The following is a 140,565-nucleotide window of genomic DNA, read 5'->3' on the forward strand; positions in this document are numbered from 1 at the left end:
GGATCAGAGAATAACATACACACACAGAAAGAGAGAGAGTGAGCATGGTAAGACAAACTCAGTAAAATGTTCCCGATTGGGGAATTTGGGTGAAAGCGTTCTTGCATGATTCGTGTACAACTGACACGGTTTCAAAATAAAAAGTTGCAAAATAGAAAAGTCAGTATCTTGAAAGAAAACAAGGTTGAGGAGCAGTTCCCAATTTAAGGAGACCAAGTAGACTGGGGCAGGAATTGCAACCCCCCCCGAATCAGCAGGAAAGCCAGCTCTCGGGGACACGCATGGGACGGTGGGGGGCGCGGGGATTTCGAGAGGGGGTATTGCTTCCGTGTTAATTTCCTAGCTGTGACAGTCCCATGAGGGCTCGTAGGGGAATGCCCTGGCTCTCTGTAGGTGCGCGCTGGGGTCTGGGCAAAGGGTCAGGATGTCTGCATCCCTTGCGGGGTTCGGCAGAAATATGTTTACAGGACAGAGAGAGCCCACGGGCTCTACACCCACCGGTTCCAGCGGCTGTGTTTTCAGTTGTTCTCAAGGACTCAGACCAGCCCGCCCTGAGAAGGGGTGTGGGGTGGAGAGCCGGCAGGAGGTGGTGCGCGGGGGGGGGGGGGCCCCTGCAGCCCCGCTGCTCCTTGTCCCCCCGCTGTTCTCTCTCTGGCCGCAAGAGGTCTCCATGTGGTCCTGCGGGAAGGTGGTTTTGGAAAGTTCCTTAAAGTCTCTAAGATGTGAATTAAAACGTCGCCCTTTCTCTCCGACTCCCCCCTCCCCGTAGCTCTTTCTGCCCTCTGTGTTAAGGTGGTGTCTTCTGGGCTGTCCTCCCCGCGCTGGGTTTCCAGGTCCCCTGCCACGCTGCCCCGCAGCCCCGCACGCCGGAGGTTCTCATAAGGGGGTCTCTGCTGCCCTCCTGTGGCCATCGCCAACAATACAGACGCCCCTCCCGGAGGGCAGAAGCCTGCAGAGCTTTGCAGCTTCTCCTGGTCCTACAAGAGCGGGGCGTCTCCAGAGAAAGGGAACCAGTCCCTCAGAGAGGAGGGCCGTATTCTAAGGAGCTGGCTCGTGGGACTGTCCATCGAGCGGGCTGCAGGCCTGGATGTTGCTGGCAGGGGACACGGCCGAGGAAGGGCACTGGATTTAGTGACAATGAAGAACGACTGCAAAGGCAAGAGGAAGTGAAGGGAACCGTGAGCGAGGAAAGGCCACTCGTCTGCAGAGCTGCACGAAGCGGGGAGGGCTGGGGGAGTCGGTTGGGAAGCAATTTCTCCATCAGGAGGAGAGGCTTGCTCCGGCTGAAGCTGGCAGGAAGGAGCGTGGAGGGACAGGAACACAGAGCGGGGATGCTTGTTGGACCAGGGACCAGATCCAGAACCCAGGGCAGAGGCACCTCCTCCGTGTGGGCGCCTCTCAGCATGGACAAGACTCTCTGCCAGGCTCGCTCAGGAGGGGCTTCATCAACCAAAGGGATCATCAAAAGTATAGGGCGCAGGCGAGAAGTCAGAGGACCCGGAGAAACCAGGCAGGCCACCAGCCCCTGTGAGGAGACAGGTGACCACGTGGGAACACAGCAGTGCTGTGGGGAGGGAGGGGGTGTGCAAGTGTCCTGGGTCCACCATACCAAAATGGGCATTAACACGACAGAGGCTGACGCTACAGTCTGGAGGCCAGAGGTCCAAAATCAAGGTGTGGGCAGGGCTGAGCTCCCTCTGAAGGCTTCGGGGGAAGATCCTTCATGCCTCTCCCTGGGGAAGATCCTCTTCGTGCTCCTGGTGTTGCCGGCCATCCTTGGCCAGTGGCCAGGTCCCTCTAGTCTCAGCCCCTGTGTCAGGCGGCTGTCTCCCTGGGTCTCTGCTTTCTCTTCTTATAAGAACACCAGTCGTTTGACTAGAGCCCATCCTGTTCCAGCATGACTCGTCTCAGCTAGTTTTATCTGCAAAAACCCCCTTTCCAAAAGAGGTCCCTTCCGGAGGTTCTAGGGGGACATTTTGGGGAGACACTTTTCAACTCAGCACAGCCTCCAAGAGTGAAGAGGGCCAAGAACGTGAGGGGGGTGGGAGCGGTGCGCTGCACAAAGTGGGGGCACAGGAGCTCAGGCCCCAGCCCACCCAGCGTCCTGCAGGGCACCGGTCAGGGGAAGTGGCGTGCCCCACACGGAGCTGCCGCACAGGACGACGCTCTTACGTTTACGTGCTGCCCCTGGCCTGCAGGGCACACAGGGCACAGCCAAGTGCAGGGAGCGGGCAGGCAGACGCACAGGGAGAGGGGGCACCCAGGACCCGCCGCGGGGGAGTGGTCACCACCCTGGGCCGATGTGCGGGGAACTGCAGGGCAAGTCTGGCCCTGCCCTGTCCCTTTACCCTCACACCAGAGACGTCTTTCTCCCAACGAGGACAGAGCAAGGAGATACTGTCCCATTTTACAGGGGAGGTGACTTGCCCGAGGTCCCACAGCAGGGCTGGAGTCTGGGATTTAAACCTGTGTTTAGCTGACTCTAAAGTCCTTGCTTTTATCTGTGCTTAAAAAAAAAAAAGGCCCTCCACTCTGAAAACCTGCGGACACACCAAATGAACAGCCGCATGCAGGGAGTCCCAGCCCAGCTGGTTGCCAGCGTTCTGCTATGGGTTCAGGCCGCACCTGCCCCTCCTCCCGCCGCATCTCTTAGTGTTGCCACCTTCATGCTGCTTTAGGTAGAATGTACGTACAGTGAAAGATACACAGCTTCCACTTAGTAAAATGTGTTATACCTTAGTACCGTTTCATCACATGGTCTTGGATTTTCTTTGCGTCCTCTTTACTTTCTTACTTTTCTGACAATGAGCAAGAACTGTTTTTATAAATGAGGGGAAAAATAAGATGATGACTGAAATGTTAGAGAAGTCCCTTTGGGCTGGGGGCCCCGCCCCCTCCACTCAGCTACAAGGCTTCAGGACCCCCCAGATTCACTCTGTGCTTTCCCATACAGCCCCTCCCCAGGAACCAGGTATCCTAGGACCCTGCTTGCTGCTCCCAGAATTTGGGGGAAGGCTGGGCGGCAGCCCCTCATGGCTGAGCCCCAAGTAAGCTCCCCTAAATCTGGCCTTTGTCCAGTCCTAGGGAACCCCCACACTGCCTGGTTCTGCAGAGCCTCCACCCCCAAACGAAGGGCATGGGAGGGACCCTTCCCCCCAGCCAATGCGAGGCTGGGCAAGGCTGGCCTGGGGAGAAGTTGCCAGGCAACCAGCTGGCGCTCCTCCCAGGGTGCCTGTGGGTGGCCATGTTGCCTGGCAACCAGGTGGCAGCGTCCCTTGAGCCCAGCCCACACAGCTGCGCCCAGCCCTGCGGGACCCCTGGGGCCCTGGCCGTACTCCCCTAGCCTAGGACAGCTGGTGCCTCCCATCACAATGAGCATTGTTCTCTCCAGGTGAGTGGCCCTGTGCTGGCCTTGGCTGGGAGGAAAGGGGAAGCAGGTTTTGGGGGCCTGATGCACCAAGAGCGATGGGTAAAGGGTGCTCTCCCTCCCACACCACCCCCACCTCAAGGTCAAGGGAAGCCCAGGGAAGCTTCCAGTGTCTGACCTCTGCTTCTCCAGCATTATTGTCCACAGCTCTGGGGTAGCCAAATTCAAAGGATCCATCCCCTCTTTCCCTCATCGGCTCACCTGGCAAACCTCTCTTCGTTCCTCCAAGCCCACCAGACACCGCGCCCCTGTGGCATCGTCCCTGACCGCACCCTCCCTGATCCTATCAATGCGGTCTTACAGCTTTGCCTGCCCCTTACCCATTTGTTTTGGCGCCTGGTTCCTCTGAGCTTTGCAGACTCGAGGGTGCCTCTGAACCACTGGATGTGCTTCTGTAAAAATGCAGCCCCTGTTGATAGTAACAGGGAAACCGTGTTTGCCCCGAGGGGAGGGCCTATGGGAACTCTCTGTACTTTCCTCTTAGTTTTTCTGTAAACCTAAAACTGGCCCCCCAAAAAAGTTTATTAATTTTTTAAAAACCTTCAGTGTTCAGAGAAGGGAGAGAATTTCAACAGCTCGGGGCAGGGGGCGGTGTGGAGGAGAATGGGCGGATTTTGGAGGGAGGGGGCCATTGCAGCTAGGGATGGTTGGAAAACAGACTAACTCCCCCAGGAAGAGTCCCAGGGAGGGTAAGGCTGGATTTGGAGCCAAAGCACCCTTTGCATTCCTGCCAGCCATTTGATCAGCCTTGAGGTCCAGCTGGTCTCCCAAATCTGCCTTGATAGAACCGTGAGCATTACTGGGGGAGCGGGGAGCAGGCACCTGGCTCGACAGCTAGGTGGGGGGTGATGTGTAGGTGACCCCTGTGTCGCTGTCCTGACCTACCTGGATGTCCTGGCCCAGAACAGCCTCTCAGGCCCCCTCCTCCCCAGGGACAGCCGGGTGAGGGTAATGGAGAACACCGTGACCAATGCCGAGAAGTACTTTGGCCAGCTCTGCTCGCTGCTGGCTGCCTACACCCGCAGGACGGCTCGGCTGCGGGACAAGGCTGACCAGCTTGTCAAGCAGCTCACTGACTTCGCCAACACCGAGAACCCAGAGCTGTGGGCCACCATGAGGAACTTTGCCGAGGACCTGGCCAAGGTGCAGGATTACCGGCACGCCGAGGTAGGCAGGGTCGCCCAGGAGGACCAGGGTGGGGGTCTGAGGGTGGGAGCCGCCCTGCGGGGGCCACAGCTAAAGAACACCTCTTCCAAAGGCGTCCCTGAAGGGTGGACACTCACACCATTCCCTCCCTGGGGTCGCGCTGCCCTTTATGGGACTGAGAGCCTGGAGGCTCTGCGGTGTTAGACACAGGCCAGACAAGGCAGGGGCCCCGGGAAGCCAGGCCTGAGGGCTGCAGCTGTGGGCTCTGCGAGTCCCAGGCAGGAGGCACAATCCGGGGCCCAGGATCCCCAGAAATCCTGGCGGGGGAGGGCGAGGAGGCAGCAGAGTGTTAGGGAGATGACTGAAAATACACACCTGCCAACCTAGGAAAGCCCTCTGTGTGACGGCAGACCAAGATCCAACCAGCTTTTCTTTTGAATAAGCACAAAATGAGACACACTGTGGGTGATACATAGGTGCCTGCGCTCAGAAACCTCACTCCCCGACAGTCGTGCAGAAACCACCCCACGCCCACCATCTCAGGACAGGTGACCAGATGGTACCGTTGGTCCCACGGGTCTCCTGAAATCCACCTGTCAGCTGGGCGGCAGCCTGTGTCAGCAAATCGCCTCTCCCCCAAGGAAAAGTAAAACTTCTCCTATCTCTGAAACCAGCAGGTCGGAGCCAGGCCCCAGAGCAAACTCCCTGGAGACCTGCCGTCCTCCATGTTTACGTTTCAAAGAGATGCCTGCCATGCCTGGCTTGTAAACCATCAAGAATCTTATTAAAAAGGTTTACATAAGTTCCAAAGGGACAGAGAAAGGGATTTACAATTGCAGGTTTTCTAAAAGAAAATGCTGTAAGGAAAGCAAGGGGAAAAGTCCCTCTTCCTTTTGACTCCTGGGAAAATTGTTATTAAGATTTGTGTTTACCCCAGCAGGGTCATAAGCCTTGACAAGGAGAAGGAAGGGGCCTGGTGGGGATTCCAGATCCCCTGGCCCATCTGGCAAGCCAAGATTTGAAGGGATCCCCCTGCCACTGGTCCTCAAGGCATCAGCCTCACCTGAGAACTTGTTAGAAATGCAGAATCTTGGGTCACGCCGAGGACGTGCTGATTCAGAACCCCTGGGGGTGGTGGCCGGCAATCAGGGTCTTAAGGGGCCCAGGGGAAAGGAATGGGGGGGCTCCTAGGTCTGGCTCAGTTAGGCACCAACTCAGGGGTGTGAGGCATCCCCCTCACAGATCCTGCTGTGCCCTTGGGGGGCTGCACAGCACGCTCAGCTCAGGCAGCTCTGAATCCCGGGCTGTATTGTGTTCCAAGTGAGTCTGTCTAGTCCCTGCAGCAAGGTCGTAAGGCAGTCTGGAGAACCGGAATTGCAGTGACTCCCAGTGAACTGTCATGACACCCTCGGTGGGCACAGTTGTTATACCCATTTGATGGGAGAGTAACAAGGCTCGTGAGATGAAATGTATCGCCCCAGCCTTTGGGAGGCAGAGCCCTGAGCAGAGGCGGGGGCTCACAACCCTCTACGGGGCAAGGGAGGGAGCCTTGTGTTTGCGCAACCCCCACGGGCTCCTGTCATGCAGCACGTGGCACTCTCTAAATGTAGGCCGGAGGCCCCACAGGCTCCACACACCTCCCTGGTCCTGTCTGCTCTGACTCTCTGTGTGTCCATGCTCCCCCAGGTCGAGAGGCTGGAGACCAAGGTTGTCAGCCCCCTGAAACTGTACGGGGTACACATCAAGCAGACACGGGTGAGCAGGGGGCACTGCCCGACAGGGTCTGGCCCACCCGGACATCCAGGAAACAGCCCTCCTCTGTCCTCTAGGCCGAGATCAAGAAATTCAAACAAGTCCAGAAGAACGAGATCAAACAACTGGAAAAGCTGGAGAAACTGAGGCAGAAGTCCCCTTTAAACAGGCAAATGATCGTATCCTTCGGTCGGGCCTGAGGCTGCTGGGCCGGGGCAGCCATTTCTCACAGCAGTCCTCTGGGTCGGGGCTGCTGGTTAACCTGGCTCCTTAACAGCACCTTTCTCAGTCCCAGGTGAGTGCCCCAGGGCTGTGTGGGAAGGCGGAATCTCATGCAGGTGACGAACGACCTCACAAAACAGCCAGGTGAGCTTTTACCTGGGCAGCTGTGTGCAGAGCCTGGCGCTCAGGATGCAGGTCAAAGGTGCAGGGCAAGCAGTGGGCTGGGGGCTCTAGAGACCTGGGTTCTGTCCCCTCGTTCACACTGTTCAGTAAGCCAGCAAGTCACCTCGCTCCGTGCCCCCACCTCCTTATCAGGGCTACTTACGAATGCTCACTAGATGTGGGCACCTCTAGCCTCATGCCCATTGTCTAGATGGGGAAACCAAGACCAAGAAAGGGGAGCTGCCCAAGGGCACACAAGGGAGGCCAGGGGCGAACCTGGAACTCCACTCTGAGGGTGTCTGACTCTAAAATCCAGGTTCTTCATGTGCCTGGCGAGGAGTCGGGTCAGATGAATTACTTAATTACCTACAAACGTTCCACATGCAGGAATTAATTATTATTGAAAGTGGAGCACCTATTATAATAGCTCAGCAGGTGCCCACAGTTTAATTCCTACAACAACCCTGCAAAGCAGGTGTTATTACTACCCCCTGCTTATAGGCAAAAGGAACTGAGGCTCAGAGAGGTTTAGTGATTTGCCCAGGGTCACACAGCTAGGAAGCAGGTCCATCCAAGCAGTGCCTGGCCCTTTCACCATGGTCCTACTTGGTCTTTCCTTCGATGACCAAATTGGCAAGAGATGTCCATGAAGCAGGAGAGAGGACCCAAAAGAAGAACGGAAAAGGACCCAGAATAGTGTCTAAAGGCCAGAACCACCCCATGACACTTCTACCCCTGGAGCCAGGCAGAGACCAGTGTGCAGAGGGCCTCAGCGGATGCCAGCCGCACCACCCACCAGCTGGAGGAGGTGATCGACACCTTCCAGAAGCAGAAGCTGAAGGACCTACAGGTAGGTGGGGTTGGCCCTGTGTTAGAAGTACTCTGGCCTCACGTATGAGTGTTTTCATACGTGTGTGTGTGTGTGCGCATCTGTGTGAGTGTGCACGCATGTGTGTGCATGGTATATGTGTGAGCACATATGTGTGTACATGAGCAGGTGTGTCCTGGGCTCCCAGGACAGTTCATCTTGGCCTAATCCTGGCTGCAGGGGGAAGGCCCTGCCTCCAAGCACCCAGGTCCCGCTCCCCACCAGGAGAATTTGGCAGACTTTGTCCCCCACCAAGTCCCCCGCTTTCCGCACAAGGACCCACAGCATTTGTTCTAACCTCCTCCTCTCTTTGCCCTTCACTGAGCAAGCCATGTTTAGGTCAGCAGGGGGTTACAGGTGCTGCCTCCCTCCACACCCCTGCCCCCTTCTTCAGGGAAACTCACCCAGACCCCCAGGCCAGTCCAGCCCTGATGGTAATTCACTACTCTGCTCCCTCTTGGTGCAGTTATCCCAAGGGGATGAGTTAATCGTATCTTTAATTCACTCATTAATCCAACAAATATAGAACACATACCTACGATGTGCCAGGCGCTGTGCCTGGAGCTGGGACATCACAGCCAGAAAGAAGAGCAAGGCCCCTGTCCTCATGGAGTTGACACCTTGGGGAAAGACCCATGACGCATGCAAATCATGACGGAGTGAAGAGGGTTGGTGGGGGGCACCTTGCTGTTCCATGCCTTCCCCCCACACTGCATGTCCGTGCCACAGGGCATGAACACACGGGGCACGATGTGGCACCTGCCTGCCGTGTCCCTGCTGGGTCCCTGCACTGGGTCCACGGCCTGGCACTTTGCAGTACTCAGTCAATATTTGGGAAATGAATGCACAAGGAGAGAACCCGTGGTGATGAGTGCTCAAGCATCTATGTTGCAGGCAGGACCTAAAACTACCAGCAGGCCATTATTAAGCACCTGATGTTTATGAGGCCTGAAAGCAGGGCTCTATGGAGTGCCAGCAAGAGTTTGGGATGAGATTCTTGGCTTCCAGTTAGGGAGCAACAGATGAATGCAGTTTAAAATAGGCATCCTTTAAACTTTGGGGATTTAGTTTGTAAGAGGCACTTATCCAAGCCATCCCCGAGAGAGCCCTCCCAGTTCTGAAAGAGCGGAAACTCAGAACTGGAGGTAATGTTTATCACTGTATCAGGTCTAGGGCCCATGTCTAATAAAGTGATCATATATACAAAAGAGCTCTCTGGCTTCTGTGAAAGCATGTAAGTGATGCTTTCATACAGGGGTTCGCAGAGCTGAGCGTGCAGCAGGAATCTCCTGGGGGGCTGCTTAAAACGCAGATCCCCCAGCGATGAGTCCACCCACGAGTCCCATTCCGTGGAGCTGGGTGGGACTGGAGAACGTGCATTTCTGACAAACTCCCAGGTAGGGCTGGGGCTGATTTGCGGAGCCCAGACAGAACTGCTGTGCTAATAGATTCTTGTAGGGCTTTGTAAACTCGGGCCACCCTTTGTCCCTGCTGTGCAGATGAAGACGCTGGGGCTCAGAGAGGATTGGTCATGTCCTCGGGCCATATGCCAGCGAGTGGCAGGAGAAGGCCTGGGCCCTGCCGCTTGATCTGCAGAGGTGACCATGAGGCCAGCCTCCCAGAGGTGGCCAGGGAGGAGCCAGGAGGCAGGTGTTGCCATCCGTCTTGGCCCCTCTCTCCTCTCCTCTCCTACGCTGGCTTGGGGACTTCCTCTGAGCCCGCCTCCTTCACCAGGGACTTCCAGTGTTTGTGTGAAGTGGGGTGTTTCCAAACTGCAAGCTCCCCCCACCCCAGCACTAAGCCTGTGTCCTGCCGGGGCCCAAAGCAAAGTGGGAGCCTCAGTGAAGGCCTGGCACGCAGCGGGGGCCCTCCCTGGGGCCGGGCGTGCAGGAGGAGCTCTGTAAGAGCTCATTGAGCTGAGCAGAGCCATCTGATCAAGAGAAGCCAATACTACGTTTTGACAAACTGGCTCGTCAGGTTGTGAGATCCACTCACAGCCCACGGGGGACAGAGGCTGCAGGTTTTGTAGCAATCCCCCTGAAACACCTGCCCTCAGAGGGAGAGAAGCAAATGTGCCGATGAGCCCAGGTGACAGAGCAAAGCAAAGGACGTCCCCAGAAAGCCTTCACCAAGAAACAAGCCCTCTGCGTTTCCAGAACAATTGCCGCGCAAGGCAGCTTTTGAATGGGAGTGTATTGTCCGTTTAAACAAGATAAAAGTAACACGGGCCTAGGACCTGTCCCCATAAGAACAGCTAACACCCTCCAGCCCTCCAGCCCCCTTTGTCCATATTCACAATGACCCCAGGACTCCCCTTGTGACAGTGTTGCTTATGTAATTCGGGCTTCTCTCCCCATAGAAAATTTTTTCAGACTTTGTCACCATCGAGATGGTCTTCCATGCCAAAGCGGTGGAGGTATATTCCAGCGCCTTCCAGATCCTGGAGAGCTATGACCTGGAGAGAGATCTGGAGGTATACCCCTCAAGTGCCCCATTTTCTACTTGATGGTGTGGGGCTCAATTTGAGTTTAGGTATCTTGATGGAAGCCATTTTTATTGGCAACATTTTGCAATTGTTAGAATTTTGAAGACTCGTTCTGATGAATTCTTTTAAAGATCTGCCCCTGGCTACCAAAACTAGAGGTGGGGGATTTTCCCAAGTCTATCATTCTGGAATATCAACCTGTTCAGCATCACTCAGGTGTTTAAAAACAAACAGATGCGTCAACATTGACAAAAGGCATTCCAGGCCGATGCTTGCCACAGATTAGATACAGACCAAGTGGTTATATCATATCCCCACCTCATCTGATGAATATCAAGCACGAGCTGATGTATCTGTAACACGCTGCGCCAGTGCCCTCAAACAGCTACCACTCGCTGTGATTATCTTCTGTGGTTCTGGGGTGGGTGGGCTCAGCTGGATGCTCTTATGTGGGTCTTTCCTGGGTTTTCAGTCAGTTGGTAGCTGGGGCTGGGGTCACGTTAAAGGCTCCCTCCCCCATATCTGATAGATGATGGCTGTTATCTGGATACAGGACAGGCTTCTTGGTTTGCAGTGTTCGGTGCAAAGTGAAAATGTGGGCCCTTCGTTCAATGATTATAAAGAATTTCAAGAGAGTGACAGCAGAGTATTAGACCAAACACAGGGCGCTTCTGAGCTCGCGAGGTCCTCGGTCACTTACTGCAGGAGCTGCACACCCACACAGGCCCGCCTGCCTGGCTCCGCAGGGGTCTGTAGCCCGAATGCCTGCCTCCCCGAGGCCTCTCCAGCTGGTGTGGGCTTCCTCATAGCATGACAGCTGGTCTGCAGCAAGCATCCTGGGGCGCCTGGGTGGCTCAGTGGGTTAAGTGTCTGACTTGATTTCAGCTCAGGGCATGATCTCAGGGTCGTGAGATCGAGCCCCGCGTCCGGCTCTGTACTGGGCGTGGAGCCTGCTTCAGATTCTCTCTCTCCCTCTGCCCCTCCCCGACCTCTAAAAAAATTTTAAAAAATAAAAAAATAAAGCATGCATCCCATGACAGAGACAGGTAGAAAATGTACCATCTTTTATGACCTAGCCTTAGAGGTAACTTTTGCTTCTGCCACAGTCTTCTATGCTTTAGAAGTGAGTCAGTCACTAAGGACATATTCAAGGGGAGGAGAATTATATTCCAGCTTCTGATGGGCAAAGTGTCAAGGAATTTGTGGGTAAGCTTTCAAACCACCACATGAGGTTAAATGCAGACCAAACAGGCTCTGGTGTGTTCACTCATCTCTACAATATTATTATTTTTTTAAAATATTTTTATTTATTTGAGAGCGAGTGAGAGAGAAAGAGAGAGAGATTGAGAGAATGAGTGGGGAGAGAGGCAGAGGGAGACGGAGACTCCCTGCTGAGCAGGGAGCCCGATGTGGGGCTCAACCCCAGGACCCCGGGAGCATGACCTGAGCTGAAGGCAGATGCTTCACCGACTGAGCCACCCAGGCGCCCCACTCATCTCCACAATATTCTTTTAGGGGCAAGAGCAATCTCTAATTTTTCTGTGTGACTATGGATGTGTTCCCTAGACTCTCTGGGCCTGTTTCCCCATCTATAACATGGGATGATGACGCCCACTTACCGGGCTACCATAGATTAGCTGGAGGAACACATAGGAAGCTCCCAGACAGGACCCAGTCCAGGTGGGGGTTCCGGTAGTACCAGCTGTGCATTACCTTCTTCCCCTTCCCCCGCCCCCCTCCCCCTGCCCCTTCCTTCGTCTCCTGATTGGAAACAATCCATCCTGGTCTCTCCTGGGCAGGATTTTAGAGCCAAGATGCACGGGGTTTATGGACATTACAATGCTCGGCCACTCAAGGATACCATGCCTTCCCCAGCTGTCTCGTGGGCTCTTACTGGCCAGGTGAGCACTGGGGGTGGGAAGGTGAATCCTGTGATGAGGGAGAGGCCATCTGAGGACAGGGATTTGCATGAGGTCCCGAGGAGGAGGCACTGCTTAGAGAGTGTGTAGACCTGCCCTAGGGTCTGACCTGGACTGGCCCGGAAGGGAAACGAGTAACAGGCTCATCACCAGGCAGGTGCAGCCACCGTGTGTCCTGAGCGCCCCCTAGAGGCATCCTGAAGTGTGTCCACTTGAGAAGCAAGGGCTCTCTGGACAGGTCACTCCTGTTTCCCAGCCCTTGGGCCCATGGGTTTCAGAAGTCCAAATTTCTCAGACTTTTGAAAAGTCAGATGGTACACAGACTCCATGTTCTCCTACAAGCTCAGCAAAGCACATTTCTATTTCTGCAGGAAGACCTCTGATGGCTCAACCCAGTAAAGACAAAGACTCTAAGCAGCCTCGTGCCAATCAGGGGAGGTTTAGTCACTCAGCGAGTCGGGGTCCAGGGGGAGCCTCGCCCCATAGTGGAGGGGGCAGGCTTCCTGAATAATTCTCTCTACAGGCAGTGAAGCAAGTACGGCCCCCACCCAGCCCACCTGGGTCCAAACTCACTGCTCCCAAGCTGTGTGACCTCAGGAAAGTGCCTTAACCTTTCTGTGCCTCAGACTCCTCCCCTGCAAAGTAGGGCTAATAACAGGGCCCCCCTCATAGGGTTGTGGTGAGTACCAGGTGAACAAATTTACAGGAAGCTCTTAGAAAGTGCTCGATACTTGTCGCTGCCCTTAATATTACTGATATTGTGCTGATGACCGTGACCATTCAGAGCACTCAGGCCACCATACGGAGCCAGAGGAGAGACGAGGAGGAGGACAGCACGGAGCACTCTGCCGAGGAGGACCCCGTGCAGGACCTCAGGGGACAGGGGCAGGCACCCCAGCAATAGGACCAGAGCTCCCCAGCTGGAAAGATGGGGGCTGACCGCAGATGCTCTGGGCTGGGGGCACAGCCCCCCGGGCGAGTCTCGTGTCCTCTGAGCCTCTGTTTCTTCATCTGTGCAACACGGGCAATCTCGCTCACCTGACAGGTCACTCTGAGGATCCACAGGCTTAGCATGGTGCCTGGTACACCACAGGTGCTCAATAAATGCAGGGTGCATCTTAACCTGAATCGTGCTGGGTCTCACTTCCCACCTTATGACCTGCGGACTCGGCTGTTTACACCCTCGCTGGTGTTGAGAACAGGGTGGCTTCGTCTCCCAGGGCTGCTGTAACAAAGCACCGCGAACTGGAGTTCACTCTCTCACAGCTCTGGGGGCCTGACGTCTGAGATCAAGATGTGGGCAGGGTGGGCTGCTGCTGAGGCCGTGGGGGAGAATGTGCTCCAGGCCTCCCCCCACAGCCTTCGGAGCCTGCCGGCCATCTTTGGCATCCTTTGGCTTAGAGACACGGCACCCTGATCTGCGTCTTCACCCTCCCATGGCATTCTCCCCGTGTGTCTGTGTCCAAATTCCCTCTTTTTATAAAGACACCAGTCCTATGGCAGTAGTAGGCCCCGTGTGACCTCATCCTAACTAATTATACCCACAAAGACTCTATTTCCAAATAAGGCCACATTGTGAGGCACTGGGAGTTATGATTTCAACATAGAAGTTTTGGGGGGACCTGAGTCACCCCTAACAAGAAGGTGAGGGAAGGAGGTGAGAACCATGATTTTCTTATCAACAAAGTTAGGGAACTCAAAGCCTTCATAGGATCATTGCAGGATTAACATCCTTACCACAATGACGTTTATTATCCCAAATCCAGCTCTATGGCACCTCCTCAGGGAAGCCCACCCTGATTCTACCAGGAAGAACACTCATTCCAAAAATAACTAAAACATTCTATATTTTCTATATAGTAATTTGTCAAACAACAAATAGATTACATCTTACATGTAGTCACGCTTTATACTATATATTGGATCTCATACCTTTATGTGCATATGTATGTGCACACACGCACATACACACAAATGTACATCTTCTTCAATCTCAGCTGTGTCCCAACCCCACTAACAGTTTCTACAGAAAAATGGCCTTGCTTATTCACCTGGTGGGCATGGAGCCCGGTGGTGCCTGGCACACAGTAGGTGCTTGTCCCTTCCTGCTCTGACCCCAGTGCCCCCAACGGACCAATGGCTCCGAATTCCAGGGCTGGACTCAGGCAGAGCCTTCCTCGACACCATCTCTGTGGATGGCCCCTTGGGAAGCGGCAGAAAAATTCAGAGCTTCTCTCTTTTGGGGGAGCAGGAGCATTTCCGGCACTGGGGTGGCAGGGCCCTGAGGTCCACTGCAGACAGCGCTCAGACGGTTCAAGGGGAAACCCTACTCAGGGCCGTCCAGGAGCCCTAAGGCACGTGCTTCGTAATTTAGCCACGGAGGGGAAAAGCTGCCCTCTGCAAACTGCCAGACCCTGCCAAGGATGCAGCAGTCGGTGCTCCTGGACTGGAGGAATCCGTTCCGTCAGCGTCTACACTGCCCACTCTCACTCCGTGTGGCCCCGATCAAAGTCCAAGGCGGCTTCAAGAAACACAACACACAACCCAAACGCGGGTGCAGCCCGAGGAGCCCGAACAGCCAAAGCAGAGAGGAAAGACCAGCAAGCTGGAGGCCTCACGCTCCCAGCGCCAAACCAGAGCAGCGCAGCTCCGCGGGGCAGGACGAGGCCCCCCGGGGACCAGCCAAGCACCCACCAAGCACGGCGCCACGCCTGTCAGCCCATCGCCAAAGCCACGCGGGACACGAGCTCCGGCCACCGACCAACGAGCCCCCCAGGTGCCGCATCCAGCCCTGCCCACCGCGTCCTCCCGATACTCGCCTCTCAGCCGACGGCGGCTCCCCTCCTCCCCTCCTCTCGCGTCCTCCCCTCCTTCTCCCGTGTCCTTCCCTGCTCCTCCCGCGCCCTCCCCTCCTCACCTCCTCCTTCCGCATCCCTTCCTCCTCGGCGTCCTCATCGCCTCCTGTCAGCGGGCACGTGGAGACGGAGCGAGGCGGGAAGACGCATGCGCGGTGCAGGGCGGGGTGGGGGAGCTCCGCTGCCCCCCGCCGGCCCTCGGGGGCAGTGCAGGACGCCCAGCCCCAGTTCGGTGGCCGCGTTGGGGCCCGCTGAATCCCCCAGGTGTTGAAATTCAAACCGAATGGAGCCAAATATCCCATGCCTTACCCAAAGATAGTTAAGGGACAATTAACTGGAAACCGTATAGAGTGAAATGAATGCAGTTACATACTTTGCAACGTACACCAAAATTCACTCAAAACTGTCCACTGATAAATTCCAAATGCAAAACTGTAACAATTCCAGAATAAATACAAAAGACAATCTACATAACCTTGGGTTTGGTGATGAGTTTTAACCGAAAACACCAAAAGACGATCCACACACAGACACAAATCGGTAACGTGCACTTTATAAAATTAAGCCTTCTACTTCCGTGGACGACCTTGTTCCAGGAACCAGAAGACGAGCCACAGACTGGGAGAAAATATTTGCAAAACCCCTATTGACAAAGGATTTGTATTCAAAATATACAAAGAATTCTCATAACTCCACAATAAGAAGACAACCCACCCCAACAAAAACGGGTACCGGTCTGAACAGACACCTGAGCAGAGAAGATAGAGGGTCAGGCATGATCCCGACACAGGCTCTAGATTACGTATTACGGAGTCACACATTAGAACAAGGATGAGCTAGCATGCATCCCTTTCAGAACTGCTGAACGCCGAAACAATGACATTGACAGGACCCGTCGCTGAAGGGTGAAGCACAGGGACGCTTCTGTTAAAATACAAAATTCAGCCAAATAGAGGATCTAGTTGGCTTTATTAAGAGACTCATAGATTTGGCAGCAACATCCCCTCCAGAAAACGGAGGGGTGTCCCCTCAACGCTTCCATAAAGTCAGAGGGAGAAAAGTTACAACCCACAGAGAAACACCATCTGAAGACCTCACTGTTTAAATTTTATATTTAGTTTTGTGAATCTTGACTAAGACACTTTAGATTTATCCCTATAAGATTTGGACAGAAAAGTCTGGTCTTCTCTCTCACAGGTGGGATCCCTCCTGCAGGCACAGCCCCCAGGTTTATTTCGTGGGGATAATTACAGCAAGAGCAGCGGTGAGCAGCACAAGCTGAGGTCTGTGTATACCACCTTTGGTTCTCACAGGACCACCTAGGATAGGTGCTATGTTCTTCCCATTTTACAGATGTAGACACCAAGGCTCAAAGGACGATTTGGCAATTGGTAGCGCGGTGGGACCAGACCTGGCCTCTTTCCCGGGGCTATCCCGCCCTGCCCCATGGTCTTCTGGGTCTCTGTTGCCCTAAGGGGATCCTTCCTCTTCAACGTGGTTGCCTCTGAATCCCACCATTGGCCCGCTGCTGCTGGCAGACTCCCCCGAGCACCAGAGGAGGAGTCAGAGGTGACAGCCTGGGGATGGGAGCGCCCACCACCCAGGCCATCCCTCTACGTTCGGCTAAGAGGGGGTGGCGTTCTCCAGACTGGGTGGGAGAACTGCAGACATGGAGGTCAGGCCCTCACCCCATCCTGCCCCTGGGCACCCCTCGGGCTAAGGACCCTTCTCCCAGGCCCTTCGCTGTTCCCCAGATTCACCTCCCTCATCTGTTTAGGCCAGAGATTTAAACGTGGCTACTGACTTCTTAGAATCCGAAAAAGAGAAAGCCCAACATTTCACAAAACATGTCTGTCAAACCACACTGGAAAGGCACCCCACCCCTGCCAGGTAGGAGATGCAATTGGGTTCCACCTATAACCCCCACCCCAAGCCTCAAAAACACAGGAGGGAGGCAGCTGGGCTTGAGGAAGAGCAAGATCGGGGTTCCAGCTAGAAGGGGCGGCAGGCGTCCTGGAGGCCTGGGCTGAGGTCCTGACCCCAGGCGCCGCTCCACCAGCACAGACCCCCGTACAGACCAGGCGCGCGGCTGGCCCTCCAAGGGGCGCTCCTCCTCCTCCTCACACTCCCACGAGACGCACACGCATCTGCACAAGACCCTCACACTCAGCCTAAGTGGGGAAAGCATCTATTTGACCCCAGAAAAAAAAAAAAAAAGCTTTCTTCTGAAAAGCTCATGTCACTGAGAAGATTGCCGGTTCTGTAAGAAGTCCTCACCGATACGTGAAAACAAAAATTAAACAGACCAGTTTTTTTTTTTTAAGATAATTTATTTAAGTTTCCACCTTCTGACAATCTGAGGTGCAATATAGAGACATAGGTTTTTTTTTTTTTTCTTCACAGGAAAGTTTTGGTTTTAGCACTGTTCTGAGATCTCCCACCTTGAACCTTCCTCAGCCTTAAAATACTGTTTGTAGGATGTCACCTGGTGGGACACAGGATTGCATAATGGTCACACCAAGAACAACTGCTTCACGGAACTCTACTTTGGGGCTACTAAAGGCAAGCTCTGGGTGTGGCAACGGCAGGGTCAGGGTCCAAGACCAGCTGGCTGAAAGAGAAAACGCATTACTGCACACGTGTAAACCATCTCCGAGAGCCCTAGCAGAGGCCACGGTTTATAACAAAGGTGACAGACGGGCCTTGTTCTAACACATTTACATATTTGAAGGGGCTCTATGTCTAATGTCTGAATTTCTAGCATTTCCTAATGTTCAAAGTTTGGGCTCGTCTTCTTCAAGGCGCCTTACAGAAGTGACAGCCCCAGGCTCGCTCGCAACCACAGGGACGGAGGAAGCTAACCTACGCTGTCTCTGGCACAGAAGAAAATAGGACCCCACCCCTGTCAGAGCTGACGTGCGGGGACAGCGCCCGCAGTGCCTTCTTCCCATTTTCACGAGCACATGTCCAAGCAGGGAACAGGTACTAGCCCCCCATTCTAGGACTGACCTGTGGGTCAAGGGGGATTTACCAATAAGTGGTCCGTTTTAGCTAAAGTGCAGACCCCTTGAGGGGCAGCTCAGGAGGGCTCCAGGTGGCGGTGCGCTCTGCTCTGACTCTACCTTGTCAAAGCCTTGGAATCTGGGGGTTAGGCGATGATCCGAGTTCTCCCCCAACTTCGGACACCCTGTGGCAGGTGTGTGTGGAAGTGACAGGAAGATGGGCAAACCCAGACCATCCTGACGCTCTTCTGGAAATCACAAGTTTATCCCTTTCTGTTAGTAACCAAGAGGCTGCACTGGTTGACTCCCGGGCCCTGGTTGACTAGGGGAGCACAAGACAGCGCCCAAGGAACAGAGCATGCCGGCCCCCACGAGACCCTTCCGTCCCTCCCTGAGGAGTATGAGACTCTCGGGCCCAGGGACAGCAAGGGACACCGATGAAGCCCACCGGAGGCTGCCATGGAGGATGGTCTTAGCATCGAGTGTATTTGCTGAAGGTGAACAATCTGAAAAGGACTCCTCCATTTGTTATCTGGTGAACCAACACACCCCCTATTCCCGGCCCCACGACGACAAAGGACGTATGCGACATGTGGCCTGTGTGGTTTTGCCCGAGGTCTGAACATTGCACATTACTCAATTAGGGGTGCTTCTAGCTGATGCAATTCCCTTTTTGGTGAAACTCATCCCCGAGAGTCATAAGGAATAAATGATTTATAGGGAAGCTAGGGGGAGGCAGCAGAGACATGAGAGTAAGGGTTCAGAACTACAAGGCTGGGGGACTAGGAGGCAGAAGGGACTCCCACCCGGCAGCTGGTCCTTGACTGAAGATGGGGAGAGAAGAGAGCTGCCTGAGCTGATCTGAGCGCTGGCACCCCCCTCTCCCGAGGCTGGGGCTGGACCTCGCTCCCCTGCACCCGGCCTCCCCGCTCTGGATGACAAACTCTTCTTCCAAAGGTTCCTCACTGTTCCGGGGAAAGGACTCCGGCCCACTCCCCACCCCGGCTGCCAAGTGTCTCCAGTTTTAGGTAATCTGATAACAAAACTGATCAAACCTCACGGGCTCACCTGGATCCTCCCTAAATAAAAGCCAGCCCTTAGGCTGCTGTAACGAGCAGGAAGGTCAGGCCTGCAGCTTTCAGCCCCGATTGGTGGTCACGGTCACCGGGGTTAGACAGAACCTCGCACAAACTCCTTCGTGGTGTGCCTCACATCCGGGGACTGGAATGCCAGGCGCTCTATGGCACAAGCTAGTCGCATAAAACATTCTGTCGGGGAGCAAACTTCAAGGCTGGGTCTCCTCTCCAGGGCAATGAACTCTGCGGTCTAGCTGGGCTTGGAGAAGTAACGCACACACTGGTTTCAACTCCGAAGAGGAGCACAGAGAAAGGGGAGGCATGCCTGACTCTCTTGCCCTGGGCCACTGTCCACGTTTGCTTGCGGGTTTCACCGGCTGACCTGTCCCTAGGTGGGCTCCCGGGCTAACCTGAACATCCTAGATTTTAATTTGGGTTCAGAACTCAGGAAATGGGACTCTTTTCTGGTCCTCCTTTTGGTAACTTAAGAAATTCTTAGCAAACCCTCCCCCGTTTTTTGGCAACAGGAAAATCATAGTTCACTCCATTTTACTGTACAAATAACTTCGGATATCAGAATCTGGTTCTCCTACCTTTGGTTAAACACACATGCACACACAGCAGATGCAATCTGAATATCAACGTGCCCCCCTTACACATCTACCAATATTGCTAAAATTAAAACAAAGGCTAAACACAGAGCTGCGTCTTGGGGCATCCGGGTGGCCCAGTCAGTTCAGTATCTGACTCCTGGTTTCAGTTCAGGTTATGATCTCAGGGTCGTGAGACTGAGCCCCACCTTGGGCTCCCCACTGGGCGTGGAGCCTGCTTTGGATTCTCTCTCTCCCTCAGCACCAGCCTCACCTCCAAAAGCTGCATCTGAACATCATCCTGTTTTCCAAGCAGGGAACTTTTTATTTGAGAGGATTAGCTGTCCTGGCTCACTGTGATTTGCACAGCCCTGGAGGACAGCCAGCAGAAAGTCTGAAAACACCAGTGCTGAAGGGCGGGCGAGCCTTCAGAGCTCCTGGCTTCGGACAACTCTCCCTGCCGGGATGGGAAGCTCTCTTCTAGGATATGATCTGACCCTTCCTGCACTGAGTCTACTGTTCCTGAGTTTATAGGAAGGGTTCGCACGGCTCTCACACCAACGTGTCCCTGTGTGTGCACCAGAGGGAGACCTCTCTGCACGCTGGGACCTCTGAGATGTCCCGTGTTGGTCTGCTCTGGCTGGGCCCCCAAGGGAAGAGACCGTGTCCCAGGGATAGAGGCACTCTCAGCAAGGCAGGCTGCCAGCCTTCTTTCTAGGGAAGGGACTCCTCCAAGTGACACCGGCCAGAGCCACTGCGAGGTAAATGCCTCTGAGGAGGGCCCAGGTCTCTGGCACCGTCTGAGCAAGCCCGGCAGCCCAACCCCACCCTGCCCAGCCAAAAGAACAAGCAATGGGATGGGAGAAAACCCTAAGCAGGCCTTGCTTCCACCTCCAACTGCTACTTCAAGAGGCCTACAGGGGGGAATCAATGTCTCAATATCATTTTTGAAACTAAAGTGCTTGGAAAAGCCCAAGAAGTCAAAGGGGCGTTTCCTTCCAAAGGCCAAGGGAGGGGTCCTACGGGCCCCTCCCCAGGGGAAAGGGCCACGCCCACTCTCTGGCACTCTGGAAAGAGCCTCAGAACCCACTTCACTCCCTCCAGAAATCAGAATCAGGCTTCTATACAAAAATCTGATATACACAAGGATAAGTCTCGGGGGCACCGTACGATAAAGTTGTAATGCATTTCAACTAACTACTGAGAAATGACTAATAAAGCCAATGATAATGCAGTTGAAAGGAGAGCCTTGCAGGAGCCTCAGATGGCCCCCCTCCCCATGCGGCCCTGATTCTACAGAGGGTGAGGGGAGCACAACGGATTCAGGGGTCACGGTTGAGCGTTTTAGGAGGGGATGCCTCATCTGAAATAGGCATTGGAGGAGGGTCCACATACTCATTAATTTGACCTCTGAAATGCATGAGACATGCACTGTCCCTGGGGCCCAACGCTGGCCAGGGGGTGGGGGGGACCTCCAGTCTGTGGGACCTGCCCCAGCAACACAGCTGTGCTCTGTTTGGTGACATCGCCAGAGAGGCTGACCTCTCTCTCTCTCTCTCTCTCACACGATGCCATCATAAAAACAAGCTGAGTTTCGGGATCCAGCCTTTGGACACCAGCCCACTCCCATCACACCATGCTTCATGTCACCTCTCCTGTCCTCACCAAGACGTGCGGCTACGGCTCCGTCGGGGCATGCTCGTCTCTGGAACATTCCAGGGAGGCATCCCATGAGGGAAAGCATTCCAGCACTGGCCGGGTGAGTGACTACCAGGCATGTTTTTGCTGTGCTCAAGAGGAGACTGTAACGTAATGACCGAGAGGAGAGGCGGTAGAGAGGGAAACAGGAGGGGAGGATGCAGGGAAAGGAGAGCGCCCCGGGCCTACTTTCAAGGTCAGTGCCCAAGTGCGAGGGGCTGAGGCAGAGGGAAGCGGACGAACGGGGAAATATTCAGGCCGGAGGAGCCGCATGCTGGCTGCTTGCTGTCACACGTCAGTCCTCTCGGGCCGGGATAAACCCCGAGAGAAAAGCCAGGGTTCCCAGGCACTGGATGCACGACGAGGGGTATCTGCAGAGTGTGCAGGACAGCGGTCAGCTGGCGAGGGCCGAGGGGGGCAGAGGTGCCTTCCCAAGGCTGCCGGGGGGCGGAGGGCCCCATGCCGCGTGGCCACTCCACCCATGAGCCTCATGCAACTGCCCCCAGAAGCCGCCTCTGCCCGGCTGTCTAACACCAACGCAGATTTTTCTGTCTTCCTTGAAATACAGAACAGCAGTGTCTGCTTTTAGAAAGGGTGGTTGTCTTGCAGCTACTGAAGAGACTTCTCTGTTTGGTGCCTCTTCACGGGGCAGACAGCCCGTGCTACTCCCAGGGAGGGAGTGCAGGACTCTCTCTGCTTCAGAAGGAAGCCGTCAGCTGACCAGGAGCATTTCAGATGGCCTGACACTGACAGCTCGGTGCTGGTGTGAGTCCCAAGCAGCCATGCAGATCCCACGAGGCCTCTGGGGCACTCACACCCCTCGCTGGGCCTTCTGCACCGGGCTCTCTCCCTCCCTAAAACAGGAAGTGTCTCTTTCCTCCTAGCGGTTCCTGTGACTCCAGTTCCTGTCACACGGTGGGGAGCTGGCAGAGCCAGCAGCAGCCACGGACTGACCCGGCCTGCCCGGGGAGGCCCACTGCCCCCTGTGTGGGGCTGTGGCTCAGCAGGAGCCCCGACTGGCGGAGTACCCCTACTCCATCCCGCTGCCGAAGAAGAGGGTCCCAGACTGTCACCCGTGTCATTGGCATGTGCCAGCTCATGATGCCCCCATCTGCATTCCCACGGGCACCCCACCCCCTCCCTCTCCTGCAGGCGGCTGCAGCAGGTGCTGCCCTGGGCCCACCTTGGCCCTGGTGTCCTTCCTCCACCTCCTGCTCGGTCCTATGTCACGGGCCTGACACCCAGGAGTAGGGGCAGTCATCTTGGTTTTATCGTGTAATCCCAGGGACCCTATGGCACGCGGATGGGGGGAGCAGACAAGGCAGAAGGGAGGTGGGGAGACGGGCAACCAGATTGTTCTAACTGCTAGTTCTAGGGCAGTGTGGAGCGGCTCTGGGTGCTGCCGAGGTCATGCAGGGTCTTCAGGTGGGGTGACAGCCAGTCGCTGGCCCAGGAGAGGGGTGTGCACCTTCAGTCCTCCTGGAGGGTGCTCCGGGCGACCTCCCATGGCCTGCCTACTCAACGGCCATCTGTTCAATGTGGTCGCTCAGCAGCTTGTATTGCTCTGGAAAAGAAAACAACATTAATTCTTGGAAGAAAGATGTCGACATCGGCAGGTAGGCCCTGCTCTTTTCATCCGGGCAATAACAAAGCAGGACCTCACCAGGAATGGTCGTGTCACCAGTAACACCGAGCCCTCAGCCACTAGCATGCTGCACACCTGGCACCAGAAGTGGGCTCCTTGGAAATGGGATGCATCTTCTTATGGAAAGGACGTGAAGCCCAGGGAAGGCACAGTGCCGGCGGATGAACCGTGCCACGGGAGCCAGGCCTGAGTCCTATGAGCTGCACAGGGCCACATGGCAGGCAAGAGGACAGTGTTCTTGCCCGGTACTGTGGGGCTGCTGACAGCATTCTGCGATTTTCCAGGGAAGCACTGAGCATTCTCCTGCCTCCCGAGGCCACTCCTCTGTGGCCCCTTTTGACTTGGTGCAGGATGGAGGGTTTTAAAAAAAGATTGATTTATTCATTTGAGAGAGAAAAAGTGCTAGCAGTGGTGGTTGTGGGGCGGAAGGGACAGAGGTAGAGAAGGAATCCCAAGCAGACTCCCCACTGAGCACAGAGCCAGACACGGGGCTCGATCCCCGACCCCGAGATCACGACCTGAGCCGAAACCAAGAGTCAGACGCTTAACCGACGGAGCCACCCAGGCTCTCCACGTGGAGGATTTTTTTTTTTTTTTTTTGAAAGAATACCGTGTCAATCCAAACGTATGTTTAAGTGGAAGATTTTTTACGCCACGAGGGAAAGCTGTTTTGTAGCAGGTGAGATGACACATAAAGGCTGGCTCCAGTAGTAGATTAGGGGGGCGGATATGTAACGTACCTGCTCTTACTAAATAAGTCAGAGACTCTAGAAAAACCTCACGGCCCCCATAGCTCTCACGGCAGTGTGGTTCAAGAAACAAAGCAGTCCATTTAGAAGCAGGGGCAACTCATGGTCAGAGCTTGGCCATTTTCAAGTTCAGAGTCTAAGCGCCCAGTCCCATCTTTACCTTTGGCCCCATTTGGAAACACTGGAGAGGGGAAGCTCCCTGACCCCTGGCAAATGCCACCTAGCAGAAAGGGCCTTCCAAATACACTGAGAAGTGTCCCGTGCATGTAGGGAGATTGGAATAGAGCAGGGTTGAACCTGCCCGATAGTTCAGCATCACGTTTCTAATTAAAACCGCGGCAATCCTGTGAGCGGGGTGGGGCAGACCACTGGTTCCTCAGCCCCGAGCCCCAGCCACCTCTGGCCACTGCTCACCTTCGTCCAGATTGCCGATCACGGCCTGCTTCTTCAGGAAATCATTACACAGCTTCTTGTTGAGCCCAAACGCCAGCATGTTGTGAGTGAATGTGCTGGAGGAAAAGACACCCGTGAGCTGGCACCCTTCCTCCTCCCTGGGGAGAGGGAGCCAGAGGAGGGGGGCCCACCTGGAACTGTAAGAAGTGGAAATGAAGGGCAGCTGCCTTGGCCTGCCACCGGGTGTGGGGACAGGAGGTGCGTCCGTGGGGAACTAGAAGCCATGAGGACTGGCCTTCTGGCAGGAGAGAACCCCAGGCTGGCCCTCACCCCCAATGCCCCACCCGGTCAGGACCCCCAGGGTGGGGTCATCGTGGTGCCCTCACCCCAGCTGCCCGAAGGTGATGTTCTCATTGAACCGCAGACTGTCGTTGCGTTCCTCCTGGGTCATGTGGCACCACTTCTCCCTGCAAGCACAGGTGACAGGAGAGCGTTCCAGAATGCTGTCGCGTCCCCCACCTCTCACCCCCCTGCTCTGATCTACAGGGGGCACCCCAGTGTTGCCTCCCTGACACGGAGTGAGGAGCACCTCCCCTGAAGAGCTGTTTGATCTGCTTTTCCATAAAGCCTGCCCAGGGTTCTGACACTCTGCCTGATGGGCCCCAAATACAAACTTCATCACTTCATCCTTCCTGAGATGAGGAGATCCAAAAGCTCATACGCTTCCTACTGACCCAGAGATGACGTGTGCTTAGTGGCTGCCCAGAGCATTCTCTAGGAGACAAGAACACCATCCCCCGCGTCCTTTTCTGTGGCTCAAGGATGGGAGGTCCCAGGGCCACTGGGGAGGCAGGATGACCTGCAGAGAGGACAGGGCCCTGCCAGCGTCCCTGGGGGGTGGGAGCAGAGAACCCGTCCGGGAGGCCCTCAGGCCGGTGCTTCATCTGCAGGCCTCCCAGGCTCTTTGGAGGGGGCAGTGTGCACAGCCTCTCATGGCCGGGAGGCCCAGGGAGGAGGGGAGGCTGCAGAGGGCCACACTGTCCTGTCAGGCGGGGTCTTGGCTCTGCTGCATTTCCCAGCCCTGACTTCCTCAGAGGCCAGGTTCATGTTCCACGCCCCTCCCCGGAGCACAAAGATGAGACCCCGATCTTCCCAAAGGCCCCCCGGAACTTTCCTCTCCTGCCCCCTCCCCGCCCCCCCCCCCCCCCCGCCGCCGCCGTGACCACCGTGAAGACGGCACAAGGTGCAGAAACCCCAAGAGAAAGAAACGCAGTCTGTGTGCAGCTGCCCGGGTGGGACTCTGAAGCCTGGCTCTGTCCGCTCCCCATGGAGGGACACGAGCGGGCGCAGGCTCTGGGGCGGGGAGGGCGTTCTCAGAGCCCCATGAACTCTGCGTCCTGATGGAAAGCCACCTCCATCAGCTTGCTGCAGGTGCGCTCGCTCCCTCCCCTGGTGGAGCACCCCTGTCTCGAGCAGATGGGGGACTCATCCCTGGCCCCTCTGTCTACCTGAGAAGCGGGCTCCTTGCAGGGGCAGATGCAGATGCGGAGGAGATGCTCACTTAAGCCCCCTGCCCCTTAAAGATTAAGCTCTGGGTGAAGAGTCTGACTCAAACAAGGTTAGGAGAGAGAGAAGAGACGAGGGAGAGGAGAGGCAGAGTGAGGGAGTGAGGGGTGGGGGCAATGGAGAAGCCAAAGGAAGAGAAAAAGAACCGACATCAAACCTTAACTGCTTTCCACCTGCCGGGCCCAGGGCCACGTGTGCTGCTGTGGCTTAGCAGGAGGCCACAGGACGCCAGGGGCAGATGTCACTCCCAGCCTCCTCGTGCCGAGGACAGGACGCCCACGAAGACAGCCAGAACGTGCTTCCGGGCGTGACGCTAATCCCATCCCATTTTGCTTCCCGCCCTCTTTCCCCCAGTCGGTTACCCTTAGGGTGGTCCAGGCACATAAATCCCCACACCACCACCAGGCCTGCTGTGTACAGTTCTGCAGGTTGTGCGATGCACAACCCCACACCACGTGGGAGTGACCCAGCGGGCCTAACCCTCCTGACCTGGATGAGAAGGAGATGCTCTTTGCCGTGGCTAGGCCGGGAGGTGGGGCATTTAATCTGACCTCTCAAGAAAGAGGTGGAAGGTTGTTAGCACTCAGCGGGTCAGGTGCTGCCTGCAAGCCAATCAATTCCTTAAAACTGAGATCAATATCCAATACCAGTCGAGGTCTAATCCCATACAGAGGGCAGGGCATGTGTCTAGACTGCCACAGTGGGAATTTGGATGTGAGCAATAGACGCCTTTGGAAATGGAGGCCTTTCTGCCTGAGTATCATCAGCCGAGTTTCCCGAAGAGGAGATATGATGCTGGAGGCACGAGGTTGCCCAGGGACCCAGAGCCCACCCTCCCACCCCAATCTCGGAGGAACATTTGCCCCTCTTCCGGCTGAGGCCCAGGGCACGTGTGAGTGTCCCAGTGGGGCAGGTCCGAGACGTGTGGGGTCAGACCACGTCTGCTCTGGGGAACAGGGCCTGTGAGGCCCAGAGGCCGGCACTCCCTCATGGGCTTGGAGGCGGCCGCGGTGCTCCAGCTCTCCTGGGCCTCAGCCGCGGTGCTAAGCAACCGGGCCCCTGAAAGGCCGCGGTGAGTCATGCTCCCACCCAGAGAGACTGTGGAGACGCAGGGGCTTTGTACTAAAGGGGGTGTCCATTATGCCCAAATGCTCCTTTTATAGCCATAATAAGGCTGCGTAAGAAACAAGATTTCTCATAAACAATAAGCACTAAAAATATATTACTGATTAAAGGAAGTGTGCTCTGGGAAATGTCCTGTGAAGAAACAATCATTGTATCAGAAACTATTTTGAATCGGCAGGCCTTTTGCTCCAAAAATATATTACAAAAGACATCTAATGAATACAAAGGTCAAACGATGAGAGACCCCACTCGGGGCTCGAGGAAAAGAGCGCTGTTCTAGGCCCTTCTCTTCAGGGGACCCCCTCACACACACACACAGGCTCCTCACCACGGCACAGCTGGCAAGGAGGGGGCAGCCATCCTTCCTCCCTGACCCCCCGAGCCTGTCCCAGGGGCGGGGGACGGTCTGCCAGACCCCGGCACACCTCTGAGCCTGGCTGCAGAGAGGAAGAGCCTCTGGGCCCCTCCCCGCCACGGCTTTGTGTCACGACCAGATTACCAAGCATGAAGTCAAGGGGGTGGGTTCGAGGCCTGCTCAGGAGGGGCTGGAGTGGCCAGTAGAAGGCTGGAGCCGCTCAAAATCGGACTTGGCTGCTCACTCTCTGAACTCACACTGGGCCTTGCAGGGTCTCGAGTGCCCTCTCTGTCTCCTGTTCCTGATGCTCTGTCCTTGGCGAGCCCCCACCCGCCACCGGCCTGTCCTGGCAGTGGTACCGGGCTGCCCCTGCGTCTGGGCTCTGCCCGCTGCAGCAGCTAGCACGCGGCTCCCGCCTTGAGGTGGCTCTGGCGGGGACCCCCGGCCCTGTAACATGAACAAAGTCACGTGGACACACACCTCTTCTTCTCCTCCTCTCCAGCATCCCCTCTGGAGCGGCAGCAGAAACAGGTAAACAGAGGAACATGTCAAAGTCATGCAAGATATGTGGATGGAAAAAAGAGAACAGCGAGAGAGGAGCGTTATTACAGGCAGAAACAGAGAGACGGAGAGAGACGGGGTACTCGAGACCCTTGATCCGCTAGGAGCCTGACAGCTACATAAGCAGCAGGAAACCCCGTTCACCTACAAGCATCTAAGCGCTTCCTGCAGTCTGGTTTCCTGGCAGAGCATGGGATTCTCTCTCTAGAACCCCCGGGATGGCTTCAGCAGCTTCCCCTCCGCGTGCTCCCTCTGCCTCCCTCAGGAGATGCAGCTGCAGCGGCCTGCAGGCCGTCCTGCCCCGCTAGGGTGTAGCTGCCCCCCCCCCCCCGCCCAGACAGAAAGACTGCACCTCAGACCCCCCAGCGCTAGTGCACCGGCCATACACAGCAGGCCCCGGCTGTCTCCTGCCAGGGAGGAAGTCCGAGGGGGTCTCCCCATTAGAGAAGGAGAGGTTCATGACTGGGGGGAGGTTGCCAGTAAGGGGACCCAGGACTGGGAGGGCTGCTGCCCTCTCCTGCCCAGCCGCTAGACACAGCGGGCACAGAGTGGGAAGGGCCACCAGCCCTCGCTGCCACCCTGTGCGCTGTGTGATGGTTTACAAAGGGGGTCTTCTGACGTGGCGAGACTAGCGTCAGGGAGCCTGGGAGGGTCTCAGGCTGCAGACCAGAGCACTAAGCTGAAGGCAGCAGTTGCATCTCCCCAGACCTTAGCTCTCTCGAGCTGAGTCTGTGGGGGGCGGCCGGCCCCGCGCCCCAGAGTCTTGTGGTGGTTCCTATAGTGATAGGCAGAGGGGTGGATCCTTGGGGGTCCTGATGGTTGCATTCTGGGGGAGTGTGCGTTTTGAGGAGGGTCAGGCCAAGTCATGCCAGAGCCCAGGACAGAAAGCGCTCATGCAAGCTGAGGAGACCAACCCCCTCCGCCGCCCCAGCCAACCACAAAGCTGTGCGTGCCCAGGACCCTCCAGGCAGCTCGCCGGGCACTGGGGCCAGAAGGAGCTGAAGAAGAGACCGATGCACCGACTCAGCCATCCTTCCGTTCTCCTCTGCAGAAACCGGACAAAAAAGCCAGTCCCCGGTCCTCTGCCCCAAGGCAAGGCGGGCCCAGACGCTGCTCCTACCTGGTGGTAGGAGACCGCTTTCTTCTCTCATAGTGGACGGCGTCAAAGAAAGCCGCGTTCCAAAACCTCAGCGTGTGCCTGTAAGACAGAGGCGTGTGTCAGTCCTCTCCAGGGAGGCAGGTCTCGGCACAGGAGGGATAAAGGCACACCGTTTCCCACCACATCTGCAGGACCTTCTGACAAGTCAGAGAGAGGCAGAGCAGGGAACAGAAAAATGACCATGTGCCTTTGTCCCAAACCAAGGCGGCTCCCTGGGCTCCCGGCCAAGGGTCACATCTCTCCCAGGATGAAGGTACAACACAGAGGCGGGTAAATCTCGCCTCCATCTGGTCAAAACCGAAGCCACCACCTTTGGGACGTGAAGGCCGTCTTCTGCTTCTCCACCCCCGCTGGGCCTCCTAGAGGAAGCCGGGGGTCTGGGGACACCTGCTGCCTGGGAATTGGATCTACTAACATAATCGGGAACCCAGCGCGGACAGACCGCGTGCAGAGAACAAACATGTTCACAGGGACACACAAGTAAGAGACGTTCTTAAAGATCAGGGCTCAGCCAACTACGCCACTGTGGCCTTTGAGGGAGGGGCACGTCTGACACCCTTTGGGCTCCAGGGGCTGGCTCTCTGCCTACTTGTGGGTGAATAGAGCACGGTGATGGAGAGGCTTCAGCGGGACGAAGGCAGCCCAAACCGTCATCCACAGAGCAAGACAGAGGGCAAGGGCTCCCATGACCGCCGGCCTCTCACTTTACTCATGACCTTCATTCCTAGATGTTCACATAAAATAGCTTCATTGGGATATAACTCACGTACCATAAACTCAGTCTTTTAAAGCACACGATTCAGTGGTTTTTAGTATATTCAGAATTGTACAACCATGACCACTGTCTCCTTCCAGAACCTCTTCATCCTCCCCGTAAGGACACCCCATACCCGTGAACTGTCCCTGCGCATCCCCTGCTTCCCTCAGCCCTGGGCAACCACTCAGCTACTCTGTCTCCAGGGATTAGCCTATCCTGAATGTTTCATATAAATGGCATCATCCACCACGGGGTCTTTCGTGTCTGGCTTTTTCACTCTGCAAAATGTTTTCCAGCTTCACCTGCATCTCAACTGTCAGCGTCTCACTCCCTCCCGGGTCTGAAGAAAACCACGTGGTAGGGATATATCGTGTTTTGCGTATCCACACATCACGTGTCCCTGTCCGTGGACATCGGGTTCTTTCCAGCTTTGGGCTATTAGGAGCCTACGTGCATGAGTCTTGTTCTCAGTTCTCTTGAGTACCTGGCTAGGAGCGGAGCTGCTGGGCCACGGGCCGACTCTCCACTAACATGCTGGGGAGCTGCCCGGCTGTTCTGCACGGCTGCTGTCCCCTTTCCATCCCCACCGGCAGGGATGAGGGCTGCAGTTTCTCCACACCCTCACCCACACCTGCCACGGTTCTCCCTCTTTATTCTGGCCACCCCGGAGGGCAGGGGCTGGGGGTGCGGCCCCGCAGGTTGGGGAGCGGCCTTACCAGATGGGCTGCTGCTTCAGGTGCGTGTACAGGTAGACCTTCTCCCCCTTCCTTTCTTCCTCCGGGCTGCACACGGTCACTGCGGGAGGGCAACAAAGACTGCCCGTGGCCCCGGTTGCTCCCACATGTTGGCGAACCCCTCAGTGACCCTCCTGGTCGGCACCGCTTCTCCCCAAAGGTCACAGAAACGCGCAGTGGAAATTCCAAGACCATTTGCCCGCCGCCCACGGCCGGGAAGGACACTCCTGCCGCCTTGGCCTTGGGAACTCCTTCTGAGGGAATGGTCCCTGGCACAGCTCCCCCACCCCCAGCAATCCGTTCCTTCACTTCCCTGAGACGTGAAATTTGGTTCACGAATCCTCTCCCCAGAGAAGAGGCTTCCCCCCGAAAGTCACTAGGCGAGTCCAGGCCAGGGTGGACAGAAGTCGGGAGTCATCAATGGCAGCATCTCGTGCCCCGGCGGGAGGGGCCCAGAGGTTCAGGGACCTGTTTGGTGGTGCTACCAGTTACCGGCGGGGCCGGTCGAAGACCCTGTGGGGCCTGGCTCTGCGACCAGTGGCGCTGTTGTGGCCACAGCCAGACCTCCGCTGGGCCCGGAGAGCGCTGGGAGGCACTCACCAGTCTTCTGCGGCTTCTCCCTGGGCTTGTTCTCTTCCTCCCTGGGGGAGAGAACCACAGCAGTGACAAAACAACCCCCCCCACACACATTTTCTCAGCTGAAGGGAACCGGTCTAACCTGGCTGAAGGATTATGTCTCTTAGCAATGGCTACATTGCATGTGGTTTCCTCTGCAAAAGTGTTAAGTCAGTGCAATGTTTACCAACTGCCGATCTTCCAGAATTAAGGAGATGCGGCATGGAGGCTCCTTTGCACCATCTTCTCTGAATCCAAAACTGCCTGGACCAGATGAGGAACAAAGCCAAGTCACCCAGCTGTAACCGGCCATCGGAGGGTCACTGGGGACTTTGGGGAGCCCAGGGTACTCTCTTGCTGACGTGCCCCCTTTCTTGGGAGGTCTTGGCTTCAACACCGCATTCTCAAGCACCTGGTCCCGGCGGGCTCCTGAGCTCCCGCTGCAGAACGGCTGTCCTGGGGAACAGGGGTCTGTCCCCTGCCTACCTGGTTCCCTTCACATGCGCTCTCACCACACTTCCAGGAGGAAGGGCCAGGGAGGGTTTGTAATTACCCTCCTGCCTTCCAGCAGTTTCCACATGCTCCCCATCCGTCCTAGAAAACCCCGAGCCCCAGGACATCCCTGCCTGTCAGCCAACCCAACAGCATGTGCGAACCACAGAAAACTCTGGGGGGTGGAGGGTCAAGCTGTGCTTCTCAGGAGCTGCTCACGGGCCCCTAAGGTCACCCAGGGCAGCCAAGTGGACTCCCCCACGGCCAAGCCACAGCCTCCCTGTCACCGCCACTGGCAGGCGGAACATGGCCTCTGCCTTCGGCCACACCTGCCCCTCCCCCCACAGTCCACCTGGTGACACTTACTCGTGTTTCCTGGCCAGGGGTCCCTTCAGCTTGGTCTCCAGCCCCCCGAAGAAGCCCTTGACGTTCTCTGTCTTGGCTGATGTGTTCTTCAGCAGCCGCTCAGCAATGTCCTTCTTCTCCACCAGCCAGCTGTTGGCGGATTTCAGGTAGGAGTCGATGCCCCCCGTGGGCTTCTCCCTGCACTCGGAAGGCAGCAGGTGCGGCTTACCTGGAGCGGGGAGAGGCGGAAGGGAGCAGGAATGGCACCTCGCTGTGTGGCAGGAACAACAGGGCGCCGGAGCCTCTGGGTGGCAGCGGCGGCCAGCAAAGGCCCCAAGATGCCACCAGGGGAAGGTGGAGGGCCGGGCCTCTGGGGGCCACAGCTAACCATCTACTGTGTACAGAAAGGCAGCCAGGCGCACCCGGACCAAAGAAGAAACAGGAGAGGACCCGGCCCTAAAGAAGCTCGAGGACCTGGAGGAGGGGAGCAACACACACACAGAGCTACACCATGGTGTTGGAGGCCAAGGGTTACAGGGGGACCAAGAGCCTCTCCCTGTGCCGGGAGGAGGCATGCCGACTCCAGACAGGCTCCGGGCCCCTGCTGTGGGCCTAAAACTGGACGAGGTGGGAGTGGGCATCCCGGGAGAGAACAGTAAGGCCAAAGGTCTCCCACAGACCAAGGTGCACCCTGTGGGCCAAAGGGTCTCCTTCAGGGTCTCCTTCAAGTCAAGGTGCCCCTGCAGATCAAGGCCCTACTTCAGGTCAAAGACACCCACTTCGGGTGCCTGGGTGGCTCAGTCGATTAAGCATCTGCCTTTGGCTCAGGTCATGATCCCAGGGCCCTGGGACTGAGCCCCGCATTGGACTCCCTGCTCAGCGGGGAGTCTGCTTCTCCCTCTGACCCTCCCCCCGCTCATGCTCTCTCTCTCGCTTACACTCTCAAATAAATAAAACCTTTAAGAAATCTTAAAAAAAAAAAAAAGATACCTACTGTTCAGAGCCTTGCAGGTCAAAGGACCCCCTACAGGTGAAGGTGCTAAGTGTCCCCTACTCATCTGAGCTGCTCTGTGCACAGAGGTGACTCCCACTCCTTTGAGGAGGAGCCACGGTTTGGACGAGGGGTTCCCATTTGACCCAAAGGTCTGGCATGAAGGGCCCTCCCAGTGGTGGCCTGGCCTGGAGCTAAGGCAGTCCGACCAGCTGTCGCCAGCAGAACTGAGGCACAGGGAGGATGGGCGGTGGGAGCCGGGGGGGGGACGGAGTCAAGCTGCAGAGGACGTGGGGTTTCAACACAAGAGCAAAACCGTGCATCCTCAGAGGGGTGCGAAGGGAGGCTGTGCTTACCGCCACCCTGACTCAGCTCTAGAGCACGTGTGGGCCCCCGGCAGCCTTCTGCTCCAGAGGCCTGAACGAGTCCCTGCCATCGCACCCAAGGAACTTCACACAGGGAGGCCTCAAGCTCTGATTACCACCAAGTTAAAGAACAATGAGCCAGAAGAGCTGTCAGACAACGGGATGAAGAACAATCCGCACTTGTCATGAGGGCATCACCAGCCCACACCCAGGGATGCTTTCCACCCCAACACCCTATACTGCTCCTCCCACTCTCTTCAAGAGCCAACCCCATGCGTATTTTGCTAAAATGTGAAAGCGATGTCCTCACATCCAGCAACTCCTGAGTCGACCATGAAATTTCCCACCAAATGAACTTCTTCTCTCATCTCCCAGCTGCCGGGTGGCTTCCTTCCTACCGTGGGTAGGCAGCCTCATGACCCATGATACGGACCACGTGTCTTCTCCTCCTGTTTCAGGAACCTCACTCCTTGTGCACCCCGTCCTAACCTCAGGTTCTCTTGTATTCTGGAAGCCTCACCACTTTGCCGCTAATGGGGAAGAAATCCTCACTTGATGCCACGTTACAAGGTGACAACTCTTGAGTTTCCATGTTTGCCCTCCACAGTGGCCGCGTCCCTGGGCCTTACCAATGTGGTAGTAGGTGAAGCACATGGTCATGAGGTTCTTGGCAGGCCCGAAGTCGTCCATCTGATGACACCTAAAATGACAAGGAAGGTCGACCAGCTAAAGAATCGTTCTACCCAATTCTCTCACTGCAAGCTCCTGAAGCAAGACCGAAAAATTTTATAAATATGTCCACATTAACATCTCACTCCCCGGAGGCTACATAGAAGCAACAAAAAAGAATCCCCAATTGCTTATCTTTTTCAGAAAGATATATATTCGCTGGGATGCATGTCATCACCGGGATCGTCGCTGGGAGGAGGACCACAGGAGCGAGGACAGGGCTGTGAGAGGGGTTCCTTTCCATTTGAGGCACTGTGCTTCTCTACCCTGCTCTTCTGGACTTTTCTCTCCTGTTTAGTTTCTAACCTTGCACAAGTATTACTTAAGAAAAGTCAATGGAATGTAGACAGTGGGGTCAGGGCCAGTTTTATCTTTGAATATAAAAATAATCTAGTCAGAGGCGCCCGGGTGGCTCAGTTGGTTGAGCGTCTGCCTTCGGCTCAGGTCACGATCCCAGGGTCCTGGGATGGAGCCCCCTGTCGGGCTCCCCGCTCAGCAAGGAGCCTGTTTCTCCCTCTGCCCACCACTCCCCACCTCTCGTGCTCTCTGTCTCTCCTCTCTCTCTCAAATAAACAAATACAACCTTTAAAAAAAAAAAAAACTTAAAGAACTAAACCCTGCCAAAAAAATCATAAAAGACTATAAATAAAAGTAAAAACATAAGACACTTTTTAGTTTATTACTAAAAATTATGAAACTCAAATTTTAAAAATTAGTACATATTTTAAAAAGATTATAAAGTTTTTTTCCTTTTTCCCCAACCATACAGAAATACATATGCTCACCGAGAAACGGGGAGATTCTGTGTTTTGGTTGGGTTGGAATTTGAATTTTATTCCTTTTATTGAAGGAAAAATCCAAAGTCAGTGCAGAAGTAAATATGTGTTACCAAGTGTGACAGGTGCCATCTCTGCACAATACGGATTTGTGAGAAGTCCTGTGGGTGGCAATGTCCGGAAGCCGGGGTGTTCTCGGTGCCTGAGAGCATGCTGCACACGAGACAGCTGGGCCTGTCTGAAACCCGCTCCTTCCGTGATGCTTTCCCGTCCCTCCGCCCTTGCCGGCTCCGAGACCCAGAACCCCCCCATGAGGGCCGATCCTCAACTTGGGACATTCCAAGCAGGTGCCAGAAAAAGAGGGATCCTCCCCTTTCCGGTCTTTTCCCTCCAGCCCATGCTCCGTGTCCTTGGGGGCGGGGAATAAAGAGATGAGACATCAAGACACAGGGAATTAGGGTTCCCGAGAGCAGCTATGTCTCTGCTGGGAGGAAAAGGGGAAGGGAACGTAAAGGAGGGGGTTTTCAGGCCTGGAAGGACCAAAGGGACATGGGGCCAAACCACGGGACCAGGACCTGCTTCGGGGCCAGAATGAGGGGACGAGGGTAAGTAGGGCAGAAACAACAGTCAGATCGGGATTCCTCTTCCCTGTGCTTTCCCATTTCTCATCCACAGTGACCCCCTCCCCCATCAGTAAAGCCGCTGGCCGCTTCCCCAAGGCAGACACATCCCCTCCTTTCCTGTTGGTGGGGGGGCCATCACCTGCTCTGATGCAGGTCCAAGATATATGACGTGAGTGTGGCCGTCCCAGGGCCCTGGGGCCTCAGGAGGAGAGAGCCTGTGAGTCACATGGCCCGCCTCCCGCAGCTACACAGATGCAAAGAAGGGCCCTTTCCATCACCCTCCAGCTTCTACCGTGCTGTCTGTGATAAAAGGTTCCAGCAGGGCCTAATTAGCACGCGGGGCAGGCTGAAGTCATCCGATCACATCATTAAGTGGGTGGTTATCTAGTTGGAGATACTTCACAACAAGAAATCCAGAAAAGGCCACATCTCCACAGCAGGAGGGCAGGGTCAACTGCCTGTCATCCCTGCCTGTCCTGACAGCCCTCCTGGAGGGATTTACTCATGCCCAGCTGCTGTCCCCTAACCCCCACTGCCGGGGGAGGCCCCTACTCCCTCCCCAGAGAGGCTAGTACAATGCTGCCTCTCGGTGGATGCTGGGGGAAGGTGGTGTTCAGAGCAAGCGCCCGCCGATGACTCACGTGGCTGTTACGACTGGGTTAGTGTAGGGCAGGAAAGGTGGGGAACACACACTCTAGGGCAAAGGCTTTGAGCTACAGCAACACTTACTCGAACAGGACCACGGCGAAAGACTGCACCAGGCGGTAGAAGGTCGGCTCCGAGACACACTTGGAGTTGCAGCGCTGTGTGGGAACAGGGCAGACACATCACTGGGCAAGCAGGTGGTGGAGGTGTGCTGCAGCTCAGACAGGCGCCAGGCTCCCCACGCTGAGCACCGTTAGACGCAGGGGAGCCGCGAGCCCGGGACGGGAGCTGCCGGGCCCCCGAGCAGAGCACAAGCCAACATTTTCCTGTGTCTCCTTGAAATTTTAAGAACTAGGAACATCACTCACTCCCCTATACAACACAGAACAGTGTGGAGGGATGAAACCCCAGAAGACAACACGGGCCATTTCTGGATTGTAGAGGTATGGGCCATTTCTCTATTTGTGCTGATCTGCATTTTCTGATTTCTCTTGGAAAAATAAACTGTGATCAAAATACTTTTTAAGAAACCAAGAGTTTAAGCCACTTTACAGAAAAAAAAAGAACCTACTACGTATTGACAAAAAGTAATTCTTTTCTGAACTCGCATGGCTGTCACTGCTCTACATCATCTTTGTAAAATTGAATATTGTGGGTTATTGAACAAAACTATGTATGGACATCGTCCACATGCTTGCCCTTAAAAAAGGAACTTTTCTGTAACTGCAAACAGTTGAAAGACCAGTTTGCTCGCTCATTCTTTCTTACGGGGCATCCAGACAAGTGACTTCCCGCTTCCCGCTATTCTAACGAGGCCTATTTGGAACATCTTTAAGTAAGTTCTACTAATTTCTCTGCTGGGTTGTTTCCTGTGGCTTTTCTCCAGAGCGGGAGCAGGAGAGCCAATGAGAAGGGGCCCCACCACCCATGCCTCCCTCCCATCGCCGTCCCCTCACCTGGGCGCTCACGTATCGAGCAAACCACTCGCGGCCCTTTCCGTTCTCACTGCTACAGTACTCTCCAAACTTGGCTTTCTCCTCCTGGTCCAAGTCCTCCCTGGAAGGAACAGAGCAGGAAAAGCAACTTTCAGCCCTCGGCAACAAAGATGGCCAGAGCAGGCGAGAGGCAGGAGAGGGAATGGGGACGTATGGCCCCTCAGCCAAGCGTGGACACCTGACTTACACGGGCACATCCCACCCTCAGCTGGGCCCACGAGGAAATAGGGGCATTTCTATCTCAAAGATGAGACTGGCTCAGAGGATCCGACACAGCTGAGTAGTGAATGGGAGCTCCATCCAGACTTCCAGGCTCCAAAGCCCAGGCTCCATCCCCCACGTCCTGCCTCCAGTGAAACAGGGGTGCTAACAAGGGTAACAAGACCCTCTGAGGGCCTGGTTCTCAAGCTCCGCCACCTTCCCACTCACTGGTGCTAAGTCAGCAAAGAACCACACAGTGAGTTCAAGAATCCCTCATGTGCAGGACACACTGGCTGGCTATAAGGGAGACTGGTTGGTTGTTCTGAAGAGCCAGTCTGCTCACCTCTCTGATGATCCTGGCTGTGTATGTGAGGCATGGAGACTGGGGGAGCCCAGGGGGGTCACCACGGCCAGGGTGAACAGAGTGCTCACCTGACCTCAAACCACCTCTGATCACTCATCGTGGGAGGCTAATACTCTGCCCCCAGATTTAAAGACCAGATAAAAAAGAAACAGAAGGCTGAAGATCAATTAGCTCATGCAATTTTTCATTTATTTAAGGTTTGGTAGAAAACATCTTGGTCTCATTTATCCCAAAATACCAACACCAGATGAAATAGGGGAATTTGCCAGCCAGTCTTCAGTGATTTCTGGAATGCTCTTGAAAATGCATCCGGCTCAGTTGTCCACGTTCCATATTGCTGACAGGCTGCCGCAAATATAGATTGTCCTTCCTGACAAATTAGCAAGCTTCTCTGCTTTCTCCCATTTCATTAACCGGGTGTGCTCCAAGAAAGCTGACTAATTCCAGTGTTAGTCAAACAAAATTAGGAGGGCACCACATCTACTTGTTCTCTCAGAATGCATTCAAAATCAAACATGAATGCATTTTTGGATCGTCCAATATTTGGATTATCACTGAGCTCTCTTCCCCATTCTAACTGCAAAGAAAACGGACACAGGCCTGGAAAAGGCAGACATCCCACCTCGCCAGGTTACAAACAAGGGATCTTAGTCACAGTAGGAAATAATATCCTCTTTACACAGAGTCAACAGGCAGAGATTCTTCCTATTGCTTTAATAAAATGGGAAAATGATCCCTTCGGTCCCTGAGCTCCTCGGACTGCAATGCGTGCACAAAGAGTCCAAGGGTTTTGTTGAAATGCAGAGTCAGTCTCGGAAGGTCTGGGTGGGGCCCAAGACTGCATTTCTAGCAAGCTCCCATAATGCAGATGCTGCAGGTCCACGTCCGGCAAATGAGCAGCAAGGCCTTCAGTGACTAGCGTGTGGTAGGGATGCAGGACAAGGCTGACATCCCAAACCCAGGAATTTAGGTTTGCGGGCTCCCTACCCCCATGCTGAGATATTAACAAGAATGGGTGGGGGAGCTGGAGGTGTAACCACATACACCCCCTCCTCAGTCTGATCCCAACCCAAACTCCGCTCCCTGCTGCTCCAATTGCCAGGGCTCCTACTTACCCCTTCAAGAACCGTCAAAGAAAGGCAAGAAGGAGGAGCAAGGAAGGGTCCCCATCCTGGCAGGGGCTTGAGGCTCAGCTGCCATGAGCATCTTGAGGAGTACGGGTAATCAAAACCTCCTGGATCGTACTGCCCTGCATTGAGAGTCTGCTAGTCACGGTGGCGCCCTAGCCTGGAGTGAGTCTGACGCTAACATGCAAGGGCTCAGACACGGGGATGCAAACCTAGAGTCCTTCTGGATTTAGCAGTGAGGACGTGAGCATGTCAGCGGAGTGGCTGGAGCCGGGGGTGGGATGGAAGAGGCAGCGAAAACTCCCCAAATGCTTCTACCTGCAGCTGGGGGTGGGGGCTGAGAACCACCCAGGTGGCCCACCATTGGCCTGTGAGGGAGCGAAAGCCCAGGCCCCAAGGGGTGCGCTGTCAAGGACAGAGCCTGGGACAGAGAGCAGGTCCCGGGGCGGGGGCTCACCCTCCAGAGAAGATCTTCTCCACGTAGCTGCGCATGAACTCCCGGAGCTCCAGGGTCTCCTCGTCCTTGGCCGACTCGGTGCTCTGGTTGGAAGAGAAGGACTCACTGGAGGAGGAGCGGCGGTACTGGTCCCAGGACGGGTGTGAGGGTGACTCGCCCATGTCATTCTCGCTGTCCGCAGACTCTGTGGTCTCACTCTCTGAAGCACCGTCGCCCTGGGAGCTGTCCCCATCCTGCAGCTTCGGAGGCAGTGTCTCTAGGGGCTCGGAGGGGGCTGGCTCAGTCCCGAAGTCAATCAGTGCACCCACGGGGACCTCCGGGGCCTCCATGGTTCGGGTAGGCTTCCAGGCTGGAAGGCCGGCAGACGGGATTCCCGGATGTGTCAGTGGGAGCTGGAGGCCAAGCACCTGAGTGGCTTCGGAGCTGCTGGCCACCAGGAGTCCTCTGGGGCAGCGCTCGTGGCCCTAAGGCATCTAGAACGGAAGACACAGAAACGTTATCACCATGAGAGCTACTCTCTGTGTAAGGGGAATTCAGCACTGCAAATCCAGACTTAAATGAATGAATGAGGCCACAAATTTCCTGAAAAGAGAATAGGCTCCAAGCTTCTAGAATCTGGGTCATCACTACATGGACATCATTTCCCTCCTGTCTACTGCTAAACACCTGGTGCATGGTAGGCACACAACTATTTGTTGAAATAATAAACACATAAACACCAAGGATCAGGACTTCTCCAAACTACACAGACTTCAAAGCCACTGCACCTGCCTGCCCTCTCCCTGCTTTGGCCTACCAGACTGATGCCAGTAAATAAAAAGGCCGACCCCTGGCTAGAATCAGAATCATAAAATCCCCAGGGACACATCTGCCCACTCACTGCCATTAGCGTAAGCGGCTATGGGAGATGGTGTCATCTGGCACGTTGGGAAAAGCTGCATCTGCTAAGCACGTGAGCCCCTCCCCTCCTGGGCTGGCATCTCTCTTCCTTCCTGCGTTCCTATCTGAGGACTCTTCCAGAGGCCCAGAACCTTCCCAGGCTGCCAGACAGATGCCCCTTTTCATATCACTCACTAACCCTCCACCGGCTTCTGAGCCTCATTTGCTGCCCAGACCCAGCCTCTCCGTCCTGCCCTCTCCCTGCACTCTGGATAAGGACACCTGGATGAGGGCATGTGTCCCGAGGTACCTGTTCCTTCTGCCCTCTCCCTTCCCCAGTCCATCCCTTCTTCCTGCCTCACCCTGCCCGGATGCTGTTCATCCCCCAGGCGGACATGGTGACACCTCTTCTGAGCAGCTCACTCCATCCCGAGTCAAAACTATTCCCTGATGCCTCTGCGCACCTCCAGCATTTTATTTACCCCCATTTTAAAATTCTGCTTGTTTGACGGGTAGATACTACTATTTCTGTTCATCTCACTACAGTATAAGCACCTCTGTAGCAACTGACTTATCGAGAGCAGTCTCAACTAAGGTTTGCTGTGCGTCTGTGACTGGATGGACAGGGCTGCCCATGAATGTACTCGAAGAGCTGGGGTGGGGTGGGGTGGGGTCCAGGATGCAGGTGGCACAGCAAGAGAGCTGGGGTGAGAATCTTCAAGTCTAAACTGGGTTTCCTGACTGCCAGTTGGGGGGAGTCGCCTACCAGGTCTGGGACCCACCTTCCCCGGTGGTGAGCGGCACACAGCTCAGCATGAAGCAAGAGCCCTCCTGATGCATTAGCTCCTCCAGGCAAGAGCAGCCTCCAGGTTGGGCGTGTCCCTGTCCTCACCCTCTGCAGACCCCGAATATCTAGGACAACCCCCAGCAGACAGGTGGCTGCCGACACTGCAGCACCAATGCATCTTCTGTGGGTAATTCGATATTACACTGTCTTTGCTGCCGGTTAAGAGCTTAATGTTCACAAATCGATCATAGGTTCCTCCAAATTCCCCAGCTCAGGATATTTTTAAATGCCCTGAGTCAGAAAGATGGAACGGCTGGCTCCTTGTTCAGTACAGTCCTACAGAGCTTGCCTTGGCTCAAAGAGGAGAAGCATAAACCTCCACTCGAAAGAACCGTCTGGGCCAGGAGAGCGACGTGGGGTTTTTAGGAGCTCAGGAGACAGCACCACCACGCAGAGAGGCAGAGACTGAGGAGTGGCGGTCTGAGGCTGGGTCAGCCCTGGCCCCCCTCCCACCACCCGTACCCGGGGCCTCTGCTCCCTGGGTCACAGTTCCCCCGTCTGAGACACTGTGGTCGGGCTCAAATTCTAAGGTCCTTCTGGCCACCACATTCGCAGACTCTCCAAAGCACAGAAAACCACACCTGTGACAACACACTCGGTGTTAAAAATGGAAAATCACCCACTAGGAAGATGTTCGCAGTCACTATGATAGGAAAGTTGGGTCAAAAATATCTGTATTATAAATTTACCCAAATCCAACTGAAAACTCTGTGTTTTAATAAGGAATACAAACGACTCAAACAGACAAGTCACATGAGAAGAAATACTCTTATTAAATGCTTAGACAATTCTTCAACCTATGCTGATAACCACACATGTAGATAGGCAAATTAAAACAATTAGGTACCATCTTATACTACTAAATCAGCAAAAACTTTAAAATGCAATCTAAATGCTGATGAGGTCATGGTAAGGTTAATATTCTCAAGCAATCCTGGCAATAGGGATAAATAAGACTCTAGAAAGTGTGTTTGTTTGTTTGTTTATGTATGTTTGTATGTATGTATGTATTCTCCACACGTACGGTGGAACTCGAACTCACATCCCCAGAGAGCGAGAGTTGCGTGCTCTTCCAACTGAGCCAGGCAGGCACCCTTAGAAACTATTTTCTATAATTTTTATTTTTTTATCCCCTGATCCAGGATTCAAATGCTTGAAATTTATCCCAAGAAAATAATTTAAAACACTCAAAACCAGTTACGTGGAAAAGAAAATGCTCCTTGCAACAGTATTTCTAATCCTGATAAATTGGAGGAAAAAATCTAAATACAGGAAAATGGCAAATAAATTCTAACAACTTGATACAATAGTAATCAGTGAATGACGTTCACTTTATAGCTAAGTAAACAAAATAATCCGCAGTCAACAAGTATTTACTGAATCCCACGGCATGCTGTCCTTTTGTCTGGGGGCTGGGAATGCTGGAGTGCATGAATTTTAATTTTCTTTTTTTTTTTTAAGATTTTATTTATTTATTTGACAGAGAGACAGCTAGACAGGGAACACAAGCAGGGTGAGTGGGAAAGGGAGAAGAAGGCTTCCCGCCAAGCAGGGAGCCCAATGCGGGGCTCGATCCCAGGACCCTGGGATCATGACCTGAGCCAAAGGCAGACACCCAGGCGCCCCTTAATTTTCTTATAATAACAATAAAGCATATGCACAAAAAGGACTGGAAAAGAAGACAGAAGTGTATTATAGTCCTGGCACTGAGATCATTTCTCCTTTTGATTTTGTGCTTGATCATAATGATACAGTTTGCAATAAATAAAATATTTGGAGCAAAAAGGAAACAAATTTCTGTATCTTGAGACAGTTTCAAGCAGTGAGAAGGGCTGCATCTATTTATCCAAGCAGAACACCCCAGCATCAGGGCTGCAAGATCAGAGCAAATTATCACGGCTATTTCTGGTCCAGCCTGAGGCTGACAAGCGGCTCTCCCAGCATCTCCCTTGCTCAAAATTCTGGGAGTGTGTGAGTCATCCTTTCCCAGAAGCCTCCTCTGTGGGCTCAGAGGGACAGAGTGACAGGGAGAGGCACAAAGTGAGAGGCCTAACTGTTGGGGAGAAAGAAGTGGCAGGGGACCCAGGCCAGGGTGTGTGAGGGCACCGTGGGTGGCCAGGTACAGAGCAGAACGCTGTCACCACGCACTGCTGCCCCCTGGTGCCCTCAGCCCAGGGATCTCACGCTCCCTTGGGGAGAGAAGGCAGGGGTGCCAAGTCTGCTCACAGAGCTGAGACACCAGGGGGAAGCAGCTGTTTGTGGGTAAGGGCCTTGGAAGCACGCCCACCCTCTTCCTTCAGGAAGGAAACATAATTCTGGGCCTCAGTGCAGGACAAGGTGACGGTCACCCTGAACACACCAGGATGGCACACCTCCCACGACTACCTGTGTTGGGCCAGCCAGAGAACACAGAGGAAGTGGGCCCAGCGGGAACCAACCACACCGTCCCCAAGCAGAGCCAGGCAGGTGCTACACTCAGCAGCGCAGGCCCAGCAGCACCAGACCTAAAGAGATGTCCAGAGAATGGCTGAAAGGCACGATGCAAAATCCTCCAATTCCTCAACACTGGTAACTAATTTACATTTATTTCAAAACATGTTGCGGGCCAAAGAAAACACATCTGTGGGTTGCGCCCCAATCTATCTGCCTTGTTCTATGAACAAGGAAGGTCCTGAACGCACTGCAGGGCCACAGGCTCTGAGATTCAGGGTATCAAATCACAGCAGGATCTTTGCAACTACAGACCGTGTATATTAAAAATGCTCTTCTATAGCCTCAAAGCAGAACAAACCTTCTTGCAACTTTTGCAATTCATTTCCTGGGCCTTACAGCACAAGTTTCTACCAACCAAATTAGGCTAAAATTCTAAGTCAACCTATAACCCGAAGGCCTTAACCACCTACCTGCTCATTCAACAAGTACTCCTTTTCTTATCTTTTCTTTAAGCAGGCTTTACACCCAACGTGGGGCTTGAACTCACGGCCCTGAGATCAAGAGTCGCGTGTCCTACTGACTGAGCCAGCCGGGCGCCCCTCAACAGTATTCACTGAGCAGCTACTACGCATCAGCTAGCGTCCCAGCATCTGGGAGTGCACGCATGAATAAGGCTGTAAGGAGCATCTGGTCGTGTGGGGGGGGCGCAGGCTAAGAGAAGGGGTGGTGGGGGTGGGGAAGGGCGGGGGGCGCTCTGTAACAGACCGTTAACAAAATGGAAACCCAAACAAGAACTTAAGGGGGCACTGAGCGCTATGGAGAGTCTCCAGGAGATGTCTCTGAGAGCCCCGAGAAGGGCTTCTTTGGACCGGGAGTTGGGGAGGCAGATAGGAACTGAGAGGGAAGGAGGACCTGCCAAGAAGACTCAAGGGTCCTCTGACAGGAGAGAGGTCTGGGCAGAGGGAGAGTCTGCACAGAGGCCCTAGGCAGCAATGACTTTGGAAAGTTCAGGAACCAGGAGGCTCATGAGGAGAGGGGCACCGCTCACAGAGAAGAGGTTGGCAGGAGTCCAGGGATGGCTTGTCGGCCACCCCTGGGGTCTGGGCGAACCGGCAGCCACGGGACAAGCTTTAGTACAAGCAGCTGCATGCACGGGACAGGAGCAAAGGGTGGGGGGGGGGAGGCCAAGGTGATCACATCCTAGTGGGAGGCTTCCTGACCTCCTCCCCTCCCCTCCCCTCCCCGCCTCCCCCCAGCCTTTTCCCGCCACCGCGGCCCGGCTGCAGAAGGAACTCAGAAGACTGCCTTCTTGCAGCTGCTCAGCCACATCCCCACGGGGCTTTGCTCAAACTCTGATTTCCCCAATATCCCAAAGCAACCCGAGCCAGGACTTCTCTAGCAGGTCGACCTTGAGCAATCAGATGAGGCTCCCTGGGCAAGAATCCGGAACTTTCTGTAACTCTGCCCCTTGCCATCCACCTCAGGCAACTCCCTCCCGTTTAGTGTGTCCAAGAGTGATCAGACGTGCTGCTCTTCCCACAAAAAGAGAAGGGCCTGCAAAGCCTCGCTCACCCGGCATCCCTAACACGCTGGCTCACACTCGCATCCATCCAGCTCGTTCCTCATCTCATGACATCAGTAAATCAAGGCTCGGAGACTTACTCCAGGCTAGGAAGCGACAGCATGCACAATCCATGTCAACCGAGAAGCCCTGTTCTTGACCACCATATGGTCCCCTTACAGCTACCTCTTTGGTGCTCCCTGGGGCTCCATTTCTAGAAGTGGGGTTGCTGGGTCAGACTCCAGGGTCCTCTGACAGGAGAGAGGTCTGGGCACGTGACTAGGGCTGACGATGGGTGCTACCAGATGACCTTTCTCCAAGTCTGTACTATGGTTATATATACCCGGTGGTTTCTACATCCGCACCTCCCTTTCAACTGTAAGGTGAAAACACCACCTAGCCTCCTGGATTCAGAACTCTAATCCATTTGTTTCACTCTGGGTCAAGTGTGGGGCAGTGTGCAAGGAAGGGCAGGCCCATTCTGCAAACAAGGGAACTGAGGCCAGCTATGTCTCTGTAGCCAGAACTTCCCACGAGCCCCAGGCTTCAACGATGGCGTGTGGCTGGAGTATTCTGCCTGATGAATGGCCTGAACAGAGAAATCCAGCCTCCTGCCTCGGGTTCCAGCTCCACTCAGACTCACACCAGGAAAGTGTTTTTTTATTTTATTTTTAAGCAATCTCTGCCCCCAACATGGGGTCCGAACCCACAACCCCAAGACTGAGTCTCATGCTCCACCGACTGAGCCAGCCAGGCACCGCTGGTAAAGTCATTTAAATCAGAACCAGTTCACAGACTCATCTGGAGTATTATCAAGATAAATGAGATAACACATGGCCGGTCTTACAGAGATGTGTTGTCCTCCTCGCCCACGAGGAGAAGCTGAACAAGAGCCTGGCCACGGCAATGTTGAGACAGCTGAGAGACGACGCTGAGGCCGTATTATCAGAACAGTCGACACTTTCCGAGGCACAGAGATACAGAGGAATAGTGTCTTGGACCACTCCATCAATCTGCTGGGCAGTACTGCATTTTTATTCCCATTTTAGAGACGAGATGTCTGTGGCTGGGGGAGGCAGGTGTATGGCTGTGCAGGGTCACCTGTGGGTGGGTGCGGAGCAGGACCACCTAATTGGTTTAGGACCAGAGGTCAAAGGTCCCTCACAGCTGCTGCCTGAGCTTCTGCTACATTTTGACCTCTCTCCAGCCACAAGTTGAACGTCACTGCTGGGGCCTCACATAAAATAGTGAGCTAACTCCCCACAGAACATCCACCTTGCTTGGCCTAAGGGTTGTGGAGGGCCAACGCAAATCAAAAACTGCACATCTCTGCCCGATGCTGATTACTAAAAGTCCTTGACCCTGAGACTCGAGTCATAAGACTTTCAACCCCACCTGCCTCGTGCAAAGGTACTGTCCAAACACAGAGAAGGTGAGGGTCCTGTGTGTGAAGCAGAATATAAACCTCTCCCCTGCAGTCATCAGACTCCCTTAAGCGCTGGGATTTAACCCCTGAAAGAAGGTTTACCCCCCAGATGTGGGCACCCTTCTGCACTCATGCAGCCTTCTTTGCCTAACATCAATTGGATGCCTTCTGTGACTTTTTATTAAGTCTTATTTAGAAAACACACCTGAAGGGGGAGCCTGGGTGGCTCAGTCGGTTATGAGTCTGCCTTTGGCTCAGGTCATGGTCTCAGGGTCCTGGGATCGAGCCCCTTGTGGGGCTCCCTGCTCAGCAGGGAGTCTGCTTCTCCTTCTCCCTCCCCCTGCTTGTGCTCTCTCTCGCTCGTGCTCTCTCTCCCTTGCGTTCCCTCTCTCAAATGATAAAATCTTTCAAAAAAAAAAAAATATACCCAAAGAACCCAAGAAAAGTATCCTTTCTTCCTCTGTGGTTGTGGATGCAGGGTATGCTGAAGCATCTGACTGCATGAGCTGTGAAGGGACGGCAGGGTCCAAGTGACCGACTAAGGAGGCCAGTAACCCTTAGCCCATCCACACCAGGTCAGGAACAGGGCCAGGGTTTGGCCAGGAGCAGCAGACTATGGATCCAAGAGCATCTGCAGACTGGGGCACTGCATTCTTTTCTGGAGTCATGTCTTCGCTGAATGCCTAGCTAAGGGGGTCCCCCCAATCCTTACCCCATGAGGCACAGCCCAAGGAGCTGAGCAAGGATGCTTTTAACTGGCAGCTGTGGTTTCCAAACTGGTGCCAGGGTACCCCGGGATACCAAAGCAAACTCACAGGTGTGCTGTGGGGTATTTCAATATTTTGAAGTAGCTCACAGTTTCACCATTAGGTCATGCTGTACTCCTTTCTATGACCTTGTACCTTTGCAAAGCTGAATTTTCTGCAGCTTGCCATTATAAAAAGTAGTTCCCGAAGACCAATATGAACAGGAAAACAGAATGGCCATGTCCAATGAAGAATGAAATAAAAATAGTTTTTCAAATGATGTAGTAGGCTGAAGAGTGGTCCCCCAAAGGTGCCCACGTCCTTGTCCCCAGAAACTACAAATATATGACCTCACACGGCAAAGGGACCTTGCAGCTATGACTGAGTGTGGGGCCTTGGGATGGTCCTGGATGATTGAGGGGAGCCCATTATAATCCCAAGGGTCCTTAGGAGAGAGAGACAGGAGGGTCAGAGGGCAGGAGCCACAGCAATGCTCTGCTGCTGGTTTTGCCACTGGAAGAGGGGCTGCGTGTGAACCAAGGAATTCAGGTGCCTCTGGAATGTGGAAAACTTGAGGGATACGAGTCTCCTCTGGGGCCTCCAGAAGGAACCCGCCCTGCCCACACCTTGTCATTAGCCCCATCAGATTGACTTTGAACTTCTACCCCCAGAACTTTAGGACAGTAAATGTGTGAGATTTTTAAGCCATGGAGTTTGTGGAAATTCGTCAAACCAGCTGTAGGAAACTAACAAAGACCGCTAGGGTGTGGCTGGGCATAAAGACCCACCGAGGTGCCCCGTAGTTGCTTTAGCCTAGGCGTGTCAGGACCAAACAAGCGAGACACTATGGCGCCATGAGCGTGGTGACCTCCGGGCCTGGGCCCACGCCCGAGCCCCATCCCTTGTCTGCCAAAACGCCGTCTCCATTTCTATGTCTTTCCTTCTCACCTTTGTGCTTGAGCTGCGACCATGCTGAGGGAGGCCTGAACGTCCGCTGCGCGCCGAGCGCCTGGCTATCCTTCTCCCATCTGCAAACATGCAGGTGACCTCGCTGAAAAGTCTTCGCTTGTCCCCCAGTGCGCATTTTATTTCAAGTTGACCTAACCGGCAGGTCGACACGGTTTGGCAGGAATGAGGGGAGACAGACCCCGGGCTTAGATCTCTGGTCTCTGGGGCTGCCTTTAAAACAGGTGAACCTGGTCAATTATGAGGTTACCGCTACCTGGTTTTGTTCTGCTATTATGAGATATAATAATGGACGGTTTCCGGGAAGACTGTGCCTATTGAAACTGCTGGAGTGGAGGAGAGGCAGAGGGAGGAGAAAGCTAAATGCAATCATCCTGTAGGGAAAGGCATGGCTGGGAACACCGTGGCTGAACACGTAAACCACCAAGGTTATCCGGAAGCCCCATCGCTTCAAGGCCTCGTGGTGTGGGAGCTGCTTCCACCGCGCCCCCCCCCCCCCCGCCCCCAACAGCCTGCCAAAAATAATCAGCCTCAGGCCAGGGCTTTTCCTGCTCAGCTGGTGTTTGCTCAACGCACTCCTTGCTACCCCTTGCGCCCCACGCCCCTCAGTCCCGAGTCAGAGAAGGGCCCCCGTGGGCTGGCCTGGGGCGGGTGGCAGTGAGGAAGCCCCCTGAGCCCCCGGGCCCTCCGGCGCCCCAGCCAGAGCTCAGTCACTAGCCCAGGCTGGTAAGAACACGCTTCCTGTCGCTCAGAACCTCTCACACCACAAGACCACAACAAGGACTCTCTTCTGCCTCTGCCCGGGGCTGAGCAGCTCAGCCCCCGGGGCTCCTGACAAGTACATCTGCTCCTCCCCCGCTGGCTGGGTGACAGCTGACTTTGCCTCTGAACCAGGAAGAGAGTTTTGGGCCATTTGGAGCTATGAAGCAACAGTCATTCCAGGGAATGAATCTGTGTCCAATATGAAATGTCACCGATGTCCTTTTAGATGTCAGTGTGTTCGGGCAGCTGCTCAGACATAGATTTAAAGCTAGTCAGTGTGGATCTAGGGCACCTTACAGGCCTGTGAAATCAAAACAACAACAACAACAACAACAACACCCATTCCCGAAGCTGGGCAAGGAGCTTCGTGGAGTTTCCTGGTAGCAAAAGCAAAACAGGGAAGTGATATGGGAAACAAAGGCAGAAGAAAAATGATTAAATTTCCTTACTCCCTCCAGCCCACTGACAAGTTCCTCTAGGGACCCAACTGTCTCCATGCTGACACTTTGCTGAGGGCAAAAGGCAATTCTGGCCCAACACTCCCAACCCCCAGGATCCTGTAAGTATACTTTAACATATAAAAATTCTTTTGGAAACCTCCTTTATCTCTAAACCCCTCAAGATACGTGTTGGCAATCATCCCCCAAGCATATGGCCCACTGACAGACATCTGAAGGGTCTCAGGACTCAGGTTTTATTAGACGGTAATAAGTGACCTTTTCCCAACAATAGCTCAAGGCCCTGGAAACCTTGCTTCCAAAATTCCTTAGAGACTGACGCGATCCCAAAACCCCTCCCAACTTGAAAGTATGTAACGGGCCATTCCTCATGAGCCCGGGCGGGAGCTGTTTCTGCCCACGGGTCCTGTCCCATGCTTCAATACAACCACCTTTTTGCACCAAAGACGTCTCAAGAATTCTTTCTTGGCCGTCAGGCTTCGAACCCTAACTAACATTCTTTCCTACATCAAGAAGCATACTGGGTCATACAATTCTTTTCATTCTGACATATTCATCTGCAGAGTACCTTTTTTCCAGACACTGAATTTAAAAGTGAAATTGTCAGGAAGTCCTCATATGAAAACTGCTGATCACTGTCATGAAGAATTAAAAGGCTCCGTAAAAGAAACAGGGATGTTGCAACATATATTTTTAAATACCCCTCCAGAAGTCTGAAGCATACATTAAATCAGCTCAGCACAGGAGTTAGTCTGGTCTGAGCACACTACTCGGGTGAAGATAAGGTGTTCCCACGTTCAGACGTGATAACCAAAACAGAATCGAAGTGCTGCCGTTCCCAGGGGGGAGAGGACTGTCCTGCTGGCTCCCTCCCTCAGACACGGACAGCAGTGGACCCACAGGTGCATGCAGGGGCTACCCCCGTCATGCCGAGGACGGTGGCAGCTCCCCGCCCTGTCTCCGCGCCACACGGGCACGCCTGGCTCCCACACAGACGGGCTGCTCCCCGGCAGCCCGCTACAAGGGTGGGCATCTGAGCCAGGCATCTGGTAGGAGTGTTCTGACTCTGGAGTGTCGAGGAGACCCTCTAGTTGGCTGAGCCGCTTTGCGGCCCGGGGTTAGTGACCTCAGGACTGCACTCCCCCAGGAGAGGCTCCTGGCGAGTCAGCAGCCTCATCTGCTTTCTTCACTATAGGGTTCTCAGGGCCAGAACAGGGCCAGGCACATAATAATCGCGCAGGAAATATCTGTTGTTGTGGGACTCTCCCAGGTCAGAGTTCAAAGGTGAGCAAAGGTCACAGGCTGCATTTGCCAAGTCGGCTGGCCCACCCACCCGGCCCTAATCACGGGCACACACTTCTTCCACTGCCCTTGGCCTCCGTGAAGGGAGACGGTCAGAAAAAAAGGCCACTGCCCATGTTTTTACAACTGAAAGCAGGAAAAACTGTAGGATCATTACTGACGTTTCAGTCAATAAAGGTGGTAAGTCCTGCCCCTAAGCCATTCTGCTGGGCTGCACGGGGAGACCACACAATTCCAGACCTCAGTGGGCTCCCAACATGACCCCAAAGGCAAAGAAAACGCATTCCAGAACGCAAATGAAACAAACCGGTTTTCTGCCTAGGTGCAAAGAAGAGTGGTTTGCAAACCCAATTTTTACAAAGTGCATGCCTAGTAGGGAGAGTACTGAGGGTCTAACTAATTGTCCCGACAGGCAGGGGGCACCTGCACAGGACAGGGTACGGGGCTGGAGAAGATTAAGGCTCAGAAGAAGCAAGACCACACCCAATCACAAGGAGAGTCTCAGAAGGCTGGGTCCATTCCTGCTAAGTAGAGACAGGGAGAGAAGTGCCCCTGGAGTGTCCTGACATTTCCAATGGGGCGGCCTGTGGAATGCACTGAGCTACCACTGTGGTGTGGCCCTGGGGAGTAACTTCATACGGTCTTGTCCAAATCTTCTGAGGCATTCAAACCAGTGGGCAACGTGTTCAGAGGTGGCCTCCTAGAAGAGGTGGGCTTTTGTAATATGTCACTGACGGGAGGAGCACAAGGTGGAGGTCTGGGGAGGGGCAGGGGCTCCTGTGGTCATTCGGGATCCACATTCTGGATCCTGGATCCCAACCACACACCCTCATGTCATTCATCCCGACACAATGCTCAGCTCCCCTGAGTGAGGACATACCTGGCAGGTGGACATGTGAAACCGGATGGCTGCAGCTCCCCAGAAAGCCCAGGCTAGACATGCACTTGGGGATCATAGAACAGGAGCACAGGTAAAGCACAGGGACCACTCAGAGGGCAGAGGGGGGCAAAGCCGAGGGCTGGCGAGGGGAGCAGCCGTGTCGGAAAAGGGCCACCAGCAGGTGTGGGAAAAGAAGAGCATGAGGTCGGTCCAAAGCCCAGCGCAAGGCACCAGCTTAGGGGCTCTAATGGGGCCAGAGCCCACGCTGGTCAAGGGACCTGGGATGGACCGGGTGGCTGCCACAATGATGTTACAACTCCCAGCCTTTGCAGGGCAAGCCTCCACGATCTCTCACCTCTGAAGAAGTGAAGATGACAGGTGGGGGAGATGGGACAGGGACCAATGTATCAACCTCACTTCTAGAGGGGAAGGCAGGAGACGCCGTGAAGAGATTAAGGGGGAAAGCCACGCCGGGGAATATCCAGCCATTACCAACAGGGCAGCTCTGTGAGCCCCGAAGGAGGGAAGTGGTGAGGGCCAAAGTCACACTCCGAGCCAACCTCATCTCTGGCGTTGTGTGTTTGTGTCTTACACACTCGTAGATCCAGGGGATACTGTGCAACTGTACACTGGGGTTTACTTTCAGCAAGGCGCTTGACAAATTCATTACACCTCTGAGGATGAAATGGACGAATGTGGCCTGAACATTGTGTAAATTAGGTGGATTTATAAATGCCGTATTTCATTGCCCTGAAATACAATTTTTTGCATTTTATTTATTTTTTTAAAGATTTTAAAAACTTATTTATTTGAGAGAGAGCGAGTGAGCAAGAACAGGGGGGAGGGATAGACAGAGAAGTAGGCTCTCCACTGAGCAGGGAGCCCGATGCAGGGCTCGATCCCAGGACCTTGGGATCATGACCCGAGCCAAAGGCAGACGCTTAACCGATTGAGCCACCCAGGTGCCCGCTGTTTTGCATTTTAATATCTCTGAAACTGGATGCCTCATCATTGCTCTTAAGTAGGCTTATCATGATCCGTTGTCATTGTGCAGAGACAAGAGTGCACCCTCATTTATTTTTCAAAATAATTGAAGAAATAAATTCAAAAAGTGCATAAATCATAACTGTATCACTCACTGAATTCTCACCAAGTGAATACTCCCATGTACCCACCCCTCCCCGGGAGTGGACACAATCAGCCCTCCTTATTCCCCTCCCCCTGGTACTCCCCTCCTCCCCAAAGACAGATGGACGGGACACTCCATAAAGAGCATGCTGGATGGCAGAGAGGATATTTTGCAGAAACCCATGTACTTCAGAAGAATGGTCTCTGAATGTAAAGAAGTTTTAGAATTACTTTAAGCAACTTGTTTTGTTTGCATTTTCCTCCTTGCAATGGACCAGGGTAACACTTAATAATCTAAGTAATTCTAAAGGCATTCTTTCAATAAGGACAGAATTTCTAAGTGATAAGAAAGCACTGTGTGACAGTAAAATGGCAGTGTTTAGTCTTTCTTCACTGTGCATAAAAGAATGGTGACTCTTAGAAGTGAGGAGGTCTTAAATTCGATCAAATACAGTGCTTGGCTGCACGACCCGACAGTCACCTTGGTTAAGATGTCTGTCACTAATGGGCAAGCGACTCCAGTCCAGGCTCTACCCTACACCTTCATCAATTACTCAAATTAGGAGGCAAATAACATGGTGATGGAGAATGTGCAGAACCTAAAGCCAGAAGGACAGTTAACACCAGCAATGATACAATCAGGGCCCAAAAAGCTTTTGGCGGACTTCAGTTGTGGGCTGAGTGTTAAATGACACCTCTCAAGAGTAAATCTGTTCATTTGTTGGGCATGTGCTGAGTGCCCTCCATGTGCCAGGCATGACGTGGCAGCAGAGAGAGAGAAGGACAATGTGGTTTCTGCCCTTGAGTAACTCATAAATGATTAGCGAGGGAGTCTGACATTTGGGCACAGACTTGCCCAAGCCCAGTACGGGGGAGACGTTGTGCTTGCTACGAGTCTGTGTGTTTGACACTAACAACAAACTACAAACTGACCCCCACCTGCGTCAAAGAAAGCAAGCTGACCCAAAACACGAGCGGCCATTCCCACCCCACCCTGCTTCTGCTGGTCAGGCTGCCACTGGCCCGTTCCGCCCAATCGCACATCTGGAAAGGAACAATACTGAGGACATACGTCCAAGAGCCCCCACACGTTGTTCTCCTCTACCATTAAGTCCAAAGCAACCCATGAGGATTCCTTGCTCGGGAAGAAAATAATACACTTGCAAAGGCATTTTAATTCAATAAATGCAAATGTTTGTTAAGACTTGAAAAAAAAAAAAAAGGAGAGCACCACTGAGAATCTGGAGAGCATCCAAAAAAGTACAGATGAAAACGAAAGCCCACCTGATAATTATGTCACGTGAGCAACCGTGAGGAAGTCAAACAAACCCACCTTGGGAGTAAGTAAGTCGGGGGACATGACAGGAGTCTTCAAATCTGTGAGGAGTGGGCACCTGACCGAGGGGCCAGATTAGTTGTGTGTGGCTGCAGAAGGAAGACGTGAGTCTAAGGGTGGAGGCCCACCAAGGCAGCAGTGTCCACCACTGGAATGGTGTCCCACGTCTCATTTCCAGGCCGCCGGAAGCAGAGGGCGATGTCTGCTCGTCAGCAGGTTATCCACAGGAGAGGCCGCTGGACCTCCAGGGTTCGTGCCACGGGCATTCTGAGATAACATTTTATGACGCTTAACGCAGGCTTTACCCCACTGCGGCTGTTATAAAGCTTCTATCCGAAGAAGACCCCTATTTTATGACCTCCAGGAAGAAAGAAACATCTAAAGTGTCCACAGTTCACAGAGAAAAGAGATAAGGGACCATCTGCTGGTTCCCCAGTGTGGTCAGAGAGTGAGATGGGTTCAGCTGTCCCCAAAGAACCGTGACTCTGCTGTGTTAGTTTTTAATTCACGATGACGGGCTAGGTGCTGTGCTAAGTGCTGGGAAGAGAGCTGTGAAAGAGAGAAATTTCCTGCCTCGTGGAGCTTGCAGAAGGCTCCGGAACAAATGCCATTTCACCACGTTGCCAAAAAACCAAAGGGTCCAGGAGTTCCATTGGCCCCAAGTGGATTAGGGAGGCGGAAAAAGGGAATGAGGGTTGCCCACCAAGGGCTCCTCCATGGTCTAAGACTTTAAATTTCTTAGTTCTTCAAAAGTCGTCCTGAGTCTTGAGTCACCTCACACAAGCATCTGGATGTACATTTTGCACTTTGCTAATGTTTCATTCATCCGAGGCAACCCCTCAGTGAACGGGTGAGCCCTCTAGTTTGAGGCAAAAAGGAGGAATTTGGCGACAGGTGTTTCCCATTAACTTTCGCTGAAACTTACTGAGTTGGTGCCACTCTAACCAAATGTTAGAATTTACTGCAAAGCACATCCCTCCCTTGGTGAGCAGCTGTACTTCTTTAAAAAAAAGAAGGCTACAGCTGAAAATCCAGTGACAGTTGGATTCAATTTGGATACAGACTGACTTGGCCTTCCATGCTTTGGGATAATCTGACAAAATAAATGCATACTGCTCCAACCCCTGGTATGGAGATAGGCACACTTAATCACTGGATTGGGATGGGCTCTCTCAAAGATCTAGGACTTGGTCCCTCTCCAAAGAACCCAGGGGAAGGGAGGGATGAATTGAACAAACATCCATCTTCTTTGGGCTGGGTGCTTTGCTCCATTGGCTCAATGAAGAAGTGTGCACACTGGACATCCCATCTCTGGGCAAATCCTCCTGGATGCGGTTCACCTGGCAGGCCAGGTCATCTCTGGCTGGCGGTCAAGGTGCTCTACAATCTGGAGCTGGTCGAGGCTGCCCACACAGCTCTCCAATGGCTACATGCAGAGGGGACACTGCCACTGTTCAAAAGCAACCTGCCACAAGCATTCAAGCTGTTGGCCTCTTCAAGACACAACTTTTGCTTTAATCTGGCTGGTTTCCTCACGAGCTATCTCTCTCTCTCTCTCTCTCATACACACACACACACACACACACACACACAGACACACACACCATGCCTTTGTTACTGCTTTCTTCACTTCCCTATACCCACCACCCATCTTCCTCTGGCTAAATCTCTTGGCACATCTCAACCCCGCTCTTTGACATGGAGAAATCTGAAATTTGTTCATGTGCTACGCTGGTGCCTTCTCTAGGTCATTCGTGGTCTTTTGAAATCCTCTTTAATGTTGAAACATGTTTGACAATATTTTAAAAGTCTATCTATTTGGTTTATCCTAAGGAAATAACGCCAAACATGGCCAGGGAGCCGATGTGCAGCACGATTTAAAACAGCAAAAGAAGTGATGATAACCTAAATTCTTGACGACAAGAACTTGGGTGAGCACTGCTGGGTTGATTCTAGAGCTTCATCGGAGTGTCACAGAGCAGTAATGACAACACGGCATTGTGACAATGCCCATGTGACATGAAAATGAAGTGGACAATGGAAAACCAAGACTTAACTGTGAAAATAACACAGCTATATCCTGTCTGCCCTGCACCGTGGCTACTACCATCAAATGAGTTAACAGAGCAGCAAAAAAAGGCTGACATACAAATTCTGAAGGGCATTAATAATTAGGCATTTGAAGAACGTTCAGGGCAGGAGCCAACAGGGAAATGGAAACTCTGAAGATCGCATCAGCATCAGAGACCCGAGAAAGAGGCCACTTCAAAAGTTCAGCTCTACGACCTACAGACAGTCTTTGTTTTTATCTGTGTCAACACGTGCAGGTGGAAATTCAGGGCAACAGTTACTGGTATCAACAGACCACTCATTCAGAAAGCCTTAGCAAAGCAAGAGTTATTCTTGCAATAAAGGCTTGGCCTTATTTGAGTGAGTGAGAGAGAGAGAGAGAGAGGAGAGACAGGTCTACTTTACGGATTTAACCTCTCTCTCGAGACCAGATCAGATTCTGCAGCTCGAGGCTGTGCACACCGGGGATTCCCTGGTGTCCCAGAGGACAGACTGGACGCACAGAGAGATCTTCCTCTGCTTCTCCATGGGTATTTTCCCAGCACTCCTGCTGGTGAGGAGGAATAAAGCTCGTTGGCTTATAATCAAACCAAACATTCGCGTCAACCCAGCAGCCTGAGCAGGTGCCGGGGAAGCCCTCCCTCTCTCTGTAAGGGCTAATACATGGGGATGGGGGTGAGGAAAGCTCCCAAGGGAGGGGCCCCATGAGTCATTTATGGGACCCTGAATGGCGGCTGTTTCCATTAACACCTACCTTCAACCTTTCTTTTCCTTTTTCCACACAAACTACAATTTTCCTGCACCAGATCCTTCCCGACTTCCTCGTTCCTTTGTTTAATCCAGATTTCTTTGTTGAATGCCTCTAAAACATATGACTTCTGGCTTCCTTGTGGTTCTGAATGCGAAGGGCGAGGACACTCCACCCAGCCTCACCCACCGAATGTGGCTATAAAACCTGGGCAGAATGAACAGAGCAACGACCTGACGTCCCGGAACAGTAAAGAGCAGCAGGTAGATGAAGGACAGGAGAATCTGAAGCACCACCGCAGTGGTGGTGAGTCTGCCATCCGCCCCCTCCCAGGACCCCCGTCTGGACTAACTCACAAGCTGACCCAGGTCAGCTGGGTGAGTCAACTCACAAAAAGACCCAGAAGCGGGCCCCCGTGCAGAGGGCAGAGCGCAAGGGGAAGCCATCCAGTCCTGCTTCAGGAGCAGGAAAGGGGTCCCCGATCCTCACAAACCATGAGCCAAAGCCCAGGGTTTTTCCTTTTCTCTTGTGCCTCCGTCTTCTCGGCTCTCTTGCACCCACCCCCCGCCCCTCCTCGGTGACTCTGCAGTAGCAGTGACAACAGCCGCAGAGGGGCCCACGGAGGAGGGAGCCCTCCGTTCCCACTGGGGGAGCTGCGCTCTGAAGAGGGTGACAACCCACTGGGTTTCTGTCTCTTGGTCCTCCTCCCGCTTAGTCACGGAAGAGAGCGAAGTTTCAGGGAGAGGGTAGCAGAGCAAGAGAAGTAAACACCCCTGTTTCCTGGCTGAAGGCCCAAAGGGAGGAGGTCCCTGGAGCTGGAACGTACCGGGGAGATTGTGAAGAGGGAGGAGCTCGGGAGAACACCACCGTAAAGCTGTTTAGGAGCTCCTGGGCTCACCCCAGAGCTGTGCATATACAGATATAATCCTCAACAGCATATTCTAGATTCTGAGTGCTGAGGTTCAGGAGAGACCACTGCCGGGCTTCCACACTGGCCACGGGGTGGCACACGGGGGACAGCTCTGAAGGGCACCACGAAGGCTTTGGAAACGCAACTGATGCTAAAGCCCACAAAGGCTGGTAGGGACTCAGAATCTGAGTGCCTGCTAAAACAGACAACACGCTCCGTGGGATCTAAACTAGGTCTAGAGTCTCGTAGTGTAATATCCAAATATTCGGGATCCATCCAAGATTACTCAGCATACAAAGAACCAGGAAAATCCTCAACTCACATAGGAAAAGATAATCAATAGATACCAATGCCAAGGGGACACAGATATTGAAATCAGCTAAGACTTCAAAGCAGTTATTATTTCAAAAAATACTCCAAACGTAAAGAGTTTTTGGAATGAAGGGAATGGTAAAGAGTCTGTCAGCCAAGAAACAGAAGATATAAAGAAGAATCGAATGGAAATTTCAGAACTAAAAAAAAAAAAAAACAAAAAAAAAACCCCAGTAACTGGAAAATTAAAAACCACTGGATAGGCTCAGTAGAATTAATAGGACAAAAGAGTCAGTGAACATGATAATAGATCGATGAAAATGACCTAATGAGAACCACAAGAAAAATGTTTTTTTTAATGAACAAAGCCTTAGGGATTTGTGGGACAATTTACTAAAAGATGTAACATTTGTGTCACGAGAGTCCCAGAAGGAGAGGAAAGAAAGCAGTACAAAAACATCTGAGGAAATAACGACCGCGACTCCCCAAATTTGGCGAAGGACATAAGCCTTCAGACTTGAGCAGCAACATTAACACAAAAAAGATTAAATCCAAAGAAATCTCTAGCCACAGGCCTCAGTGAACACTAACGACGAAGGAGGGGAAACTTCACTTTTTCAGTGCCGAAGGAAAAGACCTGCCAGTCTAGAATTCTATGTCCAGCAAAAAAATTGCTTCTGGAATGAAGGCAAAGCGAAAACGTCTGCTGCCAGCAGTCCGGCTCTGTAGGAAGTTAAAAAAAACTTCTTTAGACAGAAGGGAAATAATACCAGAAGGAAACGGAACATCAGGAATAAAGCAAGTGCAAAAGAAGAGGAGAAAATCTGGGTAAATATAAGAAACTTATTCTCCTCCTCTTGAGTTCTTTTAAGATATGTTGGACAGTTCAAAGCAAAAATTATGGCATTGGCTGATGAAGTTTTCAACGTAAATAGAGATAATACATATTAAAACTACAACACAAAGGGGAGAGAATAAAAGGACCTAGTGGTGGCAGGCCTTCTACCTTCCACCTGCAATGGTCAAATATTGATTCTGAGTGGACTAAAAGTTAAGTGTGCATATTGTAGTCACTAGAGAAAACACTGAAAAACCCAAAGCAAACAAAAAAAACAGCTAGAGTTGACCCTTGAACAACCGGGGTGTGAACGGCCTCGGTTCACTCATATGCAGATTTTTTTCAATAAATACAGTAAGTACTGTGATGTCTTTTCCTTATGATTTTCTTAATGACACTTTATTTTCTCTAGCTTATTTTATTGTAAGAATATAATATATAATGCATATAAAAATATGTATTAATCAACTATTTATGTCATCAGTAAAGCCTTGGGTCAACCGTACACTATTAGTAGTTAAGCTTTGGGGGAGTCAAAAGTTATATGTGAATTTTCAACTGTGCAGGGGATTGGCACCTCCAACCCCCATGTTGTTCAAGGGCCAACTGTATACGTAAAGTAAAAAAACTCAAGAGATAAAATGGAATGCTAAGACATTCAAATAATCCTGGAGAACACAGGAAAAGGAACACAGAGGAGAGAAAACTCCACAGAACAAAAAGAAAACAAACAATAAAATGGTAGATTAAATCCAAACTTATTAATAATTATATCAAGTGTAAATTGTGTAATATGCACCAATTAAATGACAGAGGTGATCAGAATGGCTAAAAAGACATAACCTAGCTATAGGTTACCTACAAGAAATTCACTTCAAATATAATGGTATTAGTAGATTAACAACAGAAGGAGAGACAAAAGAAATATGCAAACACTAATCAAAAGAAAGCTGGAAGGGGAGCCTGGGTGGCTCAGTCGTTGAGCGTCTGCCTTCCGCTCAGGTCATGATCCCAGGGTCCTGGGATCGAGCCCCGCATCGGGCTCCCCGCTCCGCAGGAAGCCTGCTTCCCCCTCTCCCACTCCCCCTGCTTGTGTTCCTGCTCTCGCTGTCTCTCTCTCTGTCAAATAAATAAATAAAATCTTTAAAAAAAAAAAAAGAAAGCTGGAAAAGCTATGTTAGGGACAAAGTTTAGTTTGGAGCTAAGAGAATTACATGGACTAAAAGGAAACACGACGAAACGATGAAAATGTCAATTCATCAAGAAGATATAACAGTCTTAAATATGCATGTGCTTAACAACAGAGTTTCAAAATACATGAAACAGAAAGTGATCAAACTGAAACGAAATGAGACAAAGCCACACGTACGGCTGGAGACTTGAGGATTCGTCTCCTATTCCTCTCTGTCGGTAGGAGACACAAAAGCAGCAAGGACAGAGAAGAGTGGGTCAGTAACACAAACCAACTGGACCTCACTGACACGCACAGAACATCCCACCGAACAACAGCAGAAGAAACACTCTTTTCAAGTGACTATTCCCCAAGACAGTCCACATCATGGCTTATAAAACAAACCTTAGCAAATCCAAAACAACTGAAATCACACAAAGCATGTTCTCCGACCATAACGGAATGAGACTAGAAGTTAACAGAAGCATAGCAGGAAAATCTTCAAACATTTGGAAATTAAACAGCGTACTTCTACACAACCCACTAGTCAAAAAGGAAGTCTCAAAGAACATGAGAAAATGCACTCAACTAAGTGAAAGTGAAAATACAACAAATTAAAGCCTATGAAATGCAGCTAAGCCAGGGCTTAAAAAGACATTTATAGCATGAAATACTTAGGTTAGATAAGAACAAAGGTCTCAAATCAATAATTTAAGCTTCCATCTTAAAAACTGGAAATGGGGAACCTGGGTGGTGAAGTTGGTTGGGTGTCAGATTCTTGGTTTTGGCTCAGGTCTGATCTCAGGGTCATGGGATCAAGCCCCTCCTGGGGCTCCACACTCAGTGCTGAGGCTGCTTGAGTTTCTGTCTCCAACCCCCTCTGCCCCTCCCCCACTGGCACTCTCTCTCTGTCAAATAAATAAATCTTTAAAAATAAATACATACATATACACATACATACTACAAAAAGATCAAAATAGCCCCAAGAAAGGTAGCATAAAGGAAATAGTAAAGAACAGAAATCAATGAGGTTGAAAAAGAGAATAAACCAATACAACTAAAAATGGCTTCTATCTTAGAGAAGATCATTCAACTTAATAACTCTCAAGCAAGATCGATGAAGAAAGAGAGAAGACACAAATCACCAATACCAAGAATAAATGAGGGGGATATTACAAGAGACCCTGTAGACATTAAAAGGATGACAAGAGGGGTTCCTGGGTGGCTCAGTCGATTAAACATCTGACTTTTGACTTTGGCTCAGGTCATGGTCTCAGGATTGTGAGATCCAGCCCCACGTGGAGCCTGCTTGAGATTCTCTCTCTCCCTCTCTCTATGCCCTCCTCATCTCTCTCTCTTTCTATCTCCCTAAGAATGAATGAATGAATGAATGAATAAGTAAATAAATAAGTAAATAAATGGATGATAAGGGCACATATAAAGCCAATAAGCTAGATAAGATGGTTAATTTCAGTTCCTTAAAAATCACAAATTACCTAAATTCACCCAAGATGAAACAGATAACGCATATAGTCCCATAACTATTAAAGAAATTGATAGTTTTGAACCTTCCCAAAAGGAAATCTCCATGTCCAGATGCTTTCACTGGCAAATTCTACCAAGCATTTAAATAAACAACACCAATTATACACAATCCCTCTTTGAAAATGCAAGAGGATGTAACATTCTCCAATTCATTTTATGAGGCCAGTATTACTCTACCAAATCAAACAAAGACAGTACAGTACAAGAAAATGACAAGCCATCATCCTTCATGGACATAGATGCAGACATGTTAAACACCAGCTAATCAACTACACCAACACACAAAAAGAATAATACATTATCAGCAAGTAGGGTTTATCCTGGAAATATGATGCAAAAATCAAACGATGTGATCCACTGCAGGGACAGTATAAAGAACAAACATAGGATCATATTGAGTGATACAACAAAATAGATTTGACAAAATTCAATCCCCATTCATGATAAAAGTTCTCAGCAAATAGGAATAGTAGGGAACTTCCCCAACTTGATAAAGAGCATCTATAAAAACTCTTCATCTGGCATACACAACGGTGAAAGACTGAATGCTTTCCCTAGAACGCTGGGAACAAGGCAAAAATATTGGCTCTCACTACTTCTATTAACACAGTACAACAGGAGTCTTATCTAGTGCAATAAGGCCAGGGAAAGATATCAAAAGGCACTGAAAAAAATATTGGGAAGAAGAAAATAATCCTGTCTATTCACAGATGACATATTGTCTAAGTAGAAAACCCTAAGGAATATATTTTTTAAGTATTTATGTAATCTCTACACCCAACGTGGGGCTTGAACTCACAACCCCAAGATCGAGAGTTGCATGCTCCCCTGACTGAGCCAGCCAGAGGGCCCCCTAAGGAGTCTTTTTCTAAAAAATCTCTAGAACAGGTGACTTTCGCAAGTTTGCAAGATACAAAGTTAACACAAATTCAACCATGTTTCTACATATTAGTACTGAACATTTGGAAACTGAAGTTAAAAACAGAATAGCATTTACAATAACTTGAAAAAAGTAAATACTTAAGCACAAATCTATCAAAACACATACAGTAATTTGTATGCTGAAGACTCCCAAACACTGATGAAAGAAACCAGGGCACCTGGGTGGCTCAGATGGTTAAGTGTCTGCCTTCAGCACAGGTCACGATCCCAGGGTCCTGGGATCGAGTCCTGCATTGGGGTCCCTGCTCAGTGGGGAACCTGCTTCTCCCTCTCCCTCTCCTGCTCCCCCTGCTTGTGCTCTCTCGTTCTGTCAAATAAATAAATAAAATCTTTTTTTAAAAAAAGAAAGAAACCAAAGAAGATTTACTAAAGGAGATACATACTGTGTCTGAGGATTGGAAGACCAAACACAGTAAAGATATGGAATCTCCCCAAATTGGTATTTCCCAAATCTCACACAGTTCCTATCCCAGAAGGACTTTTTGTAGATATAAACAAGCTTATTCTAAAATTTATATGGATAGACAAAGGAACTAGCTAAAATTTATATGGATAGACAAAGGAACTAGCTAAGACAACTTTGAGAAGAATAGAGTTGGAAGAATCACACTTTCTGATTTTAAGACTTACTATGATAGCTATGGTAGTCAAGACAGTGTGATGTTGGTGGGTGATAAACACACAGATCAATGAAACAGGACAGCATACAAGTACAGTCAGCTAATTTTTGACAAAGATTCAAAAGCAACTCAATGGAACAAGGATAGTCATTTTATTTTAATTATTTTTTTTTTAGCAATAGTAAAGTTTATTGAATGATAGAGTACAAAGCTCCCAAAGAGGGAGGGGACCCAAGAGGGTTGCTCAAGGATAGTCATTTTAACAAGTAGTGTTGATACAACTGGACATCCATGGGCAAACAGAGATAGAAAGATAGATGGGGGGTGCAGAGAGAGAATAGAGAGATGGATAGAGAGACAAAGAGAGAAAGATTGGGGCACCTGGCTTGCTCAGTCGGTGGAACATAGCATGCGACTCTTGATCTTGGGGTTGGTAGTTCAAGCCCCACATTGGGTGCAGAGATTACTCAAAAACAAAACCTTAAAAAAAAAGAGAGAGAGGTAGAGCGATAGATAGGTAAAAAGAATCTGGACCTAACCCTCACATCTGATTTAAAAATAAGTCAAATGGATCATAGACTAAACATAAAACATAAAACATAAAACTTTTAGGATAAAACAAGGCAAAGAGTTCTTAGACATTACATCGAAAGCACCATCCATAAAAGGAAAAGTTGATATACTGGACTTCCTAAAAATTAAAAGATTTTGCTGTGTGAAAAACACTGCTACAACAATGAAAAAGCAAGTCACAGACTGGGAGAAAATAGCCGTGGGTCACAGAGCCAACAATGGACTGGTGTCCAGAATGTGGAAAGAACTCTCAAAACGTATCAGTAAGAAGCAGCAGCCAACTTACTACTAAGGGGAAGGGGGACAGACACAGCACAAGGACCAGGTGGATGGTAAGTCAGCACGTGAAGAGGGTTCAGCATTACCAGCCAATGGGGAAGGGCGCGTCAAGACCATGACAAGCTACAATTATGCATCTGTTAAAATGGCTACAATAAAATATATTGATAGTACCAAGTGCTGACGATGATGCTGAGCACCTAGAACTCTTCATATGTTGCTGGTCATATGTCGCATGGGAATGCAAAATGGTTTGGCAGGCGTTTTTTTTGTTTGTTTGTTTTTGTTTTTTTTAATAAACTTTTTCATTTTGAAGAGTTTTAAATTTACAGAAAAGTCACAAAGATAGTAGAGAATTCCCACATAACCCACATCAAGTTTCCCCTACTGTTAACATCTTATATTAATAAGCCCTATTTGTCACTATTCATGAACCAGTATCGATCCATTCTCAGTAACTAACATCTGTACTTCGTTCTTATTTCCTCGGCTCTTCCCTAATGCACTTTTTCTGTTCCAGGACCCCGAGTCAGTCACTGTGTCTCCTGAGACTCCTCTCAGCTCTAACAGGTTCTCAGACTTCGCTTGGTTTTGATGACCTTAACCATTCTGAGGAGTATGTATTGGGTATTTCATAGAATGTTCCTCAAGTGGGATTTGTCTGACATTTTTCTCCTGGCTAGACTGGGGGTATGGATTTTGGGGAGGAAGACCAGAAGTAAAGTGCCACTGTCACCATGTCATATCAGAAGCATATTCCATCGACAGCACTTCTCACTGCCGACCTTGAGCCCCAGCCGAGGGCATAGTTACCAGGCTTCCCCACAGCAGAGTACTCTTTTGTTGATCTCCTCTTCCATCCTGGGCTCTTTGGAAGGACGTCACTATGGGCGGCCCCTACTTAAGGAGTGGGTAGTTATGCTCCACCTCCTTCAGGGTAGAGCTTCTACAGACATTATTTGGAATTCTGCATGGGATATTTGGGTCACTTCTTTCAAAGTTATACACTTGTCACACAACCCAGCAATGACACTCCTACATACATATTCAAGAAAAACAACAACTTAGGTTCACACAAAAATCTGTACACAAATGTTTCTAGCAACTCTATTCCTAATCATCAAAAATGGACAACAACCCAATGTCCTTCAACAGGTGGATGAATAAACACTGTGGGGTACCTATACAATGGTCTACCTCTCAGCAATAAAATCCTACTACATGTAACACCTCGGGTGACCCTCAGACACATTATGGTGTGTGAAAGATGCCATTCTCCAAAGTTTGCCTATGGTATGATTTCATTTATAAGACATGCCCCAGAAGAGGAGTATCAGCGGTCGCCAGGAGTTAGGGATGGGGGTGGGTGTGAACACAAGGGAGAACCCAAGGAGGTTTGGGGGGTGATGGAGAAAATGTTTTGTTTCCTAATTGAATGCAGCAGTGTTTGCACGAATCTCTATGTTTTATTTTATTTTTTAAATGAATCTATACATTTTATAACTCATAGAAATTTACTCCAAGGAAAGGTCAATTTTACCATAGGTTAATTAAAAAGAAAAGAAAAAAAGAGGTGGAAACAGCCAGTCGAGTTCCCAGAACATAGCAGGGGCTAAGTAAATGACAGTTCCCTTTTTTTAGTAAGAAGTTGGGCTCTAGGGACCCAATTCTTCAGCTGCTTGGCTGATGTCAGCCCATCATCCAGCCTGGCACGTGTCCTAAATTTCTTGGTTTCTCTGTCCACATTTCTCCCAGGTGTCTGTCTGGAGCTACACACCTTTCCTGACAAGCAGGTTCTGAATGTGGGTCCTTGGAGAATGTGGGGCAACCGAGTCAGCCATCTCCTCTCCACCACCAGCTGACCTCAAAGGATGGCGCTGGCCACAGAGAGGCCGTCCCTTCTCTGCTGTTTATGCACCAATACCCACTCTCTTGGAAAAGGAATTCTTTCTTTGCCACGCGAGGGAAGCAAAGAACAATCGAGGGTCCAGCAGACAGAGATGGGCCAGAAATGATGAAGGCAGGGGAGAAAGGCCTCCAGTGGGTAAACGGTCCCCATTCTTGCTAGGCAGAGTGGAAGCACAGAAGTGGGTAGTTCTACAATACCAGAGTCCCCAGTTTTTCTGTGATTCTTTTCATCCTTTGTGTACATGGAAGAGAGAGTCATGCATGGAAAAAGCCCAGATTGAGTCAGTCTTGTTTTCAAACTAAACAGGTAGAAAAGCCACACAGAGCAGGCGTGAATGCAGGGAGGGAAAAGACACATGGCAAAAAAAGATTTAATGAGGGAAACCCACAGACATGACTCCTGCCAGATTCTCTACGTGAAGTACAAATAGCCAAAGACCAAAGTGAAGTCAAGGGCAACTCCCTGCATCTGAGAAGCTAGAACACGGTACTGTCAAGTGCAATGGCCTGGCTCACCTCCTGAGGGCTACCTAGCACCTGCCAACGTTTGCTTCTGGACCCCTCCCTAAGTGGATGGCCCTGAAGGATGGGCCTCACCCGTTAGGAGCACAGCCCTGCACCTGAGAGGGGTACAGAAAGCCCGAGCTAGATGTCAGGATCAAGGCTGGGCACGCAAAAGGGCTCCATAGAGCCTTGAGTTGACTGCTGGTTGGAGGTGACAATTGTCCATGCAGCCTGAACAGGCTTGAGCACAGTACACACACCCCCCCCCCCAACACACACACAGGGCAGAACCTGGTCACTTCATCTGAGGTGACAATGACTTAGGATCATTGAATCCTTGAAGTGGAACCCAATTTCCGAACTCCCTCTGTTACACTGTTAAAACAAGGACATGGGGCATCTGCTTAAGCATAACATATAAGGACTCTCTCTCCCCAAAGAACGGTGCTCACCAACAGGCCTGAGCAGCTGACACCAGCTGAGTGGCGGTCCTGCCCTCCTCTCCTTCCACTCTGTCACGCCACAGACGTGTCCAGGAGGGCATCTCTGACTGTTACAGACCATTTCCATGACCAGGATTGGAGAATTCCTTTCCTGCTGACCTAGTAATCACGGAGGGAGAGACTTTCTCCAAAGCTGCTGGTAGAGTTGGGGTCTCACTCTTCCGCATCACAATCAAGTAAATGCAGAAGTCAAAGCTCCCCAGTCAGGGTCACAGGGGAGGGGCCTGGTTTCTGAGTCACGGCCTGGAAAGCTTGGGACCTGCCCTGGGTAAAGCAGGAGACCACCATCTCCCCTTCCTGGGGGCCTGCAGCCCTGGCGTGCACTCCGGCCCGGGGTCGCCTCCTTCCTGCAAACCCACACGAGGATCCAGCCTCTTCAGTATGGACTAGACAAAGGCCCTGAGCCACAGAGAACTCACCAAGTGACCCTGAGGGAAAAAGACAGGCCTTCTGTAACCAGGGCTTCCTTCCTTCTGAGCCACTGTGGTTTTAAGGAGACAAGAGATGAAAAACTCGCATGCATGTCTTCCTAAGGGCACGACGGTCCATGTAAGGCATATCAGGCAGTTAGATGTCACCACGATTGGCTCATCATGGCAGAACAACCCAAGCAAAGAGAACAAAGGATAGCCTGGGAGTCATGCAGGGCAGCACCCTGGTCTTTGGAGGCGATGCGGCCATGGGGGCAGGGGTCATATCCTCCCTGCTTGGCCACAGCCTGACCCAAACCTCTGCCAGTCGTCAGCCTGTCTCTCCACCCAGGGGCCTGGGCCAGGGACAGTCACACACCGACTCTCAGGAGAACCAAGGGAGGACGGTGCTGGTTCCTCTGCCAAGACTGCAAAGGAGAGAGGACGCCACCCCCATGGCCTGCTTTGCTTCTTTTCTTTCCTGGAGTGATTTGCCCCATTGCCCAACTGCTGTTCCTTTATTGAGCACATATGAATATCTTCCTCAGATTCCATTCCAGACACTCGGTTTTCATCTGAGAGCTCAAGTATGCCTTTTTTTTTTTGGATTCAGAATGCCCCAAAACATGACAGGGAGGAAAGGGTTATTTCACCAAGTGCCTCTGGCCAGACCATCCCTGCTAGGTTGTTCCAACGATCAGAAGGACAGAGAGACAGAGACAGAAGGACAGAGAGGGACACACACATACATACACATGCATGCACACACGGAGACCCCCTGCCGGACCTAAGGACAGGGCATCACGATTCTGCTGAGTGGCCTTAGATGTGACATGACAGGTCTTTCTATCAAACATTTAAAAGATTTTTATACCACCCGTTCTAGAAGCTATAGACAATCACATTTTTCTAAAGTTTTTCTCTCCTTACAAGTTCATATTTGAATAAAAGGATGGCATTTTCAGACATCTTGAAACAGTCGCTGCTTCCTCCTCTTCCGTGCACGCGTGGGCTGTCCTGCCACACCTGAATGCCGTGGTGTTCCCAGTGGTACGTGCTCCCTAGAAGGTCAGAGCCCCTGCTTCCTACTCTGCTGCTTTGGTGACTGCGATGGTGCGAGAAAGCTGAGCTGGTTTGGGCTGTTCTTCCCCATAATGCTAACTATTACTACTATTTAGTACTTGTTAATAGGGAAATGATAATTACCACTAACATTCACGCTCACTACGTACAGGGCACTGAGCTAATGCTCTACATGGATAACCTGATTTCACTGTCCTGTAACATGTGGGCTAGGTCTATTAGAATAGAATCCCCATTTTATGGCTGGAAAAAAGCTTGAAGGCTTAGAAAAGTTAAACAGCTGCCTAAAGCCAGAGAGCCAAAATCAAAGAGTCTGGGTAAACCCAATCAGAGCCAGACGCCACAGCCTTGCTGTAATGCAAACTGGGAACTGTGCTAACCTGGGGTGTGCATAAGGACCCTCCAAACAGATGCTGTGGACTCACCCTCTCTTGCCCATCACTACAGAAGAAGACACAAGCCAGGGGTCTCCCTATTTGGGGGTGATGCAGGCAATGTCTGATTTAGACATTTATTCCACAGCATTTAAAGAGGTTTCCTAATTCCTGTTACAGTAGACATCAGCCAACGAGGAAAGCTCAGCATTGGTCACCCACAAATGCTAGGTTTTCACAGACATTACTCAGTGTCTAAAGGAAAAAAAAAAAAAAAACAATCGAAAAATAACACTAATAAAGGAGATGCCTGCAAAGGAGTGGGAACAAAACAGTTATCCCTAAATAATTCTAGACCTTGTTTAACTCAAATAAAATCCCATGATGTTAGAGTTGGATGAGACTTGAGATTTCCGGAGGATGGTGGGGGGGTTGGCAGACAGACAAGGGAGGGACGGGGGGAGGCACAGACTCACGGAAGTAGCTGTGACGGAGTGATGTCAAGGCGGCAAAGTGGCTCATACACAGCTGCATCGATAGCCCAGGCTTTCTGCCCACAACATCACCAGATGGGTAAAGGGGAACCAGCGAAAATGGTCACTCTCGTCCCTGGACTGGTTTGTCATCTCTCAGTTCAGGGCCACGTCCTGCAATGTCACCGCCCTAGGCCAAAGAATGTGGCCGCTGCTTCCTTTTGGTGGCAGTACCAATGTGGACAGGTGAATGGTGTTATTTTGTAAAATTCAGGTCCTTCTTTGGACAAACATGTTTTAGGCCCCTACCATGTCATGGGGACTGTAGTAAGTCCGGAGGTACAAGGAACAACAGGGTATGGGGCCTTCCTTTCCCCAACACGATCGAGGGAGGGACAGATATAAGGAAATGATCACAGGGACGTCACGAGGGCCGCAATTCCAGGATGAAGATGTCAGCGGGAGCCCAGAAGGAGGAGCGCTCCATTCTGCCCGGGGAGACTTTAAAGACTGCATTCCTGGGGTTGAATCTAGTAGAAGCTGGCCGCTCAGACTAGGGAAGATACTCCAGAGAGGGCAGCACGAAGCAGAAGGCAGTAGATACCCTGCACACCGCTAACACAGTTGCATTCAGACCTCGCTGGAGAGTCGCAAGGGACGACAAACGTTGATTGCCAAGTCTGGTACAAGTTCAGTTTGTATTTGCAAGTGCAGCTGACTCTCGAACCACAGTTGGGGAGTGACCCCACACTCACAGTTGAAAGTCTGCACATAATTTCTGACTCCCCAAAAACTTAGCTCCTGATAACCCACTGGGGACCAGAAGCCTTACTGATGAGGTAAACAGTCTACTAACATGTATTTTATGTTACGTGTATTACATATTCTAGTCTTACAATAAAGCAAGCTAAAGAAAACAGCATTTAGAAGATCGTAAGAGGAGATACACCTATGACACAGTACCGTATTATCTACATATAAGCAAGCCGTGCAGCTCAAACCCGTTGAACCTGCTGTTCCAGAGTCAACTGTATTCCCCAAAACCTGAAAAGCTAAAAGTACAGTCAATCGTTTTTCTACCCCCAATAATATGGGAGCCCAATTCTCTTATTTTGGGGGGCCTTAATGTATAAAAAGAATTAAAATGCACATAATTCTGTGCTCTGATCCTGCTTTGGAGTGTAAATAAGGATTTTTTACAAGTGTACTTGGCAGATGTTTCCTTGCATGTAACTAAAAAGAAATCAGGTTCAGGTGCTGCTCTGGTCAGAAAGTAACTAAATAGCTTTCAGGGGGCACTTCAAGTGTATTGATCCGCGGTTCTGAGGACACAGGCTCTTCCAGATGTCTTCCCTGCAGAATTCTAACTCCCAGTTTAAAAGGGAAGCTAATTTTCTTTCCTCTCAAATGCTCTAGCTGAAGGCTGTTTTATTTGGTCTACCCTTTTAGGAAAAAAGCCGATAAGCAGAGGCAGGTTTAGCCTGAGAGAGAGAAGGGCATGAAAAGATGGGGTCTGCAGAGAACCTGTCAAGTTTCCACAGACTAACAACCTTCCTGACATTATCAGAGGCGACTCAGAAATGCCACAAATGTTGGCACCACGCTGATCTACAGCAGGGCCGACCTACCCAGCACTTTCGGGCTGCATCAGTCTTTGCAGTGAGGGCTGTCCTCTGTGGGCACAGCAAGATATGTGGCGGTTACCCCCAAGTTGTGGCAATCAAAAATGTCTCTGGACACTTCCCCCAGTTGAAATCTCTGATCTATTTTAACTCCAAGCAGCAAACAACGCCAAAGAATCTCAATCCTGTTAACTGGTTCCTAGTGAAAACCCTTCTCTCTTTGGTTATCATTGTACCCCCCAAAATAAACCCAATAAAAGTGATCACAGGAGACCTTAAACAATATCTAAGTCTGTATATGAAACAGTTAATATTGTTGGCCACCAGGAAACCCTGTGCATTGAATTCCTCTGATTAAAACAGACTCCAAATGGCACTGGCTACTTAGTTGCCCCTGGAGTGGTAAGCGGATATGGTTGTGTCTCGTTCATTCTGCCATAGGTTCGTACCCGTCATTCAACAAATATTGTGCATTCACAGTGTGCCAGGCATTGTTTCAGAAGAGTAAGACAAACAAAAGCCTAGCCCTCAGGGAGCTTATGTTCTAGTCGGAGAACAAAGAGATCATTATAGTCCGTCTAAGTGCTGTGAATAACATAAAGCACAAATGGGTTAGAGCTATGCTGTCCTATAGAGTAGCCATTGGCCACATAGGACTATGAAGCCCATGAAATGTGGCTCATTTAAACTGAGTTGTGCTGACCACACCAGATATCAGACTTAGCACAAAACGAGAATGTAAAATGTCTCGATAATAATTTTTATATTGATTAGATGTGGAAATGAGATTAAACACTGGATTAAATAAAATCCATGATAAAAATTAATTTTGCCTGTTCTGTTTACTTGTTTAGTGTGGCTCCTAGAAACTTAATACAATGCATGTGGCTCACCCCATATTTCCATTGGGCAGTGCTGGGCCAGAGAAACCAGATGGAGGTGGGGAGCTCCTTCAGCCTGAGAAGCCAGGGAGGGTCACTCTACCATCTGGAGGACCAGCATCCCAGCCCAAGGAAATGGCAAATTCACGGCTCTGCAGTGGGAATGAACCTGGCCCATTAAAGCAACAGTGAGGCAGTATGGCTCCATGGGGTAGACACAGGGAGGGAGGGAAGGAGCTAAGGATGGCAGGGCTGCGGGCCAGGTGCTGAGGCAGAGGCTTGGAGGCCAAGCTAAGGGGTTAGGGCTTCATCCCAGGAGCCATGGGAGAGCACTGGAGGGTTTGCATCAGGGGAACATCATAACCTCATTTATGTTTTACCAAGATGCTACACTTGGTGGTTGCGTGGAGAAAGGACTGGCATTCAAGCAAGAACAGAAGCAGGACCACCAGGAGGGAGGCATCAACCTTGTGGGACCCCTCAAGCTTTGGGCCACTCTGGGTCAGCTGGCAGGGTTACTTAGAAGAGGATAGGAAGGGCGCCTGGGTGGCTCAGTTGAGTTGAGCAGACGATTCTTGGCTTCCACTCAGGTCGTGATCTCATGGGTTGTGGGGCCAAGCCCCCCATATGGCTCTATGCTCAGCAGGGAGTCTGCTTCTCCCCTTCTCCCTCTGCCCCTCCCCCCAATTTGAGAAACAAAGAGATAAGAGAGATTGTGTGTGAGAGAGAGCGAGCATGTGCTCTCTCACACACACACACAATCTCTCTCAAATAAATTTTTTTTAATAAATAAATCTTTAAAAACAAAAAGAAGAGGATAGGAGATGACATCAGAGATGCTACTTCTTTCCCATAGGATAAGTCTGGTTAATTCAACTTACATTAAAATTTTGATTATATATAATACCTCTTTCCACCACAAGAGCAGGTAAATGAAGTTTGTTTTTTTTAAGAAAGAGAATGAGTGCAAGGTGGAGGGAGGGAGAGGGAGAGAATCTTAAGCAGGATCCCCGCTGAGTGTAGAGCCCAATGCGGGGATTGATCCCACAACCCTGAGACCAAGACCTAAGCTGAAGCCAAGAGTCAGACGCTTAACCGACTGAGCCACCCAGGCGCCCCTGAAGTATTTTTTTTTATTATCCAAATGGAGCATCAGGATTCTCAGAGCCATCCTGCTGCTTAATGAAGTTCAGCTAACCTGCCTCCTTGCAGAATAGGGAGGGTGTTAGACTAGCTTTCCTCTGTTAACTGGTTTCCTATTTCTTGTACCACCGCACTAATTAAGTTTTTAAAACTGGGGGTTTTTAGGTTTGTTATTGTTTTGGTCTCACTTAATGCACTTACTTCATTCTTGCTACTTTACTCTTAACTCAAAATTTGGTTTTCTTCTCTCATGAGGCTTTCACCCCTTTTAACTGGGCCCTATTTTTGCATCTCAGCCTCCTGGGTTCACCCCTAAGTCCCCTAACTCAGGAGTGTTGGCAAACAACAGCCCTCTAAGCTCATCTGCTCTGGTATTTTCCATTTACCGTTTGCTCTACTGTTGTTAGAGCCTCGTTTTTCCCCTAGCTCACTGGTCACTTTTGCCACTGGTGAGTCATTTGCTCTGAGTCATGCCTGGCTGTTATGCAAAGGCCAGGAAAATGCCTCAGGACACACACCTGGTTTACAAAAGGACATCACTGAGGAATATGGTGTTTTCCTAAGTGGATCCAGTAATTAACTGAAAAAACAAAATCCCCTTTTCTCCCTTTTTTTCCCCCCTCCAAATCTGCCATTTCCCTCAGCATTTGCTGGAGATTATTCCTATGGTGGAACGAATCTTGGTCATTCGTCTTGGACCGTGAGAGGCAAGAGAACGTTTCTGGAATGAGCCCAGAAAACCCCTGAGGATGAAAGCAGGTCCTTCTTATGTAACGTCCTTGCTCTATTGAACAGCACCAACCTCACACACAGGCCACATGTGAGTAGCTCTTCCTTTCGAGAGCTAGGAAGATACTGTTCTACACAGGACCACTACCCTGTACACAGATGAGAACCGCAGACAGCGGGCAGGTTCCTCTCGGCACCTCAGATTTCTCGTCTGTGAACTGGCGATGGCACCGGCAGCTACCCGGGAGTGTTCTTGCGGGGGTTAGCATGATGGCCCCAAAGAGCGCTGAGCACACTGCTGGGTATGGCAGAGCAAAGCCAATCAGCATGACCTGTCTCAGCAACACCCTCCCTCAGGAGCACAACTGCCCCTCCCACCTTTCTCCCCCAGAATGCTCTGCACTGGCCTCCCTTCAGGGCTAACCCTGATGTTAAAGGAACTGGACTCTGAGAACCACCCCAGCAATACAAGCATTCTCCCCACCCTCTGGCCTCAGAACCGCACATTTTACATCACACGCTCCTTCCTTCTGAGCACTTTCCCTCCAAATATAAAACTCTTGGCAGAAGAGCTCGTCATCAACTCCTAACACATGGGAATGCATCGGCCCATCAGGTCCCCACGGAAGGGGTTCTGAAAATGCAGCAGAAGGAAGAATGGAAGGCAGGGATGTAAGCAGAGCCCTTGGGTTGTGTGAGGGGAGGTGGCACTCGGGGACATTAAAGGGGACAGCAGATCTGGAAGGAGATGGAGGAAACTGCGGTTGATGGGTGCCCCTGGGGAAGGGACTGGGAAGCTGGAGGGGGCAGGGAAGGCAGAGGCAGGAACTGCTCTTCACCAGACATCTTTCTCTTACCATCTGAATTCTGTACCATCTGCATGTATTACCTTGTCCAAAAATTCATTACATTAAAAAAGGAGGGATTATCTATCTCCCTTAATAAGGCGAGACAGAGCCAGAAATGAAAAGGTCTCAAAGGCAAAGGTGCAAGTCATTTCGGATATTTTGCTGGCAGCCTGCCCTGCTCTCACGCACTCCCCCAGCCCCAGCCCCCAAAATGCAAAGTTTCCCCGTGAATACCTGGATGGCTCATTCCTGGAACACCAGCAATACTTTTTCAGGGTCATAACCCGAGACACTAAAACCCGGAACTCTTAAAACCTTATGGAAAGGGGCGCCTGGGTGGCTCAGTCGTTAAGCGTCTGCCTTCGGCTCAGGTCATGATCCCAGGGTCCTGGGATCGAGTCCCACATCGGGCTCCCTGCTCAGCGGCAAGCCTGCTTCTCCCTCTCCCACTCCCCCTGCTTGTGTTCCTGCTGTCACTGTCTCTCTCTGTCAAATAAATAAAATCTTAAAAAAAAAAAAAAACCTTATGGAAAAGCCCCTCTGAATCCCTGGGAAAGCCCAACAAGGGGAAACCAACTTCTCCTAATGTTATAGGGCCCATCAGAGCTGACCACATGAGGTTTCGTGTTGGCAGTGTAAGGCTCACGTGCACCATTTACTTCACCGTGGGACGTCAAGGAGCGATGCCTCCCCTACAAGGAGAGGGTAAAGCAAACCGCCAAGGAAGGAAATAATCCCTGAAGGGCTCCGGCAGAGCCATCAGACAAATCCCACATCCTACCCTGGCCTTGTGCCACTAGTAAGACCCCTCCGGTAGCAGGCGGGGGAGGCCACAGGCCTTGCAATCTGACACAGGAGACTCATCTTGTCCTCTTGACCTTGGGCAAGTCACTCAACTGCTAGGACCCTTGGCCTCCTCACTCTGACACATGCCAGATCACCACTTACCTTGCAAGTTGTAAAGAGCACAATGCTTCATGTAAAAATACCCAAATCCACATCATTATCCCTAAAGAGAATGCAGCACCTCCTTCCAGTCTTTCCCTTTAAAATGTCACGGGATCTGGGCGCCTGGGTGGCTCAGCTGATTAAGTGGCTGCCTTCGGCTCAGGTCATGATCCCAGGGTGTGGGATCGAACCCCACATCAGGCTCCCTGCTCAGTGGGGAGCCTGCTTCTCCCTCTCCCTCTGCTGCTCCCCCTACTTGTGCTCTCTCGCTCTCTCTGTCAAATAAATAAAAAAATCTTAAAATGTCACTGGATCTTGAAGTTAGAAGCTGTTATGCATTGAACTGTGTCCCCTAAAAAGATACGTTGAAATCCTAACCCCCAGAATCTATGAACGTGACCTTATTTGGAAACAGGGTCTTTGTAGATGTAATTAGTTACGTTACAATAAAGTCATAATGGAATATGACCAACCTGATGGCGTCCTTACATAAGAAAAGAAACAGACCCCCCCCGCCACCCCGCGCGCACACACACATGCAAAGAGAGAGGACGGCCATGTGACCATAGAGGCAGAGACTGGAGTGATGCAGGCTTCAAGCCAAGGAATACGAGGGTTGCTGGAGACCACCAGAGGCTGGGAGAGAGGCATGAAACAATTCTCCCTCTGAACCCCCAAGAAGGAACCAACGCTGCTGGCACCTTGACTTTGGACTCCCGGTCTCTAAAACCAGGAGTTTTAGAGAATGGGAGAATAAACAGATGTTGTCTCAAGCCACCCCGGTTGTGGTACTTTGTTACAGCAACCCCGGGAAAGTAGAACAGTGAGTTACCCGCTTTCCTATCTATCTAGTGCTTGAATTGTCTTGCCCAATGGCTGGCTAGTCAGCCTATGTCTGACTGTCCCCAGTACAAGAAAACTAACTTGGTAGCTACCAAGGCAGCTATCCCTCCCATCTCTGAAAAGGTCTGACTGTCATTAAAATCATTCATTCAACAAATATTTATTGAGAAACTATATGCCAGGCACTCTTTGGCGGTACTGCTGATACAGTGGTAAATGGGCAGCAGACAATAAAAGCTTTCTCAAAGAAGATCATTTCTGATATTGTTATGAAGGAAATAAAACAGTATAATATAATAAAGTGGAGGGGTTGGGGACCAGGAAGAAACTATTTTAGTTGTCAGGGAAGTTCTAAGGATGTGACCTTAGAGCACTCACTTGAATGACAGGGAGCCAGCCAACGGAAAATCTGGCAAAAGGAATAGCCAATGCAAAGGCCCTGAGGCAGAGTGAAATGGATGTGTTCAAGGCACAAGAAGAAGGTGGGCTTTTTGTAAGAGAGTGGTAACTCATGAAGCTGCAGAAACAAGAAAGGTCAGCTAGCACTCATCTAGCATCCCAAGTAGGAGACAGTGAGAAGTCTGATTTCAACCCCCAGAGTACTGGGAAGCCACTGGGGAGAGGTATGAGTCAACCCATAGTTTTTTAAAAGATTACTGGCATGATAACGTTCTTTAAAACTAAAATCTTCCTGGGGTGCCTGGGTGGCTCAGTTGGGTTAAGCATCTGCCTTTGGCTTGGGTCATATTCCTAGGGTCCTGGGATCAAGCCCTGCATCGGGCTCCCTGCTCAGCAAGGAGTCTGCCTCTCCCTCTCCTTTTGCCCCTCCCCCTGCTTGTGCTCTCTCTCTCTTGCAGATGAATAAGTAAAATCTTAAAAAAAAAAAAAAACTAAATCAAAATCTTCCTAACTATAACTTGCGTCCCTTGGTTCTTGGGCCACTAGAGAACAAGTTTATTAATGACAGCCCTGAACCTTCTGTGACCATGGCTCCCCAGATTCTCAGGCCTACCAGCTATAATTCACTCACCCCCGTAGCAATTTCCAATGAATATTCTCGATTTTTTTTCTATGTCCTTTTTAAATGTGATGTCCAGAAAAGAACACAATACTCTAAGCATGGAGTCGTAGATTGGAACTGTCATCTTGTTCATTCAGATCTATACATCTATTGCTGTGCCCTAAAATTGTCTTGGATTTTAATTGTTTTTTACCACTGACCACTGAAACATATCTCAGATAACCTCCCCCGAAGTCCTTTTCCAGATCTAGATGTCCAGATCTAGAAAGTGGGATTAAAGCGTGTTCTTCTCTAATGAGAACAGCTGTGCCCTGGTTTAAAAAAAAAAAAAAAGGTGTCACCATAACCCAGACAATGCCAGGTATAGAATACTGCATCCAATAAACAAAACTACTGGGTCAGCTACCCACGTTTCACAACCACTAGACTTTTCTTCCGGGTGGAGGACAAGGAAAACTCTAAGGGCACGTTTCCCTAGAATTGCTTTGTTCTCTTGCATCACATCTGAAGACACCTAGACTATTTGGAAATACCAAGCACTTGAGCAAGAGGCTCCTTGCAGGCATACTTCCTACTAGATTTCTCAAAGATAGATAAACAAATCTGAGTAGATGCAGACTCTCTCAGGCTCGGGTGGGGGAAGTGGTAAAGGTGTAGCTGCACCGGGGAGCTGAGCGCACTTAGTGAAGAGGCAAGTGGTGGCAGAGAAGGATGCTCTGCCCGCGGATGCTGGCGTCCTCGGATGCGCTGTAATCCGTCCTACCCTTCCCACATCCCATCCCATAGGCTGATGACAGACTATTGCCTCCGGTTCACACCAGATGGCTAGGTTCATCATTTTGCTTCGCCCCCTAGGACCTAAGTGACTCTGGGCACTCGCTTAGCCTCAGTTCTCTCATCTGTGACATGGGAGTGTTAACACCACCTATCACTCCAAGTTTATGGTGCAGCTCAGTTGAGATTTTGTGCACAAGCCCTTTGTAAAGTACTCTGTCATGTAAAAGTGAGGAGTTATTATGAGCAACAGGATTCTACTCCTCCCTTTGTGTATTTTTCCTGCTGCCGGTTGAATTTTCCTGACTTTTTTTTTTTTTAATCTTCCCAGGTTGTTTTGATGTCTCTTTTAACCTGATTATTTTGGGTTTTTTTGAGGGAGGAGGCAGTGAGTGAGCTAGCAAGCGAGCGAGAAAGAAGCATATAGCATGACTCATTCCATTCTGAACCTTTCTTGGGATTGTCCTGAAAGATGTCCTCTCTTGGGGTCACCATAAGGCAATTTACCCCTGAAGAACCAAAATTAATTGTCATACCAAGAGAATCACTATTCTCTACTCTCTAGAATTCTGTAGCAAATTATTTAAGGTTTCTGACTTACTCATGTCACCCAGTAGTAGCTTTTCACTGCCTTTAGTCATCACATTCTCAAATAACACAAACCATCTTCACGTTAACTGACACGGCCATACAAAAGACACACACTACAAAAGAAAACGTGGGAATGTATCCCAGAACCATACAAGAGGCTAGAGATAATCTGTAATCACTAAGAGCGCCTATGTGTGTGTCCTCAGTCATCTTCATTTCTTTTATAGAAAAAGAAAATCTCATGAGTCAACTTTTTCATTGTGAGCTGATCTCAAAAGCCTTTCGCCCTGTGCTTCAGATGTGTGAGCAGTCCTATTTCTGAACAAAACGGACATAAAAAAAAGTGACAGTGGAAGGGAAAGACTGAACAAAGAGAAAACATAAACTTCCAAATGGGAAGATGTAAAAGACCAAGGAGGAGCGCTCATGCGTAACCAATCAAAATCATTCTTTTTTTCTTTGCTCAATTCCCTGTTCTACATCTTGGCTGCCCTGGTTTAGGTTCCGGGAGGGGGTCCCTCTCATGAAATGACTCTGAAACAGTAGCATTAGGTGACAATGGTCTGGGCGGCAGCCTGGCTAAAGCAGCCTGGTCCCTGACAGCTGTCTGCGTGCCTCTACACTGACTCACCACAGGGACAACCTCCACACCAGGGCGCCTCACCTGTGCCAGCTCAGAGGCAAGTTCCTGCTCAGTCTGCAGGTCGGCACCCTTGCCCCACTCTTAACCACAGAGTTAGACAAGCTGGCCATGGCTAGTGGCCACTGCAAAGTCGTTGTCTGAAATCCAACCCAAGTGCAACAACCCAGGGAAGCACAAGCCCCGTACGGGCGGGAAAAGGCACCCAGCTCCAGGAAGACCGCATCCTGTCCTTTCCAATTCCCGGGGGCCACTGGTTCAGTCCGCCCTGAACCAGCTGTTCTAAACTGAGCTGCTAACACGGCGCCCATGCTGCTGTGCCCTCTGCAAACCTCTTTGCTTACTGACCCGTCCGGAGGATGGGGGGCCCTGGGAAGGCACGGTGGAGTTGACGGGGCGGCCCCCAGGCCAGAGCCCTTTCTCCCTCACCCCACACCCCACCGGTCTGCCACCCCGAGCAGAGAGGCAGCAAACTTACGCCTGAACACACAGCACGACGTGGCAAATGTCTTTCCCATCCTGGTTCCAGGCACCCCCTCCCCAGCATGCCCTTCGAGGAGTCTGGGGGTTCTTCTTCCCCCAAGACCGAGGAGCCGACTCCACCCCAAAGCCACTTGGCTACACCATCTGCCACCGGGGGGTGGGGACCCCTTGTCCATCCCCCCTCAGGTATTGCACTGCCCCCCACACCGCGGGCTCCCGGCTTCCCTTCCACCTCCGCACCCACAGCCCGCGCGGACCCTGCAAAAGCCCCTGAGGCCCCGACCCCGCGTCATCCCACGGCCCCCTCCCTCCACCCACGGCCCCTCACCCGCCGGCCCTCGGAGAGCCCCGCGCAGCCCGGACGAGTGACGCGTCTTCCCCCTCCGGGGCGCCGGCGGGAGCCTCGCTCACCGCGGCGGGCACCGGCCGGCGGGTCGGACCGGGGCGCGAACGGCTACCTTCGGGCTCGGCGCTGCGGCCACTGCGCGGGCCTGAGAGCCGGGTCCTTCCGAGGCGCCAGCCGCGCGAGCTGTCAGTCAGGCGGCCGTGCCCGCCCCGCCCCCTCGCCGGCGCCGCCTGCGCAAGCGCCAGAGTGGCCCAGCTCCTCCCCACGGGGGAGCCCCGAGCGCGGGTCACGTGACGTGACGGGCGGGGCGGCTGCTCGTGGCCGGAGATGTCAGGGTCCCGGTACCCGTCGCGGATCTCTCGGTACCCCGACTGTCCCCGGGCGGGAAGTCTGGTCCCACCGTCCCCGGGAGCACGCTCGGACACCTCCCGTGGATCGCTTTTACGGAAAGCCGTGGAACCCGGTCTCCTGGATCTGCTCAGAACTAGGGTTCCCCCGGGGAACAGTTGGGTGGGACGGGCCGTTCTGCGAGCACAGGAGAGGGGGATTTGGTGATTTGGGTCGCGAGGCCTGGGGAAGCCCTGGCCGGGAGCCGGGGAATAAGGCCGGTTCTGGTTGCTTCCGGGCCCTGAGTGTCTCCACCTTTAAGACAAAGATGCCATTTGCCATTTCCTGCCCTCCTATTCCAGGGATAGTGTGAAGTCTTGACGTTAACAACACACTTTCAAAATAAGTCAGGCAAGGAAGCATAGTATAGAAGGGCAATTTATTTTTTGAAAGGGGGAATCTTAAAAAGCTGATAGATCCCACCTCGTCTGCACGGAAAGTTCTAGGCTAGTCTGCATCTTTTCAGCAAATGGAGTAAACAACTTTCTTCCTCCACACCTCTAAAATTAAAAAAAGAAAATTAAAAAAAAAAAAGGAATGTCTCCTTTGGAAGCTTTTTTTCAGTTCTGGAGGAAGGAAGTATAGAAACATAAACTGACGCCCACTCCCAATAATTTGGGGGTTATATCAAACTTGGTTCCAGCACCAGCAAAATAAGAGAGGATGATCCCAGAGAGTGGGCTTACGTTGTCCAAACGTGGTTTCCAGAGCTGCATTACAGAGCTCTAGGGCTCCTTCTGGTGGTTGCTTGTATGAAATAATAAAGCCCTGTCTAAATAAATGTAGTGCTACCTGAAATAGGGCTGAATGTCAGCAGGTTCTCTGAAGTCCTGGTAGTTACAAGGGAGGATCTGGAGTTCTGCGACTTTTAGGGAAAAAGCTGACATGGATTGATGACCGAGCATCTTTCCTGTGCCCCAAGAGCACCTGCTGGTCCCTGTGAAATGACCTACAGAACTTAAGACTTGCTTGGCAAAGTTTAAGAAAACAACATGAAGGAAAAAGCTGGGAGCTTTATCCACAAGAGTTATGGCGCCTTCGTGTCATAGCTGCTTCTGGTCCATTCCATATTTGCTTGACCAGTTCGGTGTGGCCATGATGTATGAGAAGCTGGGTCTTGGGGTATTTCAAGTTTGGTGTGAACTCAGGAAGGGAAGGAGTGTAAGGTAGCCTTCATTCCCTTAAGTGGATACTACAAATAGGTGGGCATGCTGTTTGTGCCTCCAGCAGAATACGAGCCCATCTAGTGGACTTTATGGGAACAGGATCCTATCTGTGGCTGGAGGAACTCCTCACCTAGTTCAATGAGTGAATACGGCATGAGGCAAGGACTCAAGCAGCCCTGACCTGACTCTGGTGATAACAACTATTCAGGAAAACTGGAAAATGTGAGCTCATTCAGGGTCAGATCCCATTCGGGGAAACTATCATTTCTCAAGAGATTCCTATGAACCCTGCCTCTCCATGCCTCAGAAAAGGTGTTCTGGCCTTGCCAGAAGGTTGGAGAGAGGCAGATACATGGCCAGTTAAAAAAAGGGTGGGGGAGAGAGTTCTGCAAACCACAGGCCAGTGAACTGGACATTGCGCATGGGAAATATTCAGCACAGATCACTCACAAAAAATATTTGTGACCCCTCAGAAGAGGAAACATCGATGACAAAGATCAGGTCATTGCTAGGTTAGCCCTATTTCTGTTGTGAAATGGATAGACTGCCAAGTCAGGGAATAGGATAGAAATAGTGTATTTGGGCCTGGGAGGTGTATTTACCAGGATTCTTTCAGCTATAGGTGATAGAACTCAATTCAAACTGTTTTTTCAAAAAAAAAAAAAAAAAGGAAGATATTGGCTCATGTAACTCCCCTAAATTCTGGGGTTGGCTCAGCGGGATCCAGGGGTGCCAGCGATGTCGTCAGAACTCAGTCCCTCTTCCCTACTTGACTTCCTCCCTCTAAGCTGGCTTCGTTCTAGGACTAGGGGCTTTTTTATAAGATGGTCTCCAGGAGCAACAGGCATATGTCCTTTCCACTTAGCAACCCCAGGGGGAAAAAGGACTCTGTCCCTCAGTATTTCCAGCAAAAGTCCTAGGATTTGATCTCAATGGACCAACACTGGGCGAGTGCTCATCCCCTTGAGCCAATCTCTTAAGGCCAGGTTGTTGGGATAATTGGATTGGCCATACCTGGACAGGAGGGAGGATCAGCCCCACCCGGCTCCCTGCGTGGAGGAGCACGGGGAGAGTGGGTCGCCACAGGGAACTGAGAAAGAAGACAGATGCTGGGCAAATGGGGGAGTGCAACAGATATCCGGGACAAAGCATTTGCTGAGGTATCTCCTGATACTGTATAAAGGACATGAAGAAAGGGTGGGAGAAATAGTAAATTTATTGGATGGCAGAGTCAATACTCAAAAATACTTTGACTAGTGGATGGCTCCAAAAAACAATTCTACCAGATCAACCAGGCGGCGTGACTTAGCATCACTTCGGCTTCTGGTTGCCCACCATGCCTATTTTCCCCTCTCCCTTTGTAACATATTGCCACAAATGTGGCTTCAAACAATACAGATTTACTATCTTACAGCTCTAGAGGTCAAGTTCTAAAATCGAGGTATCAGCAGGGCTGCATTCCTTCCTTCCGGAGGCCCTGGGGGAGGATGGCCTCCTTCCCTTTCCAGCTTCTGGGGGCCTCCAGCACCCCTTGCCTGGGGGCGGGGGGGGAGTCTTCCTCCATCTTCAAAGGCAGACCCCTTTAACCTGGAATAGTTTCTGGCTTTTCTGTGTCCTTTGGGGCACGGGTGCATATTTTGAGCGCAGGCTGGTTGTTTTGTAGGATGTCTCTGGTGTAGGTTTTTCTGCCTGCCCCGCATAGTCAGGTAGTGCAGTGTGGCCAGCAGCAGCACGGATGTGTGTCCTAAGGGCATTGGATCAGGAGGCACAAGCGTCCCTTTGTCTCACTATTGCCGATGCTGTTGACCGATGGTTGAGATGGTGACGTATTTCTCTACTGTAATGGTATTTTTTTTTCCCTTTGTCAATTATTAGTCATCTGGGGGTGCCTGGGCGGCTCAGTCATTAAGCCTCTGCCTTCGGCTCAGGTCATGGTCCCAGGGTCCTGGGATCGAGCCCCGCACCGGGCTCCCTGCTCAGCAGGAAGCCTGCTTCTCCCCCTCCCGCTCCCCCTGCTTGTGTTCCCTATCTCACTGTGTCTCTCTCTGTCAAATAAATAAAATCTTTAAAAAAATAATAATTAGTCATCTGTGGGAAAGGTACTTTTAGACTATTTAAATATCCTTTTTCCAATGAACTTTCACCCGGTGGTTTAGCATCCAGTAATGATAATGCTAGGCTGACTGCAAAATGCTGAGTGCTCTAATTCGATGGCTCCGTCGATATGTACCAGTTGACATTTCCTTGCATCTGTTCTTGGCCTTCTCCAGTTTTGTTCCCCACAAAGCAGCTAAAGTCACCTTTAGAAACCACAAATGTGACCAAATCCTTCAGTGGCTTCCTACTGCTCCTCAGATGTAGCCAGAATCCTTCCGGTTGTTCAGGCCGTGCATGGCCTGGCCCTTCCAAGCTCTGCAGCCCGGTCTCCTCATTCCCCACTCACCCTCCAGAACTTCCAGCGATCCATGCTGCTTTCTTCTGTAAGGACTTCCCACCTACCCTTTTGCCTGGAACCCTATACCTCCATCCCCTGAACCCCTTTGCTTATCAAATACCCACATGTCCTTCACCTATCGCACCCAAAAGGAAGCCATGTGACCCCCCAGGCCAGGCCAGATTCCCAGGTAGACCCTTTCACCACACGATGTCCTTTCCCCTTATAGGAACACCCCCCTTTGTAATTGTGCACTTATTTACTTGTTCACTTAGTCTCTGTGCTCCGTAACAGGCAGGGACTAGCTGGTTTTGCTTACTCATGTGTCTGCAGCACCTAGCAAGGGGACAAGCACAGAGCAGATCATTAAATGTTTGTTGAAAAAAACCAACATAAGTTTAAGAAGAGGATCTGGGGAGGAGGAGACAAGAAGAAGATGAGCACCCATGGGCAGGCCTTGCTTCCAGGAGCCTTGGTGATGGGGCCTTTGGCAGCAGGTGCAAGCAAGCCATCAGGGCCTGGTATAGAGCTGCATCGGTATACAGCCTGGCCTCTGGCTCCTTAGAGAAGGAGTCTGGTACGGTATAAAGAACAGGATCTTCACAGACAGACAGAGAGAGGTCTGCAAGCCAGCTGTGCTTTCTGCTTCTGTTGGGCAATCACTTCACTCTGAGCCTCAGTTTCCTTAGCTGTACAAAGGGATCACACCAGCTTCATAGGGCTGTGAGGACAAAGTGAGTTTATGGGTGTGACAGCGGCAAAGAAGACAGATCTGTGTCTGAATCCTGGCTCTCCTCTCCTAGCTGTGTGACCTTGAGCACAGTGCTTGACCTCATTGAGCCTGTTTCCTCATCCATGAAAGGGGCCACCCATAGTGTGTTCACTCACTCATTCAATGCATATTTATTGGTTGACAGGAGCTGGGGAAGCACTAGTGGACAAGAGCAACAAGAAAACTGCCCGCCTTTCACGAGGCTTGCATGATAGCCAGGGATGCACAACGGAGTAATTAAGTGAAAGACATATGATAAATAAAGTTGAGATGTGACAAGGAGCAAAGGCAGGGAGGGGGAGTTAGATGCCGCCGGGATGGGAGGGAGGGGGAAACTTTAGATAGGGTTCCAGGGAGGAAGATGCCACTGAGTAAAGTTCCTGAAGGGCATGAGAGAGCTATGGAGGCGACACAGAGTGCCAAGCCCAGAGCGTGGCACTCGGTGAGCGCTCCATACATGTCCACGAGCCATACACCTTCCCCACCAAGCATGGCCATGGTACCCCAGCAGGCTTTATCCACAGCTGGAGGTGAGGTGGCCCTGTGTGAAGGAATTAGGACACATCATACCACTTTGGGTCCTTCAGACTCCCTGGGCCTTGTCCAACACCATGAGCTGTGGAGAGTCAGCCTTCTCGCTTCCCTATTCTGGCCATTGCATTCAACACCACAAAGTCTGTGGTAAAAAATAAGGAACAACCCACACACCCTTCTGGAAGAAACCTCAGATTTTCCTCTGTAAACCTTTGGAAGCGTCCCTCTTTCTCTTTCTCTCCCACTGTTTACTTGAAATCGAGCACACAAACCTAAGTGTACAGAGCTGGATGAATTGACCCCAAGTGGGCACTCGTACAAATAGCACCCAGATCAAGACATGAAGTATTATTGCCTCAATGGTCACCACTGCCCTACCTTCTCTTCCTATACCAAACATCAGTTTTGCCCCATTTTGGACCTTTTAATGGAATCATATAGTATGTACGCTCTTATGTCTTGCTACTTTAATCCAACACATATTTGAGAAGTTGATTTCTGTTGTGGAGCAGTTCATTGTATCAATATACACTATTTATTCCTTCTGTCGGTCATGGACATTTATGTTGTTTCCAGTTTGGAGCAACTGTGGATAGTGCTTTGTGAACATTCCTTTGGTGAACATAGGTTCATGTATGCTAGGCTTCAGCAGATACTCCTAATGGTTGTCCACAGTGGTTTAATAATGACATTCCTACTGGCGATGTATGGAAGTTCTAGTTACTGCCGATGCTTGCCAATGCTTGGTGCTTTTTCATTTTAGCTACTCTGGTGGGTCTGCAAATATTTCATTGTGGTTTAAGTTTGCATTTCCCTGATGACTAATGAAAAAGAGCGCTTTTTCATGTTTTGGAGAGTCTCTTCTGTGAAGTACCGTTTGAGTATTCTGTCAATTGGTGTACTGTCTCATTCACTGTATTTATACATATTTAAAAATAAATACATGGTTAAAAAATTAACAAGTTACAGACCCATTTCATGTCTATCTGTCCAGGGATATTCTATGTACATATAAACATGTCTATCTCCCCACTCTGCTTTCTCACACAAGAACACACAGTTTGACACAATAGGACCTGATTATACCTTGAAGACCAGACATTTGAATTCTTGAAAATTGGTCTCATTTTTCCCCAGTTGCACAGCGCAGGGTTCCCTTGTGTGTGTACAACATATTTTACGAATATATTCACAGGCCCACGGGATACTGCCAGTTTTTTGCTTCTACAGCATGATACCGTATGAACACAAGTGCAAAAAGCTTCATGCACGTGGGTAAGTCTATCTGGAGGGTAAATTCCTAAGGGGGATTGCTGGGTCAAAGGGCATGCACACTTACATTTTTTTGTGGTTCATGTTGCTATTTTGCTCTGCAAAGAGATGAACAAATTTACAGTTGCATCAGTTGAGTCTGTGTGCCAACACCAAGTATTACCAAACTTTCAGCTTTGCCAACCTAAGTGAAAAATGGCATCTCCTTGTACTTCAAATTTGCATTCATCCCTTTACTCTGAATGAGCCTGAGCATCTTTTCCCATGTTTGAATAGAGCGTCTGCCTTAAAAGGGCTGCTTCCTGGGATGAGTGGTAAGCTGGAAACCAGCTCCTGAAGGATAAACAGAACTAATCCTGGACATGGGATGTTTCCCATCCCTGCAAAGGGGATGGGAAATATTAGGTTTTCTGCTCCCAGGGCCTCAGTGAAATCAGGGAGAGGGTTAAACAAAACAAAACAAAACAAAACAAAACAAAACAAACACCTCTAAGTTGAACCACACTCTTAAAACACTTCCTTCTTTCTTAGAAATGAAATGTAATCTCATATTTTAGAGATTTTAGAGATTAAAAAAAAACAAAAACAAAAGCTGAGGCTTGGAGAGGGGAAATGACTTGCAGAAGGCCTTTTTAAAAAACATACCAATTCTATTGAGAAAGAGATGAAAACGCTCGATAACAGAATTGTTTTTGTCAACCTTTGCTGTCCCTGTTAAATATTTTAATGAATGATTTTATTGTGCCATTTCCTATAGCAAGGGGTGCACTTTCAAAGTTACAAAAAACAAGCTACACCAGGATTAAGGGACATAGGCAACACAAACAAGTGTGGGGACTCTAAGAAGAATCCACTCTTCATTTTTTGGGAAAGACTTTGAAATGGGTCAAAAAGATTGTTAGGTGTCTTTGGTGAACCAGAGGTTCTGACACACCCTTCGGGGTTATCTGGTTCCCTGGGGTCTTCTCTTTCCTTTAAGCTATTTATAACTTTACAGGTTGCAGAGAACTGATAGCAATGCAAATGATTCTTGTCTATAGATATTAGACATAAAGTCAGTTTTGCCTGGTGAAAGTTCAATTGATTTGCCTCCCCTACTGCAGAAGCCAGCTCTACATCTATTAAGCAAATTCATTTTAGCATGCTTGACTGCCTAGATATATGTCTGCCTTTTGGATTTATCTCTGAACCAACTGTACGTATCATCTTACGTACTTCATTAATTAGTGAGTTAAATTAAAGCCTTGATATGTGTTTGTATTTGTCTGAGATAACTTTTTTTTTTTTTTAAAGACCCATTCTGGGGCTCCTGGGTGGCTTAGTCAGTTAAACATCCCACTCTTGATTTCATAATCTCAGGGTCATGAGATCGTTAAGAGTCTCTCTCTGCCCCCCCACGCCCGGTCTCTCTCTCTCTCTCTCTCTCTCTTTCAAAAAATAAAAAATTAAAAAAGACCTATTGTTTTAACACTGCTCATAAAAAGGATATCCCAAATATAGGGCTACTTGCAGGCCTTGGTGTTATTCAAAGATAACCATCCTTTCTTTCAGCCAATGCAAAAAGAATTGATCACTGATTGAAGGCCTCACTCACTTTCCTCCCTCGTGGAAACAAATCCCCAAGCAAAGATAGCAGGAGACAGGAGCCTCAGAGAGAGTTGACTAAATGCATACATAGCACCACTTTGAATAAAGAGGTACAAGATACAGTAACAAAAGTTTAAACTTTTAAATGCACCCCTTATTTCCAAAAGTTTAGCTGGAAGCGGGCGCCTGGGTGTCTCAGTCGTTAAGCCTCTGCCTTTGGCTCAGGGAATGATCCCAACGTCCTAGATTCGAGCCCCATGGCGGGCTCCCTGTTGAGCGGGGAAACCTGCTTCTCCCTCTCCCACTCCCCCTGCTTATGTTCCCTCTCTTGCTGTCTCTCTGTCAAACAGATAAATAAAATCTTAAAAAAAAAAAAAAGTTTCTGGAAGCAAGAACGGTAAATGGTGAGACGGTGGCTTGCAGACTGTGAGATTCTGATAGATCCCTTGGCTGTAATCACTGCTTTCGTTAATCTTACGAGTCAGCGAGTACTTAACCAGTTTGACAATAAACACTTACTGAGCACGTACTTCCCAGCCCTGCGAAAATTGTCCAAATGTTATAGGAAAGCCAAAGAAATAAAAAGCATGTGTCTACCTTCAAAGCACTTAGGACTTAGCATCTGGAAGGAATCGCTGGGATGCTCAGGGAGGGGATCAGAGGCTCAGAGGCGCACCCCAGGAATGCCCCCAGTCCGGTGCGCTTCCCCTTTTCCCCCCACTGCTGTCTGGCTTGTTTCCACTCCCGCTCCTCTATTTCCCCATTTTCGAAGTTCTCGCTCCGCACACCGTACAAGCCACACCTAAAACTGGCTCTGAGACGCCGCCGCAGGCTTCGGGCACCCGGACAGGAGCGGTCAGCCGAATTTGACAAGCAAACGGCGCAGCTTGGACTGTGCGGCAACCCGTAGCCCCCATCCTTTCTCTTCCGGACTTCAGTTTGGATGGATCCCTTTATTTTGGCGAGAGGAGCTTTCGACTAGGAGCTGCCTTTGACAAGGAACTGTTAGTCTTCAGGACTCTCGGCTCCGCGAGGATCCGGCTTGCAAGTCCCCACCAATCGCCTCGAGCTCCCTCTCCGCGGCCGGCAGCGGCGCAGCCGGAACTGCGCAAGCGCGGCGCCCCTGACCTCGTGGGGTTCACTTCCGGGGGTCGCGCCGCCCGGCTCTCCCGGCTGGGCTGTGCGCCCTCGTGTGTGCTGGGCGGCCGCCTAGCTGCGATCGGCCCGGCGGGACCCACCCGAACCGAGCCGCGGGGCCCGCTCCAGCCCGGCCATGAGCGCGGCCGCATGATGCGTCCCTGCCTCGGCCGCTGCAGTCGCCGCCGCCGCGGGCCGGGAGGAGCCGCAGCGCCGGGCGACCCCGCCCGGGCCTCGGGTGAGTGCGGCGGGCTGGGCCGGGCTAGGGCCCGGCAGGCTGCTCACGCCCCGACTCCCGGCCGCTCCCGGTCCCCGGCCTCCCTTCCCTCGGTCCCCTGCGTCCTCTCCTCCACCTGCCGCGCACCTGCGACCTTCCCGAGCTCCTCGGGGGCACCTCTGTGCCACCTTGTGCCCGCGTTTGACTTCCTTTCCAGGTGTCTCCTCGTCACTCTTTCGTTGATCTCTCGGGATCGGGCCCGAATTGCAGCCCCAGGTTTTTGCCTGACCTTGGGCATGACACCAAGCTCTCCGAGCCTTGTTTTCCCCGTCTAATAAACTAACCACGGGCTTGTTCTTAGGGCCCAAAGAGAGAGTGACTATAAAACCCTACTGTAAGCTGTTAAGAGTGGTTTATAGGCATGTATTACGATGGGCTTCCTTGAACATCGCCCGTGGCTTCTCGAATGCTCCTGTTCTTTCCTCCCTTTTAAAAAAGTTTTAACTATTCTCTTTTATTCTTTGCCCATCTTCCTGGTTATCTTCCCTTCCCCCGTCAATGGTCTTTGTGGCGAGTTGCGGGACAGGGCATCTCGGACAACCAGGTCAGCCTTCAGGGCAACGTCTGCATCTCTTCTTGGTGCTGCCAAGGTTCACCTCTCCTGAGGAGTCATTGCTGCTGGAACTAAGTCTCTCTGCTGTGATGGACAAACTTTATTAGCTTATAAATAACACATTTATGATGGTAGTTAAATAGGAGTGTAAGAACTGTTGAGGTAGCTAGCTGCCTTGTAGCCTCTTTTACTGACCATTTGTGCAGTGAGTCCACTTGGTGTATGTACTTACTTACCGTACATGTATTTGTCTATCTTACTCTTCCTGTCTCAGATGGTCCAGAAATCTGGGTCCGCTATTTCTTCCTAAACTCCTCACCTCACAGATGACAAGTTTAATCTTTTTGACCTTGTTTTACAACGTGTACTTACCTAAAGCCACCTTTATAAAAGTCACCTTGTTAAATTTGCTTGTTAGGAAGTCGGAACTTTGTTCACGTGAAAGGTTCTTGGGATAGTAAAAAAAAAAAAAAAATGGGATGGAACAGAAATGTTAAATTGCATTTCTTGACACTCTGGAAGATAGAAGGGTTCAAGTTATTGAAGTTACTTGGGTTGTGTATTTTGGGGAGTTAGACTGGTTGGGTTCACCCTGACTTTTGAGTTTAGAAAGGGAGGAGAACAAGACTATCTGAGAGGTGGTTTCCTAAAGAATTCATTAAAAGACCATGGGAACTTTTTATGCAGATGTCTCAGCTCAAAGCAAAGGGGTAAAGTGTGTGCGGAAGTATTCCACTACTAATTGCTCAGAGCCTGCCTTAGATTACAGTGTATAAACTGGACTGTTAAAGCTGTGCTAATCCGCTATAAAAGTAGAAATCTAGAAAGGACAAGCATTAGTATGAACAGAATGGCCCTCTCAGTGAGAGAGAAAGTACTAAAACGAACTTAGTCTTGATTTAGTCAAAAGTATGGATTGACTTCTACATACCTACTGAAACTTACCTGCAGGCTTGGGACTTGGTGGTGGTATTGGTAATTTGAGAAATGGGACTAGAAATAAGTTTATATATGAACTTAATGTTTGGGGTGAACTGGGAAGTAGTTTTCCTGATGATGTGGGAGCAGCCCTGCTCCACTCCATGTCGGGCAGCTCTACAAGACAATTTTCCTAAAGCAGCTTTTTGGGATTATGTTTCTTAAGACTAATGTTTTAATTATAAGAATAATACAGCTTATTTTATTAAAAAAAACAAACAAACAAAGTTAAACACTAGAGCAGAGCATAAGGTCTCAACACGCATTGCATTCCCTTTTGGCCCCAAAGCCAGTGTCCACGGTCAGCATTGACAACTTCTGTGTAACCCTTCAGCTGTAGCATCTGAGAAGTGTTCAGGCCAACCGTGAGAGTCAAATCCAGAGTTTAGAGGGGACAGTCTGCAAGACCACCCTCACTTTTGACATTAGCTGCAAGTTTCGGGGTTGTCAAAACCACCCTCAGGTTTGATGGTTATTTAGAGAAGGACTCACAGAACTCCCTGAAAGCGGTTATGCTCACGTTGTGGTTTATTACAGGTAGAGGATAAAGATTAAAATCAGCCAAGTGAAGAGGCTTCTAGCAGAGTCTGAGGAAGGAGCAGAGGTGACACTTCTGTCGTCCTCTCTCTGTGGACTCAGAATGTGTTAAATTCCTAGCACTGATATGAGACAGCGTGCACAGGAGTATTGCCAACCCAGGAAACTCATATGAGCCTCGGTGCTCAGAGTCTTTATTGGGGTTCCGTTTCATAAGCGTAACTGATTCATTAATGGACCACGCTGATACTGTGTGACCCAAAGCCCCCCTCTGAGTCACATTATTGGTCTTTCTGGTTTGGCCCGTTCCCACCCTGAATCTGACTGTCGGCCAAGGCCAAAGGCCAAACCTCCTTTTGGGCAAGGTTATATATTTTTTTGTTACACAGCATCCTTCCTTTTTTCATGGTCCCTTTCTACTTAAAAATACACTCTTTTGTTGTACCACTAACGAATGACTACCTTCTAGAACATGGAGGAGACAGAGGCTACTGGGGGAGTTCTCTCAACCTTGAGTCTTTTCTAGCTAAAAATCTCTCTCAATATCCATCAGTCTTTTTCTTTCCTCTGCCTCTGAGGAAGAGAGAACCCCATCATTCCATTAACTCTGTGTCTGTTCTTTGCCCTGCCTATCATGGGACAGGCATTTAGGCATTTCCTCTCACTTTTTGCCTCTTTGATTGCTTCCCATTCACTGACCTCTGTCTACAAACATGTTCTTGTCTTGCTATTCATAGCTTTCCTTACTGCTAAGTTTTATTCCATTCTTGTAGAGCCTTGTTAGAACCCTATTGTCTAATAAAATCCAGACTCCGTTTGGGCCCAAGGTAATGCTATACGTTGGTACAGTATCTTATAGTTTTGAAAATACTTAAGTCATCCTGGGATGTCTTGTGTGTAGTGGGGGCTTGGCAAGTGCTTGATTAATGAATAATTTGGCTGGGCAGAGAGTAAGAGTCCTCTACTTGGAGGAAAGAGCAGGAGCAGAAGCACAGAGGGGTGAAAGGGCATGGCGAGGGGACCAGCACAAGTGCCTTGTGGAAGAGACTGTGGCGAGCACTGAGCCTGAAAAGGTAGGGGAGCCAGATTCAGTGGAGCCTCGAATGCCACGGGCAGGGCTAACAGGTTTGGGACCAGACTGCCTTTGTGACCCACACTGTGATTTTGGCCATAAGTCCTGTGGCTACACAGTGGGTGGTGATTGGACCTGGCGACCTTGAGATTAGGATTCTGCAGAGGTACCCGCCAGAGGTGAGGGTGCCTAAACTCGGTTGTGGGAAAGGTGAGCAGGGAGGGGGCAGAGCCCTAAGCAGGGAGTGTCCTTGCGCAAGTAGGAAGGGGTGAGGGGCTGTGTGTCTAGAGGGTAAAAGGTACTTAATGAATACTGGTTGCATGAGGAGTGCTCTCAGTACGTGAGAGGAGAGGCCAGCTCCCTCCCTGTGTTGCTGGTGCTTTGGAAAGGGTGCAGTTCTAGGCTCTACGTTCTGGGAGAGGGTGCAGTTTATTGGCAGCACCCTGTAAACAGGGAGCAGTCAGGATAGAGAAGCTTCCAGTGTCTCTTGAGACAGGCTTTTACAGTACCATTTCTCTGTTGAAATGTTTTGAATTCTCAGAGTTCCATAGTCCCTAATTCAATTTATTCATTACAGAATGCATTTTCTAAAACCAACTGCTCTGGGAGGTGGTGTATTTTAATGGAAGAACATGGACTTTGGAGTCAAGACAGTCCTGCATCCACCCTTTCCTGGCTGTGAGCTTGGGCAAGTTACTACAGCTTTAAGGCTTCATCTACTTGTGTCTGAAATGAGCTGATACTAGCACCTTGCTTTTAGGGCAGCAGCTGGTTCTGATGTACTGATGCGTATAAAGCCCCCTGCGCAGGGAGACGGTGGTAGGGATTGGCCTTTCCTTTCCTTTACAATATCTTCGGTTGTCATTGATTTGCATCTGGCGGCCAGCTATATTAGTAGCATGGCACATGTTCGTAGTGTTTTGGATTTGGTTGAGTCTGATGTTATAAAAGTTCATTTCATTTTAAACAAGGAAACCCTATTTAGGAGCATCTGGAAAGAGGCCGGGAGTCACCAGACTGATTGAGGTTCAGCTAGTCCCTGAGACAGGACACTAGAGAGGTTTGGAACCCTGGTGTTCTTTTTATTTTCTGGATTTAGAATTCCTCAGGGTTCATTTACCTTCTTGGGATTTTTAGAAGAGCTGCTCCATTTGTCTTTCAGAATCAGGCTGTGGCTCCAGTACAGACGTAACAGACCTCTGGCATATGGGTGAGCATTCCCTTGAGACCACCTCATTGAGCCTGCACGCTCAGGGTGACACCCCAGAAATGGAGGCTCCCCCAGAAAACCCCTGCAAGTGGGTTTCTCTCTTCTCCCCTTCTCCCTCTCTCCCCATAACCTTCCACATTTCTCCCTGCTTTTCCCCAAGGCTCCCAGACTTCTGACTTCACCCCCTGTGCCAGATCCCACTTGACCCCCTTCCTGTTCCTGTGGGCTTCTTCAGGCGCGCTCCCTGGTTCTCTCACTTATTCATTCCACTGATGGGTATGGAGTGTGGAGCGTCCTGGGGGTGTGTCGGGACATTGCGGGGGAACATCGTGTGGAGGTGATGAGCGTAGCGAGCCGGCCAGCGAGGTGGGGAGGGTGAGTGAGGTCAGCATGGTCTGGGTCGGGTTGGGCTTTAGACCACAGGAAGGCCTTTGGATTTTATTCTAACTGCAGAGGCCCTCGTTGGGTGGTTTTAAGTAAGGGAGGAACGTGATCTCATTTAGATCTGTGAAAACGTACTCAGCTGAATGGGGGCGGACTGTGGGCTGCGGACAGCAGTGAGAGCAGAAACCGTGCTTAGGAGGCGCCCTGCACACTGCCCAGGGCCAGGCTCGTGGGCCTTGGTTTGCCTGGGCGGGAGGGGGAGGAGGTCAGATTGGGGTTGGTTTGGGAGGTAGCGCCCCCAGGACTTGCTGAAGGGTTCAGTGTGGGGAGGTGGGGGAAAGTTCAATGAAGGGTGACCCCTGTGTTTTGTCCTTGACAGCTAGATGGAGGTGCCCCCATGGAACCATGAATGTCGGAAGGGTCTGGTGGGCAGAGGGCCTTGTTGAGGAGCCGGCTGATAATACTCAGTGACACATGGTTAGTTGGGGGGTTCTTAGATATATGTGTTTTTAGCAGTGACAATGGGCCTGAGAGCCTCTAATATCGTTTGGAGAGAACATGTAGGTAAAGGGAAAACCCAGGGTTGAACCTGGGCACTGCCAACACTGAGGCGTCTACAAAGACGAGGACCCAGTAGGAGACTGAAGTGTGGCCCGTGCGAAAGAAGGAAGAACCCAGTGCTGCCCTGCCCCCCATTCATGAGATTGACTGCGTTCTGAGTCCCATCACGTGGGTGCGTTCCGTCATTTGCCATCCTTCCGTATTTTAGTGTGGAAGACCTTTCTAGAAACCTTAAATAAGTTTACTGCTCACTGTATGGGTAATGTGCCAGCCTGTTATTGAGACTTGGCTCTAGTTAGCTTAATATTCTGTTGGTTTTTTTCCTTAAAGGTTAATATTCTGTTCTTTAGATTCAATAATTTGAGAAAATAGTGGTTTTGTATAGCATATATTATCGGTAGGGTTTGAAAGCGCAAGCTAAATCTTTCATGATTGCAAATTGACGGAAAGAGCATTTGAGAACGTAATTGCCATAAATACCCTGTAGTAGATTATCTGAATGCTCCATTCTCTCAGCAAGTTCAGCTAGGACTCCGCTGTCTGCAGTCTTCCCACTGGGTCCCGGCTCACTTAGCATCCAGGCTGAAGGTGACACCCCCAGGCCAGGCGTGCCTGACCTCCCCCTTCCCTCCCCTTCCAGGTCGCGACCTGCCGGATCTTACTGTTACCCTCAGTGGCGCCTCTGCTGAGTTCTTACCGCTGCCCTGCTGACCCAGCCTCAGTCCGACCTGGCTACCCTGTCACTTCCTCCCCACCGGGTCTTAGTCTCCCCGGCACCTCCAGGTCCCTGGAGTTTGCTGTCCCCTGGCCTGTCAGCCTTCTCCCCTTCATCCTGCACTCCCTGGTGAATCATTTCAGCCCAAGTCTTGCCTTTGATACCCTGGTTTTTCCTCCTATCCTCTTGGCTACTCTCCAGCCCCATTATGCCTTTGGGTGCTGAGCCGGGCTTCTGGATAGCAGGGCGAGCCACTCCCATCACGGTGTTAGAAACTGGGGGTCTGCTGTGCTGCCTGGGCCCACGGCTCCCTTGGCTGTCCTCACCGCAGCGTCTCTTCTCCAATCTCAGTTGCTTCCTGTACTTGTTAACGCCCCCAACCCACTCCTGACTCCTGGCTCAGAAGACGGTGTTATGGAGCGTGAACAGCTTTAGCTTCAGTCCCTCTCCAGGGTTCTCTGTAGACGTACCCCCCCCCCCATCCCACTGTTGCTTCGTCCATCTCGGGAAGAAGGGTCATCCCCCTGAGTCTGCAAACTTGGACACTCATTCTTTTTAAAAACAGAAAACTGCAGTGAGCCTAAATTATCTCTGCAAGAAAATTTCAAATAAGTACAGGATGAGAAAGAAAAAAGAAACAGGAGCAGGCATGGCGGGGCCTCCTCGCTGATGTTTTCTTAGACTGCTGCTATAGCTTAATTGGCTTCACCGCACATACATTCGTTCTGTTTCCATTAAATCACTTTTGGGGCTGTCCTCGGCTTTTAAAAGCTAGCCATGGTCAAAGCAGGATGCAGTACAGTGGGATTGTGTGGAGCCCCAGGGACTCACGGGGGTGAGGGGTTGGTGGGCACTTAACCCTGTGGGTCCAAGGCGGCCCGTGTGCAAGTGAGGAGACCAAGTTTAGCTGACCCTTGAATGACATGGGTTTGACTGCATAGGCTACTTATATGTGAATTTTTTTTGATAAATACAATACAGTACTGTAAACGTGTATTCTCTTAGGATTTTTTTTAACACTTTTGCATCTCTTGCTTACTTTATTATAAGAATACGTGCAAAAATTGTGTTCAGTGGTTGTTTATGTTTTAGTGTGGAGTAGGCTATTAGGCTATGAGGAGCTAAATTTGGGGGAGTCAGAAGTTGTACATGGATTTTCGACTGTTTGGGGCAGGGGTGGCGACACAGCCCCCGTGTTGTTCTAGAGCCAGCTGCACTTAAGGATCACTGTCGGACCATTACATGAGATAATGCATGACAGCGGAAGCTGAGAGGCAGAATTCCCTCGACTTTTCCTTCTAGCTGCATATGTCCGGGACTTAACTGCATCTTTAAAAAGGTGCTTCTTTAATTTCCTCACCACCCAGTCTCCCAAGCTCCGGGCACTTGGCCAGACCTGCTAGGGAAAGGTCCCTACTGAGCTGAGCCTCTCCTGGTGCCTGCTTTGGGAGGGCTGACCGCTCCAGCCTTCGTGCTCTCAGCTCCCTGCTCTTAGGCCCCCCTGGCTCCCTTGCTGGCTCTTTGGACCCTTGTCAGAGCTCCAGCCCCACACTGCTGTGGCCCCTTGGGTGGTCACGTCCGTTCCCACTTTGTCTCTTGAGGACGGAGTAGTAGGAGGGCAGATGACTGTTTGCTGGTTTATTCCTGAGGCACCTCAAGTCCCGTGAGCCCCAGTCCCGGGGGACTCTTCTGAGTCTGCGGCTCCTGTGTTCTGGGAGAAGCAGGTGGGACAGAAACGCCTCCGAGTCCCCTTCACTTCCGTATGCTGTGCCCCAGCCGTCCCTTGCCGTTGAGCCCCGCTGTGCTCTTCCTTCTGGGGACAGCTCTCAGTCCCCTGCAGGCCCCACTCCCGTCTTGGCCCCGGCCAACTCCTTCTCTCTTCTGGGTGGTGGCCATGGCCTCCTGGCTGGCTGGCTTCCTCCTTCCATCCTTGGTCTCACCAATTATTTTTTAAAACATCTGTCTATTTACCAGCGATGTGGCGCCTCCCATACCAGCAGAACAAGTCCAGACTTCCAGACTCCTGAGTTGGGCATTCTGAGTACTCTGTGAGTGGCCGCACCTGCCCTTCCCCTTCATACCTTCCCTCCCCTCCTTCACCCTGAGCTCGAGGCCCTTTGTCTCGCTGGGTTCCTGCTCCCGCCTGGGCCTCCTCACACTGTTCTCGCCTCCTGTGTGTACCTCGCCTGTTGTCAGGGCCCACCATGCTGGCTTCTTTACTGACACTTTCTCCGGCTCCTTCAGATAGAATTAGCTGTTGTCATCTCTCTCCCTCATCACCCTTTGCTCCTAATCTGGGGATAACACTTAGCACATTATTTACGGGCCTGACTCCCCCCCCCCTGCTGGTTTGTGGGCTCCTGTGAGCTAAAGCTGCCTCTGTGGTTATGCGTCCTGGGGCTAGTGTAGAGAGGATGGTGCTTGGAGCCCCCCCACGTCTGAATTAAGTAGATCTCTCATGGTTCGCGTTTGCTTCCTATGCTTCTTCTGTGCCTGAAGCAGAGAGTTGCTTATTCTTGCTTTTTATAGGTCATCAGTGGGTGTATGAATAGTAAAGCCATAATGAGTTTAAATAGCATTTTAATATAGACATGATTATCAGACTCTACAGTAGACATTCTTTTTATTGCAATAGTGAAAGTAATTGTATCTTGATTCTTTTTTTTTTTTTTTTTTAAAGATTTTATAAGTAATCTCTGCACCCAGCCTGGGGCCCGAACCCCTGAGACCAGGAGTTGCACGCTTTACTGACTGAGCCAGCCAGGCGCCCCTCTTGATTTTTTGTCGTGACTGATCTCCAAAGAATATTGATGTCTTTTGTTTATTTGTTTTTAGTTTGTATTTGAGGATACATTGTCTGTTTACAGTCAAAGAAAAAGTGAGGGAGGAGGCTAAGAACCTCGTCTGAAGGTACAGACAGAGGTCAGTCAGAGACATCATGGCCCCTGAGTGCAGTTTCTGGAGGAAGCATCTGGCTGGAACTTGGCCTCTGCTTCACCTTTCCCACCCTGTCCCTGTAACCGTGCTGCTTATTTTTCTTCTGTTCATTTTTTTTTAATTGAAGCATAATTAATGCACAATGAAATGTACAACTTTTAAGTGTACTGCTGATCGTTTGGGTTTTTTTCCTAAACCAGCTCGTTGACTTTTGTTTTGACACATGCATGTGCCGGTGGCACCAGTGGTCCTGTCAGGATATAGGCATTTCCATCACCTCAGAAAGTTACCTTGGGCTCTTCTCAGTCACTCCCCTTGTGCTCAAACCCCTGTTCTGATTTCTTTCAGAAAAAATCAATGTGGCCTGGTTTCAGGTGCCATACAGGTGACATGATATCTTTGAGATTTATCCATGTGGTCACAAATCTCATAAAAAAATTTTCTTCCTCTTCGCTGCTGAGCAGTGTGCCCTCGGATGAATATGCCATAGTTTCTTGTGCATCTCCCGGTAGTGGATGTTTGGGTTGTTTCTGGTTTGGGGAGTATTATGAATACGGTTGCTGCAGACAGTTCTGTACATGTTTTGTGTTCAGATTCATTTCTCCTGGGTAAATACCGACAAGGGGAATTGTTGACTCACAGGGTGGGTGTCCAGCTTGGGGAAAGTGTCAGGCCGCTTTTCGAAGTGGTTGCTGTGTTGGTTACTTTTCAAAACGTATAAAATAATTGGGGATTTGGTCTCACTGTAGAGATTCTGCGGGAAACCTGATGTCTGCGATGAGCAGTCTTACATCTTGCAAGGCCAGTTTTATTTTAAAACATTGTTAACATAAGCTTATTTGAAAACAGTTCAAGATATTAGGTGTTCAGAGGTGCTGGCTGTTGCATAGCCATCCCATGAACAAAATCACTGCATGTACAGAGTCGCCCGCACTAGTGCCGGCAGCGTGGAGTCACGGCCACGTGTGTTCCTCAGACGTTCAGAAGGCGCTCGGAGCACTGGCCCCGGGGTGGCGGGGAGGCTGTCAGGTAAGTGCTGAGGGAGAAGTGGCTCCTGAGGAGTCTTGCAGTGGCTGCTGGGCAGAGGGGATGACAGAGCCTGGCCTCGGTGGAGGACGGGCAAACTCGGGGCTGGACAGAGAGTGGCCTCCGCTCTGCCCTGGAGAGTCTGGCTGGTGGCAGAGACTAGGGGGTACCGTGCCACCAGCAACCACCCCCTCCCCCCTCTTCCACGCCAGCCTCCTGCTGTCCAAGTCAGGGGTCTTGGTTTCAAAAGATAGACTCCGGCAGAGGGTTTGCTTAAGCAGAAAAATCATCTCTTGGAAGGAAACGGGGAAAGGACGGAGCGGCCAGGCGCGCAGAGCAGGCGGCCAGGAAGGAAGCGAGACTTGCGGCGGGAAGGGCTGCCGGGAAGGGCTGCGCTTCGCCGGCCTCCTGCCGCGGGCACGCCGGGCCAGCTAGTTCTAGTTTACACTCTCTCCTGAGGTCTCTGTCACTTAATTCTCCTTTTGGGAGAAGTTCCTCATCACTCGTCCAATCCTTTTTTTTTTTTTTTTTTAATTTTAATTCTATCATTTTTATTTTTCAGTAACGAGGAAGTTCTCAGAATGTTCCTCTTTTGTTTCACAAATACAGTGTCTTAACTCTTAAGGTTTCTCTCTGCGTTTTGCCTCTTTTGAATTCCTTTTTCCCCCTCTTTCTGGGGCACTTTCTCTCATGAGACCTATTTTGGGCTTTCTTCAAAACCTCTGACCTGTATGTCAGTCAAAGCATTCTGCTGTCCGCCTAGAACATACACAGGGATGCATGTCAGTTATATTTCATTAAGGCTGGAAATAAATGGACAGCTTTAAAAAAACTCATGAAAAGATTTGTGCTGGAAATAAAGACTGGTTATGTTGAGGGGGGGGGACTCCCCCCACCATCTTGGTATCTTTAGGCCTTTCCTCTTGGGCCAGACGTGTGCTTTTGTTTTTTGTTTTTTTTTTTTTTTTATTTTTTTTTTATTTTTTTAAAGATTTTATTTATTTATTTGAGAGAGAGAATGAGAGATAGAGAGCACGAGAGGGAAGAGGGTCAGAGGGAGAAGCAGACTCCCTGCTGAGCAGGTAGTCCGATGTGGGACTCGATCCAGGGACTCCAGGATCATGACCTGAGCCGAAGGCAGTCGCTTAACCAACTGAGCCACCCAGGCGCCCCAGACGTGTGCTTTTGGAGAGGCCACATCTGGTCACCCGCCTGCCAGCGATCTGGGAGCCGGGAGGGAGATGCCACCTGGGAGCTTCTTCCTTCAGCAGATGGCCTCGCTCGGTTCCCTGCTTGCTTGCTGTGCCTTGTTCCCTCCCACAGTGGGCCTGGAGTCCTGTCCAGCACCTCTCACCTCTTGGTCTCACTCTCTCCATTTTCTCTGGAAGTCTTCTGCTGTGGCTGCTAAAACACTTGTTGACTTTTGAAATATAGGCTGGTCCGGTTTGGTTTGGATGATCCCTGGGGATCTTTCTCAAGAGATTTTGGCTTCTCGACTTGTATTTAATGCCAGGGCTTGGATAGCAGGAGGGTAAAACGGGCAGATGTAAAGTGAATGACTTCATTTTCAGGATTGTCAGTCCCATTTCATAGTTTACTAGTAATGAAAACACAGAGTAATGATTTCATGGTTAAGGATAGTTCTGAATGACAACTTGACGTGTAAAATCTTACGTTGCTTATGTAGCTCCCCAAATTGATCCTATCCCATGAAATGTTACGTACTTTTGTCATTGAATGAGTCACTCTTCTAATTAGAGTTTTTTATCTTTCAGATCCTGTCACATAGGACACTATGCACCTTAAGATCCTGAAGAAGAGGCCAAGATGTTCGAGTGATGTTTAGAGATCATTTGTGAGGTAAGCGAGTGACTCTGGGCAGGTGTCTTGTCATGGCGTCCTTCCTGCCATGGGCGCCGACTGTGTTCGTTCAAAGGGCAGCACAGGCGGTCCAGAAGGTCAGTCTTTTTACCTACCGGCTTTGGTTTGCTCACCACTTACCCGGAAGGTAGAACGTGCCTCTGGAAGGGATTCTGTGAAGTGAATTTGGAAGTTATCCGCAGGTATTACAGGATGAGGCGCCTGCCAAGTGACAGTTAGTGGAAAATATTGCTCGGATGGTCGTCCGCTCAAGTCGTGGCGATCTCCTGTGGCACCTGCCCTGTTCTGGGAAACAGGGCTTTCTCTAACATGAGCATAAACAAAGCTTAGGATTGGGAGTATGGACAAAATCCCATTAAATTGGCCATTAAAGTCAAAAAAATGCTGACGCATCATCTGCCGGCCTGTTAGTCGATGCGTGGTGCTTTCTGGTTTCTCTCAGAAATGGTCTTCAGAAGGAGATCGATGGCACTGTGGCACTGAGTGTGGAAAGAGACGCACCCTGACCCCAGGGACTGGTACACTTAGTGTTGCAGCGCAGATGGCCACGCGGCCTGCTCTCCTGTGTCCAGCATGCGCAGATGGTTCCGTGTGAAGGGGCTGCTTCTTCATTTCCTCCCCGCCCTTCCTCTTGCGTTCATGAAGTATAAACACGGTGACTCAGCAGAATGCCCGTGCAGTGGGCTACACAGAGCTGAATCTATCCGCCTACTCTGCTGTGTTCATTGATTGTTTTCTTGAAAATAAGGTGACTTTTGGGTATCAGATGATTTTCCCATTGCCTTCGGGTGGACTGTACAAATTTGGCTCTGTAACGTTTTCACATAAACATCATGCATCCACATCCTCATGAGCTTGTCTAGGAATCTCCTACCACGCCCAGGGTTGGCGTCTTTGTGGCTTCTCTTCCTGCAGGAATAGACCTGCCGTCTGCGGGCCAGGTAGGGGTGTGCCACGACAGGGCTGCACCCGGCTCTCGGGGCGGGGGTGTCACCAGTGGGAAGGCTGGGCTGAGCTGGTTCCGTGTTCACTGTGTGTGCCTCTAGAGACTTGCGGGTTCTTGCTTTCTGGAGGGAACTTAGACTGTACGGACATGCTCGGACAGAAAGCTAGCCTGTGGCCTCTCGTCTTACTGCCCAGCAAGGAGGCGCCCGCTTGTCGTGGGCAGTGTCCCGCCGGAGGAGTAGCCATAAAGCAAAATGAATTCTGGCCGGAGGAATTTGTCAGCTTCAGTGCTTGATGTTGTATAGTTAGGATTCACGAAGACCCTCTTCTGGAAATCACTAGGAAACTACTTGCGTCTGAGAAGGGGACCAGTTTCTTGGTGTTACATCTGCCTGATAACAGACATGCACTTGCTGGGGGCCCAACGGTGTGCACACCCCAAAAGGGAACACGGGGAGAGAAGACCAGTCCCTTCGTGTGAGTCATTCAGGAAGTGAGACACACAAGGCCTCTCTTAAGATAGAAAGGGGTCCGTATGCTGCAGGCAGCACTGATGAGTGGGGCCTGGGAGTCCCAGGGAGGGCAGAACCTTCCCGTCACTGTCTCGGCCCCTGACAGAATGGGGCTGGACCGGGGTGTGGGCAGAGCCAGGGTCTGCTGTCCTCATCAGGCAGTCATGTCTGGTGTTCAGAAACCCTCTTCAGAGGAAGAACAACTCTTCAGGACGGCATGCTTGCAAGAGAGGAAGGTCAGGCCCCGTGGGGCATGGAGGGCTTGGGTGGGAGGGGGAGACGAGCACGGTGCTTGCAGGGGACGGTGGAGGGCTCGGCAGCTGCCGACCAGGACGGCTGGCTGGAACCCGTCCACATTCTTTTTCTCTTTAATTTCTTCTGTTTCACCTACAAAAAACCTTAAAGCTATTTTTGTCAGACCTAAGAGCAGGGTTCTTTTACTGCCAGTGGGACCCCGTTTCAGGTCTCTCTCGTACCAGTGAATGTTTGTCCACCGTGAGGGAACTCTGCAGAGGGTTTCCCGCGTGACCTCCGTGAGCAAGGCTGTGCGTTCGCCCTTGTCCCTGTGCTGCAGTTGGGGGGGGGGGCAGCCGCTGAAGGAAGCCGCGCCTGGACTGGAAAGATGGTGCAGGCAGGGCTTGTGGCGGGCCCAGGGCATCCTCCTCTCTCCTGCTCCTGTTCCACGGCGGCCGGGCTCTTGCACTGAGGGCGCTCACCTGAGTTCCGGTGCCGAGGAAGGACTCGGGCCGTTTGAGAAGACACTGTCGGTGCTTCTCTGTCCTTTGTACGAACACCTCAAGGCCCGGTGAACGGACTCCTGTGTCCCCCTCCTTGTGTTTATCATGAGCGTCCAGCTGCCCTCAGGTCGCACGCTGGTCACAGAAGGGCGTGCATTAAAGTAGCAGTCCAGACCAGTCTAGGGAAGGTTTCTCGTGAGTTCCTTCAGCCCCTGTGTGCGCTCAGACACCGGTACTGTAGGAAATACAGGCAAGGTGTCGGAAGGAGAGCTGAAGGAACGGGTTAGCAAGTGAAGAGAACTTGTAATTAAGAGAGAAAGGCATTCCAGAAAGTGCAGAGTGGAGGGCGAGCGCACCATAGAGGTGGCCCAGCACGGCCGGCGGGGGAGGCGGGCAGGAGCTCGGCGCTCCGGGGTCCCCGTGCCAGCAGAGGATGGCGGGGGGGCGGGGGGCTCGGGGGCCGGGTATCCGCACACACGGGGCCGCACAGGCTTGGCGGCGAGGATGGCGGCCGCGTGCCACTGGCTTTGTCTCCCCTGGGGCTGGGAGTCTGCATCTGGCCTTCGCTCCCCTGTGGTTGGCCGTAGGTGAGTGTGCGTGCATCTCGGCGTCACCCACGCGGTGGGGCTGTGTCGCGGCCTGTCACCTAGTCGCTAAGGTGAAAGACTGTAGGGTTCAGATCTTGTTCAATTGTTGTCTTCCTTTCTGCCGTGTCTATTTAGACGGTCCTTGTGAGACGGCAAGGAGCAGAGGAAGCCGTCAGGCTTCAGGTGGCCCATGAGCAAGCGTGCACGTGCCCCCTGCACCTCATCGGCTCCGTCCGTTCCCCTCTAGGGTGCGCCGGGGAAATCATGCCGTCATCAGGACACCGGCTTCGGGATGTGGAACATCATCCTCTCCTGGCTGAAAATGACAGTTACGACTCTTCGTCCTCCTCTTCCTCGGAGGCTGACGCGGCCGACAGGGTCTGGTTCATCCGCGACGGCTGCGGCATGATCTGTGCCGTCATGACGTGGCTCCTGGTCGTCTATGCGGACTTTGTGGTGACATTCGTCATGCTGCTGCCTTCCAAAGACTTCTGGTACTCTGTGGTCAACGGCGTCCTGTTTAACTGCCTCGCGTTGCTGGCCCTGTCGTCCCACCTGAGAACCATGCTCACCGACCCCGTGAGTACTCCCCGTCGCCCTGCACCTCCCCCCGTGTCTGGTCATGTGGCGCCACAGACCCTGAGGCGAAGGGCCTCCTGCTCCTGTGGCCTCAGGCTTTCATTAATTCCTGGGTACAGGCTTGTGGCGTTTGTCATGTCTTCTTTTTTTTTTTTTAAGTTTATTTATTTATTTAAAAGTAATCTCTATGCCCAACATTGAGCTTGAACTCAAAACTCCCAAGATCAAGAGTTGCTACTCCACTGACTCAGCCAGCCAGGTGCCTCACATTTTTCATGTCTATTTTATTTTATTTTATTTTATTTTAGATTTATTTGAGAGAGAGAAACAGAGAGCAAGCAAGAGAGAGGGCCCATGCACAAGTGGGGGGAGGGGCAGAGGGAGAGAATCTCCAGCCAACTCCCCACTGAGCACGGAGCCTGATGTAAGACTCGATCTCACGACCCTAAGATCCTGACCTGACCCGGGTGGCTCAGTTGTTAAGCGTCTGCCTTCGGCTCAGGTCATGATCCCAGGGTCCTGGGATCGAGCCTCACATCGGGCTCCCTGCTCAGCGGGAAGCCTGCTTCTCCCTCTCCCCCTGCTTGTGTTCCTGCTCTTGCTGTCTCTCTCTGTCAAATAAATAAAATCTTTAAAAAAAAAAATTAAAAAAAAAAAAGATCCTGACCAAAACCAAGAGTCAGACACTCGACCGACTGAGCTACCCAGGCACTCCACATTTTTCGTGTCTTCACTGGAGAGTAAATATTGCTTAAACACAAATGTCACAGTGCACGAATGGAAAATAGCCCGCTGGGCGGTTTGCACGGATGGAGAGATTAACCAGGTGACTTATAAATTTCTCCTGCTTTAAATACTATGTTCCTCTAAAGAACAGACTGAGATCTGGCTTTTAGATTTCACCACCTAACTAATCTTAAGTTCTTTGCAGCTTTACAGTTCTCTCATTGCTCTGTGTCAGCTGAAGGCTGAGGCCACGTGGGCCATGTATTGGGCTCCTTTTGGGAGCAGGTTCCCTGAGAGTCAAGAGGGGCCAGACCTACCACCATGAACTGCCCTTGGTCCCTGATGTCTTGAAGGCCACTGGATTCAGAACCTCCGTGTTGGGTTTAAGGCTCTTTCTCTGAGGTTTGAGACCTCCTTGGGGTAGGCAGAGCGGTACATACCCTAGAAGCTCAGCCAGGAGTCACCCCCAGAGCGCCGGTTCCATGCTCGCCGCAGAGCCCAGAGGAGATGCCCAGGGCCCCCTGGGGAGAGGTGACAGCCGTCAGCGGAGCCGTGCGACAGGCCGCACCACCAGGTGGTGCCTGTGGAGCGACATTTGAAAACTGCTTTCCACAGCATTAAAACTTTGGTTTCTAACTAGTGGTCCAGGGGCTCCTGATTGATGAATTATCATCTATGCGGTTCATGTTTGTTGGTAGCTTTCTCTACAGAAAATACTGACAAGTTAATATCTTGTTGGTACAGATCTTTTTTTATAAATTAGATTAGGAGTCTGTTTGAGGATGAACTGATACCGATCGGTCCACAGAATGAGGTTTACATGCACTTTTATCTGACTTTTGCTGTCGGAGCCTTGGAGCCGGGGGTCCTCAGTGTCCAAGCCCAGCACACTCACTGCGGAGCCTTGCCAGGCGTGGATGCTGGCCCCCACCTCACGCAGGTTCAGCTCTCCAGCTCTGGTGCCAGCCTGGGCATCCGGGCTTTGAGGAGCCCCTCGCTGTGCGCACCACCGTTCACTCCCGCCTTGCATCTCCTTGGGCTCGTGCTCCCTCCGCAGCCCTGGGCTGCTTTTCCCGAAGTGCATTTCTGCTCCAAGCGCAGCCTCCGTGGCGCTAACCAAGGGGAGATGAGACCTTGTTCCTGCCTTGCCCCATGTAGAAACTCCTCCTCTCTAGGGCGTCACTGTCCTCAGTGCACCCCGCCATGGCTCCTGGAGTCCGGTCCCACAGATGCGTTGTTCACTGAGAAGCTCTGCTGCCCAAAGAACAAGGCCCTCCATGCCCGATGCACAGGCCTCACCTGCTCCTGGCCGCCAGCGCTCCACCTCGGCCAGCATGTGGGACACCAGCAAATGCACCATCGCCACCCTAATGCTCTCCTCCCGGGGCCGAGCCCCCCTCACCGGCCCCTGCATCGGGTCAGGTGTTCAGGGCCACACTTTCCAGGTGTGTGAGTGCTCTTGATGAGGCGGCAGGTGCACTGCACAACTGCAAATACGAGATAAAGTCCTTTCTGTTATCGTTCTGTGCAGTGTTGCCCCCCCTCCCCACCCCCGGCAGCTGCTAGGAAAGCCATACACTGATCATTAAACCCTGCCCTTGAGAATGGGATGACACGGGAGTGGTGTCGACAGAACATTCTGCCCTTCAGCGATAATCAGCTGCCCTTGAGTTGGAATGACTTGACAAACAGACCTCGCTTCTGGTGTGTCCTGCCTTAAGCTAGAAAGAATTCAGGTGACCTACCAGTTTATGAAGGATAAAGTATTTTGTGTTCATTTTAATACATGTGCTATTTTTCATGGAAAGTCAAACTTCTGATCGTGTCTGAGTTATACGGTTATTTTTCATTTTTGTCTTTTGGTTTTTAAGTAGGCTTCACACCCAGTGGGGAGCCAGTCGTGGGGCTTGACCTCACGACCCTGAGATCAACACCTGAGCTGAGATCAAGAGTCAGACGCTTAACCGACGGAGCCGCCAGGCGCCCCTTTTTTCCGTATTAATGTACTTTAAGTGACAACCACAGCATTACAAATTCTTTTACAATGTATAAAATTTAAGACTGATCCTACATTTATTGATTTTTTTTTTTAATCTTCCTTTTTCTCCAAACAAAACATTCTTACTGAACTGCAGGGGGCGGTACCCAAAGGAAATGCTACTAAAGAGTACATGGAGAGTTTGCAGCTGAAGCCTGGAGAGGTCATCTACAAGTGCCCAAAGTGCTGCTGCATCAAGCCTGAGCGCGCCCACCACTGCAGGTACCACAGCCCCCTCCCCAGAACAGCCCGGGCGCCCACCACTGCAGGGACCACAGCCCCCTCCCCAGAACAGCCCGGGCGCCCACCACTGCAGGGACCACAGCCCCCTCCCCAGAACAGCCCGGGCGCCCACCACTGCAGGGACCACAGCCCCCTCCCCAGAACAGCCCGGGCGCCCACCACTGCAGGGACCACAGCCCCCTCCCCAGAACAGCCCGGGCGCCCACCACTGCAGGGACCACAGCCCCCTCCCCAGAACAGCCCGGGCGCCCACCACTGCAGGGACCACAGCCCCCTCCCCAGAACAGCCCGGGCGCCCACCACTGCAGGGACCACAGCCTCCTCCCCAGAACAGCCCGGACGCCCACCACTGCAGGGACCACAGCCCCCTCCCCAGAACAGGAGGCCCTTCTCAGAGGCCTCTGGCCAGCACCTATGTGTGTTTTGTGTTTTGGATGCATGGCCTCGGGTTGTGTGTTCTCAGAGCATGGAATACTGAAAACCAGACTTCTCCTTTTCAGTATTTGCAAAAGATGTATTCGAAAAATGGATCATCACTGCCCGTGGGTGAACAACTGTGTAGGAGAAAAGAATCAGAGATTTTTTGTGCTCTTCACTGTGAGTAAAAGTACTTGTGTGGTGACTTAAGTTGAGTGCTCAATTCTTTAACTAGAATCTTGCTTGGAGCAGGTGAATTTATTCTCACATCAGACCACTTTCTCTCCAACCTTTTCTCTGGGATTGAAATGATAATACTGTGCTGTCCTTGGCAGGAAGCAGTAAATGTTGCTTGTGTGACTGTTTTAGGTGTTTTGTGCAGTTTCGTTCTCTCTCAGATACCTTGAGTCACAGTTGCTAATAGGGTCTTGCCGAAATGTGTTAGGACTCCCTTCCCTGCTGCGTGTTCTGGGGGATGTGCTCCTTAGTGTAGTGTGACCCCGGGCGGCAGCTGTGAGCTGCGCGGATGGATTCCTCCCCTCATTAATCTACTGATGATTGAAATGGAAGAGAAAATACGCTGATGTAGACTTTGCTCCTAGAAATACGTGATGGCTCCCCGGTGGCTAATGAGCTTCTCACTTGTTCCAGATGTACATAGCTCTGTCCTCAGTCCACGCTCTGATCCTCTGTGGACTCCAGTTCGTATCCTGTGTCCGAGGGCAGTGGACTGGTGAGTCACGCTGTGTGTCCCCTTCTCAGGAGCACATGCTGTCGGGCAAAATGGGAAAAGCCAGAAGAACAGATGTTCCAATCAATTCCTAGATCCCTTTAGTGAGGAGTACAGGTTTCAGGTCTACTGCCTCATGAGTGTATTGAAGCCACAGACATACATTCCTTGCTTAGCCATGTAATAGTTCCTGCGAAGCAGCTGTGCAGAGTTTTAAGACTACCTGGAAATGAGTGTCGTTCCGCCAAACGTTGAGTTTGCTTTCTGGTTAGCTAGCTGGGAATTGTCAATGTGGGCCTTGCGTTACTGTATTGGAGCGAACTGCAGCAGGTGCAGTAAGGTGGGCACTGATCGCCCCTCCCTGGACAGGACGGCAGGTCAGCCAGACGCGCCCCCTGGGGGCCTGTGTGGGGCAGGGTGGGGACGCGGGGCTGTCCTGTCTCCTAGCTTCCCTTGAAGGTCAGTGCACAGGTACAGCTTTCCAGAAACCTCAGGTGAGATGGAAACTGCTGACCAGCAGCTGGTGGAATGGTTTTGTGCCCAGAAGGGCTGACTGCCTCCGCCCCGTGGTGAACAGTGAATGTGCCATTGACAAGTGAGCACAACGGTCCGCTGGGGCTGGCTCCAGGGCTGGCTCCACGAGGATTCTTCTGTGAGCCGAACGCGATGCTCTGGGGCCCACTCACAGCCCGCTTTCTCTTGTTCACAGAATGCAGTGACTTCTCACCTCCGGTGACTGTAATCCTGTTGATCTTCCTGTGCCTTGAGAGTCTTCTGTTTTTCACTTTCACTGCAGTTATGTTTGGCACCCAGATCCACTCCATATGCAACGATGAAACGGTACGCTTCCTTCTCTGGCGCGGCTGCTTGACGTTATTTGTCTTGGCTAAATGGGCAAGCCCAGGGCCCACAGCAGGTGCGGGCGCACTGACTCGGGGGGTGACAAGACAGGTTCTGTGTGCCCGTCCTTCCTGTGAGTGCGCGGTGCAAACTCAAGGATCCGTTTGACTTGAGAGTCAGCAGATCCGGGCAGATCGAGCCAGGCCGATTCCCAGGTTCTAGGAGACCCAGCCCCCCCGCAGCAGCTATACGTGAGGTGCCGTGCCTTGATAAACATTTGTAACAAATGCAAAAAAGGTTGGTGGCCTGACCCCAAGGACTGGCTCCTTCCCGCCACCGCCGTGGCTGCCTGGGCTGGGTGCGGGTGGCCACTTGGCCGGCGGCTACAGCCTGCGTGCGCTCCGGAGGCCGTGGGGCTGGCACAGCAAGGAGGGTCTGCTCTGCTGGCCACCGAGGGCCCACACGTCGCCAGAGCATCTGGCGGTCACGTGGAACCGGATTCCAAACTCTGGTGCTGGCTTCTCTGCTGTGAGCACGGGGCCTGCCTGTGTGTGGTGGGGGTTCCGCGGGGGCTGCCGCCCACCTGCGATCCTCTCTGCTTCCAGGAGATCGAGAGGCTGAAGAGTGAGAAGCCGACGTGGGAGCGGAGACTGCGATGGGAGGGGATGCGGTCTGTCTTCGGAGGGCCCCCCTCCCTCCTCTGGATGAACCCCTTTGTCGGCTTCCGGTTTGGGCGGCTGCAGACCAGACCCAGGAAAGGGGGCCCAGAGTTCTCTGTCTGAGGCCTCAGCATGCCGGGACTTGTCAACAGACTCTAAGTTATTTATTTGGGGTCTGAAAGGGTATCAGCAGCTCACCTGTGACCATGATGGCAGACGGAACCTACACAGATCAGCTGCTTGCAGCAAGCAGAGTTTTCTATATTTATAGTCACAGATTGCAGAATTTCGAAACCAGTGACGGGGGGACGCTCTGGCCAGTTTTCGCCTGTATGACTAACGAGAGGTATGTGGCCACGTGAAGAAGCCAAATGTCATTATCTTCCTGCACAGGATTTTTGTCAAGAACACTTAGCATTTTCTAAGAAGTTGTGTGGGATATTCCATGGGTGATTAAAATCCTGTGTATTAAGCTGCTTTTTTCAATCATGAAGAAAAAAAAAGTCAATCCAGTGAATAAGAATTCTCCAGCTAATGGTTTCAGGGTATTCCTGTTGACCCTGGGCTTCATTAGTGCACTCCCTTGAGCAAGAAGGGGCGTTTACATAGAAACATTTTGGTCTCAATGAGCTCTGACACTTTGCACTGAATTTGCAAAAGATCTGTGCACTGAACAGTGAAGGTGGCTTTAGATTCACTCCCACTGCCCTGGAAGAGGGGTGCTTTGACCCTTTCAGCAAGTCTGTGTGTGTGTGTGTGTGTGTGTCTGTCTGTCTGTCTGTGTGTCTGCGAGTGTGCGTGTGCATGTGTGCTTTAAAATTGGCAGTGTTGTTTAGGTGACAAAACAGGTAATAGCTGCGTGCAGCCAACGAGCTGTTTTTTTAGAAACCAACGTTTCAGGGAAGAGGGGAAGCTGCCACGGGACCCTTGTCCCGTGGGGTTTACTATGAATGTATTGCATTTTGGAGAATATCTTGATCCAAAGAACAATCACTCCTGTGTGGTCCTTCGTTGCCCTCCTGTTTTAACTTCGTTTTAAAGATCTTGGGTGCGTGAGGGCCTTGGAACGGATGTGGTTTTTTTCCCAGCCAAGTCAGCAGTATATGGACGGCACCTCAGTAAGAGAACAGTGAAGGCTCATGGGGGCCTAATACTTTGTGCAGCCGGATGTCGTTTTGGGTGTGGAGGAGGGCGGGCCTGGCCACAGTGACTCACAGAGACAGACAGCTGTGGGCCTCTGGGCATCACTGAGAATGTGAGGGGACTCCCAGGCAGAGCCCCAGGACTCTGAGCCTCACTCACTTGCAGAGAGTATTCAGGATGGCAACAGCTTTATTTTTTGTATCATTTCTGTTTCTCTACCCATGTCACAAATGATAAAACAGGACCTTTGGTGCAGAGCTTAAAATGCTATCAGAAAGCAAACAGCTCCCCTCCTTGGGGACTCGCCTTAAACTCGCCTGGTCTGTACCTGTTCTGCGGGACTCGTGAGGAAGCGATCCATGACACAGCCCTAGGCTCTCTTGCGAGCCTGCCTGCACGCTGAGAAGAGTTGGTGTTTCCTTCCTGGCTTTGACGCCTTTCCGTTCATCTGTGAACTGTTATGTTTCTGTGGGAATTAATCTGTATCCTCTCCTAATCAGGGCTTCTGCCACTGCTGATGCAGATCCCCAGGGGGACCTACCTGAGACACAGCTGTTGCCAGGTGAGCAAAGCTGGGGGGGGGGGGGTGTCTCGGAAATGGACCGAGTCTCTGCACACTTGTGTGAGCCATGGGGGAGGGGCCGTGTCCCTGCTAGAGGGACAGGCCCGAGGGGCACCGGACACGACAAGCGTCCAGAGGTCGTGTTGCATATTCATTTGCACATCCGTTGTCTGGGGTGGACTTGTGTGTTCGGCTTCAGTGTGAGGCTTTTAAAATGTATACCTGTTTATCAATAAAAACATGGTCAAAGTGGTTGAACCCCGTGAGACTTGGCAAGTGTGTGCAAATCAAGTGTCCTTGACTTTCACCTCTTCAGCGTTACTTTTATGTGAAATAAAGTTGCCGCTGACAGCCCCAGACAGCTGGGTAAGTGGCGCAGGTCCTCACTGACCATCAGCACCAGCAGCCTGGCTGCCGCCGTCACTGTCCCAGAGCCCTGAAATGCTCTGGTGCTGTGCCGAGGGCTGTGGGCTGGCAGGCGCTGCCCTCCCAAAATGTGCCCTACCCACGTTTACTGTCTGCTCGTAGTCGATGCATGTCATCCAGCTTGACTTGATTCGGAGCATTCCTGTCACTTTTTTAGTGCACTTTGAAATAAAAACAATTTTAAAAAAAATCTCTCTCTTGGATCCAGAATCTCAGGCACCTACAACTTCATTCAGCAAATCTAATGTTTGTGCTCGAGGGAGCCAAAGGGTCATGAAGAGGGCGACAGTCCTGCACTCTGACCGCCACGGCAGGAGGACCAGCAGCTGCACGCATGCCCGCGGGGATGCTGCCGGCGTTTCGGGTGGGCCGGGGCATGGACACACAGCCCTGAGCCCGGCGGCCAGGCCGGCAGCAGCTCTCAGGCTTCTGTTTGTGCAGGATTTTGCTGCCACATTCCCAGTCTTCCCCCTGTTAGGCTGTGAGGGTAGACTCCGTATCTAGAAGTAGGATGTTGGCGTTAAGATGGATAATGGCAATATTACCCAAATGTGAAGGTGGCTAAATCCGATCTTCTAGTGTATGTGAACTTGGTTTGGCTGCTTAAGCAGGGAAAAGCATCCTGTAAGGTGGCCCAGAAAAAGCACCTGAAGAGGGGGGTGCCCATCAAATCCACAGTGGTTCCAAAGTAGCATTCCGGTGTGCTCGGTGAAAGGGTGAGCTACCTACAGTCCTGACTGGGGACTAGATTTAGAACCTCAGTGCTTCTTATCCAACTGATAAGCAGAGACAGCCTGAAGACACAACGGGAAGATAAGCTGATGTGATCTGTGGCTGGTTTTGCTTTCGATCTGCCAAAGGAAGCATAGCTTGGCTGCCAGGCATGATGGGAAAGACCGGGAAATTCTGCATTCCCGGGGACCCGTGGTTTCCCAGGATTCCTGGCCTGCTCCCCCTCCCCTCCCCACTCACCTAGCATGTTCACAGCCTGACATTTTATTCCTTATATAGTTGATGAAGGCTAGATAAAAAACGAAGCCAAGTAGGGTCCTGGGACACACAGTTTCTTGCTTTTCCTAGAGCTAGAAGTGCGGTGTGTGCCCTGGTCCCCATGGCTAGGTCTTCCTCTACCCCAGCAAGCCTCTCCGATCCCGGGGTGGTTCTGCCTGGCCTCCCCGACCCACTTCTGCTCCCGGAGCCCAGCTTCTCCAGCTGTGCTGCGCAGCCGTCGTCCTGAAGCACATGTGTTCAAGCCCCCCTTTCCTGGGTTCCACATCTGGATCCTGCAGCTGATGCAGAACATTCTCTGCTGGTTCCTTGTTAAAGGGTTGTTATCAGTCAAGGTTTTCAACATGGTGGCCTGTTGGAAAATGCCTTTATTCTACCCTCACCTTGGCTGACGGACTGTGCAGCCAGATCACGGGTTCTGGTTTTGGTCTTTTCACTCCCCCTGTTGGGAACACCATCCCATCGTCCAGCCCCACCCCCCACCCCAGCACAGCCGCTGAAAGGGTCTGTGCCCCCTTCTTCCCGCGTTTGGTGTCATGCGTCTGTGCCTGTGTTTTCAACCACAGGAAGCCTTTTTGTCCTCTTGCTATCAGATCCTCAGATGTCCCCGTGGTTGGACTGGTGCGCATGTACCCTTCCTGTCCCAGACACATGTTTTTCAGTCCCGGCAGGTGTGCTGTCTCACATCTTCAGGAACTCCATCCTCTCCATTTTCTTGTTTTTCTAACTCTTACAAATTGAATGTTGCACAGCCTAGACGGGTCCTCTGATTTTCTTAACTGTCGATGCTTTGTTTTCTGAAAATAGTCTTAATTTTGTCTTCTAGCTGAGTATTTGATTTAGGCTATGAATAGTTTTAATTTCTAAGGGCCCTTTATTAGTTCCTTTGTCCTTATTTTCTATCTTAAAACACACACACACAGCTTTTTAAAGAAAAGTGGTTTTAGGTTCTCAGCAAAACTGAGGGGACGGTTCAGTGGGTTTCCATATGCCCTCTTTCCTCACTATCACCACCCCCCACCAGAGGGTACCTCTGTCACAGTTGAGCCCATGCTGACACATCATCACCCAAAGCCCATAGTTTACATTAGGGTTTGCTCTTAGTGTTAATTCAGTGGGTTTGGAACAATGTACAATGACAGGCATCCATACACAGAGTATCTTCACTGCCCTAAAAAAGCCTCAGCTCCATTTAGTCCTTCCTTCCCCTCCACCCTGCCAGGCAGCCGCTGATCTTTTCACTGTCTTCATAGTTTTGTCTCTCAGAAAGAAGGTCATCTAGTTGGAATCTTTCTGTACGTGGACTTTCAGATGGGCTTCTGTCACGCAGTGACAAGCACGTAAGTTTCCTCCATGTCTTCATGGCCTGATAGCTCATTTCTTTTTAGCGCTAATATTTGATTATTGTTGTGTGCCACAGTTTCATTTATCCACCTCTTCAAGAGCATCTTGCTTGCCCCCCAGCACTGGCAGTTATGAACAGAGCTGTTAGAAACAGCTACATGCAGGTATGGACCTAAGTTTTCAACCCCTGTGTGTTCTGCCAGGAGTTGTGGTTTCCGGGTCTTCTGTTTGAGTTGATGTTTGCATATGTTTCCATTTTCATTCCCCTGCATGTAGATAACCAATTTTCTCAACTCCACCATTTGTTGAAGAGACTGTCCTCTCCCCATCATGTGTTTTTGGCACCCTCTGTCACAGATCAGTTGACCATATATGCCTGGGTTTATTTCCGGGCCCTCCATTCTGTTTCTTTGGTCTGTATATCTGTCTCTACGCTGGTAACCATACTGTGTTGATTCCTGTGGCTTCAGAATGTATTTTGAAATCACGAAGTGTGATGATCATCAGCTTTATTCTTTGCTCTCATGATTGACTGGCCATTTTTAGTCTTCTTTGGTTCTGTATGAATTTTAGAATTGTTTTTTCTAGTTCTGTAAAACATGCCATTGGGACTTTGATGGGGATCACATTGAATCTATAGATCAGTTTGGGTAGTGTGGACATTTTAGTAATACTTCTTCCATTCCATGAACATGGGATGTCTTTCCATTTGTGTCTTTCATTTCTTTCATCAATGTTTTTGGAGTTTATACAAGTTTTTCACTTCTTAGTTTATTCCTAAGTATTTTATTCTTTTTTATGTAAATGGGATTGTTTTCTTAATTTCAGGTAGTTTGTTGTTTGTGTATAGACACGTCACTTTTTGTATATTGATTTTGTATCTTGCAACTTTTATTAAATTTATTAGCTTTAACAGTTTTTTATTTTTTATTTTTGTTTTTTTGTTTTTTTTTTTTTTTTTTTGCTTTGTTTTGGGGGGAATCTTTACATCTAAAGAGTTTTCGATATATACGATCATGTTATCCACAGACAGGGATGGTTTTATTTCTTCCTTTCCAATTTGGATGCATTTTATTTTTTTGTGGTCAAGTGCTCTGGTTAGGACTTCCAGTACTATGTTGAATAAAAGTAGTGAAAGTAAAAGGCATCCTTGGCTTGTGGCAGATTTTTACTGCTGAGTATGATGTTAACTGTTGGCTTTTCATACATGATCTTTATTATGTTGAGGTACTTTCTATTTACAGTTGAGAGCTTGGTCTGTTGTTTTTTAGCATGAAAGGGTGTCGAATTTTGCCAGACACCTTTTCTTCATCTGTTGAGATGATCGTGTGATTTTTATGCTTTATTCTGTTAATGTAGGTGAATCGCATGAATTGATTTTTGTTTGTTGAACCATCCTTGTATTCAGGGGAAAATACCACTTGGTCATGGCGTATGTTTCTTTTAATGTGCTGTTGGATTTGGTTTGCTATTGTTTTGTTGAGGATTTTTACATCCGTTTTCATAAGGGACATTGTTCTGTAGTTTTCTTGTAGTATCTGTGTCTGGCTTTGGTGTCAGGATAATGCTGACCTCATAGAATGAGTTTAGAAGTGTTTCCTCCTCTTAAATTTTTTGGGAAGAGTTTGAGAAGGACTGGCCTGAATTCTTCCTTCATTGTTTCGTAGAGTTTACTAGTGAAGCCATCTGATCCTGGACTTCTATTTGTTGGGGGGTTTTTGATTACTGATTCAACTTCAGTATTATAGGTCTGTGAAGACTTAATAAAATCAGAAATGAAGGAGGAGACATTACAACCAATGCCACAGAAATAAAAATGACTATAGGAGACTATAAACAATCATACACCAACAAACTGGACAGCCTAGAGAGGATGCACTCCTGGAGACATATAACGCACCAACTGGACAACCTAGAGAGGATGCACTCCTGGAAACATACAACCTACCAAGACTGAATCCCAAAGAAACAGCACGCCACTTACAAAGCCAGACTCAATCTGCAGGAGTGCTCCGGGGGGGCAGGTGTGTTAGTGGCACATCTTTATCTTGAGGAAGGATTCTGTTGGGAGGAGGGACTTGAGACCTCAAACTGATAAAGAAGCAAAATTCAAACTAAATGAAATGTTTGGATTTCATTATGCTTCCTTTTGCTGCATCCCCTCGTTTTGATTGTCATCCTTGAGAATGTCATGCGGAATGAACTAGGAAGGAGGAAACATAGGCACGTTCACAAGCCTGCTGCAAGACGCATGAACCTCCAAGAGCTTTAAAAGAAAGGGGCCACAGGAACGTTGGCAAGGTTGCAGGTCTGACGTGAGCGTGGTCACTGCTTCTTTTCCAAGTGACAAACGACAGCAACCAGGTGAGGCCAGACAACCGCAGAGATCCGCAAGGACCTCACTTCGTCCAACTAAGGAGACTTGGGACCTCCATTCTCACCCCACCTCCCTTCTCGCGTCCATCAACCCGGGTCCTGAAAATACTAGGCCCACTGTGCAGCCCCCTCTCTCTGGACCAAGTTGGGTGGCAGAGCTTTGCCGTGTGGATGTGATTTTTTTCCGTTCTGGGACATCCCAAAGAGATGTGACTTTGCAGGCTGATCAGATGGGAGCAAGCATGTACACTTACTGGGGGCCCCAACACCCCTTGGGTTCTTCTTAATAGTAGGCCCACACACGAAAACCTGCAAAACGGCCTGCCTTGCAAGGGCCAAGGGCTTATTCTTGTAAGACTATTGCCAGGTTGTGCAAAGGCATTCTAGTCAAGTTACTCCAACATTTTATAAGTTCTCAACGAGAGCTGCTCACACTGTAATGTACATACACGTTCCCTGGCATCTTGGTAAAGGCTAGATTCTGATTCAGCGGGTCTAGGGTGCAGGCTGAGATTCTGCATTTCTAACCGACTCCTGATGATGCTAATGCTGCTGGTCCACAGACCCACACTTTGAGTAAAAGCTAAATATCAGCCAACATGGGAAGAGTTCATTTGCCCTTGGTAGCTACTCAATGAAAGTATTAACCATTTGACAAACACTGAAATATACTTGCATAAATGAAGAAGACTGTTTTCTGCTCTCGTGTCAAGGTCATATACCCGTACACACACACACCTTTGGAAAGTCGGAACAGGAAGGACAAATAGAAAAGTGAAAGCAATTGGACTTGTTGAGGTGACAAGCCTTTTGGAGAATTTCAGTTTCAAAGTGGCTATATGTTTGTGGAATCAGCAATTAAAAGGAAAAAAGTACTCAATCCAGAAAGTAAACCACTGCTTTGAGCTGTTTATCATCTACTCTAAAAATTAGAACTTAATCATTTTGGGAAGAATTTATGGCTTACTGAGAAAAGCCTGGAGGTTGATACAGTTGTAGGAAGTTGGCTGAGGGACAAAGCAGCTCTTACAATTATTTAAGCAGGTAACGATTCAGTCAGTGGAGAATGGCACCTTCCATGGTGTCATATGGGAGGTGAGAACCGTTTGTCCTGCAGAGCCACAAGCAGCCACAAGCCGGCTGCTCTTGGAGTTGGGTGGTGTCACTGTGGCACGGCAGGGTGCATTCTCTCTCGGCATGACTTTGACCACTGGCCCCAGCCCAGCCATCCTAAAGAGGGAAGTCATCCAGCTGGGAAGGCACCTTCCTCATCTGAAGAACTGTTTTAGGCCCCAGAGGCATCATCGAATCAGCAGGGAGGTTCCCAGGGGACCACTTGAAAGGAAATGGTCCTCTGGGTGCAGAAGCTCTTCATAAAGACGGCATTTTTTTTGACTTTGTAGTCAGGCTTTGCTGTGTCCCAGGCATGACCTGCAAGATGGCCTAGCAGCTCTGAAATCCCCTCCTCTGACAAGCGCCGGGCTCAACATGCCATTTGTCCGCAGGTAAGCATGCCTGTGTGGATGGACGGGGACACTGTCCACCTACAGACTGACCCTCTGACAAACCAGCTCATTTTCACCTGGCTGGTAGAATTGGCTTGAGTTTCAAGAAAAGCTCCCAGAGCAAGGTGTAATAATGACAGTGACCACCAGGACACCATTTCGACCCTTCCGGTTTCCAAAATGCCCTCCTGTCCATGATCTGATCGCATCTCACTATAGCCTTGAGGCAGATAACAAAATGCCCATTTCACAGACCAAAAGACAGGCCCCCTGAGGTTACTGACGTGTCCCAGTCCTCACAGGGAGGGAAAGAGGATCCCATATGGGCATTCTGGCCAGAATAAACCACTTTTTCTAATTTAGCTCCTCCTCTGTTTTTATTTTTCTATTTATTGAGTTTAAAAAGTAATTTAAAAAAAAACCTTTTTGAGTAAATAAGTCAAAAACAGTAACATAAATTGCAACCTTCACTGAGGTTATTTCAATAAAATATCTTGAGTAGCGTTTGAACTGCAGAGTATAGCCTGAAAACGTCATTGCTGTTTCCAGGCTGAATCATGTACTGGGCACTGGAGCAGCGCCTCTCCGTGTCCCTATGACCCCTGCCCTCCAGGGAAGCCTTTGGGCTGCTCTTTATACATTTGCAGGTGCGGGGCCCAACCTGAGATTTCTGGGCTCCGCTCTGACATTCAGACCCTGGTTTCTTCGTGTCTGGGATGTGTGTGTCCATAGCTTAACACTCCCTGGCTCAGACTCTAAACCCGCCTGATCTTTTCTCATGAGCTTTAATGCAAATCCTGGAGGGCGGGGGGCGGGGGGCGGGGGGGGGGGGACGGAGCCGGGTCAGTGGCCAGGACATGCCCACCACGGTGTCTGTCAAAGCCTGGAGGAGCCAGCTGCGGAGAGAGGGAGGGAACTCAGGCCCAGAGGGTCCCAGGCGATGACTGGGAGAGGCTGGTCTGGAGCCCACAGGTGGCACAAAATGACCATTTTTTGTTTAATGTTAACATTGGCAGTTTAATAATAATGTGAGAAGCTGGCCGACCTCCCAACTCACCTGCTCATCCAGAAACAGCTCACAGAACTCCAGGAGGACCAGTTTCTGCCATTCACAGGCTCATGAACGTCACCTTGGTGGCCAGGGCCCTGTGCCAGTGGGCGACCCAGGGGTAGGGAAGCTGTAAGAGAAAGCGGTTGGCGTTGGCCCTCAGCCTGGCATCAGCATAACGTCCACCAGAGGGCACCACCAGACAGCAGATGTCCACACGTGGCTCTGGCCACAGACACTCCTCCAGCCAGGGCTCTTCCGGCCAGGTGGTCCACTAATACTTACTGAATGCCTACTGTGCACCCGTGAGGCCTCTGCCCTCAGTAGACACGGATACAAGAAATTAAATGTATAATTATGTCCTGTGATTCGTGCTATAAATGAACAGCAGCAGGGAGAGGGAACACCAGGGTGGACATCATGGAGAATGAGGAATCAGGGAAGGGGCCCTCGGGGAGGGAACAGCCTTCGAGGTGGAGGCAGTAGCACATGCAAAGGCCCTGGGGCAGGGAAGGGCTGGCTGGTCGTGAGTTTTGTCCCTTTAATATCAACCTGGAATTGGAGCTGCTTAAAACAAGAGAATGCTCAAGTGGAAGGAGCTGACGGAGCTCATGTGGCCCAGCCTGCTGGGCTCAGAGAAGGTGCCGGGGGTGCTCACACACGCACACACCACTGGTTACCAGCCAGGGGAAACGGAGGCTCATCTGAAGTAGGTTTCCTAAAGATCAGGCTAGCCCTCTCCCCCAGGGCCCAGGAGCAAAGCAGATGGGCTTCTGAAGATCAGGGACTTTGGACATTTCCCTCCGGGCGGGCGGGGAGAGGTTTGTTAGGGCTCCGCGGGTGGGCAGGGGTGGGAGCAGGGGTGGCATCTGCTGCGGAAAGCACCCTGGAGGTACAGGGGAGGGGGTTCGAGTAGCCAGGAGGCGTGTGTGCATGGCCTTTCTCAGCACTGGGACAGTGGTGTACTGGGTGGCCTTGACAGCTGTCTGGCAAGGGACTCTGTTCAACACCCCAGAAAGCTCAGCCATCAGGCGGCCTCCGGGAGGGTTACTCCATGGGCAGGTTTGGCTCCGAGCGCCCATGGGGGTAGGGCTGAAAGAGCCTGCCAGACGCGGCTGCACTTCCCACACCTGCCACCCTCCAGCTGCGTGACCTGGGGAGGCACCTTCCCCTCTATGCCTCGGTGTCCTCACCTACAAAGTGATGCTGTCACAGTCCTCCCCCCTGCAGCCCGCGGGAGGTGTAGGCCGTAAGGGCTGGCTGGGATGCCGCGCGCAGTGGTGTCCGTTAGGGGGCGCAGGGCTTCGCGGCCACAGCAAGACCTCACGCCCCGCCCGAGGAGCCGCGGGTGGTTGCACTCCTCGTCCATGTCTTTTGCCCTTTCCTTGGTTTTTCTGGACTAACACAGTGTTCTCAGTTAAGATGGTCTTGCAGGCTTTTTTTTTTTTTTTTTAACACAAAACTTAACCAGCTAAACAGAACCAAGTCCATTTATAACAAAGTCCCAGCAGAGCAAACATTTGCAATCCCGCACAAATTTAAACAGGCTGCAGCTCGTGTCTTTAAAAGCCACCAGCGTCTTCATGTTTGTCTAGGCCTTTGTCTCCGCTGGGAGGTACTTTTCCATCTGCCCTCCTTTCTCCCAGCAGAGCCCGAGGAGGTGGGGGCGGCCGTCCAGGCGCTGGACCAGGGGTGGGCAATCTGCCCCTGGCTACGGGAGAGGCTGCGAGCTGGTGGTGTGACCGGATGTGTCCCCGTGGCATTGGTAAAATACCTTGAGTCAGTCACTCCCATGTACAAATCAGGAGAGTTCACCTGGAAATGCAGATTCATGGGTTCCCCGGGCCCCCATTCCTGCCGGCCACCCTGCCTATAGCTGGCGGCCACTCCCCTAAATGCACGCGCGCCCAGGACAGCATTTGCATCTTTTTTTTTTTTTTAAGTAAGCTCTTTGCCCAACTTGGGGCTTAAACTCACAACCCCGAGATCAAGAGCCCCACGCTCCACCAACTGAGCAGGGCAGGTGCCCCTTGTTTTCCTTTTTAAAATAACCTATTGAAGCGAGATTCACATAACCTAAAATTAACCACTTTAAAGTGAACAGTCGAGTGGCAGTTTGCGCCCTCAGCGTGTCAGGCACCCCCCCCCCCGAGAAACCCCGTGCCCACAAGCTGTCACTCCCCACTCCTCTGCCCTGGAGCCGTGGGTCTACCTCGCCTCTACGGAGCTGCCTCTGCCGGGCATTCCTTACAGCCGGGATCGCACGAACGTGGCTGCCTGCCCTCACCGAGCCTGGCTCCGAGGTTCATCCAAGTCGTAGCCTGGGTCAGAGCTCCTTCCTTTTCATGGCTGAGCGGTACCCCAGCCCGTGCGTGTGCACATGTTACACGCATCCACTGCAGTATCACACCGCCCCCGTGTGCCCCTCTGGGCCTTGCTCCCACCCCACCGAGACTTGCTGGCTCTCTGCAACCCTGAGGGCCACTCGGATTAGCAGCCAGCATCCTCTCCGGGAGCAGAGTCTCAGACCGGGGTCCACAGAGCCATTTCTTGGCCAGTCCCTGCCCGGGGCATCTCTCACGCCCATGCACGCGCGTGTCTGCTGCATCACGGCCGCACAATGCCACTGCGCACTTTGCTGTCCTTCCCATCCGTACAGAGAGCTCCATCCCCTTCCCTGCTGCACACGACACCATGGCACGGCCCCTCAGCACCGTGACCCTCAGATGTGGGCCAGCCCGGCCAGCACTCCCACACCTGGCCTGGCCAAGCCCCGGGCCCCAGGCAGGCCTGGAAAGGGATGTCCTCTAGTTTCCTGGCCTCCGACCTCCCAGAGCCAACATCTGACAGCGTTGGCCGCCACAGGGCCTCATGGACATGGGGGAGATGCCTGTTAATCAAATGAATGAAAAAGTGAGTGGCTACTTCTCACTCATTGTTTAAGGCCTAGAGCAGATGTCACCTCCTCCAGGAAGCCTTCCCAGGGTCTCGGCCCTTCCTCTAGGCCCACAGGCCCATATGCACAGCACAGCACATAAGCCCGCTGGTTGTGGCTGACGGGCACTGTGTTGGCAGCGACCACACTCGCCTCCATCCTTGCTGGTACCTCCAGGAGTGGGCAGGACCCCTAGGACACAGAGCGCTGAACGGTTGAGTGCACGAGGCCTGGCACACAGCCGGGGGAGGAGCAGACGGCAAGAGTCATCTCTGCCATCATCACCACCACATCTAAGCACACCTAACAGTTTCTGTTTCCACCCAGCTCCACAATCACACCCATTTTGCAGATGAGAAACTGAGGCTGAGAGTCAGCATCTTACCCGAGGCCACACAGTTCGTAGAGTGGGAGCTGGCCGACTCCAGCTCTTCCCCACCCTGAACCCTGCTCCCACCCTCCTGTTGGGGCCCGAGGGGACACACAGGGGCAGAGTGCGCTGGGAAGCCTAGGGGGTGATTTCAGGGTCAGGGGGAAACACGGCCTGTGTCTCAGAGATGCCAGCAGGGAGGGTGAGGACAAGGGGGAGAGGTGACCCTGAGGCAGTGTTCTATCTGCACACACACTGTGTGTCCAACCAAGGCCCTCGGACAATGGGAGGGAAGAAACCCCCACTGGGCCCTCCCCAAAGCAAAGGGCTAGCCCCACAGCCCCCAGTCCCTCCTGAGGCTGGGGCTGCCACGTTGGCCGCAAAAGTCCAGGTTATGATCTGCCTCCTCTCACCTCTCCCTTGGGGAGAGGGAGGGAGACACATGTTCTCTAAGGGGGGACTCTGAAGATGTCAAGGGCTTCAGTTAAAAGAGAAGAAAGGAAGCTAAAAGGAGCCAGGGGCTGGTGAGACGGGGTCTCACGTGAAGGGGCCCCCCCACCAATTACAGGATGTGTCTTGTCTTCACCCACTCGTCTTCCTCCTTGCTCTCCAAACAGAATTCTGTTGTTCCCAGGCTGGTGCCAGGTCCTAGGCAGAATTGGGGAGAGATGGAGGGAGCCAGGACCTACAGAGGCAGGAGAACGCAGGTGAGGGCTCTCGCCCTTCTTACGGACAATCTACATCTTAGAGAAAGGGATGAGAAAACAAGCAAAACTGGGGACAGGCAGCTCTCATCTTCATCAGAAAGCAGGGCTGAGGCTGGGAGGGGGCGAGAGGTGAACACGAAAGCTGGATTCGGGGGGTGAGGTCTGGGGTGAGTGAATAAGGGAGGCATCCTGGGGTCGCTGCAGGAGTTGGGAAACAAAGCTGTGGGTGAAGAAGTAGATTCCTTTAATCTTTTAGGGAACTGCAAGTAAAAATCCAAACTCCTTTGTCTCCCCAGTCGGTGGCTAGATCACACTTCTCTCCGACACTCTCTAGACTGCGCTGTCGGGAAACCTGGCTCATAGTAGGGTTACATCCGCAAAGCCCATCTCACAACAAGGAAATAATTTAATCCTCATCACGGCTCAGAGGCCGGGGCTGCCATTATGCCACACCAAAGATGACAGAAGGGAGACACAAAGAGGTCATGTGAGTTGCCCAAGGTCACAGAGCCAGAACGGGGCCATGCCAGGACAAAGCCCGGGTTCTCCTGCTTCCAAATCCTGACCTCTTTTCTCTCCCCAGCTCTGTCCCTGGGGAAGGATCCAATGACACTGAATCGTCTCTTTTTCAGAGTTCAATATTTTGGGCCAAATCTGAGTGAGGTTTGCTGTTTCCTCTGAAAAGTTTGGCCTGACCTCAGGGCACCGCCTGGTCACTGGCAAGGGTCCTCCACGGGCGGGGATGGGCTAGTGGGCAGGCTGCTCTGGACACGATTCAACAGAAACTCAGATAACCCGATAAAAGCTCTTATTTATCTTTGTGGTCAAAACACACAGGACAGTTTAAAGGTGTCAAGTAGGATAATGCCCACTGCAGGGTTGGAAGTGGGCACCGCTAGTCTCTGCCGGTGGAAGGTTAAATCCGTACAACTTTTTGGAGAGCAACTTGACACTATGAATCCAGTGTCTTTAAAAATACAAAGTCTTTGACTCAGCCACTCCACTTCTAGGAACATAGCCCAGGGAAATAATCCTGTACAATGTAATTGTTCTCAATCACACACTGATGGAGTTCAGACCGAGGGTCCTATGTGGTCAATGGAGTTCATGTCTAATTGGTTAACTGGAACATTTGTTCTTCCACGGACATTTTGTTTCCCCTCAAAATGGAAGAGCGCTTGGGCTATTTTTAAAAATAGCACCTAATTATGCATATAAATTTCTATTGATTTCATGGCCTGGCTTCCAATTCCAAAAGCCACAGGATTCTCAGTCTGGAGAGGATCTCACAGGTTTTTGAGTCCAACATTTCCCAAAGGGTATCACATAAGAGGTTAAAGAATGAATGCTTTTGCATTGGAATGCATTCAGGAAAATGGAACATGCTCTTCCCTGCAGGACTTCTCAGGGCCTTTGCTATATGATGGGCATTGCAAGTCTCTGCCACACAGATAGAGGGTGCAGTGTTTCTGTGCCATGTTTGGCCACTGCATTCATTTTCTGGGGCTGCTGTAACAAAGTATCAAGAGCTGGGTGGCATAAAATAAAAGACATTCTTTTCATAGTTCTGGTGGCTAGAGGCCCAAGAGCAAGGTATCAGCAGGGCCAAGCTCTCTCTGACAGCTCCAGGGGAGGATCCTTCCTTGCTCTTCCAGCTCTTGGTAGCCCCGGGCATCCCTTGGCTGTCTTCACGTGCTTATCTGCCTTCCGTATCTGTGTCCAAACTTCCTCTTCTTACGAGGACCCCAGTCATCACGCCCACCCCTCTCTAGTAGGACCTCATCTAAACTTGACATCTGTCAAGACTGTTTCCAAATAAGCTCACATGCACAGGTTCCAGATGGGTGTGAATTGTGGGGGGACACTATTCACCCCAATACAGATGGAAAGCCCTCGGAGGCTTCTAAGCAGGGGAGGCATGGGAGCATTCCTCCACCTGCTGCACTGGGACAGACCATAGAGGTGAGGGCAGGCACCGGGACAGCAGCGAGGAGCTCCCTGCAAGGTCCGGGCGAGAGGACACGTGGCTCAGGCCAGGTGGAGGAGTGCAGGGGGGGGAGGTGCTTGGCCTTGGGCTGCAGTTTGAAGGGGGAGTAACATGCGGTGACCCAGCATTTGAATGTGTGACTCAAGGAAATGAGGCATCAGTGTTACCCAACTTTCTGCGACCTGCTGTGTGCCCTGCAGGACACACCAGCCTCCCTGTCACCATGGGAGGCTGTAAATACCAGGACCTTGAGCAAGGCGCTCCTCCTCTCGGGGCCCTGGTGTCCTGATCTGAGATACAGGGCTCCAGGGCTCGAAGGTGGTCATTTGGCAGTTGCCCTCCCAGCCCCCACGGCTCTGCAGAAACAGTGCCCCGCCCACACGCACGATGCCCACGGAGCCTTCCCGGCAGCCGATGTGCGCTTGGCGCATTCGAGGGAGGGAAGGCCGGACCCAGTCTGACCCTCCCTGGGATGGGCGCCGCTGTGGGTGCTCGAGCAGACAACAGGGCCTGCACAGTGCAGGAGAGGTCACCTGGGTGGGGAGACTCCTGTGGCTTCTGGTGGCTTTCAGTGGCTGTGTGGCTTGGGCTGGGCTGACCAGCGGGGCTCGAGGAGTCCGGCGGCCACAACCTCAGGACTGGAGCCTGCTTCTGTTTCGACAGGGCTAAGGGTGGTTTGCACTCATGGAAACGGGTCATGCTGCCCAGGCTCGAGTCACCTCCCAAGCTCTCCACGAAGCAGGTCACAGAGCCAGGCAACTGTCCTAATTTGAGCTCTGAAATTTCTTGTAGACCTCTCCCTTCTGCCGGGAATTTGGAGGACTTGGTCCAACATCTGGGCAGGAAGGAGGCTGACCTGCTTCCATGCACTGGACTGGCCAGGCAGCAAGAGACGAGGCGGGGAGGTGCGGAGCGCCTGCGTGGGCGTGGGGAATGCTCTGAGACTCGGTTTTTCCATCTGCGAGATGGGCCATCGCTGGCCACCTTCCCTTCACAAAAGGGCAGCTTAACCCCCAACAACAAAGGAAGCACGTAAGCTGTGAAGAAAGGCCAGCCCTTGAATCTGGACATGCTCCATTGGGAGGACGCCGGCCCATTTTCTCGGGTTCCCTCAGAGCGCTGACTGTGGGGAATGGGAGACAGAGGCAGTGAGCGTGTGTCCCGGGGCTGCTGTGAGAAAGTGCCACAAACTGGGACCTTAACACAGCAGACATGCAGTTCCGGAGGCTGGAAGTCCAGGACCAAGGTGTGGGCAGGCCGCATTCTCTCTCAAGGACCCTCACCCGCTGTCCCGGCTTCTGGTACCACCAGCAATCTTGGCGTCCCTTGGCTCACGGACTCGTCCTCTCGCCTCTGCCTCATCACCACATGGCCTTCTCCTGGGGTATCTAAGTTCCTCTATTCTGATAAGGACCCCCGTCACTGGGTTCAGGCCCACCCTCATCCAGCATGACCCCTAATTTAACTTGACATCAGCCAAGACCCGATTTCCAAACAAGGCCACTTACGGCTTTGGGGGTAATGGATCTTTTCACAGGGCGTGTCCTTCCCATGCTGCCAGTGAGGAGTCAGAAAGGCTGGGTGGAGGGACGATTCCCTCCTGGCCATGTCTGGGGTTGGGGGACCGCCCTGCACAGCTGGGGACCCCTGGGCTGTCCCACCTGCCCTCACAGATGGAGGTTCCCCATGTCTCCCCTGCAAGGGGCAGCCGGCCTGAGGTCACCCAGCTGCCCACTGGCGAAGCTACACCAGAATGCAGAGCTCCAGTGCCGGACCAGGGCTGGGCTGTGACCTGGGGAAGGAAGCTCAGCGTCTTAGCCCCAGCCCTGCACACAGGCCCAGTGGAGAATGGGCGGCTAGAGCGGAAAATCATGGCGGGGAGAAATCGGCGCCTTTACCTGTTGGATGGCAGAAGGCCTTGACCTTGCATCAGGGCCCCACGTGACTTCCCAGGCCGCGTGCACAGACCCACAGCAGCTGCCCCCCGCTCCGGCCGGTCCTCTGGACGGGGACCGAGGACTGAGTTGGCTCACAGGCTCCCTGGAGGCTGGCTCTGCAGGGAATGTTTGCCAACCCAAACGACACACTTCCCAGAGAGGCATGGGGACCTGCTGGAGGTCACACAGCCAGCCGTCAGGGCCTGTGTGAGGGGCCAGGGGCCTCGCCTGCCGCTCTGCCAGTGGGGTCCTCGTAGCCCTCATCCACGGAGCTGGTGTCTTCCGGGGAGGTCTTCACACAGGGAAGCCAGGGTGGACTTGATAACGGCTCCACAGTGGCAGTTGGGAAGAAAGGAGGACCGTCTGCACACCCATCCCACCTGTGAGCAGCCGGGTGCTCTGGGCAGCTGGACTCAGCCAAGGGTTCTGTCACCAGTCAAGCCTCTCGGGTGTCCTGTCACTGAGCCTCGGCTTCCAGAGCTGTGACGGATCGCAAGTTCAACGTCATCGGTGGTCATGAGGATTCGGGATTCCCTCCCAACAGCACCGGCACATAGTAGGTGCCTGAGAAAGGTGCCATTTCCATTTTTTATTGCTGCTGTAATCAATTTCTACAAACTCAGCAGCTTAACAGCACAGATTTATTGTCTTCAACCTAGAGGTTAGAGGTTCAACACGGGTCTCCTTGGGCTCAATCAAGATGTCGGTGGGGCTGCGCTCCTTCTGGGGGCTATGGGGGGGCAACCTACTCCCTGCCCTTGCAGCTTCTAGAGGGGGTGTTCCTGGGCTCACAGCCCTCCCCCAGAGCTCAGTGCCAGCAGCACTGTATCTCTGTGCTTAGACCCCGCAATGTTGTATCTCTGTGCTCAGCACCAGCTACATTGTATCTATGCTCAGAGCCAGCAACATTGTATCTCTCTGAGCCTTCCCCTCTTTCTCTGGAAAAGTTGAGCCCATTTGGGCAACCCAGGATAACCTCCATATCACAAGGCCCAAACTCAATCCCATCTGCAAAGTCCCTTTAGCCACGCGAGGTCACATACGCACAGGTTCCGGGAATTAAGGCAAGGACGTCTGGGGGGTTTTATTTTGCTGACCACAGGTGAGTGGAGCTGAATTCCATCAAGCAAGGGAAGCCTGGCCTGGTCTCTGGCAGTTCTTTTTGGACCAAGAGGATTCCACTAACACCAGCTCATTCCAGAACCATTTCCCATCGTTCTGCTGTTTTTGACTTTCTTCAAAGAGGTACTGTCTAGCCAAGGAGACTGGGTCAGAGCTGCCAAACCTTTGCTTCAAAATAAACCCTACTAGGAAATTTCCATGAGATCGGGCCCCTTTCTTCCCCTACAAAGCTGCCTGAAATCCCAGACCCAGCAGGGCTTCTTGTGGAAAAGCCTTTAGATTTCAAGCTCTCCCAGATGGGGCTTGCGTTGTTGTTTGGCGTTTATTTTCTTTGTTAGTTTTCCCCCCATCGATCTAAAGGGCACCAGGTACATACATCACCATGCGGGCAACGTGAACCTGATTTAGGACATCACCAACTCGGAAAGGGTTCTGCAGCCCTCCTCCTCAAAAGGGCCTAAACCATCCCTGCTTAAATTCTTCGGGGGTCCCTCCTCCTGGTCTTCAAGGAGTGCTCCGCCATCTTTACAGGGAGCGTATCTTATGCCAACACGGAGGCGGGCACACACATCCCCCCGGCCTAATACCCAGCATCTTTTTACCTTGATTTTCCCAGAGGTATTTACACACGGGCTCAGTTTCAGACACTTCCACATGGAAGAAGGCCATTTGTTTTGGATTTCAAACAGCTTGCAAGGATAGACATCATCTCATGAATTCTCCCCACGATACTGGCGTCCCCACTTTCCTGATGAGGAAACAGGGTGGGACAGGGGAGGGGACTGGGTCATGGTCACTCAGCCGGTAGGTGGCAGGGCTGGAGTTTGAAGCTGAGTCTTCTGACTTTACGTCTTTCCAATTTACGATGGCAACACGCACTCTCTTTTGTGGTAAGAAACGTATATGTGGTCTTCGTCCCAGGTTCCCGGCACAAGAGCTCCTCAAACCCTGGTAACTTCCTCATAGAGGTGCGAGGGGCGTCTTTGTTCATCCGGAACAAGACCCCTTTCACCACACCCGAGTCGATGCTAATGAGGTGACCCTTGGTGGCCCTCAGATAGCTTCAGCATGGGGCTGGTGACCAGAGGAAGCAACTGTGTGATGAGAGGGTTGGAATTTGCAGCCCCATCCCCAACCTCCAGGGAAGGGAGTGGGGCTGGGGATGGAGCTGATCACCGGCGGCCAATGACTGAGCCCATCCCGCCTACATAATGGAACCTACAAAAATGCTCTAAATGAAGGGGTTTGGAAAGGTTCTGGCTTGATGAATGCACCCACGTGCCAGGAGGGTGGCACACCCCAAGTCCCAAAAGGACAGAAGTTCCTTCGGGACCTCCCCCGACATACCTCTGCACCTGGCTGTTGATTTGTCTCCTTTATAATAAACCAGTAAATGCAAGGCAAGTGTTTCCCTGCGGGCTGTGAGCTGATACCACAGATTATCAAACCTGAAGGGGTCACGGGAACCCTCAACGTATAGCCAAGGCGGACAGAAGTGTGGGCAACCTGGGGACCCACTACTTACAGAATGGCCTCTAAAGCGGGGGCAGTCTTATGGGTCTGAGCCCTCACCTGAGGGGTCTGTGCTAACTCCAGGGACTGTGAGGATTGAATTAAGTTGTAGGACACCCAGCTGGTGTCCACAGTGACCCGGGGAATGGCTGGGTGTGAAAACCCCACACGTTTGGTGCCAGAAGCATTATGAGTAAAAAAACAGATCTTAGTCGTGTCTATATTCAGTGGGGCATTAACTCGCTCAGGGTCTGGTAGGTTTGTCAGGTCAGCTGTGTGCTGGTGACCAAGTGGTGGACAAGAAATGTGCATGCCCTTGCGCCATGGCGCACTGAGAAGGGAAGCACCAGGACCCTGCGCACCAGGACCACTGTAGAACTTATGAACAAAAACTGCAGAGATTCTGGCTCAACTGGTGTGGGGTGGGCCCATCACACTGGGAATTTTTAATATATATATATTTTTAATTTAGGCATGTGCCAGGCTGAGTAATGGTCCCCAAAGATGCCAGGTCCCAATCCCTGGCACCTGTAAACATTTCCTTCCGTGGCAAAGAGTTTACAGATACGACTAAGGCTCTTGAGAGAGAGAAGCGGGACCCTGGACTATCTGGTGGGAGCACTTGTGTCCCTACAGGGAGGCAGAGGGAGGTGTGACACACAGAGGGGAAGGTGGCATGACCCCAGGAGCAGAGATGGGAGGGATGTGGCCACAAAGCCAGCACTACCAGCAGCCACCAGAAGCCAGAAGAGACCAGAGCTTTCAGAGGGAGCCCGGCCTTGACACCTTGATCTCACAGTTCCAGCCTCCAGAACTGAGAGAGAATCCATACTGTTCTTTTACACCCCAAGTTTACGGTAATTGACGACAGCGGTCACAGCAAATGCACACAAGGAAGATACACAGCCTGATGGACGGTTAAATGCACGTACACCTGTGTGGTCCCCTGTAGATCACGACAGAACATCCCCAGCACCCCGGAAGACCCCCCAGAAATAACCGCTCTCCCAGCCACTGTCATAAGAGGTTCGTTTTGCCTGTTGTAGAGCTTCATACACATGGGATTGTGCAACAATCATAATTTGCTCATCTATTCTCCACTGATGGGCACCGACCTGCTCTCAGTTATCTGCTATTATCAACCAAGCTGAGAGGAACAGCGGCCTAGGGTCTTCTGTGGAGGTATCCGTTCATCTGCCTCGGGCACACAACTAGGAGTGGACATGCTGCGTCTGGATCAGGAAGTTTCTGCAGCTTCCCAGGTGATCCAAATGTGTAATCAGGTGCTGAGAACCATTGCTCTAGACCAACGGCTCTCAACTGGGGCCGCCTTTGCTCCCCTGGGGGCATGTGGCCAGATCTGGAGACATTTTTGGTTGTTACAACTCAGACTGGGGGACACCAATTGTCTGTAGTGGACAGAGGTCAGGGATGCTGCTAAACGAACATCCTACCGTACATAGGGCAACACCTCTCCCCGCCCCCATGGCAGTGAATTATCTGGCCCCGATGGCCAAAAGGCCCGAGAAACACTACTGCACACGGATGAGTCACGACCCTGTGCATGAGTAACCCACCTGCACGGAAGTTGCAGCTCCAAGAGCCCAGTTCCCACTCCGAGAGGTGCTCCGGACTGCCAGTGACGAGGGTCAGAGCCGTGGGGGCAGAGAGCAGGCTGCCTGCGGAGAATGCGGCCTCCTTCCCCGAGCTGACCTCAGCTGGGGGTCGTTAGCCGGAGCTCCGAGGCAAACTCCTGCTGCAGAGGTGCGCAGAGTGGTTTTCCGACCTCATTCCCCTGTTCTGCAGTTCCTTCCTGGGTCTGTTGGCTCCAGAGACACAGAAGCCCCCCCGCCCCCCGACCCCGGGGTGGGGGGAGGGCGCGGTGGAAACCAGTCTGAGCCACGCTGCAGGTGTTTGCTCAGTGAGGGGATGATGGTCCAGGTGCACGTCCAGGCAGCGTGGCCCAGGGAGCGCTGAGTGAGATTGGCCTTGTGCCCACGGGTCTCGGGAACGAGGGTCTAACCAGTGGGCTTCCACTCGGCTCCGTCTGCCGGGCAATGTTTATGGCCTTGTACAGGCACTGTCATGGGGCCTCTGTGTGAGTGTGGGGGGCATTGGCTGGCTGTTCGCCACCCCCATTTCCTCTTCCTCCTTGGCCCGCTGGACTACATTTCCCAGCATCCCTTGCAGTCAGGGGCGGCCCTGTGACTGACTGCAGGTGAAGTCCTGAGCTCCTCTTAAAAACCTCCCATACCCGCTCCTCCTTGCTCGGTGCCACCCAGGAGCCTGACCGCGGGTGGGTGGCCGAGCCAAAGACAGGAAGATCCTGGTCCCTAAGTCCTCCTTGGAAAAGTCACCCACCTAACACCTGCTTTGCACGATTGAGTGGAAAACAAACTCCAGTTAAGTCACAGAAACGTGGAGATCGGCTTGTTTTAGCAGTTCGCATGTCCTTAACTAGTACCCTGTGCTTCTCCAAACCGGGGGCGGGGGGGGTGGGTGGGTAGAGTTCCAACTCCGCTCCTGGTGAGAAGTGATTCCTCACCCCCAAAAGGACTTATAATGCAGAACGAGAAAGAGTTTGCAGAGAAAAAGGTGCCAAAGGCACACGGCCGAATGACGTAAGTCCGGAGCAGCGAGGGCTGTGGCAGTGGGCGGGCGTTTCTCAACCTCTGTAGTCGGGTTGTCGAAACCTGCGGCCGGGCATTCAGATGTGCAAACATGAGTGAATTATTCTTTGCTCTTGTTTTTTTACATTATAATATTTACACATAATTAAAATCATATTGGCTTTCCACTCTCCCATTTCATGAAACCTCTTCAAACTGCTCTCAGGCCCCCGAGGCAGGACTTCGGCAGTCTCAGCACCACACTGGTGTTCGGTCACTTGTGTTCCCTGATTTGAGCCGTGGAACTCTGATCTCAAATACTGTGTGGGTTGCTCCCCAGCTTGGTGGTTCTGTGGTCCTCAAGCGGGGTCACTTTGCTCCTTGCGTTGGTGACCCCTCTTCCCCGCCCCAGGAGTGCACCAACCTGCCCGCTTGGCCATATCCCACTTCCCCCTCTGGGGCCCATGGAACTTCTAGAGCCCCACATGCCACACACACGCTGTGGAAGCAGGGCTCTCCGGTCAGACTCCTTCCCAGGGTCCCACCCCCAGCCTTTCTGCTCTAGCATCCGGGCCCGTGTGGAAGCGACGCTGGGCCGGGGGTCCTGGCCCTTCCCATCTTCTGCGTCACAGGATCCCGAGCGTCTGTGTTTGCCAGGTGCCTGGGTCCGCCGACGGAGGCCGGGGGCGGGGGCCACTGGAGGAGAAGCCCCCTCCCCCCTTGTGGCTACAGCTCCGGTAGCCTCCTGTGCTAGCTGAACTCAGGTCTCGGCCCAGCTGTGTGGCTTCCCAGCGTTCTGTGGACCGCACGGCCAGCTCCCTGCATTCAGTGTCCTCCGTCAAAGTGTCCAGAGGAGCGTGTTTCCCGGGCTGGACCCCGATGGCTACGCAAGCCCCCACCTCCCACGGTGCTGCCCCAACCGGCCGCTCGCCTCTCCCCCTCTTGCCCTCCATGGACTTTTTTCTTCCCTCGGCTGCGTCTTGCAGTTTCCCTTCAGATTCAGGCCGAGGTCGCTCTTCCACGTGTGGCTCTTCATGTGAGAACACCCAGGTCTGGGAATTCCAGAAACATTATGTACACTTGAATGCCCGACTTCCAAGACCACTGACTAAGGACTTAAGAAAACCTCAAAAAGTTATTTTGAAGCTCGAAACTGAGTGTATCTGTTCTCCTCCTCCCTGAGCGATAAGCGGCATTTTGTGGCTGGTTTGTAACAGCAGTAGGAGTGCTGAAGGGGGGAACCCCAAAAGAAAGCCTCTGAGCTGTTTTATAATATCCTTCCCCTATAGAAGCAAAGCCAGTAGCCAGCAAGCGACAGAATGTGTTCACAGGAGCAAATTTTCATAGAAACCAGTGATACGTTGTTGCGCCTATGAGCCTGGTCTCTCTGGAAGGACAGAAGATGCTGCTAAGTGGGAGGGAAATGGGGGTTGGGGTGAGAGGAAGGTGGGGTCCCTAACTGTCCCTTTGACTCTGTTACACCGGGCATGGGCGTTCCTTTCTGAAAATGGAGGAGGAAAAACATCTCATCCCTCTTTCCAAAAAGTCCAGTTGACTCAAGTCATCCTGTCTGAAATACAGAAAAAAAAGAAAAGTAAAGAAAAGAAAAACAGCTGCTAAAAGTCTCCAGCTTAAGGCTGTGCTCTGCAGAAATACCCAAACCGCACTAACCCCTTGCCTGCCATTTGCGATAAGCATTTGCAGGTTCAGGGAGAAACGGGTCACAAGTGTGCAAGGGAGGGCGTGGGCAGCAGACACCAGATCCCCGTCTTCTGGCTGCTTGGGGCTTATCTGCCTCGGGTACTGCAGAGGATTAGAGTTGCCATCGTTCCATATTTGCTCACTGGTTGGCTGGCTGGCTGAGCACGCACATGGCCACATTCATCTGAGGTCTGAGATCAGAGGTCAGAGATGACTAAGGAGACGGCGATCAGGACCCCTCCCTTCCCTGTCTGAGGTCAGACCCAGACCCGCACCGGTTGGAGGAAACCCAGGCCAGCCCGACCTGCTGTACGCATCTGTTTCATGGCGTGGTGGCAGGTTCCCCTGGTGTCCCCTGGAGAGCGTGACTTGGTGGCCTGCCTTGGGAGGCTGGCCTCTGCGAGCTGTGTCCACCAGCATGGACAGGGCGGACATCTCAGAAGGACTGCAAGGAAGACTTAGAACCAAGCCCAGGACAGGTCCTGGCCACAGTTTCTACAGCCCCGTGCTGCCCACAAGCATTGAAGATGCCATCCCCCACACAGCCACCAGAGGGCACTGTCCATTGCCACATCACCACTCCCCTTCTGAAACCTTCCATGGCTCCCCATGGCTCTTAGGAGAAAGGCCAGATTCATAAAGCCATCTTGCAAGGTCCTGAATGAGGTGACTGCTGGCCTTCCTGGCTTCTTCTTATCCTCCATGCTCTGCTCCAGCAATAAAGGCTGTCTCTCAGTTCCTGGGAAAGACAATACTTCCCGTGGCCACAGGGCTTCTGCAACCCCTCTCTCCCCAGCTAGGCTGGGCCAGGAAGGCCGGCGGCCTCTCCCCCACTTGGGCTTCCAAGCATCTTCCCCAAGCGGCGAGGCCAGCCTTGCTGCTGCCTGGATGGGGCAGTGGAGGGGGGGAGACTCAGCGAGAAAAATTCCACATAAACAAATGCCTCCAAACACTATCTGGCCACACATGAATTATAACACTGGGTTAGAGCCGTTAATTCTTTGTTCTGTTTATGCCTGTGAACTCCCCCTTGAAAGCAAGGGCTGTCGATGCTTCCTGTGTGCCCCCCAGCACAAGCTGGGAAATAGAACCAGTAATGGTTGCTCACACGCCATGCTCCCTGTCCGATCCCTGGGCCATGGCAGACATCACAAATGGATCTCAGCTCTCCAAACAGGCATTACTAATCAGTCTGGGCATGTGAGAGGATCTCTGGCCTTTCTGTTTGACCTGATGTATGTGGCACGGTGTTCAGCATGTACATGAAGAGCTTGATTAATATTTGTTCAGTGAATGCAGGATGATGTTGCATGTTCCTAAGTCCTAACATCTGATGACCAGGGCCACCTCTCCACTCCTACAGCTGTATAGTTTGTGCACTGAACAAAAGCACCTGGCAGGGGCAACGGGGACTGAAATCCAGCCGTCAGCGAGCAGTGGCCTTTGCCATGGGGGACGTGTCTGGCCCAACCATGGCAATCCCGTCAGATGTTCTGGATCTTACCCAACCCTGCCTGCCTCCGACTTGGGGGATCGGGCCCAGAATCCCAAAGCCAGAGGCTCCAGACAGTAGCCTCTGCCCCTGAAAACGGACTCTGGGTGCGGAGGAGAGTCCCCAGGCCCGAGCAGGCTCCTCCATCCGTGGGGCTCTTCGCTGGGCTGACTTCCCCACACCCTCTTCCCTCATGGCCCAAGACGTTCATTGTGGAGGGGATCCCCTTTCATGTCCCTTCATTTAAATGCCTCTTCCCTTTTTCAAAGTCCGGGAGGGCTCTGGTTCACCCATTCAGACCAAACATGGTAGTTCCTCCCATCAGAGAGGCACGTTCTGCATCCTTAACATCTCTGGATGAGTTTGCAAATTTCACACCACTGCCCCACAGGCGGTGGTCACCAGGCAGGTGCCATGGCCCAAGAGGTGCACCTACTGTTTGTCCCCAACTCCTCCCCATTCCACATCTCTGAAGGCAGGGTGTGTCTTGCACGACAGATCACGGTGAAGAGGGTTTAAGGCTTTGGTCCTGATGCGTGGACTCCTGTAAGGATGGCCGCCAGCCCCATGCCCTTGGTGACGCAGAGAAATCGGGGACCTCCGTCACTCTGCATCCAGGGGTGATCTGGAAGAGCCAGACTCTGTGACACGCAGATTCACGAAGCCGGCCTCAGCACGATCCCACCCCGTCTGTGATCTGCACGGTGCTTGCCTGATAACACACCTAAATAAAAGCCCTGGGAGGGAAGACACCTAAACAAGTGTGTCCTGAATAAGGAGGGAGAAAAGAGAGGGTATTGCCTGGCTGCCCCTGTTAGTGTCAGGCAAGAGCCCTGGGAGCCTCAGTTTCCCCCATCATAAATGCGTGATGACCCAGGTCTGGCCTGCGAGGTCGGCTGGAAGCCTCACACGGACGGGAGCAGGCCAGGGTAGTCCGTCAGCTGTTCGTGTTAATCCATACCCGGCACCCCAGGCGGAAGGTGTGCACCTTCTTTCTGGCTGGTTTGTGGGCCCATCCGCAGTGTTACATTAACCACATTCCTTTCTGACCAAGATGAGGTAGAATTAAAATATGATCAAGACAAAGTGCCAGCCTCTGGCTGGGCCCATCCCCAGAGCCCAGCACTGCCAGTCCCACTGAGGATCTGCCGTGCAGCCTGGCTTCCCACTCTGCCTCTAGTTAACGAGAGGTGGGCAGTGGGCTGCCAGCCGGAAATGGCTTATAGACGCCAGGTGGGCCCCAGGCAGCCGAAACTGGGCCAGAGCAGGGGGTCGCTTAAAAGCTCAAGGAGGATGACAAGCCAGAGCTGGCCCAGCCGGGGCCCCAGCTGAGCAAGCAGCAGACAGGAAGTGTGCAATGGGCTTCTTCGGGCTGGACAATCTCTTTTTAAGTGGAAATGTCAATCGGCTTTAAGAAGAAGACTCAGTCCTTGGAGAGAGGCCAGGTCTTTCCCTGGCCAACAGCCTCGGGCTGAGCGTGGGCTGACCCACATTGGAGACCAGCTCTCCTACGTGGCAGTAGGAAGTTGGGGGGACTTGGGGGCCCTCCAATGGGGCTGAAGAAGCTTTGGCCGAGGAGGAGGGGAGATTTGTGATTATTCCTTCCCCTCTGTCCCTTCCTTCTTTCCTCCATCCCTCCTTCCCTCCCTCTCTTCCTGCTTCTTCGATTTTGCCAAATATTTATTAAATGCCTACTATGTCTCAGATACTCTGCTAGGCACTGGGGATTCAGCAGCAAATGAAAAGAACAAGAAATCCTGCCTTTGTGAAGTTTACTTTTTAGTGGGAAAGGTGGACAAGAAAATAAATACATAAAAATAAATTTCAAGGGGCTCCTGGGTGGCTCAGCCGGTTAAGCCTCTGACTCTTGATTTCGGCTCAGGTCATGATCTCAGGGTCATGAGATCGAGCCCCGTATCGGGCTCCACACTGGGCGTGGAGCCTGCTTAAGATTCTCTATCTCCCTCTCCCTTTCTAAAAGAAAATACATTTCAAAAAACACTCGGGGAAAAGGAAGGGAAATGCAGTATGTCGGCAGGGGTGGGGGCAGCTGCAGGACTCTCAGCTGGGGTAGCCTGGGAAGGAAGGTCTCACAGAGGGTGGTGAGGAGGTAAGGTTACTGGGGGAGGGCATTCCAGGGAGAGGGCACAGCAGGTGCAAAGGTCCTGGGGCGGCAGTGTGCCTGGCATGTTTGAGGAACAGCAAGAAAGCTCAATTCACCCAGTTCCTTCCCCGGACTGTCCCAGAACCTTCCCCTTCCTTTGTCCCACTTGCTTCTGGGCTCTATCTCTCTAACCCAGGGACAAGTCCCAAGCACCCACTTTGTGTGTGACGCTGCTCTCAGTTCTGGGAACTTGGGTGGGGAAGCTGAGACGGGTCTGCCCTTGCATTGGTTACAATCCAGTCCCCATACAGAAACCTGGCAGCTCGTGGGCTCGCCTGGACCAAACAGCTCGTTTGCTTTGGCCAGCAGTGAGTTTTTTTTTTTAATTGGGAACTTTTAAAATGGGTATAATTTCAAACTCACAGAAAAGTTGCAATAACAGCCCATGGACCTCCTGTGTGTTCTTCATGCAGACTCACCAACTATTTGGGTTTTGCCCCATTTGCTTCACACCCACGTGTTGCTCTGGGTGGGTGTGTATGCATGTCCCCTCCCTAAGCCATGTGACTGTAAGTCACAGCCAGCAGACGCTGTTACCCATACTCACTTCAGTGTGATAGAAGCAACCCCTTGTCCCTCAAAAAGAAAATGTGCAAATATGTGCCACGGATGATTACAGAGCCTGAAGAAAGAAGGAAATTCTGCCATTTGCAGCCACATGGATGAACCTGGAGGACGTGATGCTAAGAAATAAGCCAGACGCAGAAGGACTAACGCTGCAGGCGACCATTTGCAGGACGAATCCAACAGTCAGACTGTTAGGAGCAGAGAGAGTCGTCAAAGGGCGCGTAGTGTCCACTCTGTAAGATGAGTCTGTCCCACAGCCCACCGCACGGCACAGAGCCCGTTGTTAAAAATGCTACACTGTGTGCTAGGAGGGTGGATCCTACCCCAAGCGTGCTCATCACTGAAAGAATGAGTGAGTGAGTGAATGCATGGATGGAGGAAATGAACGGAACTTTGAAGATGATGCAGATGTTTATGGCATAGTTTATGGGGATGGTTTCGTGGGTGTAGCCTTATCTCCAAACGCATCAAGTTGTGCACATTGAACACGGAGAGCTTTCTGGATGTCAATCATGCCTCAGTACAGTGGTTAAAAAAATACTTTGTGTGCAATTCCCGAGAGCGAGGACATTCTCTCACTTAACCACAGTGCGAAGATCAAAGTCAGGACATTCACATAGATACTATCCTCATATCTACTCTATGTCACTGTGGTTCATATTCAAATCTCGCCAACTGTCCTGCTCATCTTCTGTGGTTGTATTTGCTTTTTCTAGAACAAGACCCAGGACCCTGCACCGCATTTACCTGCCAGGTCTCTTGAGTGTCCTTTCCTTGTGAACAGGGTACTTGGCCTTTTCTTCTTCTTCTTCTTCTTCTTTTTTTTTTTTTTTTTTTGGTCTTCATGGTGACAGTTTTGAAGTGTATGGGCCCATTATTTTGTAGAATGTCCCTCAGTTTGAGTTTGTCTCACACTTAGACCCCGGTTCTGCATTTGGGGCAGGAATCCCGCAGAAGTGATGTTCTGGTCCCCTGAGTGCGTCTCCTGCGGAGACATGATTGTTGGTTTGGTCTAATATGGATGACATTAGTGTTTTTCAAAAAAAAAATAAATAAATTTAGAAGTTTATTAGTTCTAGGAAAAAATAGACTCCTCAAAATCAATTCTTAAGTTGCCTGTAAAACAGTAAGCTTACAGAAAATGTCTCTCTCATGAACAGAAAATCACTATGCTTTTGGTCCAAGATATGTTGCATTTTTTTTCCTTCTACGATGACAAACAGATGGATGTAGCTGAATCTGTGAATGAGCATACTTGCCCCAAATGTGCAACATAAATACAGAAGCGATGAACAGAAGACTCACGTTCCATTCTGGAGCAGGGCCCGCTTCAAGCCCAGGTGAACCTTCTAGTTAGAACAACCACATGCCCTTGGCCTGTGCTTCCCGATCCACAGCTGGGGCTTTCTCTCCCTGGGAGGCAGTCCCGCTGGGCTCGGACCCCACCTGCCGGAGGTGGCAGGGGCTGGCGTGGGTGGCTGGGAGGTTGCTGATGTTAGTTTCAAACACCTGATTAGGCTTGTGTCTGCCTGCTTTCTCCACTGAAAAGTTACCATTTTCCCCTTTGTAAATTATGAATAATTTGTGGGGAAATACTTTGAGACTATAAATATCCTGTTCCTCCAAACATTGTCTCTCCTGTGGTTTTCACCATCCACTGATGATCTAACTCCACCGTTCCTAATGCATTTATTTGTTGGCAGATCTATTACTTGGCAGATATATGGTTGTCAGAGAGATGCTTTTTTTCCAGAGAGCTTTCTCTTCTCCCTCATTTATTCATTTATTCT

At 51.5% G+C, this 140,565-nt stretch overlaps 3 protein-coding genes across 14 annotated transcripts; 2 read left to right on the plus strand and 1 right to left on the minus strand.

Annotated features, from left to right (window-relative positions):
- Nucleotides 1-3,280: 3,280 nt before the first annotated feature.
- CIBAR2 (CBY1 interacting BAR domain containing 2) lies at nt 3,281-15,192 on the plus strand. 3 transcript variants are annotated; one of them, XM_027619176.1, is made up of 9 exons: nt 3,281-3,391; nt 4,360-4,594; nt 6,260-6,328; nt 6,403-6,504; nt 6,615-6,620; nt 7,455-7,559; nt 9,937-10,050; nt 11,862-11,963; nt 14,356-15,192. In XM_027619176.1, the coding sequence occupies exons 1-9, from the start codon at nt 3,372-3,374 to the stop codon at nt 15,157-15,159; spliced, it is 1,557 nt and encodes a 518-aa protein (XP_027474977.1). In that variant the 5' UTR covers nt 3,281-3,371; the 3' UTR covers nt 15,160-15,192. The 3 variants fall into 3 exon arrangements, with proteins under 3 accessions (XP_027474977.1, XP_027474979.1, XP_027474978.1); XM_027619178.1 differs by lacking the exon at nt 14,356-15,192 and adding an exon at nt 12,766-13,099; XM_027619177.1 differs by lacking the exon at nt 6,260-6,328.
- Nucleotides 15,193-17,145: 1,953 nt separating this feature from the next.
- On the minus strand, nt 17,146-89,043 carry KIAA0513 (KIAA0513 ortholog). 7 transcript variants are annotated; one of them, XM_027620015.2, is made up of 14 exons: nt 88,577-89,043; nt 86,460-86,490; nt 38,972-39,444; nt 36,784-36,883; nt 35,912-35,985; nt 33,684-33,754; nt 31,720-31,927; nt 30,847-30,887; nt 30,229-30,307; nt 28,717-28,794; nt 27,516-27,545; nt 24,376-24,456; nt 24,011-24,105; nt 17,146-22,766 (listed from the first exon to the last, which is right to left on the minus strand). In XM_027620015.2, exons 3-14 carry the CDS (start codon nt 39,298-39,300, stop codon nt 22,717-22,719), a joined length of 1,236 nt encoding a protein of 411 aa, XP_027475816.1. In that variant the 5' UTR covers nt 39,301-39,444; nt 86,460-86,490; nt 88,577-89,043; the 3' UTR covers nt 17,146-22,716. The 7 variants fall into 7 exon arrangements, with proteins under 7 accessions (XP_027475816.1, XP_027475822.1, XP_027475817.1 ...); XM_027620021.2 differs by lacking the exon at nt 27,516-27,545 and having other exon boundaries at nt 88,577-89,042; XM_027620016.2 differs by lacking the exons at nt 86,460-86,490; nt 88,577-89,043 and adding an exon at nt 79,940-80,057.
- A 109-nt stretch (nt 89,044-89,152) lies between these two features.
- ZDHHC7 (zinc finger DHHC-type palmitoyltransferase 7) lies at nt 89,153-112,223 on the plus strand. 4 transcript variants are annotated; one of them, XM_027620025.2, is made up of 10 exons: nt 89,153-89,354; nt 93,696-93,743; nt 94,507-94,604; nt 101,142-101,226; nt 104,276-104,607; nt 107,469-107,593; nt 108,115-108,211; nt 108,683-108,764; nt 109,471-109,601; nt 110,207-112,223. In XM_027620025.2, exons 5-10 carry the CDS (start codon nt 104,293-104,295, stop codon nt 110,381-110,383), a joined length of 927 nt encoding a protein of 308 aa, XP_027475826.1. In that variant the 5' UTR covers nt 89,153-89,354; nt 93,696-93,743; nt 94,507-94,604; nt 101,142-101,226; nt 104,276-104,292; the 3' UTR covers nt 110,384-112,223. The 4 variants fall into 4 exon arrangements, with proteins under 4 accessions (XP_027475826.1, XP_027475827.1, XP_027475825.1 ...); XM_027620026.2 differs by lacking the exon at nt 94,507-94,604; XM_027620024.2 differs by lacking the exons at nt 93,696-93,743; nt 94,507-94,604.
- The last annotated feature ends 28,342 nt before the right edge of the window (nt 112,224-140,565 follow it).

Source organism: Zalophus californianus, chromosome 17 (genome assembly GCF_009762305.2).
Source record: "Zalophus californianus isolate mZalCal1 chromosome 17, mZalCal1.pri.v2, whole genome shotgun sequence".
In the NCBI taxonomy this organism is placed as follows: domain Eukaryota; kingdom Metazoa; phylum Chordata; class Mammalia; order Carnivora; family Otariidae; genus Zalophus; species Zalophus californianus.

What these genes read in the sequence shown, in the direction of transcription:
- KIAA0513 (XM_027620015.2), bottom strand. Translation starts at nt 39,300, where the DNA reads ATGGAGGCCCCGGAGGTCCCCGTGGGTGCACTGATTGACTTCGGGACT. An exon ending in GAGAAGATCTTCTCTGGAGG is followed by an intron (nt 36,884 to 38,971) that starts GTGAGCCCCCGC and finishes TGTTCCTTCCAG; the next exon opens with GGAGGACTTGGACCAGGAGG. An exon ending in GGAGAGGAGGAGAAGAAGAG is followed by an intron (nt 24,457 to 27,515) that starts GTGTGTGTCCAC and finishes CTGTGCTTGCAG; the next exon opens with GGAGAAGTGGTGCCACATGA.
- ZDHHC7 (XM_027620025.2), top strand. Translation starts at nt 104,293, where the DNA reads ATGCCGTCATCAGGACACCGGCTTCGGGATGTGGAACATCATCCTCTC. An exon ending in TGTCCGAGGGCAGTGGACTG is followed by an intron (nt 108,765 to 109,470) that starts GTGAGTCACGCT and finishes TCTTGTTCACAG; the next exon opens with AATGCAGTGACTTCTCACCT. An exon ending in CCATATGCAACGATGAAACG is followed by an intron (nt 109,602 to 110,206) that starts GTACGCTTCCTT and finishes CTCTGCTTCCAG; the next exon opens with GAGATCGAGAGGCTGAAGAG.
- CIBAR2 (XM_027619176.1), top strand. Translation starts at nt 3,372, where the DNA reads ATGAGCATTGTTCTCTCCAG. An exon ending in AGAAGCTGAAGGACCTACAG is followed by an intron (nt 7,560 to 9,936) that starts GTAGGTGGGGTT and finishes CTCTCCCCATAG; the next exon opens with AAAATTTTTTCAGACTTTGT. An exon ending in CGTGGGCTCTTACTGGCCAG is followed by an intron (nt 11,964 to 14,355) that starts GTGAGCACTGGG and finishes TTCGTAATTTAG; the next exon opens with CCACGGAGGGGAAAAGCTGC.